This window comes from Triticum urartu, chromosome 1 (genome assembly GCF_003073215.2).
Source record: "Triticum urartu cultivar G1812 chromosome 1, Tu2.1, whole genome shotgun sequence".
Taxonomy (NCBI): Eukaryota; Viridiplantae; Streptophyta; class Magnoliopsida; order Poales; family Poaceae; genus Triticum; species Triticum urartu.
In genome coordinates, this window is record NC_053022.1 from 434042232 (window position 1) to 434186410 (window position 144179).

Below are 144179 nucleotides of genomic sequence, written 5' to 3' on the forward strand. Positions count from 1 at the left end.
AACACACAGGAGCTAGTGTGGTGATTATACACACGCACGCATGCACACGAACACATGCACCCACGCATGCAGGCAACACTCACACGTACATACGCAGCCACGCACGCACGCAACACTCACACGCACACACGCACGCATGCGTGCACACACCAGTACACCACACGGCCAACACACACTCTCATGCTCAAGTGCTCAACCTACACGTGCATGCGCACACATCAGGCCCTGACAGACACATACACAACCAGGTGATTCCCGCGCACGGGGTAGAGTCTTGTCACGCCTGCGTAAATTTGTGTTTATCTGACCTTTTCCCTATGCGAACTGACAGGTGGGACCCACAAGGAACGTGGTCAATCTAACTAGTCAACATGGTGCCACGCAGACTATTTGGCCGGTCAACAGAGTGCAATCCGATGCTGAACCGTGAGCAAGTGATTGTATAATCACCGCAAAACGTATATAGTGACCGTAATCAGCTTATATTCTGAAGTTTAGTGAACGTATTATGCTTTTCTCTCTACAGGCCCTCCAAAACTACATCTCTACACGTGCAAAAAAGGTTTTAGGCCAGTGGCTGGCGTAGGCCGGGCAACAAAGGTTCTGGTGTGAATAGTGGTTCCGGTGATGACCGGTCAATCGGTTTGGACTGTACATCGCTATTGTCGCCTTCGCATTGCAGCCCGGCACGCTTGTGGGACCGCAATTGAGAGAAAATCGACGTCCTTCCCCCTCCCCCGCCCGCGTCATTTTATGCGGAGTAAATAAAAACAGAGGGAGTATACTACGGATGAGGATCCCCTGACATGGCCGAACCCATTGAGTAACTGACATGCGGGGCCTAGCAAGCATGGGGTCCGCCAGTAAGTGACCGAAAGGGAGGGTAAGGCAGGGATACGTATGTGAAAGGAGCTTCCGATGATATAATTTTCACATTATACATCTCATGTACTATTAATCTTGTCAATAGTCAAATGCGGTTTCGGAAAACGCATTAGAGCATGGTTAATAATATAGCCAGTCGATGGCTATAAGGAACTGCCATGTCATCTATAGCCGTCATCTATTATATGCACTCATACAGTAGTGTGGGCATAAGGTTGGCTATTTCCCGCAAATAAATTATATGGTTGGCTATTGTATTAGTACTTTTTTCCATCTCCTCTCCATCTCTTTCTTCATATTTATTGTACGTATTTAACTAGGAATGCGTATATAGCTAGGTTCTTGCATGAGAGCTCACTCCCCTTACTTTTTCACATCACTCTCCTCCACATAGGCCCTATATAAATGGAAGGAGGGAGTACAACTATGAGCACTGCATACTCCAGTAGAGATGTCGTCAGTACTCCACTAGTACTATTGGACAGGGAGCTTAAAAAGTTACTATTGGACTGGCTATACGTGGCGAAACTCTAGTAGGAAGAGCATGCGTGAGAACAAGCACATTCACGTGGTTGAAAACAAACTGGAAACCATCTCGAGTACAAATCTAGGAGTACGTACGAATCTAACAATATTGATTGGGCGTTGTTGAATGTTGATACTTTTTTTATCAAAGTAGAGATACTTTGACTACACATAAAACTTATATGTAGAGATACTTTGTACTTTCAAAAACGAAACGAACATTGAATACCCTTTATATATGATTCGCGGATGCTATGATCACCGGTTCAAAACTTTGAATCCGGCTTAGGTATCACACATTCCCCCACTCGTTCTCTCTCGATTTCAACTCGGGGTCCGGAGATCGATTAAAAGAGGACTAGGGTGGGTACAATACGTTTGTTTCGCTTATGAACGTACAATATACTCCCTCTGATCCACACAGACCCCCCCCCCCCGCGGGTCATTTCTATCATAGAAACAGGCCAAACCTTTATCTCCTTGCATGACAGGCAATTGATCTCTGAACATCAATCGATCTCATCAACATGTGTCGAGGCATGCATGAACCGAATGGGATGCCAAAACTAAGCTGCGAAGCGACACATAGTGGAGGAAAAGTGAAACTTCAAACAAACCATTTGTTTGTATGCATGTCGGACAAATTACAAATAAACATTGGAAATACAAGCATGGTCTAGGCCCACATGCGAATGATACTCGGCAGAATGTTCAAATGAGTCATGCGGGAGGATGGACTCGACCGAAGGCGACATGATCGATGGAGAAGAGGGATGGAGATGAATGAGAAATAAGCAAACGCCACATGATTATACTTTACAGGCTCAAATAGACAATAAGTTGTCTCACTTGGCCTAGATAGTGAAAGACCTAATGCGCAACGCGAAGCACTGACGCTCGAATATGGCCGGGAAAACAGGGAAACTGACATGTGGGGCACACCTGTCAGGATGACGTAGCGCAAACTAGTACAATGGAGGAGATGGCCCATGACCTCCTCGCCACCGGCAACCGTTCATGTGGGTCGTGGGGGCCAACCACGTGGCGCAGCTCTAGCACCGCCTCTGGACACGGCGACCGCGGTGAGCGACACGCTCATCGTCGCTAGACACGGTCGGTTTCAGTGGGCCGAGGGTGGCGTTAGTGCTGAGGCACGACCAACAGCTAATATGTTTGGTTTGTGCCCAAGGTTTCCCCATCAAAGCATTGGGTAGCCAAAATTTTGGTTGAGGTTTTGGTTGCCCATGATTTGGCCGACATCGGCAAAAAAATGAACAAGAGTTGGCTAGAGTTCATCGGCATGCCAAAAAAATGGCAACCATCCATTTTTGGGTCATGACCAAAACCTCAAAAAAAAATGGCAACGATCCAAACAAAGACCAACTTTGGGTCATGACCAAAATTTTGGTAAGGTGCACTTTGGCCACAATCCGAACACACCCCAACACCCGGCTCGTCGAGGATGGACGGGGCGACGGGACGCAGCCGCGGAGTGGTGTAACACGGCCAACTGCATCCTCAGGAACTAAGACCATGCCGGGTGGTCTTGCTTTTTCAATGACATGCATCGATCGCATGTGAGCAAAGGGCATCTCCAACGTTGCCACGACCGCAGCTGACTACCCTGGCACACCAAAAACCCTCGTCCCTCGCGCCATCACGCGGTGAGTTCCCAGCCGGCGCCAGCTGCCCGCATTCATGCCGTCCGTCCGTATGCCGTCGTTAAGAGGCTCGGTGCCCGAGGAACCAACTCCGGCGACTTAATGACACACCAGGACACTTGGCCTCACCGAAATGCGCTACTTAAAGCGGTAACGGACAGCTAACCTCCACACCATAGCGCATCGTCCTCCTACCAGGCACCACATCCGCCATGACCGCAAGCGCGAATGCTCTGCGGGAGAGCTTGTCTTCGGGGATGGAGCTCGAGGTCGTCCCCCTCGCTCAAGTCGCCGCACAAGCGGTGGCCATGCTGGCGGCCGACGACGGGAGGACCGTCAGCCACGCGTCCTACTTGCCGCCATCCAACGTCCGGCACAGCCGAGGTCGGGGACTCCTCTGAGGATGTGTAGGGCATGGGAGGCGGCTGGGCATGGTGTGCCAACTGGCCAGTCCATCTCCCGTGTTCTACTTTTCCTCGCCGGAGACCGCACCTTCACTTCACGGGTCTTGAACACCACCCCCATACATGGAGATCGCAGATGGAGGACGTCGGTCGCTGTCGTAGAATAGGTTTAGGGTCGGGTTTCTTTTATTTTTCTGTCCTATAAAAGTTCAAAATGTAATGAAAATCTACCGTGTTTGCATTAATCTCGGCCGGTGTATATGAACTTTCACAACAATATAGTATATTGTAGGAGTACTAGCAAGATGCTTGTGCGTTGCACAGAGGATCAAGATCTTGTGGGAGAAAAGGATGAACGAGGGAATGCCTTATCTGCAAATGCACATTCACGCATTTCAGATTTTTCTACCTCTACGGGAACCTATGAAAGGGTTAACGTAAAATGCCTCTCTCTCTCCTCCCCTGATTTTCTTGGTGGTTGGCCCCTCCCTCCCCCCCAATCTACAATCAACAGATCACATGTTTCACATTATGTTAATTACGTAACTGGGACTACGTAGGTGTAGCATTACTCGTCCTAAAAAACGCAACTAAGCCAACCTCCCAGCATATCGCACGGGAAAAGACCCGGCCGCGCCGTTTTAGTCGGGATTACCGGATTACTAGTAGTAGTATCGATCGATCACGTGAAGCAACAAGTTTTTTTAGGGGGCGAAGCACCTAGTTTAAAAGGAAAAAAGGTGGTACACTCACAGCACCCCTGTCGCGGTCGCATTACACCCCACACACGTTCGGTCCTGCACACGGCTCACGCAAATGGAATGCGCTTCGGCTTGCCTATTCACTGACACGTGGGACTGCACTTGTAGAAACCGACCATGTGCCAAACTGCCCCCCCCCCAACCGCGTGAAAATCCTCCCCCCACCCAAAAATTCCCCCCAAATCCTAGATTCAACTTCCCTTCGGCCAACTAGCCAATAATATTCCCCAAACCCCCCTCCCCCCGTCCCCCTCCACTCCATTCGCTCCGCCAAAGCCGCCCTCCCCGCCACGCCGATATGTCGGCGCTGCGGTCCGTCGAGGGGACGCACGGCAATACTGTCGCTCCCACAGTACGCTCTCGTGGACTACCATCCTCTAGCCACGCCGCCACTGCTGGCGACATTCTTGTGGAGGCACACGGCGGTTAGCTTCTCCCATGGTACGCGCATTATAGACTGAGGCCCCGTGCATGTCAGTGTAGCGCTGAATGTTAGCTGATAGACACTGTTAATCTCACTATTTGCCGAAGTAGTTTACAGTTAATATGCTTTGCTTAAGAAGCTTCCTTGCCCTGTTCTGCACTAAATCTACTTAGCTGACATGGCATGCCAAGGCCGATTAGTTGCTAAAATATCCTGCCATATATTTATTGTGACGTAGATTGCCATGGTCTAGTAGCCAATCTATTAGGTGAAATAGCTGTACACCATTTTATACTCGATCTTTGTTGCTGCGATGGCCTTCGATAGTTCGATGGATGTGTGCTCGGCCTCATTGACTGCTGAAACAGCCTGCCATAATTTAGCACTCAAATCTGTTTCTGAATTAGCTTTACATATATTTCGCTGCTTAGATCTGCTCGTCCAAATGTCTTGCCATAGCTTTAGACATCGACCTAGGTATTTTCTTTTGGACTTCATAAAAAAGCATATATTTTTTTCCTATAATATCTAGTAGAAGAACTAATTTGTATGTTTAACAGGTGGACAAGACTTGGATAACTTCTGCTCGAAGATTCTCCGCTGCATATGTCGAGGGGGTTGAAAACTTCATGAACTTTATCAGAGCTGAGTACGGTGGTCCGAAATCAGATGTGCTCTGCACGTGTAGCAGTTGTATGAATTTAGTTACAAGACCCCATTCAACTATGCAAAATCATCTACACTTGTATGGGATGTCGGTCACATATACTAGGTGGGTACATCATGGTGAAGCTGTGAACGTTAATGTTATTGACTACATGGAAGCAGCAGATCACCATCTCGATCTGCGTGATGCTCAGGTGGAAGAGGAGGAGGAAGAGGTGGTGGCAGAGCCGGTGAGTTTGACCAACATTGAAACAATACTACGAAATGCTCGTGCATTCCGTGAATTTTCACCTGCAGAAGAAAAATGGTGGGCCCGCATGTTGGAACAATGCAACGTGGCTGTCACCCCGGGAAATAAGCTATCAGTATTCTCAGCTATGGTCACCTTTCTTCAGGTGAAGACATCTGAGCGGACGACCAACAAATCATTCGATGCGATGTTGGCTGCTTTCCACAAAGCTTTCCCAGATGTGTCTGAGCTGCCACAGACCTATAGTAAAATGAAGAATTTCCTTCGTGCAGTTGGAATTGGATATGATATGATCCATGTTTGTAAGAATAATTGTGTTCTGTTCTAGAAGGAGTATGCCAACTTAAGTGAATGCCCGAAATGCAAATCATTAAGATGGAAAGATGGCTATGCTGTGAAGAGGATTCCTCATAATGTTCTGAGACATTTTTCCAGTTACACCAAGATTGCAGAGGTTGTTTCATGATGCTGAAACAAGAGAGGATGTACTGTGGCATTCTAGGAACCAGGATTTCAGAGATCAGAATGTAATGAGCCATCCATCTCATGGCAGTGAGTGGAAAAGCTTCAATCAGAAGCACGAAACGTTTGCTGCTGACCCAAGAAACATTAGACTTGTCTTAGCTTCAGATGGATTTAACCCATTTGGCCACCAGAGCACCACATATAGCATGTGGCCAGTGCTTGTTATCCCTTACAACATGCCTCCAAATGTCTGCACCAAAGAATCAAACTACATGATGTCCTTGCTCATCCCAGGTCCAAAAAGTCCTGGAAAGGATTTTGATTTTTTCATGGAGCCTCTTGTGGAGGAACTTCAATAGCTATGGAGGGGTGTTCTCACTCGAGACCTATATAGCAGCACGCCAGCTGATTTCTTTTTGTGTGCTGTTATAATTTGGTGCATCCATGATTATCCGTCTTTGGGCACTATGTCAGGGCGAACGACATGTGGTTACAATGCATGTGTTTGCTATGACAGGAATCCGCTGTCATACGCAATACTTAGGAAGATTTGTTACATTGGGCACCGCTGTTTCCTTGCCAAGGACAAGCCGCATCCTAGAAAATACCGAAGACATGTGTTCAATGCAAAGCATGAAAACCGCGATGCGCCAAAGAGGCTCATCGCCGATGAGTTGCAAGTGGAATTAGAGAAGGTCGGGCATATTACACCAGGAAACCATCCTGATAATGGTAGCGGGAAAAGGAAGCATGGCAGGGCAGAAGAGAGATTATTATTTACCCGCAAGTCCACTTTGTGGGACTTGGAGTATTGGAAAGATTTGGATCTGCGACATAATCTTGATGTGATGCACATCGAGAAAAATATATGTGACAGCATTATCGGCACACTTCTTAATATTGTAGGCAAGACGAAAGATACCTTAAAATCTAGGATTGATTTGACACACCTGGGTATTAGAAAAAGGATTTGCAGGTGCAAGATGAAGGTAAACCACGGGATATGGCACCAGCTATGTACGTCTTGGACAAGGTAAAAAGAAAAGAATTCTGCAAGGTCTTGTCGTGTGTGAGATTCCCACATGGATTTGCTTCCAACCCTTAAACAAGAGTCAGTGCAGATGGAGACAAGGTACAAGGGTTGAAAACTCATGACTGCCACGTCCTACTTCAAAGTGTTTTACCTGTCATCCTTAGAGGATTGGGCGGCCCTGACTTATACACAGCAGTTGCAGAGTTGGGAAAATTCTTCAGGGAACTCTGCAGTAGAAATATCAGGATAGATGCTTTGGAGCGTCTTAGAGACAAGATACCAACTATCCTATGTGACCTTGAGAAGATATATCCTCCAGCCTTCTTTGATGTGATGGTGCATTTGGTTGTTCATCTACCTGATGAGGCACTACTTAGAGGTCCAGTACAGTATGGCTGGATGTAGCCTATTGAAAGGCGGCTAGGCACTTTCAAGGGCTATGTTAGGAACAGAGATAGACCCGAGGGTTCCATTGCAGAGGCCTACATTGCTACAAAAGCGTTGACATTCTGCTCAAAATACATTGAAACAGCTGATCAGCTTAGAAAATACGTGGATGAAGACAATCCCAGACTCAATGTTTTCGATTATTCTGTTCAAGTTACAGGGAAGAGTCGACAAGAGGACAAACCTAAAGAGTTGGACAAAATGGTTTGGCATGTGTTGAATAACTGTCCTGAGATACTACCTTATATCAACTAAGCGCTAAATACTGCAGCTTATACATCATAATCTACTAACCTTGCAACACATTCTTATATATTTAGATGTTTGACGCGATCACTATGTTGTGCAGCATCTACAAAAAGGAGTTACTGCCGAAAAATCCAAGAAACATTGACAAACTGGTTATGGCAGGATTTGCGAAATGGTTCAATTGCCATGTAAGCTTTTGAATTGCACTATCAGTTTTTTTAATATATTGAGTACATAAGATGATCATCTTGTCTATTTTCTAACCATAGGTGAGGGAGTCCTGGATTAGGGGGTGTCCGGATAGCCGGACTATACCTTCGGCCGGACTCCTGGATTATGAAGACACAAGATTGAAGACTTCGTCCCGTGTCCGGAAGGGACTTTCCTTGGCGTGGAAGGCAAGCTTGGCGATACGGATATGTAGATCTCCTACCATTGTAACCGACTCTTTGTAACCCTAGCCCTCTCCGGTGTCTATATAAACCGGAGGGTTTTAGTCCGTAGGACGAACAACAATCAGACCATAGGCTAGCTTCTAGGGTTTAGCCTCCTTGATCTCGTGGTAGATCTACTCTTGTACTACCCATATCATCAATATTAATCAAGCAGGAGTAGGGTTTTACCTCCATTGAGAGGGCCCGAACCTGGGTAAAAACATCGTGTCCCTTGTCTCCTGTTACCATCCGCCTAGACGCATAGTTCGGGACCCCCTACCCGAGATCCATCGGTTTTGACACCGACATTGGTGCTTTCATTGAGAGTTCCTCTGTGTGGTCACTTTTAGGCCCGATGGCTCCTCCGATCATCAACAACGACGCTGTCCAGAGTGAGACTTTTCTCCCCGGACAGATCTTTGTATTCGGCGGCTTTGCACTGCGGGCCAATTCGCTTGGCCATCTGGAGAAGATTGAAAGCTACGCCCCTGGCGATGAGGTCAGATTTGGAAGTTTAAACTACACGGCGGACGACCCCGGAGACTTGATCTTCGACGGATCTGAGCCACAGCCGAGCGCGCCGCACTATCACGATGGGCATGATCTAGCTCTGCCGCCGAACAGTGCCCTGGAGGCCGCACCTGTGTCCGCTCCGACCCTTAGCTCGGAGCCGACCACACCAATCGAGGATGGATGGTTAGACACAGCCTTGGGGGCTGCAATCTCTATGGCGATCAAGCCGAACACCAGCCTTGTCCTCTGCGAAGCCCATAACTCCAAGCTGCCGGACTCCTCTCCGGACTCCGAGCCCTCCGCGCCCCTACCGATCGAATCCGATTGGGCGCTGATCATGGAATTCACCGCCGCAGACATCTTTCAGCACTCTCCCTTCGGCGACATTCTGAATTCACTCAGGTCTCTCTCTTTGTCAGGAGAGTCCTGGCCGGACTATGACCGGCAGGATTGGGATGTGGACGACGAAGAAATTCGATCCCCACCCACCACCCACTTCGTAGCCACTGTCGATAATTTAAACGACGTGCTCGACTTCGACTCCGAAGACATCGACGGTATGGACGACGATGTAGGAGACGAACATGAACCAACGCCTATAAGGCACTGGACTGCCACCTCGTCTCATGATGTATACATGGTGGACACACCCAAAGGAAGCGACGACGAGGAACACAGGGATGCAACGAGGGATCGTTCACTCGAAAAGCAATCAAAGCGGCGACGTAAGCGCCGCTCCAAACACCGCCTCGATAGAGACAGCAGCCATACAGACCCAGCCATAGAGCAGGACGAGCTGGCGGATGACGAACATGCCTTCGAGCAACCGTCCGAACAGGGCAATTTGGATAAACAAACCGAACAACCCGTCCCCGGGGAAAACAGCATTCCAGACGACCTTACGCCGGATAAGCTCATGGAGCAGAAGAACCTCCACAAAAGGCTCGTCGCGACTGCGCGTAGCCTGAAAAAGCAGAAGCAGAAGCTCAAAACTGCGGAGGATGCACTCAGAATAAGATGGAGCAAAGTACTCAACACCGCTGACAAATATGGCGGCAGTCGCCGCACAAAAAGCTATCCAAAGCGAAAGCTACTGCCTGAATTTGACGAGGAGGCCTTAGAGCCCCCGCAGTCAAAAAATAAGAAAGCCACCCGGTGGGATAGACTTTCCCATGGCTAGCATAGAGCGGCAAGCGGCGCCGCACACAAGCCGGCATGCGATCCACTCAAGGATTCGCATCAAAAAGATGGCCCAGCTAGATCTATCTATGGGCCAAGAAAGCAAGCTCTAGTAAGCAATGCAACACAACAAATATCCGAACATCACGGCACACCCAAATACAGGGGTGCCGCACACCCCCTATGTTTCACCGATGAGGTTCTGGACCATGAATTTCCAGCAGGATTCAAGCCCGTAAACATAGAGGCATATGATGGAACAACAGACCCTGGAGTTTGGATTGAGGATTATATCCTCCACATACACATGGCCAGAGGAGATGACCTCCACGCCATAAAATACTTACCCCTCAAGCTTAAAGGGCCAGCCCAGCATTGGCTCAAAAGCCTTCCCGGAAACACCAGTGGAAGTTGGGAAGAGCTCGAGGATGCTTTCCGGGCAAATTTTCAAGGGACCTATGTCCGTCCTTCGGATGCAGATGATCTAAGTCATATAACTCAACAGCCCGGAGAGTCACCCCGGAAATTCTGGAACAAATTTCTTACTAAAAAGAATCAGATAGTCGACTGTCCAGATGCCGAAGCCCTAGCACCTTTTAAGCATAGCGTTCGAGACGAATGGCTCGCCAGACACCTCGGCCAAGAAAAGCCAAGAACAATGGCCGCATTAACAAGCCTCATGACCCGCTTTTGCGCAGGAGAGGACAGCTGGTTGGCAAGATGTAGCACCAGCGACCCAAGTACATCCGAAGTTAGAGATGGAAACGAAAAACCCCAACGCAGCAAGGACCAGCGCCGGAATAAAGGAAACAGCCCAAAGAGCACGGAAGTCAACGCCGGATTCAAAAGCTCGCGGCAGAATCAGAGAAAGCCGCCCCTCAAGGATAACAGGGACGAGCTATCCAACTTAAACAAAATCTTGGACAAGATATGTCAAATACATAGTACTCCCGGGAAGCCTGCGAACCATACCCACAGAGATTGCTGGCTTTTCAAGCAATCCGGCAAACTCAATGCTGAACACAAGGGGCTCGATACACCAAGTGAGGACGATGACGAACCCCACAAGCAGAGCACCAGGAAACAAAAGAATTTCCCACAAGAAGTCAAAATAGTAAACTTACTTCACGTGACAAAACGAGCGGCGCCCATAGAGATACGCGCCATACGGCCTATCCCAAAGGAGTCTCGCCAATGGTTGTTAAAACCGATCACCTTCGACCATCAGGATTACTCTAGAAGTATCTGGAACGCAGACTAGACTGCCTTGGTATTAGACCCAATAATCGGCGGACTCCACTTTACAAACGCCCCGATGGACGGCGGCAGTGGTCTAAACCTATTATACCAGGACACAATCCGCAACATGGGGATAGACCCAACAAAAATTTGCCATAGAAAAACCTCCTTTCAAGGGGTAACGCCAGGCCCGGATGCCCATTGCATGGGTTCTCTTTGGCTAGAAGTTATGTTCGGCTCCCTCGATAACTTCCGTCACGAAAAGCTAATTTTCCACATCGCCCCATTCTCAAGTAGCTATCAAGCACTGCTGGGACGCGAAGCTTTCGCCCGCTTTAACGCAATACCACATTATGCATCTCTTACGCTTAAGATGCCCGGTCCACGAGGCATCATCTCATTAAAGGGAAACGTTGAGTGTTCCTCCCACGTGGAAGACTGTGCGGCTGCCTTGACAGCCCAACAATAAAGCGGCTTCACCAGCCAATGCACCTAAACGGGTCGTCAAGACAACGGACACGGTTAGACGAGTCCGGCATAAAAGTACAATGGATAAAGGCTTAAGTAGCCGTATACCCCTGTACTAGGGGCTCCGCGCATACAAAATAAGAGATAATAAAGCTCAATTTCACCGATTTTTGAATCATACTTCGTTTATTTAGTATAACATACATTTTCGCATGACCTTTTTTCAACTAAGTTCCTCTCTTTTACAGATGAACACCGTGCTGCGCCCATCCAGGATACGGCACAACGGAGACACAGGCGCAGACGTGCAGCAGGGACCCGTTCCAAGGATTCTTTTCAGATTAAGACCCTACGTAAACCTTTTTTACTGTCTCTTGTTGATACACATCCCCAGGTTTCTTGGTATAACCAAGGAGGAGGCTGGCGTCTTGGCATGTGGCCACGTCAGAATTTTGCGTGTACCCGGACACTAGGGGCTTATTACTAAGGGCGTTGTCCCGCCCGCCCTCATAAAGACCGAATACCTTAAGGAGTGTTCGGCGTCGCGAGTTTGGCCTTATATGCATCAGCTCCGAATCATGTCTTTGGTCAAATGTTGGGTTTGCCCGGCTCCTGTGTTTTGCTGCCTTACGTTCCACTCTATCAGCTAAGGTGGCACCAGGAGAACTACTGCGATTGTGCCCCGGTTCGGCCAGGTGAGCACCTCAGTAGAGAATGCCAAAAACTGACTGTCATGATATAGCGTGAGACTGGTCAACCACTCGATGACTTACCGGAATCTATAGGATTCCTCCGCATTAACGAAGGGCCGTTTCCCGGCCAGGCACATACGCGCCCCGAGTTCGGGCGAGCGTAGGAGCCACTAGGGGCTATATAAGTAGCCTCACTGTCAAACTCCTATGGCTAAGTGAAAGTGATAAAGCATTATAGTCTGATTGCCTAGTTCGCTGCGCTATCACCTCCTTTGTAGGACCAAGACGTTGGATCAAGTGTGAAAATGCGCCTTCTGCGAACACCCCCGCATTATTTGCGTGGGGGCTGAAGCCGACGACTGCCATCTTTCAGATTATATATACATATATCTTAAACGGCCGCACAGGAGGTGTTATAATACTTGAAGGCACAAGTATAAAAAGCTTCTACAATTTATCAAAACATTGTTTTACAATAACATATGCTATTCGAACATAGCATCCTTCAAGCACTGCGTCTCTATTACACGAGCGCCTTGCAGAACTTCTTGAAAATAGTGCTCGGCAAGTACTCGGCTTTCGTCCGAATCTCGGGATGCAACAGCGGTGGTCTCCATCTCCGCCCAATATGTCTTGACATGGGCAAGAGCCATCCGTGCACCCTCTATGCACGCTGACCTCTTCATCGCATTAATATGCGGCACTGCACCAAGGAACTGTTGCACCAAGTTGAAATAACTTTTTGGCTCTGGTCTCTCCGGCCAAAGATGACTCATGACACACTTCATGGCGAGTCCGGACAACCTATTCAACTCGGCCCATTCGGCCAGACGATCGGCTACTGACAGTGGATGCTCTGGATTGTGGAACTGCGACCAGAAGAGGTTTTCCACTTCGTGATCTTCTTGATCTCGAAAGTGTTCGGTCGCATCTGCAGCACTCACTTCCAAATCCAGATAGGTGTCCTCCGTACTCCACATCCGGTCTAACGGAGCATGTTTAGGATCACAGAACTTCCTCCGCAGCATAAAGGACTTTCCAGCCGTGATATCTCCGGCCTAATGTAGCTCCTGCTTCATGGCTCTCATCGCAGAGCGAGCATCCTTGGCATCCGCAACGGCCTTCTCCAGGTCCGTCTATTCCGCCCAGTCTTGTTTTTCAAGAAGCTTGCAACGGTTAGCAGCGCTCTTCAGCTTCACGGCCACCTCGGACATTTCCTTCTTGCTTCGGCAGTGAGCAGCCTGTTTGGCCTTAAGCTCTTCAATTGCCTTTCCGGCAGCCTTAAGAAGATTCTCCATGGCAGCGGCACCATCTGCATCAAGCGCACACATTGTAAGATACTGGCATAAAGCTCCTCTTACAGGTGCCGCTGGAGGAATTACATACCTTGTGCCTCGTCAAGCCGCTTGTTGACAAGCGCGATGTCGGCATCCGCCACGTCAAGTTGCCGCTTTAGCTCGGCAAATTCATCAGTCCGGCTGGCCACCGGACACTTCGCCACCTACGTATGAAGGCGACATATTAGACCTGGGATTATGATCCTCTGCGCGCTGTCACTTTTGACAACGCACAGAGTGTCACGCCCAAGATGCGACCCTATCCTAAAGGAACTCGAAGGTCCCACCAAGGATAGAAGCGCATCTTGAAGACGCTTTTGCAAGGTGGATATCATTGCATCAACATTACATAATAGTGGGGATACAATCAAGACATACAATGTCACATGAATACAACAACACATCATATACAAGATCAACATCCGACTACGGACGAAACATAAACAGAAACTCAAACGACATCCACCCTGCTAACCTAGGCTGCCGACCAGGAACCTATCCCTCAATCGAAGAAGAAACAGAAGAAGAACTCCAACACAGATAAGCATCGCTCTCACGTCATGATCAGCGCATAACCTGTACCTGCAACAGGTGGTGTAGTAATCTGTGAGCCACGAGGACTCAGCAATCCCATTACCATGGGTATCAAGACTAGCAAAGCTTAATGGGTAAGGAAGGGGTAAAGTGGTGAGGTTGCAGCGGTGGCTAAACAAAGTATGGTGGCTAACTTACGGAAATAAGAGCGAGAAGAGAAGCAAAGCAAGAGGTCGTCAACTAGTAATGATCAAGAAGTGATCCTGAACTCCTACTTACGTCAAACATAACCCAGAAATCGTGTTCTCCTCTCGAACAACCCCGAAAAGAGACCATCACGGTTACGCACACGGTTGGTGTATTTTAGAAGATTTTACTTCAAGTTTACTACAACCGGATATTAACAAATTCCCATCTGCCACATAACCGCGGGCACGGCTCTCGAAAGTTTAAACCCTGCAGGGGTGTCCCAACTTAGCCCATGATAAGCTCTCGCGATCAACGAAGGATATTCCTTCTCCCGGGAAGACCCGATCAGTCTCGGAATCCCGTTTACAAGACATTTCGACAATGGTAAAACAAGTCCAGCAAGACCTCCCGGCGTGCCGACACCCTGATAGTAGCCGCGCGTATCTCGTCTCAGGCCACGACCGGATAAGCTAAGCGTACAGGTACCAACATAACCCAAGTTGCCAAGGGACGGTCCCGCACGGTGCTCTAGTTTGGACCAACACTTAGACAAGCATTGGCCCGGGGGGGCTAAATAAAGATGACCCTCGGGTTAATTACTCCCAAGGGAAAAGGTAATAGGTGGTGGCAAATGGTAAAACCAATGTTGGGCCTTGCTGGAGGAGTTTTATTCAGGGCGAACTGTCAAGGGGGTCCCATAAATCACCCAACCGCGTTAGAGACGCAAAATCCGGGAACATAATACCGATATGACGGAAACTAGGGTGGCAAGAGTGGAACAAAACACCAGGCATAAGGCCGAGCCTTCCACCCTTTACCAAATATATAGATGCATTAATAATATTAGAGATATTGTGATATCCCAAACATAAACATAATCCAACATGGAGCAATCTTCATCTTCACCTGCAACTAGCAATGCTATAAGAGGGGCTGAGCAAAAGCGGTACATAGCCAAACAACGGTTTGCTAGGAAGGGTGACAACGGTTAGAGGTTCATGGCAATTTGGGAGGCTTGATAAGCAAGTGGTAGGTAACGCGGCATAGCGATAGAACGAAGCAACTAGCATAGCAATGATAGTAATGAGATCCAAGGTGACGGTCATCTTGCCTGAAATCCCGCAAGGAAGAAGAACGAGTGCATGAAGAAGATGAAGCCATGAAGACGAACCAAGCGTGGACGAACGAATCCTCACGATCACAACGAAACGGGAACTATCGAGAAGAAGCACACGACATGGTGAACACACCACACATGAACAAGGCATGATGCTCAACCAAGTATGATGCATGACAAGGCTACATGAAACTAATCATGGCAAGAGATGATGCATACAAGAACAACACACCAAGGCAAGTTTATATGAGGCCGGAAACAACATATAGCAATTCCGATAAGTCCTCATATGCAAATTTCGAAATTGGTCCAGATCTGAATAAACCTTATGTTCAAGTTGTTAAACAGGAAGTTAAGATGCACCACGATGATCTACACGAAATTCTAGTCAAATTACATATAAAGTTAATAAGATTCGGAGCTACGACCTAGAAGATATGAGCAAAACAAGATAAGCATGGCATTGATGCAAAATGCATTCAAAAATCAAGAAAACATCTCAAAACATGGATGCAACAAGGTATCATGAAGCTACATGCAAGACTAAGCAAGTTTCATATAGAGCACACTCAAAACGGAGCAACGGTTCAACACATACACTCTATACAAGTTTAAAGGACACGCTGTCCAAAACAGCAACTAGGCATCTTAGAAGAACCAAAACAGCATGCTACAGCCACCCAATATAAAAACAAAAGATATGGACTTGTTGTATAGGTAAAGCATGACAAAATATGAACACTGAGCTATCTCCAGAAACTACTAGAACATGCTCAAAAGGACATGGCAAGATTGCAAATAATAACAGGTTCACAGACTTAGCAGAATTCACAGGACATGGCAGAAATGACATCAGGTTGCAATGTTTAGAGCTATCAAACAGCATGCTACAGGAACTGATCATAGCAAACAAAGGCATGACATGAATCTACTAAATGCATAAAACAAAATTCCCTTACTGACCATGAGCCAAAAAGGCATAGAAGATATGATGGCACCCATGTGAACATAGCAAGTTTCGTTACAGATTCAGACTTGGTGAAAATAACAGAGCATGGCATAAACAGCAACATGAAGGCAACTTTACGAGCTCGATTCACACATCACAAGGCATTGCATGACAAGATAAGCATGGCATCAGCAAGAAGACATGTTTATGAAGCTAATCATGGCAAGAACAAGTTCATATCATGCATGGATCACTAGTAACAACCTTGGCAAAATTGAATAACATGTAAACAATCTGCCAGGAACATTTTATAGCAAAAATAGAGCAAGATTAAGACATGCTAGAGCATAACCATATGAACAAAACATCCTTACTGAACATGCTCAAAAGAGGCATGGATCTCTGTGTAGCAACAAGAATACATGGCATAAAATTAACAGTAGAACAAAGACGGTGAAATCCTAAGTCAGTGAAATCAGCAACATCATGGAGGCTACTTTGCATGCTTGTAACAATCAACGCATGGCATATCATGAAGATTGGGTTGCACCACAGCAAAGATGGTGTGTTGTAGCTCATAACACATGTAGACTTCAAGCTCAAAAGAAAATCACACAAAAAGATGCAAAAATGACAAATGAGCAAGTTCTGATAAGCTACAGCAGACAACATTATATAGCACTCTTGCAACAATGATAATGGCATCAAGATGACCTCAAACAAACATGGCACAATGGAACAAAATGTAGAGCATCTCATGATGAACATTTCGATATATCATATCCATGAATCGGAGCAGCACTCATGGAGTTATGGTAGGTCAAACATAGCACCAAAATGTATGATACTCAGGACTTGGCAGAATTCACAGCGAGCGTCAAATAATTAAAAAGTGCCCGCGCGGGTTTTAGAGGGGTAGCTCACCAATGGGCTCGGCCCATGTGAAGAGGAGGTGAGGTAGGCCGATGGGGGAGCTGGGCTGGGCCGGTGAGGCCGAGTAGTGGCCCACGCGGCCACGCGCGGTCAACGCGCTCGGTCATGGGATGAGGCGCAGGGTGCCGGCGGGACAAGGCATGGAGGCGGCGGATCTCCGGCGAGGCTGGGTCTCCGGCGACCGAGGCGAGGCCGGGAACGGGCAAATCCGGTGCTTGGGCACCAGATCCGGCCGGAGGACGGCGAGGACGGGCGCCGGCGCCGGCGGAGGAGCGGGCGGCGAGCGGCGCGAGAAGATGCGGGCATGGGGAGGTGCTCGTCCAGGGACGCGGCGGTGCTTGCCTGCGAGGCCACGGCGGGAGGCGCAGGCGGCGCTGCGGCGAGGTGCGCCGGCGAGGCGGCGGGAAGGCGCAGGCGACCGGGCTCGGGGCGGAGCTCGGGAGCCGGGCGGAGGCGGTATGGGCTCGGCGGGCCGTGCGCGGGCTCGGGCGGGCGCTCGGTGGTGGGAGCAGGGCAGGGGCGCGTGGCGCGAGGGGATTGGGTGCAGGCGCGGTCAGGTGGCGACGTGGCGCCGCTGGGTTGGTCGGGGGAGGTGGCGCTGGTTGTGGCTGGCGGTGGCTGGCCGTAGGGGCGGCGACAAGTGGCGAGGCAGGGGTGGAGCAGCGCGGAAATGGAGGTGGGAGGCGGCTAGAGGTAGGTGGGGGGCTAGGGATGCCCAAAATTGGAAGGAGGGGTCTATATATAGCAAGGGGGCTAGGGTTAGGGGAACTATCATCCGTTTTCGGGCATCGGATCTCGATCCGACCGTCCGGAGCGGAGGGGGTTTAGGTGGGCTGCAGGTGGCTGTGTAGAAGGGGCCTTGTGCTGAGAGAAGAAAAGAGGAAGGCAGCCCGGCAACAGTTTTCGGAGACCGAAAAACGCCTGACGATTAAACCGACAACGGTGTCGCTACGGATGGCGCTTGGGCAGTCAAACGAGCTCCGAATGCGACGAAACTTGACAGGCGCTCTGTCTACACTATAATAAGATCGCATGCCAAGTTCCGGCCCATTTCGAGAACATTTTTCGGCCACTCGCGAAACGAGGTAAAATGGGGCGCCGGAGGACATAGGAGAGTCGGATTGCAAAACGGACAATGGGAAAAATGCTCAGATGCATGAGACTAACACGTATGCAATGCAATGCACATAATGACATGATAAAATGCAACATGCAAGCAAATGCCATGGCAATGAAGGCGAATAACTGGCAGACACCTGGCGCATTGAATCTGGGGCGTTACACAGAGTCTTAGGGGCTACTATCTACACAGGGCGCTTCTTATCTATGTGCAACTGTCAAAAAGGGTACTTTATTTCGCGTACCTCAAAACCTGTCAGTAAACTCCTGGCGGCCTCGTGCAATCCGCTCTCCGCGGATGAAATCCTTTCAATCACCGTGCCCATCAATGCACGGTGCTCCTCTGAGATAGACGCTCGCCCTACCAGATCCTTCAGTTCCCCTGACCGTGCACCGGACGGTGCTGGACTCGTCCTATGGCCTTTTTCGAAGGACGGACGCGGAGGGCTTTGGGGGGCCATATGACTACCTTCCGGCCCTGCCGGATTCGGAGAAACCCTCTGCGACGATACCTCAGGGTCGCCTACCTCGCAAGGCGGTACGACAGGGGGAGGCGTTACGCTCTCCATCATCTCTGGAAGAAGATCCCCCGAAGACGAGCTCTGCTGAGAAGGGCTGAGGTCCGAGCTGCAAGGTAAATTTTCGGTTACTCTTCTCAGATACAAAGCAAGGATTCCTCTCATTTCTTAAAAAGAAAACTCCTCTTTACTTACGGCTCGGTGGAGGGCTGATCCCATTGAGGGCATAATTCGGCCGAAGTATCCCCCGGCGCAGGACCCTCTGACGAAGATTTCTTCCCCCGCTTTGAGGCCATGGTCTCCGGGTCTTCAGAGGTGGTCCTCTTCTTCCCCTGAGGAGAGGAATTTTCGATTCCTCCCTTCCGAACAGCCTCCTTTGAAGAGGCAGTGGCTCCTTTGTCCCCCCCTCGCTTTCCTTCAAAGGCTCGACCTCCAACATCCTGACTAGCACGGGATCCGGTGTGGTCTCTGGGAGGAGGGCCGGACACCTGATTAGCTTTGCCTTCGCTATCCACTCTGGCTTAAAGGATAGCTCTTTTAAGGGTAATTTTATGATAAATATACAGATGGCGAGTCCGGGAACAAGGCTACTTACTTGAGTATCCGGGCGATTGCAGCTCAGACCTACGTCCTCGGTCAAGTCCGGACAGGTTGCTTGTGATCTGAAGAACAATTTGTACATCTCCATGGGCGTCGCGCCCATAAAATGTTGGAGAGCTCGCGGTCCCTCCGGATTGAACTCCCACAGGCGAAGGGGGCGGCGTTTGCTGGGCAAGGTTCGGCGGATCAACATGACCTGCATCGCCACGACCAGGCTGATGTCTCTTTCTAAGTGATCCCTGATGCGGCCCTGCGATAAGGGCACGTCCTTGGACGGCCCCCAGTCCAGTCCTTTATTGACCCATGACGCTAGCTGTGGTGGGGGACCCGAGCGAAAGGCAGGTGGCGCCACCCACTTGGTGCCCCTGGGAGCGGTGATAGAACCACTCTCGTTGCCATAAGCCGAGCTCCTCTTGAAAAGAGCCCTCGGGCCATGGAGCATCAACATTTTTGCTTATATTAGCACCTCCGCACTCCGCGTGCCGTCCCTCGATTATCTTCGGTTCTACTTTGAAGGTCTTGAGCCATAGTCCAAAGTGAGGAGTAATACGGAGGAAGGCTTCACACACGACGATGAATGAGGAAATATGGACGATGGACTCCGGAGCTAAGTCGTGAAATTCCAGCCCATAATAAAACATGAGCCCCCTCACGAAGCGATCCGTCGGGAAGCCTAGCCCCCGAAGGAAGTGAGACATGAACACCACACTCTCACCAGCCTTGGGAGTGGGAATGACCTGCCCTTGAGCAGGCAGCCTATGCGAGATTTCTCCGGTCAAGAGCCTGGCCTCTCTCAACTTTAGCAGGTCCTCCATCGGCCTCAAAGGTCGGAACCGGACATTGTCGAAGGTCCGAAGCGCCTAAATCTGGAGCTTTGGGTGTTGGAACTCGAGGCAAAGGGCGAAATCGTTTGAGATTGAAAGAAAGGAGTAAGGCCCTGGTCTCTTTATAAGAGGTTGAATACCAAGGGCCCTCCCTGTAATCGTTTGGGACTCGCCTTTGACCGAGAAAACATACCAACGAGCACGATTGGGTTACCCACGTCCGTATTGATGAGAATCCCGTAAATAAAGGGGACACGATCTCTGCTTTGACAAGACGTGCCAAGGAAACCGCCTCACTAAACGCGCCGAGGTGGGATAGTAAAACCGATTCGAATAAAGCCTTGGCCGTGGTGTCATGTCACGCCACGGAATACGTCAGCAGATCAAATTTGTGTAAATATTATTCTCTCTATGGCAATATGTGGAAACTTATTTTGCAGAGCTGGACACTATCCATGTGTTCAAAATCTTCTATGAAGTACTTGGAGGAGGAACCTGCCTTGCAATGCCGAAGACAATCTGCGCGCTGGACACGTCGTCATTGAAGCCTGGTTCAGGGGCTACTAAGGGAGTCCTGGATTAGGGGGTGTCCGGATAGTCGGACTATACCTTCGGCCGGACTCCTGGACTATGAAGACACAAGATTCAAGACTTTGTCCCGTGTCCAGAAGGGACTTTCCTTGGCGTGGAAGGCAAGCTTGGTGATGCGGATATGTAGATATCCTACCATTGTAATCGACTCTGTGTAACCCTAGCCCTCTCTGGTGTCTATATAAACCGGAGGGTTTTAGTCCGTAGGCGAACAACAATCAGACCATAGGCTAGCTTCTAGGGTTTAGCCTCCTTGATCTCGTGGTAGATCTACTCTTGTACTACCCATATCATCAATATTAATCAAGCAGGAGTAGGGTTTTACCTCCATCGGGAGGGCCCAAACCTGGGTAAAAACATCGTGTCCCTTGTCTCCTGTTACCATCCACCTAGACGCATAGTTCGGGACCCCCTACCCGAGATCCGCCAGTTTTGACACCAACAATAGGTTAAGAAGATGTGGGAGGATGGGCAGGCAGTTGATGATGCCCTTTACTCACTAGCAATGGGTCCTGATACTCAGGTAAGACATTATGAATCTTGTGTTGTTGGAGATGTGCGCTACAACACCCTTGCATGAGACAATGGCAGGAAGACACAACATAGTGACATCATGAGCACGGATACATATGACAAAGAGACAACTAAAATGTATGCTAACATAACAAACATTGTTCAGTTGCAGTATATCTCCAGTTTCGAGGATCATCGGTGTGTGGTTCTGTTGTGCTCTCGTTGGTATAACCTGTTTTCCAGGATCTCAAAACCTAGAGCTGATGATTATTTCAAATCCATCAATGTCAAGGCGGCATACCAGACCAAGGAGCCTTTTATTTTGGCAAATCAAGCAACACAGATATTTTTCTTGGAAGACACATTTGCACGTAGCGATGACTGGAGAGTAGTGCAAAGGTTTGAGTAGAGGAATTCATTTAATGAAGTTGCACAACAAGATGATGCTTACACTGCTCCTGATGTACAAGATAACACAAATGTTCCTAATATCTTTGATAACCATCACGTCAATGACGCCGGCGAAAAGATTGCCCGTCGTGTTGTGGACATACAAGAGTTGATCAAGAAGAAGCCAACGTTCGAGGACGTTGAGGACGAAGAAGAAGATGACAACATGGGGAATTACGATTCAGACTGGTACACATGGTGAAGATGTTGACGCTGCTGCTGCGGATGATGATTACATTGCTTTTGTCATATTTGCCTGTCAGAAGACGTTTTTTATCTACTATGTGAAATTGTGTTTGCTATGACAACTGAAACCTGATGAACATGTTGTTTAGTATTTTTCTGTGAGAAAATCACTTGTTATGTATGCTGATTTGTGTTTGGTGATTGTATGACGACTAAAACATGATGACATTGTGGTTTAGTTGTACTCATATTTGGCTGTGAAACATGAATTTGATGACATAGTTTGCTGTTGGACTGCAATTTACTCGACATCTTCGAATGAGAACAAAGCTGACCCGATAGGTCCTCTGCTAATTTATTTATTTATTACCAAAAGGGCCTCTGCTATTTATTTATTTATGAGCAAAAGGGGATACCCCCTGATTTCCGTTAATAGAAATCATTAGATGTTCACAACACTACGCCCAGCCTGCTACACAGGTTTCATTCATTACTAGTTTCAGCAAAGTGCTCATGTCATAGCTACTGAATACATCACGAGTGCTACATACACTGGAAATAAAGAGACAATCATCCTATAGAGCACATTGATTTTGCCCATTATCTTCACAAGCTTTTTCATCTCATCATTGCTGTCAAGGCCTTTCAACAGCTGTTGCTTGGCCATGATCAGAGGAACTGCATCTTTAACCTTCTGCTCTGCATCTTCCTCTTCTGTCGTTCCTTCAGTTACTTGTCCAACACCCCAACCTGCTGGTATTGGGATTCCTCAGCTAACCAAATAACCAGCGTAGTTGCACTTCCCCACATCAAAAACTTCCCAGAAATACAAATCACACGAATCGTCCCTTTTCTGCACGAATCAAATTGGAAGATCATCAACCAAACTATTAAAAAAATCAACAACTGATAGCAGCAGAACAACACTTAAACATATTATTACCCCATGATTCGGGCATTTGTAGAAGACTCGGTCAGGGATGGGGATTGTGGTTGAGACGCGACGGATGACTCTGAGTGATTTGCAGCAGTGGCACCACACCAATGGCAGTGGGTTGCGATGAGCAACCGGCTGCCGTGCGCGTGCCGGCGGGGGTGTGATGAGGCCCACAGGCGATGGTACGGGTGGCGACTTGGCGCATATTTGGTTGTTGCCTGCTGAAGAGCAGGTGGACGAGCAGCCAGTGGGCATGGTTGTTGTGGCCAAAGCTTCTGATGCTAGGCAGAGTAAGTAGAGAAGAGGAGAAGCGAAAGTTGGATATGTCAGTTTCATTACTTGCAGAGTAGCATAGCACCATATATAGTCATAGTCTAGGTTTGGATTCGAACCAGCTACAGGAGCATGTCTCTCTTTTTTCTAGAACTCAGCAACGTCTCTTTACTAGTACACTAGCTTGTTCTCTACGCCTTCTCAAGTCTTTGATTCCTCCACCTGACATCTGAGACCCACCGGAAGGGTCTCTGTATTTCACGAAAAAAAACGTGCCCCCCCCCCCGCTGAAAGGTCGGACCCACCAGCTATCTTCGCACGCAAGGAAGTGCCTCCTTATTACGCACAAAAAATGAATACTCACCCTGCCAGCTGGAACCCAGCATCGTGGGAGGCTAACTTGTGGGCCTACCAAGTTGACGGGGACGGAGGGTTTTGTCAACTTAGTCAATATGAATGATTCTAGCTCCAGTTACCGTACGATGTTCATCCAATGGCAGTAGTGCTTCTTCAACCTCTAGTCTTCTTGCTCCAGCCGCCCAAACCAGCGCCGGTCGTGCCGCGTGCTCCTGCCTCCCGTGGCCAGCTGTGATGCCGCGGAGGCCTCACCGCGCCTACTACTCCCACCGCTCGCTAGGCCATCCCTCTACTCACCCACATCCCCTGTTATTCTGCGGCGATGGCAGCTCACACCGCAGCCGAACCAGCGAACCCTCTACTCCTCTCCGCATGGGCATCCACTCCCGCGTCTTCCCCGGCTCCGCGTCGTCCCCTTCCTATGCCTCGCCATCGCCCACCGCCTTGGTGCTCTCGGCGCAGCGTGGTCAATGTGGTCAATGACCGACTTCTATCGGAAGAGTACTGTACGTGGAGAGGCTGACAGCTAGGTCCACGGCGGCAGCTGGGTCCACGGCCACAGCCCAGTCTTTTTGTGATTTGCCAAGTAAGTCACTTTGTCAGGCCTGTTGGGCTGAAAATCTTTCAAGACGAGGAGAGCTTCATTCAGCTGGCCGAGAAAATGGCCTATTAGTAATGAGAAATGGGTTGTACATTTTTAAAACACATCAAACCGGCAATTAGTTTCAAATTTCTTTTTTTCATTTCAAGATTTTAAATTGCATTAATTTTTATGCATGGACAATTTGTTGGATTTTATATTGTTATACATTTATTTTTAAAATCAGTTTGAATGTGACTCGAAATTTTGGGACTAAAAACAGTTCGGACCGAACCGAAATATGCAAAATTTCGTATAATTTTTGAACCGTGGCCACAATATGGGCTGTAATGCTAACAAAAAGAATATGGGCTCCAAAAAAACTTAAGAATTAGCAAATGGGCTGTAAATTATTAGAAATAATGGCAGATGGGTTGTATGCTGTTTTCCACAGATTTGAGGCTTTCCTAAAAAAAGGTTGATGCACAAGCAGTGACTGTTGGATGTCCATCCAACGGCCGTCGTGCTTCATCAATCTCTGCTCTTCCTGCTCCAGCCGCTCAAACAAGCGCCGGCGGGACTGCCTGCTCCCTCCTTCCCGCGGCCGGCTATGCTACCGCGCCGGCCTCACCGCCCCACCGTACTCCCATCGCTGGCATGGCCATCCCTCTAGTCACCCACACCTGCTGTTATTCTCCGGCGACGGCAGACGAACCAGTAAACCCTCGTACAATCGTACTCCCCTCCGCGTTGGAAATAGCTACCGAGTCTTCCCTGCCTCCGTGTCGTTCCCTTCCTAGGCCTCACCGTCGTCCACCGCCCTTGTGCTCTCGGCGCGGCGTGGTCAACGTGGTCAAGGAACGACTTCCATCGGAAGAGTACTGTACGTGGAGAGGCTGACAGCTGGGTCCACGGCAGGCGCAAGGAAGTGCCTCCTTATTACGCGGAAAATTATATTTCTCCACCTGACAGCAGGGACCCACCAGACGGGCCACCGTATTTGTCGAAAAAATATTTCCCCCCGACTGCTGGGACCCACCGGACGTGGCAACATATTTCGTGAAAAAATGTTCCCCCCGCTGTCAGCTCAGACCCACCATGGGTGCCTCCTTATTACACAAAAAAATGAATACTCCCCCTGCTAGTTGGGACCCACCTTGGTGGGGGGGCTGACTTGTGGGCCTACTAGGTTGACAGGGCAGGAGTGTTTTGTCAACTTAGTCAATATGAACGATTCTAGCTCCAGTGACCGTACGATGTCCATCCAACGGCGGTAGTGCTTCTTCAACCTCTGGTCTTCTTGCTCCAGCCGCCCAAAGCAGCGCCGGTCGTGCCGCACGCTCCTGCCTCTCATGGCTGGCTGTGTTGTCGTGGAGGCCTCACCGCCCCCTACTAATCCCACCGCTGGCCAGGCCCTGCGGCGACGGTAGCCTCGCACCGCAGCCGAACCAGTGAACCCTCGTACTCCTCTCCGCGCGGGCTTCCACTGCCGCTTCTTCCCCGGCTCCACGTCGTCCCCTTCCTAGGCCTCGCTGTCGTCCACCGCCCTGGTGCTCTCGGCACGGCGTGGTCAACGTGGTAAAGGAACGGCTTCCATCGGACATGGACTGTACGTGGAGAGGCTGACAGGTGGGTCCACGGCCGCAGCAAGGAAGTGCCTCCTTATTACACGCAAAATAATTATTCGTCCACCTGACAGCAGGGACCCACCGGACGGGCTACCGTATTTCGCGAAAAAAATATTTCCCCCTGACTGTTGGGACCCACCAGCTACATCTTCGCACGCAAGGAAGTGCGTTCGGGCAAAAAAAAACGATTCGCCCCCCTGACTGCTGGGACCCACCAGCTACATCTTCGCACGCAAGGAAGTGTCTGACAGTCGGGACCCACCTGGTCGAAGCGTACGTAGCGTTGTCATTCTGATCACGAACGTGTACGTACATATTGGTCGATGTAGAGGCACGCACATAGCATGTACACGTACGTACAACGGCCAGTGTGCAAGAAAGAAAATACGGCCACATACGTACATACAGGCAGGGTCTCGAACACCTACTCGCGCATACGTACGACCAGGGCTCGTGTACATGGCTGGGATGAAATGGAGAAACTGCATCGTCGTCGTGTTCATGGGGACCCAACCGGCTGGTTCGGAATAGAATGCGTCGTCATGTTCATCGGGAGGGCTTGGATGAAACAGCCGATGGAAACGAGTCCTGGCGTATCGCAAAATGGAGGAAACGGCCTTGTGTTCGACCGGCCACATTCGAAACAGGATCCTGTTCATCGGGAGGGGTTTGGCGTACCGCAAAATGGAGGAAACGGACCTCCTACGGTCGAAATAGGGGTCCTGTTGATCAGGAGGGGTGTGGCGTACCGCAAAACGGAGGAAACGGACTTGTGTTGGAGCGCTACGGCCGAAACGGGGGTCCTGTTCATCAGCAGGGGTGTAGCGTACCGCAAAACGGGACTCCATGGGATATTGTTCATCTCCACCTTCGACCCCCTCCAGCCTCCACGGGCCACTGTTCATCAACCGTCGACCTCCTCCAGCCTCCACCTGCGATTGTTCATCCACGGGCTCCTGTTCATCCAGCCTCCACCGCACGGTACTCCACCAGCTACTGTTCAACCAACCCTCTCCACGGGCTCCTGTTCAACCACCCCTCCACAGGCTACTGTTCATCCAGCCCTCCACCATCTACTGTTCATCCTGCCCTCCACGGGGTGGTCCTGTTCATCCTACCCTCCATGGGGTCCTGTTCATCCAGCCCCAACCGGCTCGAACGATCGGGGTCCTGTTCATCCACCCCCACCGGGAACTGTTCATCCAATCCCCCCAGCAACTCTCACTGTTCATCCAGAGGCAACGCCACGGGTTCCTGTTCATCCACCCCCACCGGGAACTGTTCATCCAAACCCCCCCAGCAACGCTCACTGTTCATCCAGAGGCAGCATCGATCGGCTTCAGTTAGCAGCAGTAGCGAAGGAATCGCTCGATCGGGTTCAGTTAACAGCCATCGATCGATCGCTCGGGTTCAGTAACGCGTAGCCTGTAGTGCAATCACAAGGGTTTAGTTAGAGCCCAACGCCTCACTCGGGTTCAGTTAGATCCCAACGCCTCGCTCGGGTTCAGTTAGAGCCCAACGCCTCGCACCCACGCGCGTGCGTGTACGAGGCAAACGCGCATTGCTCGGCCCCGACCACCCAACGTAACCAGGAACACCCCGATATTTTCCTTGCCCTCGCTTCTACCACGGTTTTTTCCATGATGGATGGCCCAAAGAATGTCATGCAGCTGCGTCTCCGGTCCGCCCAGGACGAAAAGCCCATTTTTTTGTCATGATTGTTTTTCATAGAAGTAGGACCCCACCACATCTATGATGATACCGTGTTTTGTCATAATTATCATCATAGAAGTGTCAAAAGTACGACAGAAAAGATTTTCGTTCGGCCCAAAATGTCACAGATGTGTCTTTTTTTGTAGTGTAACCTTGTTGTATGAGTGACTAAGTGATGACTATGTATGACATGCCAACATCGGATAGCCTAACGCACCGTGTTAAATATCCAAGGGCGCGACCGCGTGAGCGAGGAGACGGTCGTGGTAGGCACCACCATGATACGGTCGCATGCTAAGTTGCTAAAAATTAGCAGAATAACCCTCCAGGATAGGATATTCACCCATAGGTCTAGAATCACGCCATGCAACCGTTCGATCTCAGATCCAAGGGCTCTCAGAAGCCCGTATCATGGGAGAATGGAAAGCTTCATATCACCTGTAATTTTCCCGATGCTTGACATGACATCGAAAGCCATTTAATTGGGCATCGAGTAGATATGACTTATAATTGGGCCCCCATAGTACTCTGCATGAATCCATTTATCCACCAGGCAAGCCACTACCCCACCATTCGCAAGCGCCCCCCAACTCGACATTTTTACAATCGATAAACCGCTCCTAGTCGTCCCGTCCTTTCACATTATGGCGGTTCCACTAATCCTAACCCTCCTCCCAAATCCATGGCGTCCCAAATCTCCATGATCGGCGGCGAGTACAAGGTTAGAACCATCACCGGCGATGAGTTCGAGGTCATCTACACCCGTTCTTCCGCAACGGTGAAAGAATGCCTTGCTCGCCTCAAACGCATGTTTGAAAACTCAAATGATGAGTCGGTCGCTGGGCTAGATGTTGAGTACACCACAGTCCTGGGAAGTGAGAAGAAACTAAAGGAGGCAGAGAATAAGAAGCCCACCATGATCCAAGTTTACGTGCATGACTTATGCTTGTTCTATGACAAATGCCATGCCGACGTTAAGTGCGAGGAATTTAAGAACTTCCTCAAGGGCGGACGACTCAAATTCGTTACTGTAGACTTTAGGAACGACAAGGAAATCCTGGGTCGGATAGGCCTCGTTGTAGGCGACCCCTTCAAACTCCAGAAGGAAGGGCTAGTGCCCTCCTTTGATCAGCCTTCAATGTTGACCTTGGCAGGAGCCATGGTTCATCCTTCGTATGGTAAACTAGAGAAACCTCCGTACACATTTCATCATCATGCATGGCAGTGGAATGTACTAGATATAGACCACATCCACTATGCTGCAATGGATGGCTACCTTCGTTTCAATATCTACAAGGGTTGGATGAAGAGCAAGAGCCAAGTGTGTGGTTCAAGCAAAGAAGTATCACCCAAGAGGAAGAGGGACAAGGACGAAGTCGAGGACGTGGACGAGGACTCCGAGTAAGGTGGCAGTGTTGTTACTCATGGTGGTTCTAATGCAGTGTCTACCAGATTAGTTGCTTAGTTTAATTTCTGGTGTGCTTAGTTTTATCTGAGGGGTGTGTTGTGCTGAGCCCCCAGCAGAACTATGTTATGTTTCTTCTCGTTATATTTTGTACTACCACTCGTTTCCCAGCATTATATACGTATAATATATATGAACCACATCATATAGCGAGCTATTTAGTTGTCAAAGAATTTCAGGGTGCTTAGTTTTGTCAAAGAATTCTAGGGTGCTTAGTTTTTTTGAGGGGTGTGTTGTGCTGGACACCATTAACTTATCATCGTGACAATCGGCTTATTTTTGTCATGTAACATGGTCAACGGTGTTTGACGTGAAAATAACTTAACGATAACATTTTTTAGATATCTAATTGCATTTTTGAGCAGGCATCTCACGGATCGATGGCATTTTTTGAGTAGTTGTAACTTCTAATGGCAAAACTGAGTAGTGTTACACAACTAGAGGCATAAATAATAAGAACCCAAGAATTAAATAGGGCTAATTTATTTCTTTATTTATTTCTTTATACCTTTGTGTGCGAAACAATATACGCTGCCTACCGCTAGATTTTCTTTACAGAGGCAACATAGAACTATATGAGTGCCCTGTTAAATTTTGGAACTATTCTGGGTTTGTTTGGCCTTTTTTATACATTAATTGAGTTTCTGGTCATTTAATGTGCATAATTCAAATTTTAACTACAAGCACATGCTCTCGTGCACCAAAGTTGACTGAAAAATCACATGTGTGTCCTCGGGTGAATTTCAAGGTCTCAAGCAAGAAATGGGAATGAAATTCAAACATCTGGGCATCGTGGTTCGGCCGAGAACATTCAGAAGCTTGGTTTTAAAATTCTTGTAAATCCAAAACATGCTTGAAAATCATGAAACTTGGCATGGTGTCATGTCATGGTACTACCATGCTGTGGTAAAAAAATTTGCAGAATAGGAACAAGTTTTGGTATAAGTTTCTTGCAAACCGGAGCTTCTCTCAAGAAGGGTCGTGGTTCTGAGAGGGAACGTGTCACCTTTGTGTGCATAATTCAAATTTTAAATACAAGCACATGCTCTAGTGCACCAAAGCTAGTTGAAAAATCGCATGTGTGTCCACGGGTAAATTTCTAGGTCCCATGCCAGAAATGGGAATGAAATTCAAACATCTGGGTGTCATGGCTTGGCTGGAAACATTGAGAAACTTGGTTTTTTAATTCCTGTAAATCCGAAACACGCATGAAAATCATGAAACTTGGCTTGGTGCCTTGACATGCCACCAACATGCTATGGTAATTTTGTTGTCCGATTTGCGAAGGCGCACACATTAACAATCAACAAAGTCATTTTGGAACAAGTGCTATCATGTTACAATCGGAAACACAAGTATTATTGAAACCGTGGGCATTCGATTTACCATTTACGTGCCGCCACGCGTCCCCTTTTTTATTAGCTAGGAGGCGCCGTGCAGGGTAGCTATTTGAGTACGGGAGGCGTGCGATCAGACCCCTGCGCGTGCTTATCGGGAGGAGAGCCCTTTGACCTCCATCTGCCATCCACCTCTCTCCCAAGGTCTCCATTAATAGCGCCCGAGCCACTGTTTAATGGCATGGCAATGTCTCACTCAACTGAGATTTAAGAGAGAAAATGGAAAATCTGAAAAGAAAATTTTGCACGGATCTTGATGTATGATCCGACGGACCTATATAGCATCTACTACGACTTATAGCAAGACTGATGAATATATATAAGGATGGCGAGAGTGGAAAATAATTGTCTTACATATTTAGGAAGATAATTAAAAAAGCCACATGCGGCTACGCCCGAAATACACAAAGGCAAAAGAAGAAGGAAGACGCATACAACGATCTGGCTCGCTGATCTCTACTATCTTTATGCGCTGCAGGTCGCGGAGACTAGTTCTCGCCGCGGGCGATGATCTCTTTAATACGCTGCTTGGCAGCATCCATGGATTCCTCCACCAGCCTGTTGCGCTCGATGCGGAGCATGGCATTCTCGTCCATAAGTTCCTTGATGATGACACCTGTCCTCTGCAACACGGCAGCGGTCTCCTCCTCCTGCTTCGCCCTTCCGGCGATCTTCGCCCTCAGCAGGTCGTGGTCGCCCCGGAGCTTCGCATTACCCTCCCCCAGTTGCTGGATGACGCTGTTAGCCTCGTCATGCATCCTCTCCCAACCGGAGATCCGATCCATCTGGCTATGGACTATCGCATGAATGCGCCTGTAAGAGTCCTCGCTTGCCCGCGAGAAATATTCCTAGGATGCCGCGGCGTGGCGGGACCGCTCCCAGCTGCTTCGGCGACGCGGCGGGACATCTCTGCTGCTTCCGTGGCGTGGCCGGACCAGTCTGCTACATCGACGGCGCGGCGGGACCTCCGTGCTACTTCGGCGGCGCGGCGGGACCTCTGTGCTGCTGCTACCTCTTGAGCACTGTGTTCGTTTTTCCCTTGAAGAGGAAAGGGTGATGCAGTAAAGTAGCGCAAGTATTTCCCTCAGTTTTTGAGAACCAAGGTATCAATCCAGTAGGAGGCTACGCTCGACTCCCTCGCACCTACACAAACAAATAAGAACCTCGCAACCAACGCGATAAAGGGGTTGTCAATCCCTTCACGGTCACTTATGAGAGTGAGATCTGATAGATATGATAAGATAATATTTTTGGTATTTTTATGATAAAGACTAAAAGTAAAGAAAGCAAAATAAACGGCACCAGAAATAGCTTGTTGACGGAGATTAATATGATGGAAAATAGACCCAGGGCCATAGGTTTCACTAGTGGCTTCCCTCAAGAGCAATAGTATTACGGTGGGTGAACAAGTTACTATTGAGCAATTGATAGAATTGAGCATAGTTATGAGAATATCTGGGTATGATCATGTATATAGGCATCACGTCCGTTGCAAGTAGACCAACTCCTGCCTGCATCTACTACGATTACTCCACACATCGACTGCTATCCAACATGCATCTAGAGTATTAAGTTCATAAGAACAGAGTAACGCTTTAAGCAAGATGACATGATGTAGATGGATGAACTCATGCAATATGATATAAACCCCATCACTACAAAAAAAGACACATCCGTGACATTTTGGGCCGAGCGAAATTTTTTTCTGTCATACATATGACACTTCTATGACGATAATTGCGACAAAACCCCGTATCATCATAGATGTGGTGGGCTCCTACTTCTATGACAAAAAAACCATGACAGAAAATTGGCTTTTCGTCCTGGGCGGGCCGGAGACGCAGCTGCATGACATTCTTTGGGCCGTCCATGACAGAAAAAACAGTGGTAGAAGCGAGGGGGAGGAAAATTTTGGGGAGTTCCCGGTTACAGTGGGAGGTCGGGGGCCGAGCGATGCGCGTTTCTCTCGTACACGTACACGCGTGTGTGCGAGGTGTTGGCTCTAACTGAACCCGAGCAAGGCGTTGGGCTCTAACTGAACCCGAGTGATTGCACTGCAGGCTACGCGTTACTGAACTCGAGCGATCGATCGATGGTTGTTAAGTGAACCCGATCGAGCGATTCCTTGGCTACTTCTGCTAACTGAAGCCGATCGATGGGATGAACAGTGAGCGTTGGGGGGGGGGGGTTTGATGAACAGTGAGCAGTGGCTTTGCCTCTGGATGAACAGGACCCCGTGGTGTGGTGGAGGGCTGGATGAACAGTTGACGGTGGAGGGGTGCCCGTGGAGGGGTGGATGAACAGGACCCCGTGGTGTGGACGGCAGGATGAACAGTAAACAGTGGAGGGGTGCCCATGGAGGGGTGGTTGAACAGGACCCCGTGGTGTGGAGGGCTAGATGAACAGTAGATGGTGGAGGGGTGATTGAACAGTAGCCGGTGGAGTAGCGCGCGGTGGAGGCTGGATGAACAGGAGACCATGGAGGCTGGAGGAGGTCGATGGTGGATGAACAGTAGCTCGTGGAGGCTGGAGGGGGTCGACGGTGGAGATGAACAGTATCTCGTGGAGTCCCGTTTTGCGGTACGCCACACCCCTCCCGATGAATAGGACCCCCGTTTCGACAGTAGCGCTCCAACACAAGTCCGTTTCCTCCATTTTGTGGTAAGCCACACCACTCCCGATCAACAGGACCCCCGTTTCGACCGTAGGAGGTCCGTTTCCTCCGTTTTGCGATACGCCACACCCCTCCCGATCAACAGGACCCCCGTTTCGAACGTGGCCGGTCGAACACAAGGCCGTTTCCTCCGTTCTGCGGTACGCCAGGCCTCGTTTCCATCGCCTATTCCGTCCAAGCCATCCCGATGAACACGACCACGCATTCCGTTGCCTCCCCATGAACACGACGCATCCCGTTGCCTCCCCATGAACACGAAGCATTCCGTTGCCTCCCCATGAACACGACGCATTCCGTTGCCTCCCCATGAACACGAAGCATTCTGTTGCCTCCCCATGAAGACGACGACGATGTTGTTTCTCCGTTCCGACCCAGCCATGTCAACGAGCCCTCGCCGTATGTATGCACGTGTTGGCGTTCGATACCCCGCCCGTATGTACACATACGTGGCCGTATTTTCTTTCTTGCACCCTGGCCGCCGTACGTACGTGTACATGCTACGTGCGCGCCTCTACTACGACACGTGCACGCCTCTACTATGACACGTGCGCGCCTCTACATCGACCAGTATGTACGTACACGTTCGCGACCAGAATGACAACGCTACGTACGCTTTGACCAGGTGGGTCCCGACTGTCAGGCACTTCCTTGCCTGCGAAGATGTAGCTGGTGGGACCCAGCAGTCAGGGGGCAAATCGTTTTTTTTGCCCGGACGCACTTCCTTGCATGCGAAGATGTAGCTAGTGGGTCCCAGCAGTCGGGGTGCTGGTGGGTCCCAGCAGTCAGGGGGGCGAATTGTTTTGCTTTTTTTTGCCCGGACGCACTTCCTTGTGTGCGAAGATGTAACTAGTGGGTCCCAGCAGTCAGGAGGGCGAATCGTTTTTTTGCTTGGACGCACTTCCTTGCGTGCGAAGGTGTAGCTGGTGGGTCCCAGCAGTCAGGGGGGAAACATTTTTTTTGTGAAATACGGTGGCCCATCCGGTGGGTCCCTGCTGTCAGGTGGAGGAATCATTATTTTCCGCGTAATAATGAGGCACTTCCTTGCTACCGCCGTGGACCCAGCTGTCAGCCTCTCCACGTACAGTCCACATCCGATGGAAGTCGTTCCTTGACCACGTTGACCACGCCGCACCGAGAGCACCAGGGCGGTGGACGACGGCGAGGCCTAGGAAGGGGATGACACGGAGGCAGGGAAGACTCGACAGTTGTTTCCCACACGGAGGGGAGTACGACTGTATGAGGGTTTACTGGTTCGTCTGCCGTCGCAGGAGAATAACAGTAGGTGTGGGTGAGTAGAGGGATGGCTAGGCCAGCGATGGGAGTACGGTCGGGCGGTGAGGCCTGCGCAGCAGCAAAGCCTGCCGCGCGGAGGACGGAGTAGGCAGTCCCGCCGGCGCTTGTTTGAGCGGCTGGAGCAGAAAGAGGAGAGATTGAAGAAGCATGACGGCCGTTGGATGGACATCCAACAGTAAGTGCTTGTGCGTCAACCTTTTTTTAGGAAAGCCTCAAATCTATGGAAAACAGCAAACAGCCCTTCTGCCATTATTTCTAATAATTTACAGCCCATTTGCTAATTCTTAAGGTTTTTTTTGGAGCCCATATTCTTTTTGTTAGCATTACAGCCCATATTGTGGCAACGGTTAAAAAATTATACGAAATTTTGCATATTTCGGTGCGGTCCGAACTATTTTTAATCCCGAAATTTCGACTCACATTCAAACTGATTTTAAAAATAAATGTATATCAATATAAAATCCAACAAATTCTCCACGCATAAAAATTAATGTCATTTAAAATCTTGAAATGAAAAAAAAGATATTTGAAACTAATTGCCGGTTTGATGTGTTTTAAAAATGTACAACCCATTTCTCATTACTGATGGGCCATTTTCTTGGCCAGCCGAATGAAAGCTCTCCTCGTCTTGAAAGATTTGCAGCCCAATAGGCCTGACAAAGCGACTTACTTGGCAAATCACAAAAAAACTGGGCTGTGGCCGTGGACCCAGCTGTCAGCCTCTCCACGTATAGTACTCTTCCGATGGAAGTTGTTCCTTGACCACGTTGACCATGCCGCACGAAGAGCACCACGGTGGTGGACGACGGCGAGGCCTTGGAAGGGGACGACGTGGCAGTGGAAGCCCGCACGGAGAGGACTATGAGGGTTCACTGGTTCGGCTGCGGTGTGAGGCTGCCGTCGCCGCAGGGCCTGGACAGCGGTGGGAATAGTAGGGGGCGGTGAGGCCTCCGCGGCAGCACAGCCGGCCACGGGAGGCAGGAGCTTGCGGCATGACCGGCGCTGCTTTGGGCGGCTGGAGCAAGAAGACCAGAGGTTGAAGAACCACTACGGCCGTTGGATGGACATCGTACGGTCACTGGAGCTAGAATCGTTCATATTGACTAAGTTGACAAACCCTTCGTCCCCGTCAACTTAGTAGGCCCACAAGTTAGCCTCCCAACAAGGTGGGTCCCAGCTAGCCGGGGGTGTATTCATTTTTTGTGCGTATTAAGGAGGAACTTCTGGTGGGTCCGAGCTGACAGCGGGGGGAATGTTTTTTCGCGAAATACAGTGGCCCGTCCGGTGGGTCCCACCAGTCAGGGGGAAACGATTTTTTCGCAAAATACTGGTGGCCCATCCGGTAGGTCCCTGCTGTCAGGTGGAGGAATAATTATTTTCTGCGTAATAAGGATGCACTTCCTTGTGGCTGCCGTGGACCCAGATGTCAGCCTCTCCACGTACAGTACTCTTCCGATGGAAGTCGGTCGTTGACCACGTTGACCACGCCACGCCGAGAGCACCTGTGCGGTGGACGACGGCGAGGACTAGGTAGGGGACGACTCGGAGCCGGGGAAGACGCAGCAGTGGATGCCCGCACGAAGAGGAGTACGAGGGTTCGCTGGTTCGGCTGCGGTGTGAGGCTGCTGTCGCCGCAGAATAACATGGGGTGTGGGTGAGTAGAGGGATGGCCTGGCCAGCGCTGGGAGTAGTAGGGGGCGGTGAGGCCTCCGCGGCATCACAACCGGCCATGGGAGGCAGGACCACGCGACACGACCGGCACTAGTTTGGGCGGCTGGAGCAAGAAGACCAGAGGTTGAAGAAGCACTACGGCCGTTGGATGAACATCGTACGGTAACAGGAGCTAGAATCGTTCATATTGACTAAGTTGACAAAGCCCTCCGTCCCCGTCAACTTGGTAGGCCCACATGTCAGCCACCCACTATGCTGGTTCCAGCTGGCAGGGGGAATATTCATTTTTTTGTGCGTAATAAGGAGGCACTTCCTTGCGTGCGAAGATAGCTTGTGGGTCCGACATGTCAGCGGGGGGCACTTTATTTCGCGAAATACAGAGGCCCTTTCGGTGGGTCCCAGATGTCAGGTGGAGGAATCATTATTTTGCGCGTAATAAGGAGGCATTTCCTTGTGTGCGGTCATGGACCCAGCTGTCAGCCTCTCCACGCACAGTCTACTTCCGATGGTGTCGTTCATTGACCACGCCGCGTCGAGCGCATCCAAGGTGGTGGACGACGGCGAGGCCCCGTACAGCAACGAGCCGGAGATGGGAAGATGCGGGAGTAGAGTCGCAGATGGAGAGGTGTACGAGGGTTAACTGGTTCTAGTGCGGTGTGGTTCGGCAGTCGGTGGAGAAGAACAGGAGGTGTGGAGGGGTGGAGGGATGGCCTGGCCAACGATGGATAAGATGTGGGATATTGTTTTCTTACATATGTAAGTAACTGTTAAATATATGATGACAATAAAAATAATATATAATAACATATGAAATATTTTTTTGGAAAAACAGGGAGCATCTCCTCGGTTCCATTGCTGAGAACGAAACCACAACATTTTCTGATACAGCAGCTCAAAGAGCGGTTCGAAAGCAAAGGTAGAAAAGCTACAAACTAGGGGGGTGGATGAACAAGTTCTCTGAATAACACAAATCACCCGAGCAGTGCCAAAGGCAGAGCGGATAGAGCACTCAAATGACACAAGGAGGGTCTAGCGAAGCCTTCATGGTCTTCAGCCCAGGGGCCGTGTCAGCCTGTGGCGACCAGTAAGCAAGCGGAGACACCGGGCTGGAAGGCGTAGCATGGTGGATGTCCCTCTTTTTCGGCGCCAGGTGCCCATCATCTTCATCAGAGATCTTGAGACGAGCCCACGGGTCCAGCCCCAGAGCAGGTCGAGCCTTGTTCAGCCACAAGTGATCGCCAACGGTTTCTGGAGTTATCTTGTTAGGGTTTCCACGAAGCTCATCAACTTGTCCTTGTCCCATCCGGAGGAGAGAATCGCCCAGTTCCTCACCATGTTCCTGATCAACCTCAAGACCTGTGGAATGGAAATCCAGGAGGTGTTACTGAAAATCATAGCATTTCTATATTTCCAGAGGCACCAAAGGACAGCTGAGCTAACAGTGTTTAAAACTGAGCACTTTTTGGTAGCAATCCAGAATCTGGCGACAGATTCGAAGGATGAGCCAAGCTGACTAGAGAAATATTCCTCAATGTGGGCCCAGAGATGTTTAGCAACTATACATTCAAAAAATAGGTGAGAACAAGACTCTTGTTCCAAGCAGTAAACACAATCAAGGGGTTTGATGATGTGTCTCTTCCTAAGGTTATCCCTAGTCATCAATTTGTTTTTAGAGAGAAGCCAGAGAAAGACATGTATTTTAGGGGGAACTCTCAATTTCCAGACAGCAGGGATAAACACGGGTTGAACCCCTCTAAAGTTGATAACATGATAGAGGGAGCTGGAGGAATACTTCCCCTTATTATCCAGCTGCAAAATCAGGGCATCCGGCTCGGCAGTAAAGGTAATGCTTTTGTTAAAGAGAGTTTTAGGCATTGACCGTCCCAAACTTCAGTGACACTTTTGTTAAGCTCATTGCAGACAGAGTAAATAGGCCAAAATTGGACTGTTAGGGGGGATGTGCTAAACCAACTATCTTCCCAGAACCTGGTTCTGCTCCCATCCCCTATGTTCCATCTGTAGCCAAATTTCACAGCATGCATAATAGATTTTAATCCTTTCCAGTATCTAGAGGTCTTAGGGTTGGAGGAAGGGACAGAAATATTAGGTTTATTTCCTAGGTATTTATGGGCAATAAGAAGCTTCCAGGGTTTCAGGTCTTCCTCATAAAATCTTTTAATCCAAGACCCTAGAAGACAGATGTTAATTTCTTGGAGGTTAGGTATGCCTAGGCCTCCAAAATATTTTTTCATACAGACTAGGGCCCAATTAGCAAGGTGTAGCTTCCTATTTCCCTCAAAATTATTCCACAAGCAATGAGACATCTGAGAATTGATGAGGTTCACTACCTATTTAGGGAACTTGAAGAAGGAGAGGAGATACACTGGAATGCTAGCCAAACAAGCTTGTATGAGGATCAATCTACCTCTGTAAGAGGGAAGTTTGCCCCTCCACCCAGCAATCCTTTTAATGATTCTATCGAGAAGGGGTTGGATATCCTCTCTCCTCAGTTTATCATAGTGGAGAGGGATACCTAGGTACTTAATGGGGAAGTTACCTTTATTACAGACTAGAATAGAGAGGAAGTCAGCTAACTCCTGATCATCCATGTTGATAGGGATGAGTTCACTTTTAGAGTAGTTGATTCTCATGCCTGAGACATGTTCAAACCAGGTTAGAACAGTTTACAGATTGCTAGCATGTGTGGAGTCATTGTCTAAGAAAAGGATGGTATCATCTGCATATTGAAGGCAGATGATGCCACCAGGGCAGACCTCAGGACAGAGCCCTACAATCAGACTATGATCAGCAGCTTTGCTCAGCATTTTAGTAAGAATGTCCACTACTAAATTAAACAAAAGCAGGGAGATGGGGTCACCTTCCCTAAGGCATTTACCAGCAAGGAAAAAATCACTTTCACAGTTATTTAACTTGACCCCAACAGACCCCCCTTGAGTAAGTTGCTGGATCCAACTCTCCTCTATGAAAGGCTTGGAAAAGATCTAAGAGATCATTTTTCACCAAGTCCCAAAAATGTTGGTAAAACCAGAAGGGAATCACAACAGGACCTGGAGCAGCACTTCCAACATATCTAGCAGAACTGTGGGTTTTCCTTCTGACAGGGCAATTCTCAACTTTATGGGTAACCATTTTGCAGATAAAACAACTCTTGGGCTTAACACATTTATCCAAATGATGCCCTGGTTCCCCACAGTTGTAGTAGATCACCTCAGAATATGCCATAAGGCCTGAAGCAGGGGCAGGGGCAGTTTTCTGGATGTCCTATCTCTTCTTTTGCTGATTCTTGCCTTGAGATTTCCCACTGATCTGAGAGTCAGAACCACCAGCAGACTGATCTTGGGCAATTACAGGAGCCTACCCAGATTGTGCCCCCATTTGGGGCAGAGGTGGGATGTACCACTGCCCAACCGGCTCTGCCCCCCATTGTGATAGGGGAAATTCATCGGAGTTCCTAGTTCCTTCTCATCCTCCAGCCAGATGTTGTCTCTCAGGAAGCAGAAATAACCACCAGACAGCTCAATTGAAGCAGATTGCAAGCCTAATTTCAATCTTCTGCAGGTTTGGGGGAGAGGTAAGGTAGGGGATCCACCTGCTCCGGCTCCAGTGGTGTGCCGGTGGGCAGGAGTCCAGTCAAGCATTCCCATCTCGCAGCACGGCGGGATCTCCTAAATTCACTTCTCCTTTCGCCCATCGAACAAACGCAATCGGCAGCTCACTGGGGTGGGGCATCCTGTGCTTCTCTGAGAAATCTCCTTCGAAGTAGATCCGCAGGGCTAGATTCAGCAACTCCCAATCCACATGATCCTTGCACATCCGAGCATACCTGCGTGAGTGAGAGAACTGATTCGGTCCCTCCTCGACTGCCTCCCTCGCAGCTTCCTCCTCTGCTTCCTTCCATTCGCACGTGCACTGGGTCCAGGAGAGAGCGTCGTCGCGGATTCGCATCGCCCGCTCCCTCCATCTCCTCCCTCGAGTTTCCCGCAGGACCGCTGGCGTGACAGAGTCAAGCGGCTGGAGCATCCGCGGGAAGGCTTTATAGACATGTGGGAGATGCATCTTGTACATATGCCTGTCTTCCAGCCATTCCCCCGTGGATATGGCCGGCGACTCCATGGGGCGCGCGAGCGGACTTGTTGAGGGGGGCAGGCGCGCCTGGAGTCAGGAGGTGGGGGTGGCGGCGAGATGATGAATGGTGGAATACTTTTTGTAGTTTGCAAAAGCACCTAACTAATGCACTTGTTTTCCTCAAAAAATTATGTTTATCATTGCATAAATTGCAATGCATGCATGCATAAAGTACATGCATTGGTCAATTTTCTCTTAATACTTGCATGCAATGATTTAATGCACCTTGGAATCTAAACATGTGATGGAAAACAACCAAATTGAGCCTTATAAAATGGAAAAACTAAAATTTTGAGATAAGCCCTATAAACTGAAAAGGAGGGAGTATGTGAACTAAACAGTCAACATATAAAATAATTTAAATATATATAATATAGTTAGAAAGGGAAACATAAGTTGGACCTGGCGTTCCTATTCTTATATAGAAAAATAGAACAGACCTCTGTGTTGACTGTTTAGTTCATAAATTGGGCTGCCAAAAATAAAACCTCGGATGGGAGGTCCATAGGCCGGTCGATACATGAAAGCCCTAAGAAAATACAAACAGGCCTATGGACCTCCCATCTGAGGTCATGGGCTGCGCATGTTAAAAATGAAAGCCTAGACGGGGCAGCCCAAAACCACGTCCAACACTTGCCAAAACTTCGTGCCTCGTTTTCTCTGTGTTTCGCACACTCGACATTGTGTGGGCATTTTGACTGTGCATCATATGAAGATGTGCTATGCATGAATGTTGATCAGCATGATGTTAACTGGCTGGTAGTTCCATTTTCGACCATGAATAAAACTTCCAACATGATGTTAACCCTGTTTGAAAAGGCCGTGTTAATATAAATGCTCTCCCTCTGAAAGTTGCAGTTCCTTATCTGAAACTGAACTTGCAGTTTCTTATCTGAAACTTAAACTTGCTGTTTCTTCTCTGAGAATCACATTGTCTGCACTTTTATACTCGTATGAAACTACATTTTTAAGTGCTAAAATAGATCTCTAGAATTCATAAAATACTTTATATGCTCAATACTGCAAATCTGAAATTCAAAAGACATTCATATCTGAAAGTACTCTCAAAATACACAACACAAAACACAATTCACAACCTGCTAATACTGACAACCCTAAGCTCCTCCTGACAATTCACAACCTGCCCGACTATTGGGTTGGGGGGCAGCCCCCTCCTATTCCTCGGCGGCAGACAGCCGCCCCGTGAGACGATGTGAACGGCGAGGGAGACGATGGCAGGGAAGCGTCATCGGGCCAACTGCTTTTCTCCTCTTGCAGTTGGGTTTGGTCGACGAAGACTCCACTGGCTCGCTCTAGCAGGACACCCTCACAAACGACACCCTGTAGATGCTTGATCCTTCAATCTCTGGTGGATGCTCCATCTGGGATCGATACTCCCACCACCGCTCCCTCACGATTGGATTCGGTGAATTTGTTTGCTCCATGGCCCAGAGGAGCAGCTCTATGTACTCCGGCGACACTCCCTCCGGGAGTATCGCCGCCTTTTCACTCTGTTGCAGATATTTGGCCATGGATGTCACCGTCGTCGCTAGTTGGTCCTTGTTGTCAAACCAAGATTGTATCTCCAACATCCTAGCTAGCTTCACAGGGTCGCCGTCTGCGATCCTCACGTATCGGTTGTACTCCTCCATCGATCTACTTCTCCACAGCACCTTCACTCACCGGCGGTGGTTTTTGAATGGAAGAGCAGAGGAGTAGCGCTGGTTTTGGATTAGAACGGGAGACGAGCGACGCTGGTTTTGGACTGGAACAAGAGAGGAGGGGCGGTGGTTTTGAAATGGAAGAGGAGAGGAGCGGCGCTGCATTTATATTGGAACAGGAGAGGAGCGGCGGCGGTTTAAGAGGAGAAGAGCGGAAGAGCGGCACTGGTCTTGGAAGTATTTTTTTGTTGTTTCACGTATTTTGGGTCAAAGTTTGACCACGTACTGTATTTGACAAGCAAAATGTGAATGCATGTCATCAAAAATTGTATCGTTTGGTTTGTATCTGAATGTACTTTCAAATTATACTCCCTCCATTTTTGTATACAAGGCCACAAACTCATATTACAGGTACCAAGGAAAAAATCAATGCTATGTTTAAGTCAATGTAGCAAGCTAGCTTGTCACCTTGATTGTCGTGTTAACTAATGTGGTTTTTCTCTCCGAAGCACAACAAGCCAACCCTCTTAATCCTCATTGGTTGATTAATGTTGGGAATGCAAGCTAACCGTCTCACTCCCGCATGCACACAAGGGATATTAATGTCCTCGGGTGCTAGTACGAGGCAAACGCCATCAATTTTGCCTCGATTAATATTAGTGTCCTTGTATAGTTGCAAATTGTAATTTTGATAGTGGCCTTGTATACAATGTATAACATATATTTTATGTGCGAAAATCATGGTCAATTATGACCCAGAATAAAAGGGAGACTAGTTAATGTGGGGTCGCTTTCTTAATTGAAGGGTAAATTGATTTGATTTTGATCCAGTCAGAGCGCGCCGGCCCTCTCGTCCAATCCTAAATCGCTGCCTCACGCTCCTCTCCCTCTTCTCCATTGCAAAACCACCTCCTCTCCTCTCCATCATCTCCATTCCAAAACCACGTCTCGCCTCTCCCTCTTCTCTATTGCAAGACCACCGTATCTCCTCCATTTTCTTGACGCATTGCTCCATGGCACGGGCGCAATCCATGGATACGAAATTAGTACATACTGTATACTATTTAAAAGTCGAGGGCGGGGCTTTTCCTGCGCGGTAGGCGGCGGGGCAGCTCCGCCTAGTCGGTTCGACAGAGACGCGAGAAGACGAGGGAGTAGGCTGCTACAAACGTAGGGCTGTGTGATTTGACAGCGAGTTACTGCTGGACAGGTGGGGCCCCGTGATTTGACTTGCCATTATCATTTTAACTGCGGCGCTACGACCGGGGTGAGTCTCCTAGATTCCTGACCACCTCCATACAGGTGCCTCTCCCAATGCTCCACCATGTAGTAGAGGCTGGCTCTTGCATGAGAGACCACTTCTCCACTTTTTCCTTGCCTCTATTTCCTCCACATATGCAAAAATGCCATGTAAAGCACACTATTGTACTTACTTTTACTTGCTCCTACAGGTGCTTAAGCTTGCCACATAGGCATAAAGTCTGATGTGGCAAGTTAATCAAGAAGAGAGAGACTAGTTTAGTGACCCAAGGAAGAAACGGTGGTAAGCGCGTGTACCTAGGTGAAAAGAAAATTTTGAGTCTATAGCTAATTAAATGAAGCAAACTTAGCAACACCATTTCATTGGAAGAGGTCACTCCTTGGCAAATGCAATAAATACTAGTACTCCCTGTGTCCCATAATATAAGAACGTTTTTGGCACTACACTAGTGTCCAAAACGTTCTTATATTATGGGACGGAGGGAGTACGAAGAAAGAGATAGAGAGGAGTAAAAAAAATACACTTATAGCCAACCTTGTTGTAGTATGAGTGACTAAGTGATGATTATGTATAACACGCCAAACATCAGATAGCCTAACGCACAATGTTAAATCTCCAAGGGCGCGACCGCACGAGCGACGCGACGGTTAAGGTAGGCACGACCACGATACGGGCTGCTGGCAGCCCTTGGATCTGAGATCAAACGGTCGCATGCTAAGTTGCTGAAAATTTGTAGAATAACCCTCCAGGATAGGATATTCACCAATAGGTCTAGAATCACGCCGTGCAACCGTTCGATCTCAGATCCAAGGGCTCTTGGAAGCCCGTATCATGGGAGAATGGAAAGCCACTAGCCTGCCGTTCGCACACTGGCAGTTCGCTCCTACTCGTCCCCGCACGTCCTTCAATACTACGGTGGTTCGCTCCTAGTCGTCCCGTCCATTCACATTACGGCAGTTCCACTAATCCTAACCCTCCTCCCAAATCCATGGCGTCCCAAATCTCCAGGATCGGCGGTGAGTACAAGGTTAGAACCATCACCGGCGATGAGTTCGACGTCATCTACACCCGTTCTTCCGCGACGGTGAAAGGATGCCTTTCTCACTTCAGACGCATGTTCGAAAACTCAGATGATGAGTGGGTCGCTGGGCTAGATGTTGAGTACAGCACAGTCCTGGGACAAGAGAAGGATCTAAAGGACGAAGAGAGGAAGAAGCCCGCCATGATCCAGGGTTGCATGCATGACTTATGCTTGGTCTACCACATATTCCATGCCGACGTTGAGTGCCATGATTTTAAGGACTTCCTTGGGAGCAACCTAGTCAAATTCGTTACTGTAGACTTTACGAACAATGAAGAAGTCCTGGGTCGGATAGGCCTCGTTGTAGGCAACCCCTTCGACCTCCATAAGAATCGGCTGGTGCCCTCTCGTTAGCCTTCAATGCTGACCCTGGCAGGAGCCATGGTTCATCCTTCGTATGGTAAACTAGAGAAACCTCCACACACGTTTCATCATCATGCATGGCAGCGGAATGTACTAGATATAGACCACACCCACTACGCTGCAATGGATGGCTACCTTTTCTTCAATATCTACAAGGGTTGGATGAAGAGCAACAGCAAAGTGTGCGGTTCAAGCAAAGAAGTATCGGCCAAGAGGAAGAGTGACAAGGACGAAGTCGAGGACATGGACGAGGACTCCGAGTAAGGTGGCAATGTCGTTGCTCATGGTGGTTCTAATGCAGTGTCTACCGCAATAGTTGCAAAGTTTAATTTCAGGTGTGTTAATTTAGTTTGAGGGGTGTGTTGTGCTAAGCCCCCAGCAGAACTATGTTATGTTTCTTCTCGTTAATTTAAATTTTCAGTACGTACATACTAGTATTTCTTACATTTCATCTTTTAGTTGGTATATTACTACCACTCGTTTCTTCACATTATATACGTACAATATATATGGCCAACATCATATAGCCAGCAGTTTAGTTGTCAAAGAATTTCAGGGTGCTTAGTTTTGTCAAAGAATTCCAGGATGCTTAGAGGGTGCTTGGATCCAAGGGACTTATTTTAGTCTGACTAAAAATAGTCTCTTTAGGAGGCTAAAGTTCCAAGCACCCCTGACTAAAGAGGGGCTAAAACTAGTCTTGAGACTAAATTTTTTTAGTCAGGGATACCCCTACTAAAATGTGGATTAGTCCTGTCTCTACTCATTTAATTCCTCTCCTTTAACACAGGCGAGTTTTGGATTGAAGGGTTTGGAGGATAATAAATGCTCATTAACTAGATTTTAGCCTTTTTAGTATTTTGATCCAAGCATGGCTGAGGCTAGCATGTTTTAGTCCCAGTACTTTTAGTCATGGGACTAAAACGTATCCAAGCACCCTCTTAGTTTTATTTGAGGGGTGGGTTGTGCTGGACACCATTATTGTGACTAGCCTTTTTAATAGTACTATATGCATAATTTGGCGACGAGCGCTCTCTATATGTACCACCTTTTTTTTTAATTTCAAGTTTTGCTCCATGGCGCAATCCATCGATACTATGTGCTGGGCATCGAAGCCGCCAACGGAGACAAAAAGGTCATGGCGAACTGGTTTCCCATGGCGCTCAAGGACGACGCCCGCACCTGACTCCTGAACCTAGCTCCTGGCACGATCTCCTCCTGGAGCGAGATGTGCACCCGCTTCATCGCCAACTTCCAGGGCACTCGCGACCGGCCCCCGGCCGTGGGTGACCTGCGCCGCATCAAGCAACAGCCCGAGGGAAACCCTGCAGAAGTACATCCAGCGCTTCAACTATGCTCGCCTCAAGATCCCCAGGGTGACTGAAGAGGCCATCATCTCAGCCTTCTTAGATGGCGTGCGTGATGTCAAGATGAAGGAGTAGCTAGCCATCCATGAAGACCTGTGCACATCCCTGGAGCTGTTCAACTTGGCGACCAAGTGCGCCAGGGCTGATGAAGGGCGCCTCTCCCTCCTCGAGCTCCCGGCAGCCGACCTAGAAGAGAAGAAGCTCATGGCCAAGTACGTGAAGCGCAAGGGGGCTACCGTGCTAGCAGTAGAGCCGGACACCAAGCGAGGCAGGGATCAGCCTGAGTCATCCAAGGGCAGCCGGTACAGCGTGTACCACGACCTCCACACCCACAACACCAACGAATGTCAAGAGCTCAGGGCTGTGCGAGATGGACGAATCGGCCGATGACCGGAGCGCAATGACAGGGGCTATGGCCGAGGAGGAGGAATAGGTGGCGGACGATGGGAAGACCATGGCCCTCGCCAAGGATGGCGTGACCGCCCTCGCGAGGAACGCTGGCAGGACCAGCCTCGCGAGGGAGGCTGGAGGGATCAGCCTCGCGAGGACCGCCCGCACGGCAACGCAGGCCTTCCTCCTCTGCCGCCACCGCCAAGGAGGAACGAAGACCAACACCAAGACGATGGGGCTGGGGGCTTCCAGGAGCCACGCGCAATCGCTTGCATCTTGGGTGGCGCCCAAGCCCCAGCCTAACAACGCATCTTCATGTAGTTTGCTCGTGAGGTGAATGCAGTCCTCCCCAAGCTTGAGGCCACGCGCCCTCTCAGGTGGTCTACATGCGCCATCACGTTCAGCTCAGCGGATTAGCTCAAGTGTGCGGCAACGGCCGGAGTCCTCCCGATGCTTTGCTCCCCAGTCATCAGCAATGTGCAGGTCACCAGGACCCTCATCGATGGCGGAGCAGGACTCAACGTCCTGTCTATCGAGACGTTCGACAATCTCCAAGTGCCATATGATCAGCTTCTGCCGACCAAGCCTTTCTCAGGAGTCATTGATGGTTCCACTATGCCGATAGGGCAGGTTCGCCTTCCGGTCACCTTCAGGCAGCGCAACAACCACCGCACAGAGCTCATCGACTTCGACGTCGCCCACATTCGCCTGCCTTACAACGCCATCCTCAGGTACCCAGCCCTAGCCAAGTTCATGGCAGTGACTCACCATGGTCACAATGTCCTCAAGATGCCAGGAAGCGGTGGAGTCATCACCATACCCTGTGAAGAAAGGGACGCGGTGTGTTCGCTCGAGCATGCGTTCCAAGCCGCAGCGGTTGAAGACCCGGATCACAGGAGTGGGGGACTTCTTGAAGCGAGCCTCAAGAAGAAGAAGACTTCGCCTGGCCCAAGTCACTAGGAGGCAGGCGCCTCCGGAGGCGTCACGCCAGGATTCACGGCGTTCAGGGGGCGCCACCCTCTCACGCATAGGAAGGCGCGCCCGGCGCCCTCCTCAGGCAGGGCTCGGGGGCTCTTTCTTGGAGAGCCACCGACTTTGCCAAGGTCGTGAGGGAGGCGCTCGGGCACCACTTGGAGGGGTGCTTTCAAGCACTTTTCCCTCAGGAAGGTACAAGACAAGGAAGACCAAACCCTCAGGAGTTCATCGCAAGAAACGCCCAAGAGCTACAGGAGTCAAGAGTCATGCGCGGCAACCGCCGGTTGCCCGCCGTAGCCCCACATCCAGGCAAGGATGGTGGGCTACGCGTCTGCATTGACGTACCAGGGCTCAACCGAGCCGCGTCTCAAGAGCGCCTCTGGCCTTCGCGCGTGGGACGCTGCGAAGGGCCACCTCACAGCTACGTTCACATGTCGGCCTGCCAAATGCGGTTGTCGCTCATCAGCGCCTGCTGAGGAGCATTCTGGAGGCTCAGGAGGTCATGCATCGTGTGGTCCTGGCGGAGGAGGCGATGGCCCTCGAAGACCCACCTGTGCCCCCGGAGCCTCCCGAGGCTCTAGGGCCTGGGGGCTCGTGAGGACCGACATCTCCACCGTGCATCACTCACTTCTTCAGCATCACTTCATCGTCAACGGCATCAGGTGACATCTTTCAGAGTTCTACTTTCAGCTGGGAGCGCCCACAGGGCCGCATCATTCCCAGGCCGCGTGGGTCCGTCCTCGCGGCATGTATCCATTTTGCTTATGCTCTTTACTTACCTTGTTGGGGGTGCCCCTCGGGCTGCATCACCCCAAGCTGCTCGGGCCTGAACCAGCGGCGTTTACTTTTCCTGCGTCTGCATAAAATGAGTTTGGTTTCCATGATTATCACTTGCTGCCTATCGCGGACTCCTCCGCTCTCATGCAAAGCGGTTGCACGTTAAAAGGGGGGTACCTGAGCATCATGACTCATGGGCTCCTACTGGCTCTCCAGCCCTCACCCCTGGCCTTGACCCACGGCATCGCGACCTGTCATACCAACGGCGGCTGAGCTCGCTCGAGGGCTGGGACCTGAGGACGTAGAGCATTTGCATTCTAACCACCCTGCAGGAACACACCATTGATAAAGGCCCAGAGCCAGGCGCAACCCGCCTCGAGGTAGGGCCTCGTGAGTCCTGCGCTGGCTCACGAGTGCCCAGATACACCTCTCCTAGCCCTACCGTGCCAGCCACGTGTCATGGCGGGGCTGTACATGCCCCGGGGGCTCCTCCCGGAGGGGAGCCCCCTCCCACGTACCAGTGGAAGCACCATGCTCCGCGCTGGCTGACGACACTGCCGAGGTGCGGCTATGCCCGTACACATACGGAAGCGCTATGCTCCGCGCTGGTGATAAACAACCGAGGGCGGCCCACGGCCGTACCAACCTCAAGGAGCCCAGAGCTCAGTGTCCGGCACCATCGCAACACCTCCCCTCGGGAGTGCCGCGTGAGGGGGCTGGACACGGGGGCTACGCCCGGGCCTCGTCTGAGCGCACGCCACCCAGCCAGGTCCCTCGGACCTGGTCGTCACGCGCCACTCCTCGAGCGGAGCCAAGGTACAAAACCCGTTTGAGCGTCAAGGGGGACTCCTGAGCATCGCGACTCAGGAGCCTAACTGGTCACGTAGCCCCTCACTCCTTAGTCCCATCCTTTGTTTCCGGTCGGGGCTAATGCTAGGTGAGGTACGCACGGGGCCGGGCCCTGCCGATGTAGAACGATCAATCCACTCCTCGCTCCCCCTTCCCTACTCGTTGCTCACGCGTCAAGGGGGACTCCTGAGCATCGCGACTCAGGAGCCTAACTTTCCACGTAGCCCTCCACTCCTTAGTCCCGTCCTTGGTTTCCGGTCGGGGCTAACGCTGGGTGAGGTACACGCGGGGCCGGGCCCTGCCGGTGTAGAGCGCAAGCAAGTAGGAGAGGAAAATGCAAATTCCAGGAAATTCAAAGAAAATATTACAAGCCATAGATTGTTCCATAACGCCAAACACAATTTTAAACACCTCCAGAAGCGAGGCATGGTGCATGTTGCAGGAATAAAAACAGGAAAGAAGCCGCGAAGGGATCACTCTCCGGTGACGCCGTCGCTAGTGGTGGAGTCACGCTGGGCGACTTCGCCTCCCGATGTCGTGAAGCTGGCAGCACCGCGCTCGGGCAAGACGTTGGGGGAGCGAAACATTCCCAACAAAACCTCAGCTCGGCCTTTCACGGCCTCAGCGGCAGCGGCAGCACGGTCACCACTCACGGGCTCCAGCAGGCTATCAAAGTCGACGTTGGGGTCGCGCAGGTAGATGTGGCTGAGGACATGCGTCAACGCCGCAGAAGACAGAGCACGTGCCTCGGCCTCGACCGTGGGTTCAAGGCCGTCTGCAACATCCTCAAGCGCATCAACCAGGAAGGGGAGCAGCTTGGCGGGGCCGTCCTCCGCACCAGCCAACGGCTCCTCCAGGCCGCTCTCATACAACGTCTTTAGTATGCCACGAGCCTTCTTCTCCAGCTTCGCGAAGGCCACCCGGTCCTCCGCCAGGACCTTCGCCTTGGCGTCCAGCTCGGTCCTCTCCGCCTTCAGCGACCGCTCCAGCAACCGACTGTGGCAGTCATCAAGCTTGGCGCCACGGTCCTTGACGGCGGCCTCCCGAGCCTTCATCTTCTTCTCCTTCTCCTGGCGGCCGAGCACCTCCTTGGCGAGCTCGTCGCGCAGGCCTTGCAGCTCGGCCTCCAGCTCCTTGCAGCGGCCTTGGGCGGTCGCAGCGTCGCCCAGGGAAACATCACGAGCGGCCTTGGCTTGGTTGGCGGCCTGTTTCTCCCCGTCTGAGGCTAACACGGCCTGGCTCAACGCTGCTCAGATGGAGGCGGCAGAATGAGCCCAGCCAGAAGCCAACTCCAGACGCTCGGCCACCAGGCGAGGGCTCGTGCTCAGAAGATCCTCCCGCAGTTGGCTCAGCTCGTTGGCGACCTGGTCCAGGACGGCTGCAGAGGGAGCAGAAGAGACAAGAACATGTGGAGCGGGCGGAGAAGACGGCAGCGTGACCACGGCTTGGCAGGAAGGAACCTCCTGGGCCTTGGCCGCCCCGGCTGCAGCATCGGGCGCAGTCGACTCCAGGTTCAGCGGTGCCATGGGGGCTGACTCCTCGCCGTGGTGCCCCAGTTCACCTCGCAAGGGTGATCGGGCCAGAGAGGCGCGAGCCTCGCGGTCTTCTCCCCCAGCAGATGAAGGCGTCGCCCCGGCAGATGGATTCGCCCCAAGAAGGGCCACAGAAGCCTTTTTCAACCTCTTGGCTGCAGGTGCCGGCCTGGTGAAAGAATGCAGACATCAAGCCTTAGCGGCAGAAACCAAGTAAAACCACAAATCGAGCACTTACTGGACGTCATCCGCAGACTCAAGCAACCTCCGGCCAAACTTGAAGCCCGAGAGCCTGCAGCGGGGGTCATCCTTGGGAGGCCCGGAAGCAGAAGGCACGTCAGGAGGGTTGGAGCTGGCCTTAGACCCCCCCAGGGACCAGAGCAGACCCTGAGGGAACCAGGCTCGACCTGCCCTTCCTCGTGATCGAGGAAGAGCCCTCCCTTCCTCCCCTGGCGCCGGCCTCGTCGTCGTCCGGCATGGAGCGGAGGGCCTGGGATCTGCGCCAAGGGAAGGACTCCCCCCAATCCTCGCCAGTCGCCTCCGAGTCAGACTCTTCCTCCTCCGCCTCTTCCTCCCCCTTTCCCCCGCTAGAGCTGCCGGAGGACAAGTTCACCGTCGCTAGCACCGCTAGATCCTCGGGAGCTTCCGTGGGCACCAGCCCCTCACCATTGAAGGTGGGCATGGTGTTCACCACCTGCTCCCAGTCGTCGTGAAGGAACAGGGGGACGGGGGCGCCCACTGGGCTCGCCACGTATCCTCCAACCAAGGAATGGAGGGCCGCAACCAGACCCTCGTCGGTCAGGGCCTCGGAGGTCAGGCGCAGGGCGACATCTGCCTCTCCATGCCTCCACAGTGGGAGCGAGTGCTCCTGCAGTGGAGCCACCCGGTGCTCCAAGAACTCCCTCAGGAGCGTGGCCCCGGTCAACTTCGCCGCCCCCAAGTTGCTCCCAGGTTGCTGGGCCTCAGGTCCACGTTCATCCTCTTCAGCACCTCCTTCGCACGGGGGTCGACAAGCTCCGTGCGGGACCATGCGTCAACGGACTTGGGCTGCCCCGTGGGCAACAGCAGACGGGGGTGGAGGCGCCCGACATCCATCATAACCCACTTGCTCCGGAAGCCTTCAATCCTCTTCCCGGGCTTCGAGATGGCGTTGGAGTTCGAGTATGCGATAAAGCTCGCGCATGCGGAGACATGGGCACCAGAAACCCGGAGGGAGAAAAAGTGGCGGAACAAGGCCACCGAGGGCTTCACCCCAACATGAGCCTCGCAATAGTAGGCGAAAATCGCCAGGAGAAGAACAGAGTTGGGGTGGAGATACAGAGCCTGCAAGTTGTATTGGCGGAGAACAGCATGGAAGAACTCAGATAAAGGAGGCACCAAACTGGCGACGATGGCGCTCACTAAGAATGGATAGAAGGTGCTCCCTTTGCCCTCAGGCAGGTCGGAGCAAACCTTGAGCATAGTCGCCCCCTCGCTGCCCTGCGCCACCGTCATCAGGCGCGTGAGTGCGAGGTTCTTCTCCGACAAGTTCGGGGAATCCAGGGCCGGCGAGTACCAGGCCTCGGTCGGGGACTTGCGATGCGCCATGGTGTCCCGGATGAGAAGGATTGGGGTAGATCTAGAGGATTTCGGGAGCAAGAAGGAGAAGAGCGAGAAAGGGGATCTGGGGCGAGACGAGCGAGAATAAGGCAAGTAAGTCTGGCCCGGGCACCTCTTTTGTCAGATGGGCAGTTGCCGAGGCGTCGTGGGAAGCGCAGAGCTGAAAGTGCAACTATCCCTAGGTGGTTTTGGTAATTCATAACAACATATAGCTCATTGAGCTAATGCTATTCCAAGATGATTATTTCAGGAAAGCTCAATGATTGGCATGGCATGGATGTGAAAGTGGAACCCTCAAAATGCTAAGGAAAAAGGATTGGCTCAAGCTCAAAAGCTCAAGACTCTTCATTTTATATTTTAGTGATCCAAGATCACATTGAGTCTTTAGGAAAAGCCAATACTATCAAGGAGGGATGAGGTGTTGCTTAATGAGCCTCTTGCTTCATGTGCTTAGTGATATGCTCCAAAAACCCTCAACTACTTTCCCATATCCACATTTGACCTAAACCCTAAGCCAAACTCGGTCCTACCGATTCTTCCTATCCGGCGCCACCGAGTTTCACTTGTCATAAGCCACTGCCAAACCCTAGCAATTCGGTTCTACCGATAGGGATCTCGGTCTCACCGAGATGGGATTGCAAACTCTCTGTTTCCCTTTCGTAACTTTTCGGTCTCACCGAAAGAGCGAATCGGTCCCACCGAGATTGCAATGTAAATTCAGTGTTTCCTTTTTGTAACTTTTCGGTCTCACCGAAAGATCAAATCGGTCCCACCGAGTTTGCCTGACCAACTGTCTGGTTAGCTAATTACCAAATTCGGTCTCACCGAGTTTGTGTAATCGGTCTCACCGAGATTACGTTATGCCCAAACCCTAACCATATCGGTCCTACCGAGTTGCATGTCAGTCCCACCGAAAATCTCTAACGGTCACTAGGTTTACATTTTCGGTCCGACCGAGTTTGTTGATTCAGTCCCACCGAGATTGGAAAACTGTGTGTAACGGTTGGATTTTGTGTGGAGGCTATATATACCCCTACACCTCCTCTTCATTCGTGGAGAGAGCCATCAGAACACATACACAATTCCAACTCATATGTTCTGAGAGAGAACCACCTACTCATGTGTTGAGACCAAGATATTCCATTCCTACCATATGAATCTTGATCTCTAGCCTTCCCCAAGTTGCTTTCCACTCAAATCTTCTTTCCACAAAATCCAAATCCTATGAGAGAGAGTTGAGTGTTGGGGAGACCTATCATTTGAAGCACAAGAGCAAGGAGTTCATTACCTACACACCATTTGTTACTTCTTGGAGAGTGGTGTCTCCTAGATTGGCTAGGTGTCACTTGGGAGCCTCCGACAAGATTGTGGAGTTGAACCAAGGAGTTTGTAAGGGCAAGGAGATCGCCTACTTCGTGAAGATCTACCGCTAGTGAGGCAAGTCCTTCGTGGGCGATGGCCATGGTGGGATAGACAAGGTTGCTTCTTCGTGGACCCTTTGTGGGTGGTTGCTTCTTCGTGGACCCTTTGTGGGTGGAGCCCTCTGTGGACTCGCGCAACCGTTACCCTTTGTGGGTGGAGCCCTCCGTGGACTCGCGCAACCGTTACCCTTCGTGGGTTGAAGTCTCCATCAACGTGGATGTAGGATAGCACCTCCTATCCGAACCACAGGAAAAACATCCGTGTCTCCAATTGCGTTTGAATTCTCCAAACCCTTCCCTTTACATTCTTGCAAGTTGCATGCTTTACTTTCCGCTGCCAATATACTCTTTGCATGCTTGCTTGAATTGTGTGATGATTGCTTGACTTGTCCTACAATAGCTAAAATCTGCCAAGAACTAAAATTGGGAAAAGGTTAAGTTTTTATTTGGTCAAGTAGTCTAATCACCCCCCTCTAGACATACTTTTGATCCTACAAGTGGTATCAGAGCTTTGGTCTCCATTTGCTTTGATCTCCATAGCTCTTGGTGGTCATAGCCTTGGTTTCACAACCTAGGAGAGTATGGCGTCTAGCGAGGGAAATTATCACTGTAGAGGTCCTTACTTTTATGGTACTAATTTTGCTAGTTGGAAGCATAAAATGAAAATGAATATTCTTGGACATAACCCCGCCGTTTGGGCTATTGTGTGTGTTGGTTTGCAAGGTGACTTCTTTGATGGGAAAGAACCAAACCATGATGCTACCGTGGATGAGTTGAAGATGTTGCAATACAAAGCTCAAGCTTGTGATATTCTCTTCAACGGATTGTGCCCCGAAGAATTCAACAAAATCATCCGTCTTGAGAATGCAAAGGAAATTTGGGACACTTTGATTGATATGCATGAAGGTACCGACTCCGTCAAGGAATCCAAGTTGGATGTGCTTCAAAGTCAACTTGACAAGTTCAAAATGAAGGATGGTGAAGGTGTCGCTGAAATGTACTCTAGGCTTGCTCTCATCACAAATGAGATTGCCGGCTTAGGAAGTGAAGAGATGACCGATAGATTCATCATCAAGAAGATTCTAAGAGCCTTGGATGGAAAATATGATACCGTGTGCACATTGATCCAAATGATGCCCAATTACAAAGATCTCAAGCCAACGGAGGTGATTGGAAGAATTGTTGCTCATGAGATGTCACTTATGGATAAAGAGGAACTTCACAACAAATCAAGTGGTGCCTACAAAGCCTCATGTGAAGCCCCTACATCATCAATGAGAAACAAAACTTCAATGAAGAATTGAGCTTAATGGTGAAGAACTTCAACAAGTTCTAGAAGAGTAGAAGCAAAGATAGAAGCTTCAAGTCAAGGTCCTACAATGACAAAAGATCTTCTAGTCGAGAGCAAAACTGCTACAGCTGTGGAAGACCCGGACACTATTCCAATGAGTGTACGGCTCCCTACAAGAGAAGAGAAGATTCTCCAAAAAGAAGAAGCAAAGAATCACCACCAAGAGAGAGAAGGAGTAGAGATGATCGTTATGAACGAAGATACTCACGGAGAAGCAAGGATTCGGAAAGGAAGGAAAAATCATCAAGGAGCTACACAAAACGAAGACATCAAGCTCATGTTGGTGAATGGGTATCCGGCTCCGACTCCGACAGCCACTCCGAGAGAAGTTATCACTCCGACTCTGAAGATACTCAAGATGAAGGTGTTGCCGGTCTAGCACTTGTGTCAACCAACTCCTACGACATATTTGACTCACCAAATGAAGGAATTGGAAGATGGTTCATGGCCAAAGGTCCTAAGGTAACACACCCAGAGTATATTGATTTCAATAGTGATGAAGATGACTTGTTAGGTGATGATTTGCTTGTTGACAACTCTAGTGATGAATACTATGATGAAACGTCAATTAATCATGCTAATCAAGATAAAATGAATGACAATGATAAGGAGAAGATTGAGGCTCTAACTAAATAACTAAACACTCTTAAGTTAGCTCATGAAACTATCTTCGAAGATCATCGAGAACTTTTAAGAGCTCATGAAAAATTACGCTTTGAAAAGCTCAATCTTGAGCAAGAGCATGAGTTTTTAAAAGCAATCAATGATGATCTCTGCAAGAAAAGTTCTTCTTACATTGCCAAGTGTTTACTCTTATCTACTTACATGCCTCAAGTCAAGTCTAGTAACAAGAACAAGAAAGATTCTTCCTCTAGCAGTAACAATGATCATGCTAAATCCAATATTGTTGCTTCTAGTAGTTCTCTTGATTCCACTAATGATTCTCTTAGCCAAGTTACACTTGAGCAAGAAAATAGCTTATTGAAGGGAATTATAGAGAAAGGAGTGTACAAAAGCCTTGCCGGGAGTAAGCAATTCGAGGAAATTGTGCGCAAGCAAGGAATGCACCGGAAGAATCAAGGTGTTGGTTTTGAATGAAAGTTCAATGCCAATGGAGTTGAGTGGGAAGAAGATCAATACCCCAAGACAAAGTTTGTTCCTCAACAAGAGAAGTATGATACTTCTTTCAAGGGGACACAAGCTCAAGATGATCTTCCACCACAAGACTACAAGCAAAAAGGCAAGGACAAGCTTCAAGAGGAAATTGATGCATTTTAAGAAGCTCCTAAGACCTTAGTCAAGTGGATTCCCAAGACTACTTCAAGTTCCACTTCATCAAGTACGACAACAACTCCAAGGATTCCCATCAAGATGGTGTGGATCCAAAAGAAGAAGAACTAGAGAGTTCTTGAGGGTGACTCCGCCAACATACTTCACTCTTATCATTTTGGCAAGAACAAGTGCAATCAACTTCCACATCTTGCACTAGTTCAAGGAGTCACAAACCCTCTTGTTGGTAAGACAAGGGAAAAGGTAAGCTAAAAGTTTTCATGGACATCATCTTGTGTGTGCATCACTCTATGTCTATGGATATCCTTGTTTGTTCCTTGTGGGACTAACCCATGTAGGTATTGAAAGTGCAATTCACTCAAATGGATAGCTCCAAGTGATCTACATCAACATTGAGCATCCACATCTTCAACATCTACATGAAGTTATCATCGACAAAACCCGAGGTTAGTTCATCCCTCTAAGGGGGGATATCACATCTAGGGGGAGCTTTACTCTAAGACTTGAGCTAAAGCAACTCTAAAGATGTGAACACAACAATGCTTTATGTAAAAGTGGTAACCCCACTTGAGCTTAAACGATGAGTATGACCTATGATCAAGTGTTCTCACTTGACTCCTAAGTCAATATACTCATATATAGATGACCTTGTCATCGCAAATTGCTTGATAGATGCTAGAATTGGTTGCGCATGCCTTGTCACATATTTCATTTGCCATCTTATTGTGTGGGCATGTTGGTTGCATATTTTACTCATTCGAGGACATCCACTTGTTGTTTTCATTGTTTGGTCTTATTTCCTTTTGCCAAGTGGATGGACAAGAATGCCTAAGAACCTCCTCTAGCTATCTATGCTTTTCTCGTCTCAAACTCTATTCATGCTACATCACAAAATTTGATCAAGTCAGATTTGAACCACTCTGTGTGAGGAGCGCTTGGAGTCCCTGATTCGTCATAGACTTAAACTTCCAAAACCTCTTTATGATTCTCGGTCTGACCGATACCCTACTTTCGGTCCTACCGAGATCATTAAGTTGATCTAGGTTTTTGATCTCGGTGCAACCGATTTGAACCTTTTGGTCACACCGAGTTTCAGTAACTGCTTGCAGTTATGAATCTCGGTGCCACCGAGTTGTTCCACTCGGTCACACCGACAGGGTCGGGCTATATATAGTCACGGGCAAAAATTTGGAAAATTCTCCGAACCCCTTCGCCCGCGCGATAGCCTGCTCTGCCAACTTGGTCTCCGGATCGTCTCCTCGCTGCCAGCCGCCTCCAGTCGCTGGTCTCCGTTGCCGTCAACGGAATTCTACCCCACCGTTGCCGCCGTAGCGAGTCTCCGCCGAACTAGGGTATGGACTCGAACTTTGTGCTATTCTCCAATCTGATTCTTAGCACATTGTGATCATCATGATTCTTGCCACGATTGAAACACTCCTATCTAGTCAATGCGCTAGTAGATTAGGTTTGATTCGAAAATTTTTGGGTTAGGTTTCCGCCGAAACCATCTCGGACCCACCGAGTTGAAAAACTCGGTCCCACCGATTTGGCTTATGCCATTGCACAAGTGAGACTCGGTCTGACCGAGAATTACTTATTGGTGTGACCGATTTTGGAACTTTGTGAAACCCTAGCAGTCTCGGTGCCACCGAACTATGACTCGGTCTGACCGTGTTCACTAGTTTAGGTTCCAAAACTACTTCGGTATCACCGAGTTTAAAAATCGGTAGATCCGAGATGATTTCAGTGGGAAACTAAAACTAAGTTTTTGGATCATTCTTTTGCAAAAATCTCTACATTTTGTGATGCTCATCTATTCTACCTCATCTATAAACTATTCACAGGTCAGCAGTCAGCTTGTTCATCATGTCAGACCAGAGTGACAGCCAGAATGTGTCAGAACAGCAAGTGCACATGAGTGAGGGCACTAGTCCCTCCAGCTCTTCAGATGATGGCAGCAGAAGTACTCCTAGCAATCTGCCAAAAGCTGCCACCAGACAGAGGAAGAAGAGAACTTCAGATTCTGAGGATGAAGATTATGTGGCAGAGGAAGAGGAAGCCACATCGAAGAGAGTTGAGCCAGCACAGGGCACAAAGCCAGCCCTGAAAGTAAAAAAGGCCAGCAGGCAGGCAGCCTATGTCAAAGGCCAGAGCTTCAACTGAAAAGCCTGCACCCAAAGAGCCAGTTGCTGCTGAAGGAAAGAAAAGGAAGGAAAGGGTCAAGAAGACCGTAGCCAGAGTGCTTGGAAAGGCTTCCATCATGGAAGAAGAGGAAGAAGAAGAGGTAGCTGCACCAGCACCTATGGCACCTTAGCTTATGGGTGATGCTATAAGATCAGGGGCTGCCACATCTAAGCCCAAAGAAGCACCCAAAGCTGCCTCCAAGCCCAAGTCTGCACCAAAGAGAAATACAAGGAGCATACCTGCAACTGAAAAGAACAAGGCTCCAGTGCCTGAAGCTGCTGAAGAAGATGATGAAGAGCAAGTTCTCAGAAAACTCAAGCCCAAGATCCCAGACCACAATGATGCTCATCCTGTGGCTAAGGACATGAAGCTCAGGAGAGACTCAGGGCTGAGGAAGTGGAGAGAAGCAGATCCGTATGCTTCAAGGAGGAGGACTGCTGTTGACAACAGATTTCACACCAAGGAACAGCAGGACTTCTATGAGACAGTGCTGCTTGATAAGAAGCCAATAGTCTGTGATATGAGATGGGTTGACTGGCAATACATCAAGGACAACGAAGAGTACTACCCTGGAGTGTATAACAGCTTTAGTGCTTGTGGAGTTGCAGACTTTGTTGGGCAGAAGCTCACAAAGTGGAACGAGGAGCTCATCATGCAGTTCTACTCCACAGCACACTTTTATCCAGATGGTAGGATAATTTGGATGTCAGAGGGTACGAGGTACCAGTCCACAGTTGCTGAATGGGCTCAGCTGATGAATGCCCCAGAGGAGCAAGCAGATGATTTGGACATTTATGCCAAGAAGAAGATGGACCATAACTCTATGTCCAACATGTACAAGGAGATTCCAAACGAGGCACTTGACACTTTCAAATTTGGCTCAGTGCATTATCTTCTGTCAGGGCTGCCAACTATTAATTGGATTTTGAGGCACACTCTCTTGCCCAAGTCAGGTGATCACAAGATGATCAGAGGCCATGCAATCAATTTGCTTCATATCTTTGATGTGCCACAGAAGTTCAAAGTGATGAGCCTCATGGTAGAGACCATCAAGAGGACTGCAGCAGACCAGAAGAGTAGCTGTGGGTATGCCCCACAAATTCAGGAGCTCATTAACTCCAAGATGGGCACGGGCATATACTTGTTGGACAAGGAACACTTGCCCATCCGTCCAGAATTTGAAGATAATCAAGTGGTCATGACTGAGAATGAGCCATCATCTGCCCAAGCACAAGCCAAGAAGGAGAAGGCAAGGAAGGAGAAAGCTGCCAAGATGCCAACTCAAGAGGAGGCATCTGAGTATTTCTTGAAAACCAAACAAGAGTAGCTTGGTTACCTGATTGCATCCATCCTGCGGATTGAGAAAGGACTAGCCACCCTAACTCAGAACCAGGCAAGCTTAGAGAGGATCATGGAACAAAAGTTCTATGACTTGAATGTCAAGGTGACAAAGATTCAGACTGCCGTGGAGCAGCTCCGGGATGACATGCAGGAGAGGAGAGGCAGGACTACAACTGATGCCTTCGCCAGAGTGCCACAAGGTCCGAAGTCATCTGCAGTGCCAGTTGCTGACACCAGAGCCACCACTTCTGCACCAGCTACAGCTTCAGTTCCACCAGCTTCAGCATCTACTTCAGCCTCGACTCCGACCACGTCTACAGAAGGCTTCGTCCTTGGAGTGCTCCGGACTCCACCACCACCTGAAGATCAAGCCTGAGCGTCGATCTAGCACTATGCATTTTCTAGGAACTTTTTGGTAACTTGTTGCCAAAGGGGGAGAAAAATGTATAGATCATAGGCTTCGAGAGAGAGAGTGTTGCCTTTTTTCTTTCTTGCTTTATTTGGTGGTTTTTCGAACCTTGTTTGCTTTTGAGTGCTTGAGATACTATGTCATTGCTCGTGAGACATTGATGATCATGTGTTTGATCATAAGCTACACTTAATGCCTGCTTAATGCTATTATCTTATCTATCTTATGTGATCATTCACTTTTCTTGGTGATGAGTGCATGTATTTCATTCTTATCATTTTAAGCGCTCCACCAAGATGTATGTGACATGGAAGAGTAACCCATGACTCTAACTCCTTGTGCATTTGCAGTCCAAAGCAAATTTTAAATATGCACAAATTTAGGGGGAGCTCTTACTTGTCACATACTTCTCAAAGCGACGATATATTTCATGCTTATTATCATTTGTCGAAGCTTTGATCTATATGTTGTCATCAATTACCAAAAGGGGGAGATTGAAAGTGCAACTATCCGTAGGTGGTTTTGGTAATTCATAACAACATATAGCTCATTGAGCTAATGCTATTCCGAGATGATTATTTCAGGAAAGCTCAATGATTGGCATGGCATGGATGTGAAAGTGGAACCCTCAAAATTCTAAGGACAAAGGATTGGCTCAAGCTCAAAAGCTCAAGACTCTTCATTTTATATTTTAGTGATCCAAGATCACATTGAGTCTTTAGGAAAAGCCAATACTATCAAGGAGGGATGAGGTGTTGCTTAATGAGCCTCTTGCTTCATGTGCTTAGTGATATGCTCCAAAACCCTCAACTACTTTCCCATATCCACATATGACCTAAACCCTAAGCCAAACTCGGTCCTACCGATTCTTCCTATCCGGCGCCACCGAGTTTCACTTGTCATAAGCCACTGCCAAACCCTAGCAATTCGGTTCTACTGATAGGGATCTCGGTCTCACCGAGATGGGATTGCAAACTCTCTGTTTCCCTTTCGTAACTTTTCGGTCTCACCGAAAGAGCGGATCGGTCCCACCGAGATTGCAATGTAAATTCAGTGTTTCCTTTTTGTAACTTTTCGGTCTCACCGAAAGAGCAAATCGGTCCCACCGAGTTTGCCTGACCAACTCTCTGGTTAGCTAATTACCAAATTCGGTCTCACCGAGTTTGTGTAATCGGTCTCACCGAGATTACGTTATGCCCAAACCCTAACCATATCGGTCCTACCGAGTTGCATGTCAGTCCCACCGAAAATCTCTAACGGTCACTAGGTTTACATTTTCAGTCCGATCGAGTTTGTTGATTCGGTCCCACCGAGATTGGAAAACTGTGTGTAACGGTTGGATTTTGTGTGGAGGCTATATATACCCCTCCACCTCCTCTTCATTCATGGAGAGAGCCATCAGAACACATACACAATTCCAACTCATATGTTCTGAGAGAGAATCACCTACTCATGTGTTGAGACCAAGATATTCCATTCCTACCATATGAATCTTGATCTCTAGCCTTCCCCAAGTTGCTTTCCACTCAAATCTTCTTTCCACAAAATCCAAATCCTATGAGAGAGAGTTGAGTGTTGGGGAGACTATCATTTGAAGCACAAGAGCAAGGAGTTCATTACCTACACACCATTTGTTACTTCTTGGAGAGAGGTGTCTCCTGGATTGGCTAGGTGTCACTTGGGAGCCTCCGACAAGATTGTGGAGTTGAACCAAGGAGTTTGTAAGGGCAAGGAGATCGTCTACTTCGTGAAGATCTACCGCTAGTGAGGCAAGTCCTTCATGGGCGATGGCCATGGTGGGATAGACAAGGTTGCTTCTTCGTGGACCCTTTGTGGGTGGTTGCTTCTTCGTGGACCCTTTGTGGGTGGAGCCCTCCGTGGACTCGCGCAACCGTTACCCTTCGTGGGTTGAAGTCTCCATCAACGTGGATGTAGGATAGCACGACCTATCCGAACCACAGGAAAAACATCCGTGTCTCCAATTGCGTTTGAATTCTCCAAACCCTTCCCTTTACATTCTTGCAAGTTGCATGCTTTACTTTCCGCTGCCAATATACTCTTTGCATGCTTGCTTGAATTGTGTGATGATTGCTTGACTTGTCCTACAATAGCTAAAATCTGCCAAGAACTAAAATTGGGAAAAGGTTTAGTTTTTATTTGGTCAAGTAGTCTAATCACCCCCCTCTAGACATACTTTCGATCCTACAGACGCCCACGTCCAATGAATCGCCACGCGGCGCCCAAGGCCGCAGGCTATTGGGGCCCGTGGCGCTTCGCGCTTGCCCCTTTGCTTCTCTGCTAAGCCAAGCCCGCACGCGCCTTGGGCCCCGGGGCTACTGTCGGCGTTCTGGGAACGGGGGTCCCCAGACTTTCCTGCCTACGGCCTGCGGCATGGCTCAAGTGGGGCCCAGCGCGGCCCACCTTCATCAAGCTCAAGCTGAAGACCCTCGCGAGGGGCCAAGCCTCGCGGGGCGGACGACAGGAAGCTTCCTCAGAGGCATCCTCATCAGGCAGGCTCATGAGAAGGAGGAGAGATCAATGCAAGGGTACCTCGCGAGGAGCCAATGACGCAAGCCATGATGATCGAGGCCAGGCAGGCGCCAGGCGGACGCCGGCCTGCGCAGTGTCCTTGTTTCCCTTTCGATGCAAAGGGGGCAAGCACATGCCAAGGCATCACGCAAAGGTTACCATTCTGGTGCAACGAGACCAAGACTGTCGGCGTTCTGGGAATGGGGGTCCCCAGACTTGCCTGCCTGCGGCCTGCGGCGTGGCTGAAAGGGGGGCCCAGCACGGACCATCTTCATCAACACAGACCCAAGACCCTTGCGAGGGGCCAAGCCTCACGGAGCGGAAGACACGGAGCTTCCTCAGGCACGGCCTCATCAGGCTGGCTCGCGAGGAGGCGGAGAGATCAAGGCGGGGTACCTCACGAGGTGCCCGTGACGCAAGCCATGACGACCAAGGGTGCTAGGCGGGCGCCAGCCCGCGCAGTGTCCTCCTTTCCTCTTTGGTGCAAAGGGAGCAAGCGCAGGTGAGAGCATCAAGCAAAGGCACCCGTTTCGGTGCAACGAGACCAAGACCAGCCCAACGGCAGGGAGGAAGTCATTGTGGAGCCCAAGCCAGCGTCACCACCAGAGCCTTTGGCAGGCAAGGACTAACTTTAGTCAGGATAAGTGTACCAGATGTTCCCCTTCAAAATGGCCAATTGTTGGCGCCCTTCACGCTCAATATTTGGTAAGAGGCCCAGGGCCTTTGCCTATAAATAGGACTAGCCACCCCGAGGGTAGAGACACGACAGATAGAGGATCGAATATAGAGAGAGGAAGAGAGGATCTAGAATCGGCCGATCCAGAAGCAAGCTGGGATCGGATCGTGTAGCATCACACACACATAGAGAGAAGGGTGACTGAACTCCTCCTAGCAGTTCATCGCCCAGCCAAGAACAGACCCTCGAGAGGCTGTTCTTCCTTGTATTGCTCATCATCATCAGCCCAAGAGGCAATCCACCACACCACACTGGAGTAGGGTATTACACCACCTCGGTGGCCCGAACCAGTATAAACCCTGTGTCTCTTGTGTTGTTCTTTCCATAGCTTAGATCTTAGCGAGGCGGTGGGGTGCAAGTAGGAAGAAGGCGAAATCTCCGCGCGCACCCCAGTGTTTGAACCTCAAGGGTCTGCCGGAACCCGAAATCCGACATTTGGCGCGCCAGGTAGGGGTGCACCCGAATTCGTCTTCCACCGCCCCGTTCTCCTCCGACCATCGCGTCCATGTCTGACGCTCGTCGGGCCCGCGCCAAGCGCCGAACCGCTCTCGCTTCCCGCATCACCCAGATGGCTCCTGTCGGCGGGCGTCCTCGCCGTTCCCCGTCACCCGCCATCAATGCCGCGACCGGCCCAGCGGGGAACGAGCAGCAAGCGTCGTCTCAGCATCCGTCCGTGCGGCAGGATGGCCGCACCGCTACTCCCTCGCTCACCCCAGCTGGTTCCTCGTCCCGCGTGCTCCGTGCACCCATGGAGGCTTGAGATGCACTCATCGCGGCAAACGGGCTCCTGCGCTACCGTCCCGTTGACAACGTCTATGAAGAATGGCTCGACCGCGTCGCCGAGCTCGTCCGCGCCGTAGGGGGCTCTCCTGCGCCGTCTGTTCCGCTGCACCGCACCCCGCCCTGTGCAGGCGACAAAGCTCCGGGGGCGCCCCAGCCGCCTCCTCCTCAAGAAGGCGCCCTGGCTCCAAGGTGCATGGCCCTTGGGCGGAACCCGCTCCGTCAGGTGCCAGTGCGGCAAGAGCAGAGCTGCCAAGAAGTCCCTCGCCCGCAAGAAGCTGCCCGGGCACTCCCTGCTCCAGCATGTCGCGACCATGCTCCTGCTCCCGCACGTCAAGACCCTGCGCTGCTCCCAGCCGCAGCGCATGGGGACCTGCAAGACCAAGCTCTCCGTCACCCAAGGCCTCCCGTGGCCACAGCAGGCTACCGTGCCTTCACCACCGAGCTACGCAGTGTCGCGTGGCCCAGCAAGTTCAAGCCAGACCTGCCTCCTCGTTACGACGGCACGGCCGACCCTGCGGAGTTCCTCCAGCTCTATGAGCTGGGCATCGAAGCTGCCAACAGAGATGAGAAGGTCATGGCGAACTGGTTTCCCATGGCGCTCAAAGACGGGGCCCGCACCTAGCTCCTGAACCTGGCTCCAGGCACGATCTCCTCCTGGGACGAGATGCGCACCCGCTTCATCGCCAACTTCCAAGGTACTCGCGACCGTCCACCCGCCGTGAGCGACATATGCCGCATCAAGAAACAACCGGGAGAGACCCTGCAGAAGTACATCCAGCGCTTCAAGAACGCAGCCTCAAGATTCCCAAGGTGACCGAGGAGGCCATCATCTTAGCCTTCTCCGACGGCGTGCACGACGTCAAGATGAAGGAGGAGCAAGCGATGCATGAAGACCTATGCACTTCCTTGGAGCTGTTCAACTTGGCGACCAAGTGCGCCAGGGCTGAGGAAGGGCGTCTCTCCCTCCTCGAGCTGCCTGCCGCAGACCCAGAAGAGAAGAAGCCCAAGGCCAAGGATGTGAAGCGCAAGGGGGCTGCCGTGCTCGCGGCAGAACCAGACACCAAGCGGGGCAAAGATCAGCCCGAATCTTCCAAGGGCAGTCGGTACTGTGTGTACCACGACCTCCACACCCACAACACCAACGAATGTCAAGAGCTCCGAGCCGTGCGAGAAGGAAGGATCGGCCGTCGCCCCGACCGCGGTGACCGGGGCTACGGTCGAGGAGGAGGAAGGAACGTAGGACGCTGGGAAGACTGCTGCCCGCGCCAAGGGTGGCGCGATCAACCTCGCGAGGATCGCTTGCAAGACCCGCCTCGCGAGGGAGACTGGAGGGATCAGCCTCGCGAGGATCGCCCGCAAGGCAACGCAGGCCTCCCTCCGCTGCCGCCGCAGCCAAGGAGAAACGAGGACCGCCATCAGGACGAGGGGGCTGGGGTTTCCAGGAGCCGCGTGCGATTGCTTGCATCCTGGGCGGGGCTCAAGCCCCAGCCTGTCAACGCATCTTCAAGCAGTTCGCCCGCGAAGTGAATGCAGTCCTCCCCAAGCTCGAAGCCACGCGCCCTCTCAGGTGGTCGGCGTGCGCCATCACGTTCAGCTCAGCGGATCAGCTCAAGTGTGCGGCCACAGCCGGAGTCCTCCCGTTGCTTTGTTCCCCAACCATCAGCAACGTGCTGGTCACCAGGACCCTCATCGATGGCGGGGAAGGGCTCAACGTCCTGTTCGTGGAAACATTCAACAATCTCCAAGTGCCCTACGACCAGCTTCAGCCAACCAAGCCTTTCTCCAGAGTCACCGACGGCTCCACGGTCCAGATTGGGCAGGTCCGCCTCCCTGTCACCTTCGGGGCACGCGACAACTACCGCACCGAGCTCATCAACTTTGACGTCGCTCACATTCGCCTGCCGTACGACGCCATCCTTGGGTACCCAGCGCTGGCCAAGTTCATGGCCGTAACTCACCATGGCTACAACATCCTCAAGATGCCAGGAAGTGGCGGAGTCATCACGATGCCCTATGAAGAGAAGGACGCGGTGTGTTCCCTGGAACGAGCCTTTCAGGCCGCATCACTGGAAGACCCGGATCGCGGAAGCAGGAGGCTTCCCGAGACCACCCCCAAGAAGAAGAAGACATCGTCCGGCCCGGCCCCTCAGGAGGCAGGCCCCTCAGGGCCCGTGCCTGCCCAGGGGGAACCTCCTTCCATCACATAGGAAAGCGCGCCCGGCGCCCTCCTCAGGCAGGGCTCGGGGGCTCTCCCCTGGAGGGCCACCGACCTGGCTAAATTCACGAGGGAGGCGCTTGGGCACCACATGGAGGCGTGTTTCGAAGCACGTTTCCCTCAACAAGGAGTAAGGCAAGGAGGGCCAGACTCTCAGGAGTTCGTCAGCAAGGCCATTCAGGAGCTACAGGAGTCAAGAGTCATGAGAGGCGGCCGCCGCCTACCAGCTGTGGCTCCCCATCCAGGTGAGGATGGTGGGCTGCGCGTCTGCATCGACATACCAGGGCTCAATCGAGTCGCCTCCCTGGAGCGCCTCTGGCCCTCGCGAGTGGGGCGCTGCGAAGGTCCACCCCACAGCTACGTTCGCATGCCTTACGGCTTGCCGAACGCGGCTGCCACGTACCAGCGCCTCATGAGGGGCATCATGGAGGCTCAAGAGGCCAGGCGTTCCGCAGCCTTGGCGGAGATGGAGATGGTCCGCGAGGAGCCACCAGCGCCTCCGGAGCCTCCCGAGGCCCCTGGACCTGAGGGCTCGTGAGGATCGGCTTCCGCAGCCCACCGAGTCTGCTACACCAACACTCCCTCGTCCTCAACATCATCAGGTGACATCTTTCAAGTTTCATTTCCAGCTGGGAGCGCCCCCCAGGGCTGCATTACTCCCAGGCCGCGTGGGTCTGTCCCTGCGGCATGTATCCCTTTTATTTCATGTTGTTAGCTTACTTTGTTGGGGGCGCCCCTCAGGCTGCATCATCCCCAAGTCGCTCGGGCCTGACCCAGTGATGTCCGCTTTCCCAGCATTTATTTGAATGAATCCACTCCTTCGCGGCTAATGTGCTTGACCTAGTAGCCCGCTCAACTGACGCCAACTGACGGAGCTGCTCCCAAAACGGCACGATGCTTGCGCATGGGTCCGTCCCTACAACGCCGACAAACCTGAATGGCTGAGCTCTGACCGCGGCAGCCCCGCACGGCGCCACCTCGTCAAGCCTTCAGTGCCACATCGCCCCTCGGAAGCAACCAATGGCTGACTGTCAATTGTCATTGCAACCCCTCGTTTTTTCTATGATGGGTCTACAGGATCTCTTAAAGGAGCTGCGTCAGGCGAGGCCCTTGCGGTTCCTCTTTCACTCTCATCCGCGCGAACCGCTTGCACGTTAAAGGGGGGTCCCTGAGCATCGCGACTCAGGGCTCCTACTGGCTCTCCAGCCCTCACCCTCTGGCCTTGTCAACGGCATCGCGACTTGGAATACTAGCGACGGCTGAGACTCGCTCGAAGGCCGGGACCCGAGGACGTAGAGCAGAAAGGGGAGCAAAGGCGAGAGGGGAGGGACACGCGAGGACCTCGTCGAGCAACCTCACGCCTGCCGATGCACGGACCCGGCGACACACCAGGGAGCGGTCCCTCATTCTCGAGATAAGTCACCACCCGGAAGCACCAGCTACCGTGGCACCATCCCCGCACCTAATGCAATCCCGTGTTAGCGACGCCGCTCTCCTTTCTCGCCGAACGACGGCTGCTTGAGAACCAAAGGGGACCTCCTGAGCATCGCGACTCAGGGGCTCTTACCGGACCCCGGGTTGCTCACCTCCTGGCCTTGACCACGGCATCGCGACCTGGCATACCAGCGATGGCTGAAGCCGCCTTGGGACCGGGACCTGTCGGCCCAAAGCACCAAGCCCTCGTGAGGTTCGAAAGGGAGAACTGAGCTAAGACGGAATGAGCAACTCACACAATTCTACGACAAGGGTTATATTAACAAACAGGATCACAGGCACCTTACAAGCCCCCACCGGGCGCGTTTTTGATTCCTCGCAGGGAACAGATCCTAAAAGGACGCTAACTACACGCGCCCCTGCAAAAGACGCCATCATCAACAGTGGGCCGTCAAGCACCGGCGCCAACCCCATCAAGATCAGAGTCGGTGACGGCCTGACGAGCCCGCCCTGCTCCAGGAGTGGCGCCGGCTCGGGGGCTCGTAGCTGTCGTCGCTCGTCTCCGGAGTCGCGAAGAGCTCGCCGGAGTCGCTGGATCCTCCGACGCCTCCGCCGCTTGAGGAGCCGCCAAGGGAGCGGTCGGCGGGCCTAGTCCTCGCCGTAGTAGGGTCCCGACCACCTATCCCGGGGCAACACTCCAGCCGGCGCCCGTTCGCATCGAAGACCTTGAAGAACATCACCGAAGCACCGTCGTACTCCAAGTGGATCGCGAAGGCGCCTCTTGTCCTGCAAGCCTGGGCTATTTCGCCCCAGCCTCGAGTCATGAAGACCTCGCCCGGGGCAACGACCGCGACCTCTGCCTCGGTCGCGAGGGTGCTGCAGCCAAAGCTCCAGGAGTTCTCCCTGCGGGATGATGGAGGCGAAGAAGGGAGGAAGACGAATCCAAGACTGAGGAGGCAAGGCGGCTTGGAGCACGAACTCTCGGGAGGAGCCCTCGGTGTGGACCCCAGGGGGGGACGACCCACACCTTCTTGACCCGTCGGTGCAGACGGCGGCGCCGCCCGTGGCGATCAGCATCGACTCCTTCAGAGCCCTCGATGTGGGCGTACAAGGGAAGCGGGAACCCCGGCGGTGGCCGCTCGCACCAGGGCCTCGGCACCACCTGATGGGCCCCCTCGTCCCAGCGTGGAGGGCGAGCCGTTTCTTCGACGGGAGCGGGTCTGGTTCCTCTCGGGGAGCCTTTCCCTTCTCTGCCGCCGAGAACCGGCGGATCGGAGCCATCGCAGCAAGACGGAGCAAGGACCGGGAAAAAGGGGAAGCAAGAAGAGATGGACTGGAAGGGCGCATGCCGTTCCGTACTTATGGCCGGCAAAGACCAACCGTCGACCTCCACGATCGCAGGTAATCATGACCCGCTTTGCATGCAGGGACTTGTCCAATCCGTGCAGTTGCCGAGGCGCCGTGGGGAAGTGGAGACTCCCACGTCCAATCAACCGCCACGCGGCGCCCAAGGCCACATGCTGTTAGGTCCCGCGGCGCTTCGCTCTTGCCCTTTCGCCTCCCTGCACGGCCAAGTCCGGGCGCGCCTTGGGCCCGGGGGCTACTGTCGGCGTTTTGGGAACGGGGGTCCCCAGACATGCCTGCCTGCGGCCTGCGGCGTGGCTCAAAGGGGGGCCCAGCATGGACCATCTTCATCAACACAGACCCAAGACCCTCGTGAGGGGCCAAGCCTCGCGGGGCGGACGACACGGAGCTTCCTCAGGCACGTCCTCATTAGGCTGGCTCGCGAGGAGGCGGAGAGATCAAGGCGGGTACCTCACGAGGTGCCCGTGATGCAAGCCATGACGACCAAGGGCGCCAGGCGGGCGCCAGCCCGCGGAGTGTCCTCCTTTCCTCTTTGGTGCAAAGGGAGCAAGCGCAGGCGAGAGCATCAAGCAAAGGCACCCGTTTCGGTGCAACGAGACCAAGACCAGCCCAACGGCAGGGAGGAAGTCATTGTGGAGCCCAAGCCAGGGTCACCACCAGAGCCTTTGGCAGGCGAGGACCAACTTTAGTCAGGATAAGTGTACCAGATGTTCCCCTTCAAAATGGACAATTGTTGGCGCCCTTCCCGCTCAATATTTGGGAAGAGGCCCAGGGCCTTTGCCTATAAATAGGACTAGCCACCCCCAGGGTAGAGACACGACAGATAGAGGATCGAATATAGAGAGAGGAAGAGAGGATCTAGAATCGGCCGATCCAGAAGCAAGCTGGGATCGGATCGAGTAGCATCACAGAGAGAGAGAGAGAGGGAAGGGTGGCTGAACTCCTCCTAGCAGTTCAACGTCCCAGCCAAGAACAGACCCTCGCGAGGCTGTTCTTCCTTGTGTTGCTCATCATCATCAGCCGAAGAGGCAATCCACCACACCACACTGGAGTAGGGTATTACACCACATCGGTGGCCCGAACCAGTGTGTCTATTGTGTTGTTCTTTCCATAACTTAGATCTTAGCGAGGCGGTGGGGTGCAGGTAGGTACAAGGCGAAATCTCCGCGCGCACCCCAGTGTTCGAACCTCAAGGGTCTGCCGGAACCTGAAATCCGACAAAGACCAACCTAGCGGCAGGACGGAGGTCACCGTGCAGCCCAAGACGGCGTCATCACTAGTGCTTTTAGCAGCCGAAGACCACCTTTGGTCAGGATAACTTGTGCTAGATGTTCCCCTTTGAAATGGCCAATTGTTGGCGCCCTTCCCGCTCATTATTTTGGGGGAGAGGCCCAGGGCCTCTATAAATAGGACTAGCCACCAAAGAGTAGAGGCATAAAAAAGAGAGGCAAGGATAGAGAGAGAAAGAGGCGGTCGAACTCACCCAGTAGTTCATCGCACCAGCTCAAGAACACCTCTCGCGAGGCTGTTCTTCCCTTGTACTGTTCATCATCAGCCCCTGAGGCAATCCACCACACCACACACTAGAGTAGGTTATTACACCACAACGGTGGCCCGAACCAGTATAAACCTCGTGTCCCTTGTGTTGTTCATCGTTTCCAGCTTAGTTCACACGAGGAGATCGAACGTAGATCGGTAGGGGAGAGATCTCCGCGCGCACCCCAGTGTTCGAACCTCAAGGGTTTGCCGGAACCTGAAATCCGATAATTTGTGCATTATGCTTAAGTTCAACCATGGATTCTGCTAGATTGTGCATGTGGCAAAATCTGGTGGGGGGCTAGAAGATGGTGCGAGGGGTCGAGTGGAGGGAGACTATAAAGGAGTGCACAACTGCGAGATCGATATTTAGAGAGAGGGGGCGAGAATGTGCGCTGTTGCGCGTAGTGGCGGAGCCATGAAGAATGTCCCATGAGCTAGGGGGCCAAGCATTGCTAATCCTTTACGAGGAGGGCCAATTCATCAACTTAAACCATTTTTACCAGCAATTGTCTAATGATCACATTCATATTAGCCTCGATATATAGTGATTTTACGGGGGGCAGGGCCCTTGCTGCCCCCTGTCTTCGCCATTGTGCGCGCGTCTGAGAGATGAAGCGGAAGGCATGGATGATGAGAGGGGGCGTTGGATATATAATTAATGTCAGTGTTTTAGCTATATATGTAATCCTATATAGAGAGGTATATATTGATCGATGTGGACGTGGGAAAGAGGGTGAGACCTCACTAGATATATAGGTTGATCGGTTTATGTGGAGAACTATGAAAGACCTAGCTACACACACACACACACACACAGGAACATCGATCGTTGCGCATGCACGTGAGAGATAAAGAATGCCCGATATGATGGAGAAGGGGATGTGTGTGTGTGTGTGCCTTCATGGGAGACCAACCTGAAGAAAAAGATTGCATGTGTGCGATGGATAATGCCGACTGGTAGTGTGTGTGCATGCATGCACGAGAAAAGTTAGTGGTACAATTATAAACAGAAGACCAATGTGTGGGTGTAAAACACTAGGTGAGGTCATAATCAATGTAAAGTTGAACTCAAATATTTCAATAAGAGATCATGATGTTTGAAACCCATGCATGCATGAATATAATAGAGATCTGTGCGATGTGGTTTGGAAATGAGCATGTTGCAATGTATACACATTGATCAAGGTCAGATTGGTTTGAATTTGATATACCGATGGCAGACATCATTTGGCCACATTGCATCCGTGCATGGACACACTATTCTAATTGGAGATGATGGGTGGCTTTCGCATCACATATCTATATCTATACCCCTATATATATTATATTTATATTTTTTATATAGTGTGTGGATAACTTTAACTTTGAAAGATGGTCGTTGGATGAGGCCAATCCGATGGTGCAGAGCTGGCAAATTTGAGCACTACTGGCCATTGGATATCATCTAGATTCCACCAGATTTTGCCACATGTACAATCTAGAAGACTCTATGGTTGAACTTAAGCATAATGCACAAACCTCAAAACACAAGCACTTCTTCTTTGTTCTAGAATCTTCCGTATCAGAATTGCCCAAATGTTTTTCTACATGATTTTTTTTTACTTTATGCCTTACAACGCACAATTCCATGAATCTTAAACTAGATTAGCTTTCTTATAAAAACTAGATGGTTTGGAATGAAATGAACTATAAGAATTAAACGAACATCTACATCATGCATATATGACTCAAAGCTTACATGCTATAATGTGGTATTTATTCATAATTTGGTTGCCAAATCTCATGCGTGCAATGCACGTGTACCTTACTAGTCTAGTCTAAATGGTGTCTGTGTGTGTGTTGTGCGTGTTAAACACATTGCACGTAGTATATCATACTAGTCTAAATTGTCTTTTTTGGGTACACGTTAAGCTTGTTCGCCCAAAATTTCAAGCCACGCCTTGTTATGCCCAAATTTCAAGCTAGCGTCTCTGTCTATTGTGCTGCGAAACTCCCGCCTCTTCAATCCGCGCCTTGTTAGCCCAAAATATTTAAGATATATCTTTGTCTCGTTATGCTCCGACAACTCCCTCCATCTCAACCCGTGCCTTGCTATTCCAAAATTACAACGCGCGTGAAAACTCCCACCTCCTGTGAAATCCCAATACGCAAAATGCCCGTGATACCCTGAACCGAAAGAACCGCCTCAAATCAGTGGGGTTACTTTTGTAACTTACCCCACATTTCGGACAAGCGCATCCCTAGGCCATGGTTCCCCACTCCCATCCCATCCGCCCACCCATTCATACACTGAGGCCGGCAAAACCCGCAAAGCCCCACACCCTCCTCCGTCTACCACCCAGCCGGAGCCTCTTCCCCGACGACGTCGTCCACATCAACACCTCAAGGTCCCTCATCCACCGTACCGGATGAGGATTCGTTGTCAATCTGGTCGTCCCGCCGGTTCATCCACCCCGTCCTCCACCTCCAAGGAGCTACCCCAACGTTCCCCTCGTCTTTCGCGCCACCTCTATTCCCACACCACCGTCTTCACCTGCACCACCGGAAGAGCATCATCATCACCGTTTCCTTTGATGAAGCTGCGGCCTAATCGGCGCCACCAAAGAGGTTGTACACTAATCGCCGAATTTTCTTCTTGATTCGATCTCAGGGTGCTGCCGGCGCTCGGTCCCGAGCCGGCACGCCACGACTACATCCATGGCAGCGTCGCTGGCCACTTCCTCCACAGCGTCGCTCCCTTGGCGGCGACGTCCACATCAGTAGGAGCTGCTGCTGCTTTAGCTCTCGCTCGCGCTGCTGCTATGCTCTTACTCTCGGTCCCCTGCCTGGTCTGCTCTTGGTCTTGGTCTTGCTCGTGCTATTGATCTCGCTCTTGCTCTTGCTTGCGATGCTGCTCCGATTTAGCTACACTTCAGTCGACTGAATCGACTTTTAGGTCAGTCGATTTTCAGGGGGTGGGGGGCTCGCCGGAGTTAAGGAAGAACCAGCCGCAGCGGGGAGCGGGGCTCGCCGGAGAGGTACCCCCTATCTATCCTAAGGTTCACGGTGGGGGCAGTGGTGGGGCGGTGGCGTGGGGATCGCCGAAGAAAAAGCTCGGCATGGGGGGGGCTACATGGATGGCCGGGGCGGCGACGGACCGGCGGTGCGGAGTGTTTTGGGGGCGGGGGGGGCGGTGCACCGCCGGCTATGGGCGGCAGGGGGCGGCTGTTTGGCCGATGGTGGCTGGCGGCTCAGGGGGGTGGAGGTTGAAGATGAACTGCAGGCCCTTGATTTCGAATCCAATGGTTGCATAATCGACTGACCAGAGATGAAAAAGTCAGTCGACTGACTTGTAGCCTCACCTCTAGTGCGTTCACTTTCGACAACAAAATTCAGTTTTGACAGTTAAGTTCAGTTTCGACAGTTAAATTCAGTTTCGACAGTTAAGTTCAGAGATGAGTGGTTGATGTATACATCTAGCACTTTGTGGTTATGTATTTTATGTCATCTATTGGAGATGCTGTTAGAATTCCACTCAGGTTAATGTTGGCTTTCTTGTCCTGCTTCAGCCTCAGCGTCGTACAACTCACCGGAGCTGCTCCAATGACGAAACCCACCATCACAGCGGAGCAATACCTCGGGCTCCATCTCCAGACGCCTAAGATCTTCTTCCCCTCCTCCGACTGCCAAGTCAGCCGGAGCATCCTCACCGGCCAACCCAATCACGCTTAGATCGACATGGCTTCGCCAAAGAGGTTGTACACTTCTTGTGGTTTGACTTAATCTCACCATGCTTCTTTGCATCCTGTGATCTTCCAATTCTTGTGAACCAAACACCCAGATTGGCAGAAATCCTGTGTTTCTAAATTCTCTATTTTGCACGTGCATTCCTATCCTATTCCTATCTATTTCCTTTCCCTGCATTGTTAGAATCCTCAAATTCAAACAAGCCCTTACACAATTACTTCTGTTAGAGATACGTGTCAAAGAAAACCTTGTGTGGTTTGTCCTGCTCCTGCGGTGTTGTGTTCCACCCCAACTCAGCTGCTCCAACGACGGAAGGGTTCACCACAGTAGGGATCCGCTCTCCAGACTGTCTTTCGCCGCCTCAGATCTTCTTCCCCGCCACCGGCAGCCACGACAACTTCATTACCATCATCAACTGAGCAGATGACCTTGAAGACTACACGGGTCCGCAAGAGAGGTCGCACTCTTCTGTGTCTGCTTACGTTATGCATCACTTAATATGATGACATGCTACTTTATCATCGTGTTCAGCTATTAGACTCCGCCTCAGGTCCAAACTTATGCTGAAACTTGAGTTTTTAAATGGTTGTGGGGTACATATTGGGGCAGCAATCAGTACTATCTGGTTAATCTCGGGTGTCTACTATGAGTTTCATGTTGGGTGCAAACAAACATTAAAGGAGCCATTATCTGTATTTTTTAACTAAAGCTATTATCTGCCTGCTATCATTTGTTTTGGGTCTATCCATAGTTTTCTAACATCACTCTGGATTTGTGCATGCACTCCTTACATAATCTCACTATGTTTTATTCCTATGCATGTCAGTTATTGTACACAATGGAACTGAACATGTAGAGCAAAAGAGACGAGCCTTGCGTGGCAATAAAATTTCATGCAGACGCCGCTCCATGGTGGGCGCAAAGGCAGCCCCCCTCCGCCCATTTCGGATCGTAATCAAGAGGAAGATAACTATTCCGAGGGTGATTCAGAAGCAGAAGACCACTCCTATTTACCCCATGAGGTCTTCGCTCTAACTTGGCATGTTGATGTTGGTAATATCATGCATATGGTGCCTTGCATTGCTTACTGTATACATCAAAGATGTCATCTGCTTAGTTTACACATGATTTGTATGAATGCCATATGTTTAGTTTCTTTATCGTATATGTGAATCATGCAATGCCGTCTTGTTTAGGCAGGCATCATATATGTGAATTTTGCAATGCCACCCTGGTTAGCCAGTCATCTTATATGTCAATTATATATTGACTTCATTTTTTATTACGTGCTAAATTTGTCAACAATTTTAGTACATTCAATTACTCTTCCTGTGCATCAGCCATTCGGCACGGTCATGGAAAAATCTGGAGTGGAAACAAGGTCTTCAAAGCAGACAATGCTATCTAATGAAGCGCATGTCTTACTGTATATAGATAGCTCCTCAGAGGAGGATTCAGAGACAGATGACCAGTCCTATCCCCCCCCCCCCGAGGTGCATGCTCTAACTTGGCAGGGTTATGATGCTCATATCATGCGTATGGTATCTTGCATTGCTACGTCATTTGCTCAGTTCAGACATGCTTTGTGTGAATGCCACCTGTTTAGTGTCTAATTACCATATATGTGAATTATGCAATGCCATCTTGTTGCAAGACATTATATATGTGAATTATGCAATGCTATCTTGTTGCAAGGCATTATATATGTGAATTATGCAATGCCATGCTGTTTAACCAAGCGTCATATATGTGAATTATATCATGCCGTCCTTTTTTGTATTTCTCATTGCTTTTGTCGACAATGTTTGTATATTCAACTGCTCTTCCCGTGCATCAGCCATTTGAATTGGTGATGGAGAAATATGGAGTGAAAACAAGTTCTTCAGAGCAGACAATGCTACCTGGTGAAGCAGATATCTTGTTGGTTACAGATAGCTCTTCAGAGGAGGATTCAGAGGCAGATGACCAGTCCTATTATCCCCATGAGGTGTATGCTCAAACTTGGCAGGGTTATATTACTCATATCATGCATATGTTGTATTGCAATGCTTAGTTTTTACATCATATACACGATATTGAATGCAATCTCCTTAGTTGACACATCATATATGCGATTGCCCTCTGCTCACTTCCTTAGTATATAAATCACAAATTTGAATTATATCACGCCATGATGTTTACATAGACAGCATGTATCTGAATTATGGCATGCCAACCCATTTTCTAAAGACATAATATAGTTATATCATCTCATCCTGTTCACATAGTCATCATATTTTGAATTATGTCATTCTATCCGTGAATTATATCATGCCATCATGATTCCATCGACAGCATGTCTGTGATTTATGGCATGCCAACCACTTTAATAGACACATCGTATAGTTATATCATGTCATCCTGTTTACATAGTCATCATATTTTGAAGTATGTCATTCTATCATGTTTAGTTAGCCATCATACATGTGCAATTGTGTCATGCTATCCTGTTTAATTAGCCATCATATATGTGAAATTATGTCATGCTATTCTGTTTGGTTAGACAACATAAATGTGAATTATTTCATGCCCTGTTTTCTTCCCTACTATCCATTGCACCTGTCTATCTTACAATGTCTGTACATTCAATTACTTTTCTTGTTTATCAGCCATTTCAATTGGAGGGGTGATGGCTGTATGTGTCGGAGTAAAAACACGGTCTTCAGAAAAGATCATGCTACCTGTCGATGGAGATAGAACCATGGTTGTACTTGCCCAAGAACAATCCCCACCGCACATAACACAGACTCACGCAGATTTTACCCCTACCCAGTTGGACAGAGAACCAGCTACACCCCTTCTAACCCCAGCCCCAGCAGATAGTAACCCAGTTCCCATTGACACAGCACCGTCTCCACCATAGAGCACCCAAACACGAGTAGTTATTAAGGCAACTACAGTGCCCAAAGCACGAGGACCACCACTCCGAACCCCAAGTCAACGCTTAAAGCAGAAGAAGAATTGTTCTCAGGTCAGGTTCCGTAGCTATGGTTCATACTACTTTACTCTTGCATCACTGTATTTACTCATACCATCTAATTTCAAATTTGAAGGATGCAATTGAAACTCCAATGGTGCAACAGGTATGTTTTAAACCTGTTTTTTAACGTGTTTGCTGTTGTAACTTGCTCTATGTTGATTTCAGTTTCAATTGAATAAAAAATTATATTGTCATGCCATGCACCTTACAACTTATATTCTTTCTAAGCTACTTTGTCTTAAATAGATATGATTCCAACTGTATCTATCTTGATTTGGCAACATAAACTAGAATGATATAGACCATACAGTGACCATACTACATAGATATATGTTTGTTTCTGTCGGCATTCTGGGAACGGGGGTCCCCAGACTTGCCTACCTACGGCCCACGGCGTGGCTGTGCTAGCAGGCCTGTATGGCCCATCTTCATCAACAAGGCATTCAAGACCCCCGCGAGGGGCCAAGCCTTGCGAGGCGGACGATGCAAGACCTCCTCGGGAGCGGCCTAACCAGGCAGGCTCGCGAGGGGCGGCGAGATCAAGGCAAGGAAAACCTCACGAGGTTCTCATGACGTGAATCATGACGATCGAGACCAGGCGGGCGCCAGCGCGCGCAGCGTCCTTGTTTCCTCTTTGGTGCTAAAGGAGGCAAGCGCAGGCATGGAGTACCGAGGCATCAAGCAAAGGCTTCCATATTGGTCCAACGAGACCAAGACCAGTAGGACGGCAAGACGGAGGTCACCATGGAGCCCAAGACGGCGTCACCACCAGAGCCTTTTGTAGGCGAAGACCGCTTTTGTCAGGATAAGTTGTACTAGTTGTCCCCTTTCAAATTGGTCGTTGTTGGCTCCCTTCTCGCTCAATATTTGGGGAGAGGACCAGGGCCTATATAAGTAGAACTATCCACCACCGTAGTGGACAACCCACTCAGAGGCATCTCACCTAATCCTTAGCCACACACCGAGCACAAGAACACCCCAACCTCAGGAGGCTGTTCTTCCCCTTGTACTGTTCATCATCAGCCCAAGAGGCAATTCACCACCATCACACTAGAGTAGGGTATTACACCACAACGGTGGCCCAAACCAGTATAAATCTTGTGTCCCTTGTGTTGTGAGTTCCTCGAGTTCGTTCTTGAGATCTTAGCTAGTTTGACTCAGATCGGTAGGGAGGAAATCTTCGTGCGCACCCGAGTGTTCGAACCTTGAGGGTTTTGCCGGAACCCATGATCTGACATTTGGCGCGCTAGGTAGGGGTGCACCATAGCCTTCCCCCTGCTGATCTACGCTCCGCCCTCATGGCAGGCGCCCCGCTACCGACTCCGACGGCCGGCGCTGACGACGGGGCTAGGGGGCTCCAAGCCCTGGCCCCCGCCTTGCGACGGGTGCAGTGGCCACCCAAATTCAAGCCGCAAATGCCGCGGCACTACGACGGCGTGGTGGACCCAATAGCTTTCTTGCTGGCATACGAGGAGGCCGTCCTCGAGGCCAGGGGGCGACAACAAGGTCATGGCCAACTGGTTTCCCATGGCCCTCACCGCGCGCGCCGCGCGCCTGGCTGCTCAACCTCCCCGGATCCACGGTGGCATCTTGGGAGGAGCTATGCGACCTCTTCACTTCATGCTACGCGGCACCGGTGCACCACGCGGTCGCAGCCCTGCTAGGCGGCTCTCAAGCGCCGCCTTCATATCGCCATATCAAGCCATTCCTTCGCCAGATCAGCGCCTCTTCCAAGTGCTCGGGGGCTCCGCCGGGCTGGGCTGCACCTGAGGCCGACCTCACCTTCGACTCAGAAGACCACCCCATCACCACCGCTGGCTCGGGCATGCTTTCGATGCTCTGCACGCCCACCATCTGCAACGTGGCCATCACCAAGGCCCTCATCGATGATGGCGCCGACCTCAACGTGCTCTCCGTGGAGGCCTTCAGCCTTCTTCATGTGCCGCCCGAGCGGCTCGGTCTCAGCAAGCCTTTCTTAGGGGTTGGTTGCGACACCGCCCACTCCATGGGATAGCTCTGCCTCCCTGTCTCCTTCGGCACACGTGACAATTACGCACCGAGCTGGTCGACTTGGATATCGCCAGCATAGGCTTCCCATACAACATCGTCCTCGGGTACCTGGCGTTGCTCGGTTCATCGCAGCAACCCATCCGTCCTACAACCCATCGCAGCAAGGGTGTCCTCACCGTCAAGGGGGACGCCAAGGAGGCCTTGGCGGCGCTCAAGCTCGCCCTCAGGACCGCCGCGGCGGCGCAGCCCGCCGATGCGGGCGCCTCCGAGCCGAAGGCAGCTGCACCAACCAAGAAGAAGCAGTTGTTCACCCAAGACAAGGAGGAAACCAAGCAGGTGCCGGTCAACGAGGACAAGTCCTCAGGAGCCACCTTTACCATAGGTGCCGGCCTCTACCCAAGCCAAGACGAACCGTTGGTGAAGTTCTTGTGCGCCGACAAGGATATATTCGCATGGGAGCCGAAGAAAGGCGGGAAGGAGGTGATCCAGCATCACTTAAGGGTATGCCCCAATGTGCGCCCAGTGAAGCAGCAAGAGAGACGGCAGTCCATGGAGAAGCAGGCCTTCATCGTCTAGGAGACCCGCAAGTTGGAGGCAGCCGGTGCCATTCACGAGGTTCGGTACCCCGAATGGTTGGCGAACCCCGTTGTAGAGCCGAAGAAAGGCGGGAAGGAGCCATTGTGCGTCAACTTCACCAACCTCAACAAGGCCTGCCCCCAAGCTCCGTTCCCGCTCCCACGCATTGACCAGATCGTTGACTCCACCGTCGAGTGCGACCTGTTGTGCTTTCTGGATGCGTTCTCAGGGTATCACCAGATCAATATGGTGGTAGAATATGTAGAGAAGACAGCCTTCCTGACCCCGTGTGGGGTATACTGCTACACCTGCATGCCCTTCGGACTGCCCAACGTGGGCGCAACCTTTCAGCGGCTGATGCACATCGCCTTAGGGCGGCAGCTCGGGAGAAACACGGAGGCCTACAACGACGACATTGTGGTGAAATCTCGGGAGGCAAGAACCTTGATCCAAGATCTGGAGGAGACCTTAATGAGCCTGCGCCAGGTGAATTTGCGACTTAACCCAGAGAAGTGCATGTTCGGTGTCCCTCCCTGCAAGCTGTTGGGATTCCTCGTGTCCCATAGAGGGATCGAGGCGAACCCGGAGAAGATCAAGGCCATTGAGGACATGTGCCCACAATAGACCCTTAGGGAAATGCAGAAGTTGGCTGGTCGGGTAACTGCGTTGGGACACTTCATCTCCAAGCTGGGAGAGCGTGCCCTACCCTTCTTCAAGCTGATGAAGAAGAAGGGCCCATTCGAGTGGACCCTGGAGGCCGACCAAGCTTTCCAAGACCTCAAGAGATACCTGACTAGCCCTCCGGTGATGGTGGCGCCACGACCTCTCGAGCCTTTAGTACTCTATCTTGCCGCCACCCCGTACTCCGCCAGCGCGGCGCTAGTGGCGGTTCGGGAAGAGCACCAAGCCAAGGATGCATCACGCCAAGCTACGTCGCCAGCCAGGGTGACACAAGATCAGGACGGCGCAGCAAGAGCTATGGTGGCATCAATGGAAGATCAAGCTCAGCAGGAAGACATTGCCGAGATCCCCACAAGCGATCAGGCGTCGGGAGTTCTACCACCTCAGGAGACGCCCCAACTTCCGCAAGATACGATCCTCACCAACGCGCCAGCCCTTGTGGAGCACCCGGTGTATTTTGTCAGCGGGGTGTTGTGGGACGCGAGAGCACGATACCCCATGCCTCAGAAGCTCCTGCTCGCGCTCTTGGTGGCCTCGCGCAAATTGCAACACTACTTCCAGGGCCGCCCAATCAAGGTGGTCTCAGCCTACCCATTGGAGAGAGTGCTCAGGAGCCCCAACTCTGCTGGAAGGGTCGCTGAGTAAAGCATCGAGCTGTAGGCATTCCAGTTGGAGTTCAACACTACCAGGATCATCAAGGGAGCTACACTCGCTGATTTCGTGGCGGAATGGACGGATGCCCCGACGCTGGAAGTAGGCGAGGACCGGTCCACCTCGCTGGGGAGTGAGGCACTCGACAGCTGGGTCATGTATTTCGATGGGGCCTTTGCACACCAGGGTGCGGGGGATGGAGCAGTACTCATCTCACCTACCCAAGACAAGCTCTACTACGCTGTACAACTCTACTTCCAGCAGGGCGAGAAGGTCTCCAACAACATCGCAGAATATGAAGGCCTCATAGATGGCCTGAAGGCCGCAGCAGCTCTGGGGGTAAAGCGCCTCACTACTAGGGGTGACTCGCAGCTCCTCGTCAACTTCTCAAACAAGATATCTGAACCGAAGGACGAGCACATGGAGGCATACCTCGCGGAGGTGCACAAGATGGAGAAGTAGTTCCTAGGCCTGGAGTTGCAGCACGTGCCCCGGGGCACCAACAAGGAAGCTAACGACATCGCTAAGAGGGCATCCAAGCGGCAGCCCCAGGAGCCCGGTGTCTTCGAGGAGCGGGTCTTCAAGCCATCAGCAACACCACCACTTTCGAAAATAGCTCAGCCTCGGGAGGAGCTCCCGTAGCCGCCTGCCACAGGAGCCCCAGCCTGTGGCCCGACTTCGGGAGCACGCCTACTCTCGGCGCTCGAGCCCCAGGAGGGATGCTGGACCAAGGAATTCAGGGACTATCTGATGCAAGGGGCACTACCGGAGAAGGAGGAGGACGCAGAGCGCGTGGCCCGCCTGGCCATGGCATACTGCATCCAGGATGGTGAGTTGTACAAGAGGCGGCCCAATGATGTTTCACTACGTTGCATTTCTAGAGACCAGGGGAAGGAGTTGCTATCTGACATACACGATGGGGACTGCGGGCCCCACTCGTCATGACGGACCCTCGTCGGCAAGGCATTCCGCAGCGGATTCTACTGGCCCACAGCGCTCAACGACGCAGCCGAGCTGGTGAAGTCCTGTGAAGCCTGCCAGTTTCACGCCAAGCAAATCGATCAGCTGGCTGAGGGCCTCCAGACCATCCCACTCACATGGTCATTCACGGTCTGGGGGCTGGATATCTTGGGCCCGTTCCCTCGAGTGCCTGGGGGCTATCGCTACCTCTACGTAGCCATTGAAAAGTTCACCAAGTGGGCGGAAGTGGAAGCCGTTCACACCATCCCAGCTGGTTCTGCGGCAAATTCATCAAGGGTCTCGTGTGCCGCTTCGGGGTCCCCAACCGCATCATCACTGACAACGGCTCGCAGTTCACTAGTAACCTCTTCAAAACATATTGTGCTAACCTTGGAACGCAGATCTGCTACGCTTCGGTGGCGCACCCCAGGAGCAATGGTTAGGACGAACGCGCCAACGTAGAGGTCCTGAGGGGCCTCAAGACCAGGACCTTCAAGAAGAAGCTTGAGGCCTACAGCAGGGGCTGGCACAACAAGCTCCAGTCCGTGCTGTGGTCCATCCGCACCACAGCCACCAAGCCGATGGGTGAGAGCCCGTTCTTCCTCGTCTACGGAGCCGAAGCAGTCCTCCCTCACGAAGTCAAGCATCGCTTCGCATGGGTCCTGGCGTTTGATGAAACGCAGCAGGACGCCACGCGGGGGATGGACCTCGTGCTGGGGGAGGAACATCGTGAAGCTGCACTGAGCGCGGCAAGGTACCAGCAGGCGCTGCAGCGATACCACTGCCGCAACATCCGCCCCAGGACGCTCGAAGCAGGCGACCTCGTCTTGAGGTGGGTCCTCTCCAGGGAAGGGCTGCACAAGCTCTCACCTATGTGAGAGGGCCTGTTCAAGGTTGAGGGAGTCCTGAATTAGGGGGTGTTCGAATAGCCGGACTATACCTTCGGCCGGACGACTGGACTATGAAGATGCAAGATTGAAGACTTCGTCCCCGTGTCCGGAAGGGACTTTCCTTGGCGTGGAAGGCAAGCTTGGCGATACGGATATGTAGATCTCCTACCATTGTAACCGACTCTGTGTAACCCTAGCCCTCTCCGGTGTCTATATAAACCGGAGGGTTTTAGTCCGTAGGGCGAACAACAATCATACCATAGGCTAGCTTCTAGGGTTTAGCCTCCTTGATCTCGTGGTAGGTCTACTCTTGTACTACCCATATCATCAATGTTAATCAAGCAGGAGTAGGGTTTTACCTCCATCGAGAGGGCCCGAACTTGGGTAAAAACATCGTGTCCCTTGTCTCCTATTACCATCCGCCTAGACGCACAGTTCGGGACACCCTACCCGAGATCCGCCGGTTTTGACACCGACAATGGTGCTTTCATTGAGATTTCCTCTGTGTCGTCACTTTTAGGCCCGATGGCTCCTCCGATCATCCACAGCGATGCGGTCTAGGGTGAGACCTTTCTCCCCGGACAGATCTTCGTATTCGGCGGCTTTGCACTACGGGCCAATTCGCTTGGCCATCTGGAGCAGATTGAAAGCTACACCCCTGGCCATCAGGTCAGATTTGGAAGTCTGAACTACACGGCTGACATCCGCGGGGACTTGATCTTCGACGGATTCGAGCCACAGCCGAGCGCGCCGAAGGGTATGATTTAGCTCTGCCGCCGAACAGTGCCCTGGAGGCCGCACCCGCATCAGCTCCGACCCTTAGCTCGGAGCCAACCGCGCCGGTCGAGGACGGGTGGTTGGACGCCGCCTCGAAGGCTGCAATCTCTACGGCGATCGAGCCGAACACCAGCTTTGTCCCCTGCGAAGCCCGTGACTCCAAGGTGCCGAACTCCTCTCCGGACTCCGGGCACCCCGCGCCTCTGCCGATCGAATCCGATTGGGCGCCGATTATGGAGTTCACCGCCGCGGACATCTTTCAGCACTCGCCCTTCGGCGATATTCTGAATTCACTAAAGTCTCTCTCTTTATCAGGAGAGCCCTGGCCAGACTACGGTCAGCAAGGTTGGGATGCGGATGATGAAGAAATTCAAAGCCCACCCACCACCCACTTTGTAGCCACTGTCGATGATTTAACCGACATGCTCGACTTCGACTCCGAAGACATCGACGGTATGGACGCCGATGCAGGAGACGACCAAGAACCAGCGCCTATAGGGCACTAGAAAGCCACCTTGTCATATGACATATACATGGTGGACACCCCAAAAGAAGGCGATGGCGATGGAACAGCGGAGGATGACCCCTCCAAGAAACAGCCTAAGCGTCGGCGTCAGCGGCGCCGCTCTAAATCCCGCCAAAGAAAAATTGGTGATTCTGGCACAGGAGATAATAACACTCCAGATAGTGCCGAAGAAAACCCCCTCCAGTAAGATTCAGCACAGAAGGATGGAGAAGCCAGCTCTCATGAGAGAGCGGCAGATAGAGAGGTCGAGGACGATAATTACATGCCTCCCTCTGAAGACGAGGCAAGCCTCGATGACGACGAATTTGTCGTGCCGGAGGATCCCGTCGAACAAGAGCGCTTCAAACGCAGGCTTATGGCCACGGCGAGTAGCCTCAAGAAAAAACAGCAACAGCTTAGAGCTGATCAAGACTTGCTAGCTGACAGATGGACTGAAGTCCTTGCGGCCGAAGAGTATGAACTCGAACGACCCTCCAAGAGCTACGCAAAGCGCAGGTTGCTACCCCAATTGGAGGAGGAAGCACCTACATCACCAGCGCATGACGCGGCTGACCGGCCACCTCGTGGCCTTGACAGAGAGGCCTCTCGGCGGATTTCACCTCACTAGAGTCCTTATGGACGGCGGCAGCAGCCTGAACCTGCTTTACCAGGATACAGTGCGGAAAATGGGCATCGATCCCTCGAGGATTAAACCCACTAAAATGACCTTTAAATGCGCCATACCAGGTGTAGAGGCCAACTGTACAGGCTCAGTCACACTTGAAGTGGTCTTCGGATCTCCGGATAATTTCCAAAGCGAGGAGTTAATCTTTGTCATAGTCCCGTTCCGCAGTGGCTATCACGCACTGCTCGGGCGAACCGCATTTGCAAAGTTCAATGCGGTGCCGCACTACGCATACCTCAAGCTCAAGATGCCAGGCCCTCGAGGAGTCATTACGGTCAATGGAAACACCGAACGCTCTCTCCGAACGGAGGAGCATACGGCGGCTCTCGCTACGGAAGTACAAAGCAGCCTCTCAAGGCAATTCTCCAGTCCGGCCATTAAACGTCCGAACACCGTGAAGCGCGCCCGAAGTAACCTACAACAAGACTGCCTGGCACGTTCCAAGCAGGCGTAGCAATGTGGCCCCAACCCCAGCCCTCGCGAAATTACGAAACCAGTGCTGCGCGTACATAACTACGCTCTGGAAATACCATGGGCACAGGGGGAGGGGCACCATCACGGCACGCCCGAAACACAGCTTAAACAGCACTAGGGGCTGCCGATTTCTTCATTTTCTCTTACTTTCAGGACTCCATTCTTCGGAAGGACTGACCGGAAGTACAATTGCCACACAAACGAGGCAAGAACCAGGGAAGCAGAAAGCTATGCCACATTACGGAACTCCCAGGTGGTCTCTATAACGAGTAGTATACCTGTTTCGCATACCATTCCGCAGCCTGCCCCTGGAAAGGACATGTTAAATAGTCCCACCTTTTGCTTATCGCACTATTTGTATCGTTCTGCTTTGATCGCTGCTTTTTTAAACAGTGCATAGCTTTTGTCTATTATTGAATTAATCTCTTTTATGAATATATGTTCATTAATGACATGTTGCACCCGTACACTTTGGTACGACCAATAAGCCAGGGGCTTAAGTACCCCACAATATGGTGTGAGAAGTCCGAACACTTTCACAAGTGTGGCACCCCGAACTTATAGCATTATATGCTTCGGCTCCGAATCATGTCTTGGGTCAATAGTTGGGTTTGCCCGGCTCCTATGTTTTGGTGCCTTACGTTCCGCTATATCGTTTAAGGTAGCACTAGGAGAACTACTGCGATTGTGCCCCAGTTGAGCTGGGCTTAGCACCTCAGTAGAGAAAGCTAAAACTGACCGTCATGATGAGGCGCGAGCTGGTCGCTGTTCGAGAGGTTTTCGAGTCCCTAAACACTTATGCCGCTTAGAGCGAGGAGTCAGCTTTGTCCGGCCTAGGCGTGGATAGCGCCCCGAACTCGGTCTTCCGAATACTAGGGGCTTCGCCGAAATTCAAAATTATAGAATTCTATGGCTATGTGAGAGTGTTCAAGCATTATAGTCCGATTGTCTTGATCGTTGTGCTGAGCGCCTCCCTCAAAGGACCCAAAAATGGGAAAAAGAGCGCTCAGGTTTATCCCGAACACCCCAGCACTAGTGGCATGGGGGCAGAAGCCGACGACTCGCCATCTCTCAAATTTTATAAACGGCCGCACAGAAGGTAATGTTTTAAATTCAAAAAAGCATTGCTTAGCGCACATGAACAAGTTTTCAGTGCACAGGACAAAACGAGCGAGTTTACTCAAAAATTACATCTTTGGAGCATTCATCCCCTATAAGGTGAGCACCCTTCAGGACGCCCTCATAATAAGCTTCCGGGACACGATGCTCCTTGCCCGGAGGTGGCCCATCCTTCACAAGCTTCTCCGCATCCATCTTACCCTAGTGCACTTTAGCACGGGTAAGCACCCTACGGGCACCTTCGATGCAGACGGAGCGCTTGATTACTTCAAGCCTTGGACAGGCATCCACCAGCCGCCTCACCAACCCGAAGTAGCTCCCAGGCATGGCCTCTCCAGGCCACAGCCGAACTATGAGGCCCTTCATGGCCTGTTCGGCCACCTTGTGGAGCTAGACCAGCTGCTTTAGCTGGTCGCTCAAGGGCACCGGGTGTCCGGCCTCAGCATACTGAGACCAAACACCTTCTCCGTAGAACTCCCCTCCTCGGCTCGGTAGAAGGCGGCAGCATCCGACACACTACGGGGCAAATCTGCGAATGCTCCTGGAGAGCTCCGGACGTGGGTAAGTAACAAGTAACTCACTTTCACGTGTTAGCTTTGCATAAAGAATGCCTTACCCGCTGCTATCTTTTTCATCGCCTCCACCTCCTGGAGGGCCTTCTGGGCTTCGGCCTTGGCAGACTTGGCATTTTCAATGGCCGCCGCGAGCTCGGACGCTCGTGTCTTCGAGTCAAGCTCCAAACTCTCATGGTTTTTCATGAGAGCCTGGAGCTCTTGCCGCACCTCGCCAACATGCGCCTCATACTTCTCCCGCTCGGTGCGCTCCATGGCTGCCCTCTTCTCGGCGTCGGACATCGCTTGCTAAAGGGCCGCCACCTCAGTTGTGCCCCTACAATATCCACGTTAATCCTATCATTTTTTTGCAATTGCACCTTTTATATGTTTCAATAAGGTATCTCTTACCTTCCTTCTCCTCGAGCTGCTGCTTGGCAAGGCCGAGCTCTTGCTCGGACCGCTCGAGGTTCTGCTTCAGCGTGTCCACCTCCGCAGTCAGTGCGGCGGACGCTAGCAGCGATGCCTGCATATGCATATTGACTTACTTTTGTTAGACTTCTGCGAATGTTATTGGATCATCTATTCGGCTTTTCTTTCCGAACACCAAACAGAGCATCAGGGGCTGCTGTCTATGCGGTAATATTTTTACATATTCTTCACTTACCTTAAAGCCTGTTAGAAGGCTGGCACAAGCTTCAGTCAGTCCGCTCTTGGCGGACTGAACCTTCTGGATCACCGTACTCATCACAGTACGGTGCTCCTCGTCGATGGAGGCGCCGTTAAGCACCTCCAGCAGATGTTCCGGCGCCTTTGGGTGGACGGGGGCCACCCGCTCAGTAGGCTTGCTCCTCTTGGAAGGAGGTCGCCTGCCGTAGTCTGGAATCGTTGAAGATTCCGGCACGGTGTCCGGCTCAAGGCCGGACTTGGAGCCTTGGGGGGTTCTATCCCCTTTACTCCTGGAGTCCGGGAGGTCGCCTTGCGGCGCCTCCAGGACCACCTCCTCCTGGCTTGGAACCTGTTGGGACAACACTTCGGTGTTATCCGTAGGGCAGAGGGAGGTAGCCGTTGGATGCGAATTTACATCCGGCGAGTCCAGGGAACCGCTCGACGACACGTCGAGCCGGTCTTTGGGCGGACTGCACAATTATTCGGCGTCAGGGGAAGCTGTGCAATAAAGGAACGCTATGAATTACCCTAGTGTCTGAATACTTACGACTTCGCCAGGGGCTTCGCCCTGTGTGGCCACTCCTCTTCTCCGTCGTCGGCGTTGGTGGAGTAGTCCGAAGGAAGGGTCTTCCCCTTCTTGGACCCTTCGGCCTCCCCAGTTGGGGCGGCCTTCCTTTTCTTTCCTCCCCCCGCTAGAGGGGGAGAGGCTTCTTCTTCCTCTTCCTCATCTTCACGAGAGGAGTGCGTCTCGGAGTCAATGGACGAATCCGATACCACAAAGCGCCGGCAACTCTTTTGAGTCCCCGTGGCCTTTTCTTGGCCTTCTTCTCCGGCACCACATAAGGGGCCGGAGCCAGCAGCTTCGCCAAGCGAGCATCGGCTAGGTCTTTGGGCAGAGGGGCCGGACAATTAATCTGTTCGGCCTTCTTCAACCATTCCTGTCAAAGGCACGGGAGTTTAGATCCCGCATAGAGTCAAACTATGAAAAACAAATATCCAGTACTAGGTAGAAACAGCTTACCGCATTAGCGTGACGCTGCATGCTGAATCCGCGATCTTCAGTAGTGGATGCGGGAGCCTCGGCGCCCTTGAAAAGTACCTTCCAGGCATCTTCGTACGTCGTGTCGAAGAGCCCGCTTAGAGTTCGGTGCTGCGCCGGGTCGAACTCCCACAAGCTGAAGGCCCGTTGTTGGCACGGGAGGATCCGGCGGACGAGCATGACCTGGACTACATTGACAAGTTTGAGCTTCTTGCTCACCAGGTTTTGGATGCATGATTGCAGTCCGGTCACCTCTCCTTTTTCGCCCCATGATAGGCCCGTCTCCTTCCAGGAGGTGAGCCACGTAGGGGTTCCAGATCGTAACTCGGGGGCTGCGACCCATTCAGGGTCACGCGGCTCGGTGATGTAGAACCACCCCGATTGCTACCCCTTTAGGGTCTCCACGAAGGAGCCCTCGAGCCATAGAACGTTGGGCATCTTGCCCACCATGGCGCCTCCGCACTCCGCCTGGTTGCCGCGCACCACCTTTGACTTGACATTAAAAGTCTTGAGCCATAGGCCGAAGTGGGGATGGATGCAGAGGAAAGCCTCGCACACGACGATAAACGCCGAGATGTTGAGGACGAAGTTCGGGGCCAGATCGTGGAAATCCAAGCCGTAGTAGAACATGAGCCCCCAGACAAATGGGTGAAGAGGGAAGCCCAGTCCGTGGAGGAAGTGGGGGAGGAACACCACCCTCTCATGGGGCCTGGGGGTGGGGATGAGCTGCCCCTCGTCGGGGAGCCGGTGCGTGATGTCGTTGGACAAGTATCCGGCCTTCCTCAGCTTTTTGATGTGTCCCTCCGTAACGGAGGAGACCATCCACCTGCCTCCCACTCCGGACATGGCTGGAGAAAGGTTGAGTTGGGGAATGCGAACTTGGGCGCTGGAGCTCGAGTTCACGGAAATGGATGAGCAAGGGAGGAAGAAGGCGTGGATGAAAAAGGTGGATCCTTATCCCCTTATATGGGCGGACGCAACTATGCGTCCCCACCAGCCTAGTAAAACACGCTTATCCCCCAAGCGCCATAACCAATGGCCGGTTGGGTTACCCACGCCCGTATTGATGAGAATCCCGGAATCAGGGGACACGATCTCTGCTTCGACAGGACGTGCCAAGGAAACCGCCTCGCTAAACGCGCCGAGGTGGGACGATAAAACGGTTCGAATAAAGGCTTGGCCGTGGTGTGATGTCACGCTATGGAATACGTCAGCAGATTAGATTTGTGTAAATATTATTATCTCTATGGCAATATGTGGAAACTTATTTTGTAGAGCCGGGCACTATCCTTGTGTTCAAAATCTTCTATGAAGTACTTGGAGGAGGAACCCTCCTTGCAATGCCGAAGACAATCTGCGCGCCGGACTCGTCGTCATTGAAGCCGGGTTCAGGGGCTACTGAGGGAGTCCTGAATTAGGGGGTGTCCGGATAGCCAGACTATACCTTCGGCCGGACTCCTAGACTATGAAGATACAAGATTGAAGAATTCGTCCCGTGTCCGGAAGGGACTTTCCTTGGCGTGGAAGGCAAGCTTGGCGATACGGATATGTAGATCTCCTACCATTGTGACCGACTCTGTGTAACCCTAGCCCTCTCCGGTGTCTATATAAACCGGAGGGTTGTAGTCCGTAGGGTGAACAACAATCATACCATAGGCTAGCTTCTAGGGTTTAGCCTCCTTGATCTCGTGGTAGATCTACTCTTGTACTACCCATATCATCCATATTAATCAAGCAGGAGTAGGGTTTTACCTCCATCGAGAGGGCCCGAACCTAGGTAAAAACTTCGTGTCCCTTGTTTCTTGTTACCATCCGCCTAGACGCACAGTTCGGGACCCCCTACCCGAGATCCGCCGGTTTTGACACCGACAAAGGTCGTCCATGTCTCCAGGCCTGGCGCTGCACGCCTGGAGACACAGGACGGCGCACCCATCTAGAACGCCTGGAACATTCAGCACCTCCAGAAGTTCTACCCATGAAGCAAGGCCCAGTGCCTGTGAAGAAAGGCCCGGTGCGTGTGAAGAAGGCCCGGTGCCTGTGAAGAATCGCTGCCCATGACACCCTCACGTAATAATGAGTGGGGCTGTAAATGCCCCGGAGTTTCAGGAGTGCTGCCGTCGGGCCTCGGGGGCTCCCTCCCACGCCCAGTGGCAGCACTTAGCTCCGCGCTAGTGAGAAGACTTGAAGACTAGACTAGGTGCCGGACGCGGCTTTTCATTTGCTTTCCGTAGTTGGCTCGCCTTCTTTTAATCAAAGTTTGCTTCTGGTGTTCCTTGCTGATTTGGTTCCGCCACCTTTTACGCTATTTCTGACTCTAGTTCACTTGTGTTCTCTCTCGCGCGTACCTCGCGAGGGGGCTAGGCAGGTGCCCTCGCGAGCGTCTTCCCTTCTCTCTGCCTTCCGTATTGCTTTCTCGCGAGGCACCCTCGTTCGATCCCACAAGCTGACGCATCTCCCCTAATCCGTGCCCCTCGGGTACCGCGATATGAAGTGCTGGGTCAAGGCTTGGGTCAATGATAACTCTCCTATCGAGCTTCCTAACAATTTTTTTGCAGTTCCTGAACGACCACTAAGTTAAGACGGGCACGAGGAAACAAGTACCTCGTGAAGAGGAGGCTGCCCCGGACGTGCCAAGCTAAGTTATCTCTGCACAAAATAACGACACATCACAGAAACAACAAGCATAGCATAATGATTGAGGAATCATAGTTCGATACACGCCCCTCCGGGCCCATACTGGTTTCATTTTGATGCAGGAAAGAAAAGACGAACAAAACAAAAGCGGCGCTCGCCCCTGCAGCGGTCCACGGGGGTAGGCCTTTGGCGATGTCACAAGCTTAGCCAAATCCCTCCTCGCACTTCACGGAGGCGCGGCGACGAGACGACCCGCTACCACCTTTGAAGCGAGCGCGGCAGCGCGGCGGCTGGTCGTAGCCACCACTGCTGGAGCTGTCGCCGACAAAAGAGCCACCGTAGCTGGACGAGGCACGGCCGGCGGGCTCGCCCTCGTAACGACGGTTGCCGAGGCTGAGCGCCTCCTTGCCGTCGTTCAACTCGGGGCAGCTCCCAGCACGGTGACAATCTTCCCCAAACACCCTCACGTAGAGAGTCGCATCGCCGTCGTACTTGAAATGGAGGGTGCACTGCCTGCCCAGGCCACGCCTGCGAGTGAATGTCTGCCAACCACGGGCCAGAGCTATGTTTCCCATGATGGAGACCTCGACCACAACCCAAGAAGCCCAGCTACAGCAACCGTCTGCCTGCAGCCAGAGCCCACCTAGACCGAAGGCCGGTAGCTCGTCAGCAAAAAAGTGCAGAAGCTGAAGCTAGTTGCCGGCCGGATCCTCACACCAAACAACGAACTCCGGCAACACCTCTAGCAACATGCAAGCGAGGCCGGGGAGGCCGCGCAACCATGGCGTGTCCCCTTCTTCAATAGGGCTCCCAAGACTGGAACAACCCCTGCCGCGCGCAGCGGCACCACTGCGGGATCGGGGTGCCACGGCGGGGGTCGCAGTGTGCTTGCGGGGACGGCCACGTCCGCGCATGGGCACGGGGGGCCTTCCCCTTCTCCGCGGCAGAGAACCTCTTCGGCAGTGCCATTGTTGCTAGCGGAGGAGCAAGGAGCAAGGAGCAAGCGGACTGAGAAGAGATGGGTGACGGGGGCTTTGCCCACCTCCCCATTTATAGAGGGAGAAGGCCAACCGGTGCCCCCCACGATCATAGGTAATGATGGTTTTCCTTGCATGTCGCAGAGACTTGACAAGTCGGGTAGTTGCCGAGGCAGCGTGGGAAGTGGAGACGCCCAATTCCAATCAACCGCCATGCGTCGACCAAGGCCGCAGGCTATTGGGGCCCGCGGTGCTCCACACTTGACCTTTGGCTTCACATCGGGGCCAAGCCCGAGTGCGCCTTGGGCCCGGGGGCTACTGTCGCGTTTTGGGAACGGGGGTCCCCAGACTTGCCTGCCTGCGGCCCACGGCATGGCTGTGCTAGCAGGCCTGTACGGCCCATCTTCATCAACAAGGCATTCAAGACCCCCGCGAGGGGCCAAGCCTCACGAGGCAGACGACGCAAGACCTCCTCAGGAGCGGCCTAACCAGGCAGGCTCGTGAGGTGTAGAGAGATCAAGGCAAGGCAAACCTCGCGAGGTTCTCTTGACGTGAGCCATGACGATCGAGACCAGGAGGGCGCCAGCGCGCGCAGCGTCCTTGTTTCCTCTATGGTGCTAAAGGAGGCTAGTGCAGGCGCGGAGTACCGAGGCATCAAGCAAAGGTTTCCATGTCGGTGCAACGAAACCAAGACTAGCAGGACGGCAAGACGGAGATCGCCATGGAGCCCAAGACGGCGTCACCACCAGAGCCTTTTGCAGGCGAAGACCGCTTTTGTCAGGATACGCTGTACTAGTTGTCCCCTTTCAAATTGGCCGTTGTTGTCTCCCTTCCCGCTCAATATTTGGGGACAGGACCAGGGCCTATATAAGTAGAACTAGCCACCACCGTAGGGGACGACTCACTCAGAGGCATCTCACCTAATCCTTAGCCACACACCGAGCACAAGAACACCCCAACCTCAGGAGGCTATTCTTCCCCTTGTACTGTTCATCATCAGCCCGAGAGGCAATTCACCACCAACACACTGGAGCAGGGTATTACACCACAATGGTGGCCCAAACCAGTATAAATCTTGTGTGGCTTGTGTTGTGAGTTCGTCGAGTTCATTCTTGAGATCTTAGCTAGTTTGGACGCAGATTGGTAGGGAGGAAATCTTCACGCGCACCCCAGTTTTCGAACCTTGAGGGTTTTGCTAGAACCCGTGATCTGACAGTTTCATGTTGTTATCATGTCCACCTTACTACTGAACTGGTTTACCAAAATGAGTTTCATATTCTACATTGTAAACCCGTGATGTGTTTGTTTGTTTCTCTCTTAGAATGTGGAAAAAATATGGAGAAGAGTACCCCGTTATGCAATGGTACAGCAATGGTACAGGAAGTGAGACATCCCTGTTGGTCTCCAAGAAAGCTGATAAAAACTATATTGAAGATAGTGAGACAACCCCAAAGTCCTGTCTTGATGTAGTGTTCGAGTTACTGGCTACTACCGCTGGCACCAGCTCTTCGAACTCGCTACCTAAATCAGTTCGGCTTCTTGAGTATCAACTTCAAGTTGAAAGACATTGATCAGATGTTATGCGGCCGAAAGCCGGAGGACTGAGGAAGTCCCTGCAGAATTCAGATGCATACTTTTTGGTGCAACAGCAAGTGCTGGAGGATTTAAGCGCCAAACAAGATAAAGTTAATAAGCTTGCTAAGCATCTTGCCAGCATTATGGGTACCCAGGATATTGTTTCTTGAGCTCTTCTGAAGTGGTTTCAGTTCTGGACTTGTTTTGCTGCGGCGTTTATATGCTGCTTTGTTCCCTATATTTGCACTGGTGGCGAACATTGATGCCCAGTGGATGTTATATGTGTAATAGCCGTGATAGCCTAGCGTAAGTTGCTTGCCTATTTATTTCCTTATTGTCTTGTTTATTTGTTTTCTTGTAGTTAGTTCAGTTCTTTTTTCGTGGTTTGCTAGTGGCCGCAATAGCCTATTTTTTAAAACTAGGCCACATTAACCATGGGCTACATGTTTACTATAGTTAACATGGGCCTCCTACGGGCCGTAGAAACAATGGGCCTTCTAAGGGCCATAGAAACAATGGGCCTTCTACAGGGCGTAGAAACAATGGGCCTAATATGGGCCGTAGACACAATGGGCCTTCGACAGGCCATATCATCAATGGGCCTTCTACGGGCCGTATGATCGGTTGGCCAAACATGGGCCAATAATAGACCACATTATGGTCGTAAATGGGCTAGAGTTGAAATCGTCCGTTCATGGGCTGACCATAACGGGTCGTCGTTAATCGGCCGTATTTGATGACGCTATGAAAACAACCCAACAACGGGCCATAAACGGGCCGACTGTAACCACGGGCTGAATTTGGCCCACAAGAAGAAAATGATAGTAACGGGCCGAAAGTAAACGAATGCTGGAAATGAGCCCAAGAATAAATGGGCCCTGAGAAGTCCAAAAGATAACATGGGCTGGAAACGGCCCAACGGTATAATGGGCCGTTAATGGGTATAAAGTGATACACTGTTCATTACGGGCCAGATTTACCACGGGCCGTTAATGGGCCGAGGGTACTAAGGGCCTCATATAGGCCGAAAGACGTCAAGGGCCATACATGGGCCGGAAGTTAAAACGGGCTGGAATTATATTGGACGGCCCAGATGACGCTACTGGGCCTAATTCGGATAGGCCACAAATGGGCCCTGGGTTAGCGGGGTTTAAATGGGCTATATGCGAACATGTCGTTAACAGGCTTGCCGTGGGCCGGCCCGCCACCTTTTGACCAAGTCAAACGGGCTGGCCTTTTCACAGGAATGGGCCTCTGTTGGGCCGTGCCATGTGTCAACGTATCATGGGTGCTTTGGGTCCAATGAGTGGATGACATCTGTCCCAACGGCGAGCCGACACTTGTTCCCTCCAGCCAATGAAGATTTTACACGTGGAAAATCCCCATTGGTCGGGGATGTTAACGGGTTATCGGATCCAAAACCGGACCCGATAGCTTAACGGCGTTCCATTACGGTGGATGCCACGTGTCGGTCACCCTTGACGAAAGCACTTCTGTGACGCGCGATTTATCATCATGGAAGTGGGCACTTCCGTAATGATAATTTTGGTAATGTCATGGAACACTTCTACGACAGCATAGGTATGACTATCTTGATTCTATCATAAATTTGTCATGGACGTACATGCATGACAGAAAACGTGACCTACTGTGACAAACACGTATCATCCTGGAAGTGTATTTTTTTGTAGTGTATATCCTTAAATTATTTCCGTTCTCATTAAAGGGTGATGCTAAAACATGGTTTAATTCTCTTGATCCCAGTTGTGTGCGTAGTCCCGAGGATATGATTTATTACTTCTCTGCTGAATATTTCCCCGCTCATAAGAAATAAGCTGCCCTAAAGGAAATATATAATTTTGTGCAAATTGAAGAAGAGAGTCTCACACAAGCTTGGGGGAGGCTTCCCCAATTACTTAATGCTTTGCCTGATCATCCTCTCAAGAAAAATGAAATACTTGATATCTTTTATAATGGACTAACCGATGCTTCCAGAGACCACCTGGATAGTTGTGCTAGTTGTGTTTTCAGGGAAAGAACTGTTGATCAAGCTTAAGTGCTATTTAATAATATGTTGAGTAATGAAAATGATTGGACACTTCCTGAACCAACTCCTAAACCAACTCCGAAGAGAAGGGGTATTCTATTTCTCAATCCTGAAGATATATGCAAGAGGCAAAGAAATCTATGAAAGAAAAGGGTATTAAAGCTAGAGATGTTAAGAATTTACCACCTATTGAAGAAATACATGGTCTTGATAACCTGACATAGGTCATAAAGGTAAATTCTCTCTATAGATTTGATGAAGGTGACATTCCTCGTTATAAGTCTGCTAGCCAATGCTTAGATGAGTTTGATAATTTTATTGTTAAACAAGAAAACTTCAATGCTTATGTTGGTAGACAATTGAAACGTAATGCTTAAATGATTGAACACTTGAGTGATTATATGTCTAGAGTTAAAGGTGAACTTAAACTTATTAATAAACATGCTTCTATGGTTACCACTCAAGTAGAACAAGTGCTTAAAGCTCAGAATGATTTGCTTAATGAATTAAATAATAAGAAAAATGATAATGTTGTTAGAATTATGATTAGAGGGGGTAAAATGACTCAGGAACCTTTGTATCTTGAAGTCCACCCTAAGAGAATTGAGCAAGATTCTCAGAGAACTAATGTTGATGCACCTAGTCCTTCTAAAAAGAAGAAAAAGAAAAATGATAGGAGTTTGCATCCTTCTAGTGAACCTGTTGTAGACACACCTGAGAATCCCAATGATATTTCTATTTATGATGCTGAAACACAATCTGGTGATGAACATGAACCTAATGATAATGTTAATAATGATGTTCATGTTGATGCTCAACCTAGCAATGACAATGAGGTAGAGATTGAACCTGCTGTTGATCTTGATAACCCACAATCAAAGAATCAACGTTACGATAAGAGAGACTTTGTTGCTAGGAAGCACGGTAAAGAAAGAGAACCATGGGTTCACAAACCCATGCCTTTTCCTCCTTAACTATCCAAGAAAAATGATGATGAGGATTTTGAGCGCTTTGCTGAAATGAGTAGACCTATCTTTTTGCGTACGTGTTTGACTGATATGCTTAAAATAAATCCTTATGCTAAGTATATGAAAGATATTGTTACAAATAAAAGAAAGATACCGGAAGCTGAAATTTCCACCATGCTTGCTAATTTTACTTTAAGGGTGGAATACCTACGAAACTAGGAGATCCAGGAGTACCAACTATACCATGATCCATTAAAAGAAACTATGTTAAAACTGCTTTATGTGATCTTGGAGCCGGTGTTAGTGTTATGGCTCTCTCTTTATATCGTAGACTTGATTTGAATAAGTTGACACCTACTGAAATATCTTTGCAAATGGTCAATAAATCAACTGCTATACCTGTCGGTATTTGTGAGGATGTGCCTATTGTGGTTGCAAACGTTACTATTTTAAAGAACTTTGTTATTCTTGATATTCCCGAGGACGATAGTATGTTGATTATCCTTGGTAGACCCTTTTTGAATACTGCAGGGGCTGTTATTGATTGCAACAATGGCAATGTCACTTTTCATGTTAATGGTAATGAGCATACGGTACACTTTCCGAGGAAACAACCTCGAGTCCACAGTATCAATTCTATTGGAAAAATTCCAATGATTACTATTGGAGGTTTTGAATTTCCTCTTCCTACTGTAAAGAAGAAATATGATATTCTTATTATTGGAGACGTGCATATCCCCGTTGAGGTAACCTAGTGCTATTCGAGGGTGGGGGCGCGTCTACCCCCCAGGGCGCGCCCCCTGTCTCGTGGGCCCCCTAAAGCTCCACCGACCTCAACTCCAACCCTATATATTCACGCTCGGGGAGAAAAAATCAGAGAGAAGGATTCATCGCGTTTTACGATATGGATCCACCGCCAAGACCTAATCTCTCTCAGGAGGGCTGATCTAGAGTCCGTTCGGGGCTCCGGAGAGGGGAATCCGTCGCCATCATCATCATCAACCTTCCTCCATCACCAATATCATGATGCTCACCGCCGTGCGTGAGTAATTCCATCATACTCTTGCTAGACGGTGATGGGTTGGATGAGATTTATCATGTAATCGAGTTAGTTTTGTTAGGGTTTGATCCCTAGTATCCACTATGTTCTGAGATTGATGTTGCTATGACTTCACTATGCTTAATGCTTGTCACTAGGGCCCGAGTGCCATGATTTCAGATCTGAACCTATTTATGTTTTCATTAATATATGTGAGTTCTTGATCCTATCTTACAAGTCAATAGTCACCTACTATGTGTTACGATCCGGTAACCCCGAAGTGACAATAATCGGGACCACTCCTGGTGATGACCGTAGTTTGAGGAGTTCAGGTATTCACTAAGTGTTAATGCTTTGGTCCGGTACTCTATTAAAAGGAGGCCTTAATATTCCTTAGTTTCCAATAGGACCCTGCTGCCATGGGAGGGTAGGACAAAAGATGTCATGCATGTTCTTTTCCATAAGCATGTATGACTATATTCGGAATACATGCCTACATTACATTGATGAACTGGAGCTAGTTCTGTGTCACCCTATGTTATAACTGTTGCATGAGGAATCGCATCCGACATAATTATCCATCACCGATCCAATGCCTACGAGCTTTTCACATACTGATCTTTGCTTAGTTACTTTGCCGTTGCCACTGTTACAATTACTACAAATCTGCTACTGTTACCTTTGCCACCATTACCGTTACTTCCATACTACTTTGCTACTAAATACTTTGCTGCAGATATTAAGTCTTCCAGGTGTGGTTGAATTGACAACTCAACTGCTAATACTTGAGAATATTCTTTGGCTCCCCTTGTGTTGAATCAATAAATTTGTGTTGAATACTCTACCCTCGAAAACTGTAGCGATCCCCTATACTTGTGGGTTATAAATAACATATCTCCTTTTTTCCTCAAAGTCAAAGAAAGTAGGAGCAGGGAGAGCAACATGGATAATGCGACGTTTGTCAAAGATTAGTCGTGAAGGAAATAAGCCCTAGAGGCAATAATAAAGTTGTTATTTATATTTCCTTATATCATGATAAATGTTCATTATTCATGCTAGAATTGTATTAACCGCAAAGTAGTACATGTGTGAATACATAGACAAACAGAGTGTCACTATTATGCATCTACTTAACTAGCTCGTTAATCAAAGATGGTTAAGTTTCCTAGCCATGGACAAAGAGTTGTCATTTGATGAACGGGATCACATCATTAGAGAATGATGTGATTGACTTGACCCATCCGTTAGCTTGGCACGACGATCTTTTAGTTTGTTGCTATTGCTTTCTTCATAACTTATACATGTTCCTATGACTATGAGATTATGCAACTCCCAAATACTGGAGGAACACTTAGTGTGCTATCAAACGTCACAACGTAACTGGGTGATTATAAAGATGTTCTACAGGTGTCTCCAATAGTGTTTGTTGAGTTGGCATAGATCGAGATTAGGATTTGTCACTCCGATTGTCGGAGAGGTATCTCTAGGCCCACTCAGTAATGCTCATCACTATAAGACTTGCAAGCAATGTGACTAATGAGTTAGTTACAAGATGATGCATTATGGAACAAGTAAATAGACTTGCCCGTAACGAGATTGAACTAGGTATTGAGATACCAACGATCGAATCTCGGGCAAGTAACATACCGATGACAAAGGGAACAACGTATGTTGTTATGCGGTTTGACCGATAAAGATCTTCGTAGAATATGTAGGAACCAATATGAGCATCCAGGTTCCGCTATTGGTTATTGACCGGAGATGAGTCTCGGTCATGTCTACATAGTTCTCGAACCCGTAGGGTCCGCACGCTTAACGTTCGATGATGATAGGTATTATGAGTTTATGTGTTTTGATGTAATAAAGGATGTTTGGAGTCCCAGATGTGGTCACGGACATGACGAGGAGTCCCAAAATGGTCGAAACATAAAGATCGATATATTGGAAGGCTATGTTTGGACATCGGAATGGTTCCGGGTGAGTTCAGGCATTTACCGGAGTACCGGGGGGTTACCGGAACCCCCCGAGAAGTTATTGGGCCTTAATGGGTTTAGTGGAGAGAGAGGGGGCGGTAAGGGCAGGCCGCGCGCCCCCTCCCCCTTGGGTACGTATTGTACTAGAGAAGGGGTGTGGCGCCCCCTTTCCTTCTCCCTCTCTCCTCCTTCCCTCTTCTCCTACTCCAACTAGGGAAAGGGGGAATCCTAATCCCACCGGGAGTAGGACTCCACCCTTGGGCGCGCCATGAGAGAGCCGGCCCTCCCCCCTCCTCCACTCCTTTATATACGGGGGAGGGGGCACCCCATATACACACAGGTTGATTGTTTCGCCGTGTTCGTTGCCCCCTCCACCGACCTCAGGTGGATCTAGAGTTCGCGGGACGTCACCGAGCTGAACGTTTGCAGATTGCGGAGGTGTCGTACCTTCGGTGCTAGGATCGGTCGGATCATGAAGACGTACGACTACATCAACCGCGTTGTCATAATGCTTCCACTTACAGTCTACGAGGGTACGTGGACAACACTCTCCCCTCTCGTTGCTATGCATCACCTACATGGATCTTGCGTGTGCGTAGCAATTTTTTTGAAATTACTGCATTCCCCAACAGTGGCATCTGAGCCAGGTCTATGCATAGATGTTATATGCACGAGTAGAACACAAACAGTTGTCGGCCATAATAGTCATATTGCTTACCAGCATGTCATACTTTGATTCACCGGTATTGTTGGATGAAGCAGCTCAGACCGACATTACGCGTACGCTTACGAGAGACTGGTTCTACCGACGTGCTTCACACACAGGTGGCTAGTGGGTGTATGTTTCTCCAACTTTAGTTGAATCGAGTGTGACTACGCCCGGTCATTGTTGAAGGTTAAAACAACACACTTGACGAAAAGTCGTTGTGGTTTTGATGCGTAGGTAAGAACGGTTCTTGCTCAGCCCGTAGCAGCCACGTAAAACTTGCAACAACAAAGTAGAGGACGTCTAACTTGTTTTTGCAGGGCATGTTGTGATCAAGACATGATGCTAAATTCTATTGTATGAGATGATCATGTTTTATAACACAGTTATCGGCAACTGGCAGGAGCCATATGGTTGCCGCTTTATTGTAAGAAATGCAATCGCCATGTAGTTGCTTTACTTTATCACTGAGTGGTAGCAATAGTCATAGAAGCAATAGTTGGCGAGACGACAACGATGCTATGATGGAGATCAAGGTGTCGCGCCGGTGATGATGGTGATCATGACGGTGCTTTGGAGATCGAGATCAAAGGCACAAGATGATGATGGCCATATCATATCACTTATATTGATTGCATGTGATGTTTATCCTTTATGCATCTTATTTTGCTTTGTTTGGTGGTAGCATTATAAGATGATCTCTCACTAAATTTCAAGGTATAAGTGTTCTCCCTGAGTATGCACCGTTGCTACAGTTCATCGTGCCGAGACACCACGTGATGATCGGGTGTGATAAGCTCTACGTTTACATACAACGGGTGCAAGCCAGTTTTGCACATGCAAAATACTCGGGTTAAACTTGACGAGCCTAGCATATGCAGATATGGCCTCGGAACACTAAGACCGAAAGGTCGAGCATGAATCATATAGTAGATATGATCAACATAGTGATGTTCACCATTGAAAACTACTCCATCTCACGTGATGATCAGACATGGTTTAGTTGATATGGATCACATGATCACTTAGATGATTAGACGGATGTAAGTAATATGATTAATTGAACTTTAACTTATCATGAACTTAGTACCTGATACTATTTTGCATGTCTATGTTCTTGTAGATAAATGGCCCGTGTTGTTGTTCCGTTGAAATTTAATGCGTTCCTAGAGAAAGCTAAGTTGAAAGATGATGGTAGCAATTACACGAACTGGGTCCGTAACTTGAGGATTATCCTCATTGCTGCATAGAAGAATTACGTCCTGGAAGCACCGCTAGGTGCCAAACCCGCTGCAGGAGCAATGCCAGATGTTATGAACGTCTGGCAGAGCAAAGCTGTGTTGGGGAACGTAGTAATTTCAAAAAAATTCCTACGCACACACAGGATCATGGTGATGCATAGCAATGAGAGGGGGGAGTGTAGTCCACGTACCCTCGTAGACCGAAAGCGGAAGCGTTAGCTCAACGTGGTTGATGTAGTCGTACGTCTTCACGATCCGACCGATCCAAGTACCGAACGTGCGGCACCTTCGAGTTCAGCACACGTTTAGCTCGATGTAGTCCCTCGAACTCTGATCCAGCTGAGCTTTGAGAGAGAGTTCCGTAAGCACGACGGCGTGGTGACAATGATGATATTCTACCAACGCATGGCTTTGCCTAAGCACCGCTACGATATTATCAAGGTGGATTATGGTGGAGGGGGGCACCGCACACGGCTAAGAGATCAAGAGATCAATTGTTGTGTCTATGGGGTGCCCCCTGGCCACGTATATAAAGGAGTGGAGGAGGGGGGAGAGGGTCGGCCCTTATGGCGCGCCCTGGAGGAGTCCTACTCCCACCGGGAGTAGGATTCCCCCCCTTCCAAGTAGTAGGAGTTGGAATCAAGAAAAGGGAAGAGAGAAGAGAAGGAAGGAGGGGGCGCAACCCGTCCCCTTAGTCCAATTCGGACTAGGCCTTGGGGGGGGGGGCGCAGCCTCTCCTCTCTCTTTCCCCTAAAGCCCAATAACGCCCATATACTCCCCGGCGAATTCCCGTAACTCTCCGGTACTCCGAAAAATACCCGAATCACTCGGAACCTTTCCGATGTCTGAATATAGTCGTCCAATATATCAATCTTTACGTCTCGGCCATTTCGAGACTCCTCGTCATGTCCCCGATCTCATCCGGGACTCCGAACTACCTTCGATACATCAAATCACATAACTCATAATACAAATCGTCACAGAACGCTAAGCGTGCGGACCCTACGGGTTCGAGAACTATGTAGACATGACCGAGACACATCTCTGGTCAATAACCAATAGCAGAACCTGGATGCTCATATTGGCTCGTACATATTCTACAAAGATCTTTATCGGTCAAACTGCATAACAACATACGTTATTCCCTTTGTCATCGGTATGTTACTTGCCCGAGATTCGATCGTTGGTATCTCAATACCTAGTTCAATATCGTTACCGGCAAGTCTCTTTACTCGTTCCGTAATACATCATCCTGCAACTAACTCATTAGTTACAATGCTTGCATGGCTTATAGTGATGTGCATTACTGAGTTGGCCCGGAGATACCTCTCCGACAATCGGAGTGACAAATCCTAATCTCGAAATACGCCAACCCAACAAGTACCTTCGGAGACACCTGTAGAGCACCTTTATAATCACCCAGTTACGTTGTGACGTTTAGTAGCACACAAAGTGTTCCTCCGGTAAATGGGGGTTGCATAATCTCATAGTCATTGGAACATGTATAAGTCATGAAGGAAGCAATAGCAAAATACTAAACGATCAAGTGCTAAGCTAACAAAATGGGTCAAGTCAATCACATCATTCTCCTAATGATGTGATCCCGTTAATCAAATGACAACTCATGTCTATGGCTAGGAAACATAACCATCTTTGATCAACGAGCTAGTCAAGTAGAGGCATACTAGTGACACTCTGTTTGTCTATGTATTCACACATGTATCATGTTTCTGGTTAATACAATTCTAGCATGAATAATAAAAAATTATCATGTAATAAGGAAATAAATAATAACTTTATTATAGCCTCTAGGGAATATTTCGAGATCCGTATGTATTTTGCAAATTTGTATGTCAACAATGCTCTGCACGGAGCTACTCTAGCTAATTGCTCCCACTTTCAATATGCATCCAGATTGAGACTTAGAGTCATCTAGATCAGTGTCAAAATTTGCATCGACGTAACCCTTTACGATGAATATTTTATCACCTCCATAATCGAGAAACATATCCTTATTCCACTAAGGATAATATTGACCGCTGTCCAGTGATCTACTCCTAGATCACTATTATACTCCCTTTGCCAAACTCAGTGTAGGGTATACAATAGGTCTGGTACACAGCATGGCATACTTTATAGAACCTATGGCTGAGGCATAGGGAATCACTTTCATTCTCTCTCTATTTTCTGCCGTGGTCGGGCTTTGTGTCTTACTCAAATTTCACACCTTGTAACACAGGCAAGAACTCTTTCTTTGACTGTTGCATTTTGAACCACTTCAAAATCTTGTCAAGGTATGTACTCATTCAAAAAACTTATCAAGCGTCTTGATCTATCTCTATAGATCTTGATGTTCAATATGTAAGCAGCTTCAACAAAGTCTTTCTTTGAAAAACTCCTTTCAAATACTACTTTATGCTTTCCAGAAAATTCTACATTATTTCCGATCAACAATATGTCATTCACATATATTTATCAGAAATGTTGTAGTGCTCCCACTCACTTTCTTGTAAATACAGGCTTCTCCAAAAGTCTGTATAAAACCATATGCTTTGATCACAGTATCAAAGCGTTTATTCCAACTCCGAGAGGTTTGCACCAGTCCATAAATGGATCACTGGTGCTTGCACACTTTGTTAGCTCCCTTTGGATCGATAAAACCTTCAGGTTGCATCATATACAAGTCTTTTCCAAAAATCCATTCAGGAATGCAGTCTTTACATCCATTTGCCAAATTTCATAATTATAAAATGCGGCAATTGCTAACATGATTCGGACGGACTTAAGCATCGCTACGGGTGAGAAGGTCTCATCATAGTCAATCCCTTGAACTTGTCGAAAACCTTTTGCAACAAGTCGAGCTTTACAGATAGTAACATTATCGTCAGCGTATGTCTTCTTCTTGAAGATCCATATATTCTCAATTGCTTGCTGATCATCAGGCAATTCAACCAAAGTCCACACTTTGTTCTCATACATGGATCTCATCTCAGATTTCATGGCCTCAAGCCATTTTGCGGAATCTGGGCTGACCATCGCTTCTTCATATTTCGTAGGTTCGTCATGGTCTAGTAACATGACCTCCGGAACAGGATTACCGTACCACTCTGGTGCGGATCTCACTCTGGTTGACCTACGAGGTTTGGTAGTAACTTGATCTGAAGCTTCATGATCATCATCATTAGCTTCCTCACTAATTGGTGTAGGTGTCACAGGAACCGGTTTCTGTGATGAACTACTTTCCAATAAGGGAGCAGGTACAGTTACCTCATCAAGTTCTACTTTCCTCCCACTCACTTCTTTCGAGAGAAAATTCCTTCTCTAGAAAGAATCCATCTTTAGCAAGGAATGTCTTGCCTTCGGATCTGTGATAGAAGGTGTACCCAACTGTCTCCTTTGGGTATCCTATGAAGATACATTTCTCCGATTTGGGTTTGGGCTTATCAGGATGAAACTTTTTCACACAAGCGTCGCAACCCCAAATTTTAAGAAATGACAACTTTGGTTTCTTGCCAAACCACAGTTCATATGGTGTCATCTCAACAGATTTAGATGGTGCCCTATTTAACGTGAATGCAGTTGTCTCTAATGCATAACCCCAAAATGATAGTGGTAAATTGGTAAGAAACATCACAGATTGCACTATATCCAGTAAAGTACGGTTATGACGTTCGGACACACCATTATGCTGTGGTGTTCCAGGTGGCACGAATTTGTGAAACTATTCCACATTGTTTTAATTGAAGACCAAACTCGTAACTCAAATATTTGTCTTCACGATCAGATCGTAGAAACTCTATTTTCTTGCCACGATGATTTTCCACTTCATTCTGAAATTCTTTGAACTTTTGAAATGTTTCAGACTTATGTTTCATCAAGTAGATATACCCATATCTGCTCAAACCATCTGTGAAGGTTAGAAAATAACGATACCCGCCGCGAACCTCAACACTCATCGGACCGCATACATCAGTATGTATTATTTCCAATAATTCAGTTGCTCGCTCCATTGTTCCGGAGAACGGAGTCTTGCTCATCTTGCCCATGAGGCATGGTTGGCAAGCATCAAGTGATTCATAATCAAGTGATTCCAAAAGCCCATCAGCATGGAGTTTCTTCGTGCGCTTTACACCAATATGACCTAAATGGCAGTGCCACAAATAATCTGCACTATCATTATTAACTTTGCATCTTTTGGCTTCAATATTATGAATATGTGTATCACTACAATCGAGATCCAACAAACCATTTGCATTGGGTGTATGACCATAGAAGGTTTTATTCATGTAAACAGAACAACAATTATTCTCTAATTTAAATGAATAACCGTATTGCAATAAACATGATCAAATCATATTCATGCTCAACACAAACACCAAATAACATTTACTTAGGTTCAACACTAATCCCGAAAGTATAGGGAGTGTGCGATGATGATCATATCAATCTTGGAACTGCTTCCAACACACATTGTCACTTCACCCTTAACTAGTTTTTGTTCATTCTGCAATTCCTGTTTTGAGTTACTACTCTTAGCAACTAAACTAGTATCAAATACCGCGGGGTTGCTATAAACACTAGTACAGTACACATCAATAACATGTATATCAAATATACCTTTGTTCACTTTGCCATCCTTCTTATCCGCCAAATACTTGGGGTAGTTCCGCTTCCAGTGACCAGTCCCTTTGCAGTAGAAGCACTTACTCTCAGGCTTAGGTCCAGACTTGGGCTTCTTCACTTGAGCAGCAACTTGCTTGCCGTTCTTCTTGAAGTTCCCCTTCTTCCCTTTGCCCTTTTCTTGAAACTAGTGGTCTTGTTAACCATCAACACTTGATGCTTTTCTTGATTTCTACCTTTGTTGATTTCAGCATCACGAAGAGATTGGGAATCGTTTCTATTATCCCTTGCATATTATAGTTCATCACGAAGTTCTAGGAACTTGGTGATAGTGACTAGAGAACTCTATCAATCACTATCTTATCTGGAAGATTAACTCCCACTTGATTCAACTGATTGTAGTACTTAGACATTCTGAGCACATGCTCACTAGCTGAGCTATTCTCCTCCATCTTGTAGGCAAAGTACTTGTCAAAGGTCTCATACCTTTCGACATGGGAATGAGTCTGAAATACTAATTTCAACTCTTGGAACATCTCATATGCTCCATGGCGTTTCAAAAACATCTTTGAAGCCCCGATTCTAAGCCGTAAAGCATGGTGCACTAAACTGTCAAGTAGTCATCATATCGAGCTTGCCAAACGTTCATAATGTCTGCATTTGCTCCTGCAATCGGTCTGTCACCTAGCGGTGCATCAAGGATATAATTCTTCTGTGCAGCAATGAGGATAATCCTCAGATCACGGATCCAATCCGCATCATTGCTACTAACATCTTTCAACTTAGTTTTCTCTAGGAACATATCAAAATAAAACAGGGGAGCTAAACCGAGCTATTGATCTACAACATAAACATGCAAAATACTATCAGGTACTAAGTTCATGATAAATTAAAGTTTAGTTAATCAAATTATTAAAGAACTCCCACTTAGATAGACATCCCTCTAATTCTCTAAGTGATCACGTGATCCATATCAACTAAACCATGTCCGATCATCACGTGAGATGGAGTAGTTTCAATGGTGAACACCACTATGTTGATCATATTTACTATATGATTCACGCTCGACCTTTAGGTCTCCGTGTTCCGAGGCCATATCTGCATATGCTAGGCTTGTCAAGTTTAACCTGAGTATTCCACGTCTGCAACTGTTTTGCACCCGTTGTGTTTGAACGTATGTAACATCCCAAATTTTCAATTTGGAATGTTATACATTAGATCATCATGCATATCATATTTTATTTGCTTTCGGTTTTGATCCTAGAAAATCCTAAGCAACTCAAGGACCCATGGAGAGAGTTGGGGATTTTGTTAATTTCATCTTTGAGTTTTCTCAAATTTTGAAAATAGGATCATTTGATTTTATTTATTTTATCATCAATTATTTCTATTACGAAAATATGAGAGAGGGAATAAAATGACTTTCCCAAAATATAGAAATATTGAGGATTTAATAATAAAATCAAATAAGATTTATTTCAGAGTTTTTCGATATTTTTATTTAAATTTAGGAAAAATATGCATTTTTTTCAAAATTGCATTTAGGGCCCAAATAAATGTTCACTTTGTCGGGCTTGATTTCAGAAGCCCGGGAAAATTTATTTCGGGATTTTTGGAGTCCGTTTAGTATTTCTTTTTATTTTTCTTCTAAGCATAATTATTTAAAAAAAAGAACCGACCTAACCGGGTCGTCTCTGTCCGGGACCCTGGCCCGGCAGGCTTTATAAGCCGGGGCAGCCCACCCGGGCAAACCCTAGCCCCGAGCCTCCCGAGCCGCCCCGCACCCGCGCCGCCGACCCCCCCGCGCCCCGCTCGCGCCGCCGCCGCCCCGCGCCGCCGCCGCCTCGCCGCCGACACCGCCGCCCCGCCGCAAGCTCGCCGAGGTTCGCCGTGCCTCGATCTACGTGCCGCCAGTTTTTTTAGAAAACCGATCGGTTTTTCCATCGGTTTATTTTTTTTAGTTTCGGTTTTTTTATTAGATCGGTTTTATTTTTCGGTTAGGGTTAAATAGTGAGCGTTCGCTTGTTCGTTCGTTTTAACGAACGCGTTCATCGTTTAGATCTGGATAACGAACGTTCGTTCGTTAATCCGTTCGTCGTTTTTCTTTTTGTCGGATTTTCTGCGGTTATTTTCTTATCGCGATTTCTGATCCGATTTTCGTTTTAGTATAACTTTTCGCTCATTTATCGGAATCAGGCGATTCAAGTGCCTGGAGTTTCGTCTCGAAACCCTCTATCCGATTAATCAACTTAAACAAGTTTTTGCTACTGTAAAATTGGACTTAGGTCCAGATTAGTAGAACGAAGTTGTTTTCTTTCGCCGTTTGACTTTCGTTGCTTCGTTCGATTTGATTCTTCTTGCAAACCGGAGTTCTTAAGTTGAACTTTCTAGTTAGATCTCTTATTTGAGTTTTACCTGTGCATTAGATGAGTACTTATTGTATGCTTGTTTGTTTGTCTGCAATAGAATACCCGGAGTGCGCCGCCTGTTACTTCGAATCTCTAGATTTTGCGGATCATCGGCAAGGCAAGTAACACTTTGATCATACCTCTTTTACTACCCAGTTTTATTGCATTAGATCAATCCTCAAACATTGCATGATTAGGATCTAATTAAATTGTGGGATGGGAAGTAGTTGAGGTAGTACCTATTACCTGTTTTATGATCAAACCTTTGGGAGTTACTTCTACGTTTGCTAATTATGCCATGCTATGCTAGTAGACATGGATTGGGTGAGTGATATCCATGACAGATGTGAGATTGTTAATTAATGGTTTATCTAAGGTGGCAACTTAAACACACATCTGGGTGGATTGAGGTACCTGGGTATTCCAGGATTGCCTGTTTCTTTTTGGACCGCCACCCAGGCTCAAAGGGATCATGAGATTATTCAAACTAGAAACTTCCGTGTGCAGCCACAAGCCATCATGGGCTCTGGCATAGTTGACTACGTCGTGCGAACTCTTACAGTGATAGACTAGCAGATCTAGGGGATGTAGGTTGGTACGGTCTATCACGTCGTAAGGTGCTAGCGCTTCTGAAAGACTATGTCTCGGTCATCCGTTTCTCAAACACCATGTAGTGCGAGAAATACAACGGAGGCGATCGAGTCTTGTGGGGAAAAGTGCGCAAACCTCTGCAGAGTGTACAAACTAATCATGGTTAGCCGTGTCCCCGGTTATGGACATTTTGAGTATCTAGTACTTGGGTATCATGTGAATCTCATCATGTTACTTTAGTTTAATGTTGTTGGGTTTTAATGATAATTACTTTAATTGGGATTGAGAATGCTGTCAACCATTCTCAATGTTTAACAACCACCATGATAGTTAAAAAAAATTCCCTTTGCAGTAGGAAAAAATTGGCTTTACGCAAAACTGTAACCATAGAGCTTTCCACCAGCCATATATGCATGTTGTATAGGCTTATCTTTCATTACTCTCTATGTGTTACATTGGCAACATATTCCATGTGCTGACCCGTTTCGGGCTGCAACGTTTCATGTTGCAGACTTTTCAGACGACGCATAAGGTGCCTTTTAGGTCGTGGTTCTATACTCAGTGATGCCGTTGGAGTTGATGGACTCACTTATCTTCCAAGCCTTCCGCTGTTATCGTTATTAGGTGGCCTTAAGCCATATTTATTGTAATAAGTTCTCTTTGAGACATCGATGTAATAAGTGTGTGATTGCTACTCTGTTATAAATCCTTCAAAGTATTGTGTGGTGTCAGCAATACTGATCCAGGGATGACACCGGAGCACAGAGGTCAGACTGTTTGAGGTCTGGTCGCTACAGAGATGGTATCAGAGCAGACGCTGACTGTAGGACACGACCACTAAGCAAAATCCCTAGATCACTACTCTCTCCTCATTTCTGACTCCTCATCTTTTCTACTCTTTTAGGATGACGGAAGCAAGGATCAAGTTCACCCAGCCGGATGAAGATACACCTTTTGGACGACACCTGAAGGAAGTCACTAAGTACCTGAACATCGGAATACCAAGCTTCACTGGAACCCACAACGCCACTTTACCCGAAGAGGAGCGTTGGAAGAATCAAGCTCTAGTTCCAGGAAGGACGTTCGCGCCAATCACGGAGCCCATAGAGTGTGCTTTCAATGCACCAACATGGAGTCTGGGAAAGAGCATGGCAGCTCACATCACCATGGGACGCATTGGAGAAGTTTACCAAGAAGACCTCAAGGATACTATTTACCAGATTTGCGGACGCCGAGATGAACAATGGGAGATAGTTAGCACCAAGAAGGATAGATCCATTGCAGCTTTCATCCAGGAGTTAAATCAGCACGTTCGACGCCAGTTTAACCAGATGTGCGCAGACATGATGGAGTTGAAGACAGCAAAAGCCAAGATTATTGAGCTAGAAGGAGAACTGAAGGCCACTCGCAAGGACTACATGGATGAGATTGTAGATCTAGTGAGACAAAACGGCGATCTTAAGGAGAAGATTGAAGAACTCATGGGGAACTCAGCACCCAGAGGAGAAGATGAAGATTGCACCTGTCCAGATAACTACATCATCATCGACGACACCGATTCCGAACCTAGTGATGATGATTTTGAAGACGAAGCTGGAGCAGATATCATGGAGTCTTCATCGGAGCAGTTTTTCTAGTAGACTACCATAACAGTAGTAGTGTTCCACCATGTACATATTATAGTCCACGCACTTTTGCGATAGTTCTAGACCGATTGTATGCTCTTGATTGATTGAATGAAGTGATTTGTGTGCATTTTGGCTCATGTGCATTTGGGTAGTGTTTTCTCTTTAGACCTCATTCTATTCTTAATTCTCATCTTTTCTAAACCCTCAGATGCCTCCGAGACGTGACAATGGATTCGCTTTCCCACCGGAGCTCACTCAGTTGATCCAGCAGCAGAATGCTTTGATGTAGTTGTTAGTCCAGAACTAGTACAACAACAACAACCCACCACCGCCACCACCTGTTGATCACTTAACCCGTTTCCTTAGGCTGAACCGCCGGTGTTTTCCAGTAGCACCGAGCTGATAGTAGCAGATGATTGGCTCCGCAAGACAGGGAGGGAGTTGACCACTGTAGGATGTACAGATGGGGAAAAAGTGAAGTTTGCTGCACATCAGCTTGAAGGACCCGCAACAGCATGGTGGAAGAATTTTACAGCCACTTACCCTGTAGACACTGTCACATGGGATCAGTTTCAGCAAGCTTTCCGTACTACCCATGTTTCAGCAGGAGCTATGGCCATGAAGAAGTGTGAGTTTCGCAACTTGCGCCAAGGAGGACGGACAGTTGGCCAGTATGTGGATGACTTTAGTAACCTAGCATGTTATGCCCTAGATGACGTTGCTACAGATGCAGCTAAGCAGGAGAAGTTTCTGGAAGGACTGAATGACGAGCTGAGTATGCAGTTGATGGTAGCAAGTTTCAACAACTACCAGGAGCTGGTAGATCGTGCTCTTATGATTGAAGGGAAGCAGCAGCAGATTGAAAACCGCAAGAGGAAGTATGGACAGGGGAAGTATAATTCAGGAGCTCAGCAGAAGCCCTGTCTTACCCCTAAACCGGGAGTACATTTTCAGCATACCCATGGAGGAGGTAGCTCGCACAATCATAATGGCTCCAAGAATGGTAATGGGAATGGAGGAAGCAATGGCCAGAACCGTACCACCCCATCAACCCCAGCCAAGAGAGACCTGAGCCAAGTCACCTGTTTCAAGTGTTCCAAGATCGTACATTATGCCAATGAATGTCGTGAAGGCCATAATGGCAATGGAAGCTCAGGAAAGAAACCGAACCCTTTCAACAGGGGACAGGTGAACCACGTTAATGTGGAGGAGGTTGAAGCTCAGCCTGATGTAGTAATAGGTAAGTTTTTGGTTAAGTCATTTACTGCACTCGTTCTTTTCGATACTGGTGCATCGCATTCATACATATCAAGGGGATTTGTGGATAAGTATAACCTGCCAACCCAAGCCCTTAGGTCACCCATGTTAGTAACCTCGCCTGGAGCAGAGTATATGGCTAGTCGATGGTGTGATCGGTTACCATTAAGGATTGGTAACTATGTGTTTCCCTCAGACCTAATAGTATTGGAATCTCAAGGACTGGATGTGATATTAGGCATGGATTGGTTGTCAAAGTATGAAGGGAACATTGAATGCGCTAGTAAGACAATTTTGCTTACAACGCCAGAAGGAAGAAGGATCAAGTACGTATCACGGCATGTGCCGAACAGGACACAAGCAAATTCCTTGACAGGAGTTGTGCAATAGGAAGTACCAGTGGTAAAGGATTTTCCTGATGTATTTCCAGAAAAGTTGCCAGGCATGCCACCGGATAGAGATATTGAGTTTTTGATTGACCTTTTGCCAGGCACAGGGCCAATATCGAAGAGACCATACAGGATGCCCGCAAAAGATTTGGTGGAGATTAAGAAGCATATTAAGGAGTTACTGGATAAAGGTTTCATTCGCCCAAGTTCTTTGCCTTGGGATCACCAGTACTTCTAGTGGAGAAGAAGGATGGATCGTTAAGGATGGTTGTTGATTACCGTGGATTGAACGAGGTAACCATCAAGAACAAGTACCCACTACCGATGATCAATGATCTGTTTGATCGATTGCAAGGAGCTAAAGTGTTTTCCAAGATCGATTTGTGTTCAGGGTATCATCAGTTGAAGATTCGAGAGCAGGACATACCTAAGACAGCATTCACCACGAGATATGGACTGTATGAGTATACCGTGATGTCATTTGGACTGACTAACGCACCTGCCTATTTTATGAACATGATGAACAAAGTGTTTATGGAGTTTTTGGATAAGTTCGTCGTAGTGTTCATTGATGATATTCTGGTTTATTCGAAGAATGAAGAAGAGCATAAGGAACATTTGTGATTGGTACTTGAGAAGCTCAGAGAACATCAGTTATATGCCAAGTTCAGCAAATGTGAGTTTTGGATGAAGCAAGTAGGATTCCTCGGACATGTTATATCCGGAGAAAGAATAGCAGTCGACCCCACAAAGGTTATCACCGTAACCAATTGGGAAGCACCAACAACAGTTGGAGAGATCCGGAGTTTTCTTGGACTCGCAGGATACTACCGGAGATTTATTGAGAACTTTTCTAAGATTGCAAAGCCTATGACGGAGTTGCTGAAGAAGGATACCAAGTTCATATGGACTGAGGAATGTGAGGCTAGTTTCTAGGAATTGAAGAAACGTTTGGTTACCTCACCAGTGTTGATTCTGCCAGACCAGACCAAGGATTATGAAGTGTATTGCGACGCTTCACGTCGAGGACTTGGAGCAGTGCTTATGCAGGAGGGAAGAGTTGTTTCGTACGCTTCACGACAACTAAAGCCTCATGAACTGAATTATGCCACGCATGATTTGGAGTTAGCAGCCGTAGTGCATGCATTGAAAACATGGAGACATTTCCTCATTGGAAACCATTGTGAAGTGTACACGGATCACAAGAGTTTGAAGTACATTTTCACGCAGAAGGAGTTGAACCTCAGACAAAGGAGATGGTTGGAGCTCATCAAGGATTATGATATGAGATTGCATTACCATCCTGGTAAAGCTAATGTAGTAGCTGACGCATTGAGCCGTAAGAGCCATGTCAATACACTAATGACTGGAGAAATACCAAAGGAGTTAGCCGAGGATCTTCATGAGCTATATTTGGAAATAGTTCCAAGAGGCTATGTAGCAGCATTGGAGATTCAGTCAACGGTGATGGATAGAATCAGAGAAGCTCATAAGACTGACAAGGAGCTTGCCGCTATAAAGGAGAAAATGAACGAAGGAAAAGCTAAAGGATTTTGTGAGGATGAGCACGATACCATATGGATTGAAGACCGTGTTTTTGTGCCAAATGATCTGGAGATCAGGAAGTTGATTCTGCAAGAGGCACATGATTCACCCTATTCGATTCACCCAGGAAATACCAAGATGTATTTGGATTTGAAGGATACTTTCTCGTGGACCGGAATGAAGAAAGATATTGCGGAGTATGTAGCAGTTTGTGATGTATGTCAGAGAGTAAAGGCAGAGCATCAGAAGCCAGCAGGATTGTTGCAGCCATTGCCGATACCCGAATGGAAGTGGGATAAGCTAGGCATGGATTTTATCACGGGATTACCCAGGACTCGTTCAGGCTATGACTCGATTTGGGTTGTAGTTGATCGGTTGACGAAGGTAGCTCATTTCATCCCAGTAAAGACCACCTACACCAGTGCTAAGTTGGCAAAGATATACATGACCAGGATCGTATGTCTGCATGGAGTTCCGAGAAGTATCGTATCAGATAGAGGAACCCAGTTTACCTCAAAGTTCTGGAAGCAGTTGCACGAGACTTTGGGTACCAGGCTAGAGTTCAGTACAACTTTTCATCCGCAGACAGATGGACAGACCGAGAGAGTCAATCAGATTTTGGAGGATATGCTGAGAGCTTGTGCACTAGATTACGAATCTAGTTGGGACGACAATTTGCCATATGCAGAGTTCTCTTACAACAACAGTTACCAAACCAGTTTGAAGATGGCCCCTTTCGAAGCTTTGTACGGAAGGAGGTGCAGGACACCATTGTCATGGGACGAAGTTGGAGACCGCCAGTTGTTGGGACCTGATTTGATTAAGGAGTCTGAACAGAAGGTGAAGTTGATTCGCGATAGGCTCAAGGTATCCCAGTACAGGCAGAAGAGCTACGAAGATTCTAAATGCAAGGAGACAATTTACGAAGTCGGAGACAGAGTTTATCTTCGAGTATCTCCACTTCGAGGGATTAAGCGCTTTGGAGTTAAGGGAAAGTTAGCGCCACGATTTGTAGGACCATATCGAGTTTTGGAGCGTATGGGAGAAGTGGCCTACAAGTTGGAATTGCCCGAAGGATTGTCAGGAGTGCATGATGTGTTCCACGTTTCTCAGCTGAAGAAGTGCCACGCGGAGATGGCTGACATACCTTTGAGAGAAATAGTGCCATTGGAAGAAATTCAGTTGGATAACAATTTGACCTATGAAGAGAAGCCAGTTAAGATTCTCGAGTTTGCCAGCCGAGTCACTCGCAGCAAGGTTATCAAGTTTTGCAAAGTTCAGTGGAGCCACCACACGGAGGACGAAGCCACCTGGGAGCGAGAGGAAGATTTGCTCAAGGACCACCCTCACCTATTTTCTAGCCAACCCGAATCTCGAGGGCGAGATTCATCTTAAGGGGGGGTAGGTTTGTAACATCCCAAATTTTCAATTTGGAATGTTATACATTATATCATCATGCATATCATATTTTATTTGCTTTCGGTTTTGATCCTAGAAAATCCTAAGCAACTCAAGGACCCACGGAGAGAGTTGGGGATTTTGTTATTTTCATCTTTGAGTTTTCTCAAATTTTGAAAATAGGATCATTTGATTTTATTTATTTTATCATCAATTATTTCTATTACGAAAATATGAGAGAGGGAATAAAATGACTTTCCCAAAATATAGAAATATTGAGAATTTAATAATAAAATCAAATAAGATTTATTTCGGAGTTTTTCGATATTTTTATTTGAATTTAGAAAAATATGCTTTTTTCAAAATTGCATTTAGGGCCCAAATAAATGTTCACTTTGTCGGGCTTGATTTTAGAAGCCCGGGAAAATTTATTTCGGGATTTTTGGAGTCCGTTTAGTATTTCTTTTTATTTTTCTTCCGAGCGTAATTATTTAAAAAAACGAACCGACCTAACCGGGCCGTGTCCGTCCGGGACTCTGAGCCGCCCGGGAAAACCCTAGCCCCGAGCCGCCTAAGCCGCCCCGCACCCGCGCCGCTGCCGGCCCGCGCCCCGCTCGCGCCACCGCCGCTCGCTCGCGCCGCCGCCACCCCGCGCCGCCTCGCCGCCGATGCCGACGCCCCGCCACACACTCGCCGAGGTTCGCCGCACCTCGATCTACATGCTGCCGGTTTTTTTAGAAAACCGATTGGATTTTCCGTCGGTTTATTTTTTTTAGTTTCGGTTTTATTTTTCGGTTAGGGTTAAATAGCGAGCGTTCGCTCGTTCGTTCGTTTGAACGAACGCGTTCATCGTTTAGATCTGGATAACGAACGTTCGTTCGTTAATCCGTTCGTCGTTTTTCTTTTTCGTCGGATTTTCCGCGGTTATTTTCTGATCGCGATTTCTGATCCGATTTTCGTTTTAGTGTAACTTTTCGCTCGTTTATCGGAGTCAGGCGATTCAAGCGCCTGGAGTTTCGTCTTGAAGCCCTCTATCCGATTAATCAACTTAAACAAGTTTTTGCTACTATAAAATTTGACTTAGGTCCAGAGTAGTAGAACGAAGTTGTTCTCTTTCGCCGTTTGACTTTCGTTGCTTCGTTTGATTTGATTCTTCTTGCAAACCGGAGTTCTTAAGTTGAACTTTCTGGTTAGATCTCTTATTTGAGTTTTACCTGTGCATTAGATGAGTACTTATTGTATGCTTGTTTGTTTGTCTGCGATAGAATACCCGGAGTGCGCCGCCTGTTACTTCGAATCTCTAGGTTTTGCGGATCATCAGCAAGGCAAGTAACACTTTGATCATACCTCTTTTACTACCCAGTTTTATTGCATTAGATCAATCCTCAAACATTGCATGATTAGGATCTAATTAAATTTTGGGATGGGAAGTAGTTGAGGTAGTACCTATTACCTGTTTTATGATCAAACCTTTGGGAGTTACTTGTACGTTTGCTAATTATGCCATGCTATGCTAGTAGACGTGGATTGGGTGAGTGATATCCATGATAGATGTGAGATTGTTAATTAATGGTTTATCTAAGGTGGCAACTGAAACACACATCTGGGTGGATTGAGGTACCTGGGTATTCCAGGATTGCCTGTTTCTTTTTGGACCGCCACCCAGGCTCAAAGGGATCATGAGATTATTTAAAATAGAAACTTCCGTGTGCAGCCACAAGCCATTATGGGCTCTGGCATAGTTGACTACGTCGTGCGAACTCTTACAGTGGTAGACTAGCAGATGTAGGGGATGTAGGTTCGTACGGTCTATCACGTCGTAAGGTGCTAGCGCTTCTGAAAGACTATGTCTCGGTCATCCGTTTCTCAAACACCATGTAGTGGGAGAAATCCAACGGAGGCCGTCGAGTCTTGTGGGGAAAAGTGCGCAAACCTCTGGAGAGTGTACAAACTAATCATGGTTAGCCGTGTCCCTGGTTATTGACGTTTTGAGTATCTAGTACTTGGATATCATGTGAATCTCATCATGTTACTTTAGTTTAATGTTGTTGGGTTTTAATGATGATTACTTTAATTGGTATTGAGAATGCTGTAAACCATTCTCAATGTTTAACAACCACCATGATAGTTAAATAAATTTATTCCTTTGCAGTAGGGAAAAATTGGCTTTATGCAAAACTGTGACCATAGAGCTTTCCACCAGCCATATATGCATGTAGTATAGGCTTATCTTTCATTACTCTCTATGTGTTACATTGCCAGCATATTCCATGTGCTGACCCGTTTCGGGCTGCAACATTTCATGTTGCAGACTTTTTAGACGACGAGTAAAGTGCCTTTTAGGTCATGGTTCTATACTCTGTGATGCCGTTGGAGTTGATGGACTCACTTATCTTCCAAGCCTTCCGCTGTTATCATTATTAGATGGCCTTAAGCCATATTTATTGTAATAAGTTCTATTTGAGACATCGATGTAATAAGTGTTATTGCTACTGTGTTATAAATCCTTCAAAGTATTGTGTGGTGTCAGCATTACTGATCCAGGGATGACACCGGAGCACAGAGGTAAGACTGTTTGAGGTCTGGTCGCTACAACGTAGAGCCTATCACACCCGATCATCACGTGGTGTCTCAGCACGAAGAACTTTCGCAACGGTGCATACTCAAGGAGAACACTTACACCTTGAAATTTAGTGAGAGATCATCTTATAATGCTACCGTCGATCTAAGCAAAATAAGATGCATAAAAGATAAACATCACATGCAATCAATATAAGTGATATGATATGGCCATCATCATCTTGTGCTTGTGATCTCGATCTCCGAAGCACCGTCATGATCACCATCGTCACCGGCGTGACACCTTGATCTCCATCATAGCACCGTTGTCGTCTCGCCAACTATTGCTTCTATGACTATCGTTACTGCTTAGTGATAAAGTAAAGCATTACAGGGCGATTGCACTGCATACAATAAAGCGACAACCATATGGCTTCTGCCAGTTGCCGATAACTCGGTTACAAAACATGATCATCTCATACAATAAATATAGCATCATGTCTTGACCATATCACATCACAACATGCCCTGCAATAACAAGTTAGACGACCTCTACTTTGTTGTTGCAAGTTTTACGTGGCTGCTACGGGCTGAGCAAGAACCGTTCTTACCTATGCATCTAAACCACAATGATAGTTTGTCAAGTTAGTGTTGTTTTAACCTTCTCAAGGACCGGGCGTAGCCACACTCGGTTCAACTAAAGTTGGAGAAACTGACACCCGCCAGCCACCTGTGTGCAAAGCAAATCGGTAGAACCAGTCGCGCGTAAGCGTATGCGTAATGTCGGTCCAGGCCGCTTCATCCAACAATACCGCCGAACCAAAGTATGACATGCTGGTAAGCAGTATGACTTGTATCGCCCACAACTCACTTGTGTTCTACTCGTGCATATAAAATCTACGCATAAACCTGGCTCGGATGCCACTGTTGGGGAACGTAGTAATTTTAAAAAAATTCCTACGCACACATAGGATCATTGTGATACATAGCAACGAGAGGGGAGAGTGTAGTCCACGTACCCTCGTAGACTGAAATCGGAAGCGTTAGCACAACGTGGTTGATGTAGTCATATGTCTTCACGATCCGACCGATCCAAGTACCGAACGTACGGCACCTCCAAGTTCAGCACACATTCAGCTCGATGATGTCCCTCGAACTCCGATCCAGCCGAGCTTTGAGGGAGAGTTCATCAGCACGACGGCGTGGTGACGATGATGATGTTCTACCGACGCAGGGCTTCGCCTAAGCATCGCTACGATATTATCGAGGTGGATTATGGTGGAGGGGCCGCACACGGCTAAGAGATCAAGAGATCAATTGTTGTGTCTATGGGGTGCCCCCTGGCCACGTATATAAAGGAGTGGAGGAGGGGGGAGAGGGTCGGCCCCTATGGCGCGCCCTGGAGGAGTCCTACTCCCACCGGGAGTAGGATTCCCCCCTTCCAAGTAGTAGGAGTAGGAGCCAAGGAAAGGGAAGAGAGAAGAGAAGGGAGGAGGGGGCGCAGCCCCTCCCCCTAGTCCAATTCGTACTAGGCCTTTGGGGGGCGCGCAGCCTCTCCTCTCTCTTTCCCCTAAAGCCCAATAAGGCCCATATATTCCCCGGCAAATTCCCGTAACTCTCCGGTACTCCGAAAAATACCTGAATCACTCAGAACCTTTCCGATGTCCGAATATAGTCCTTCCAATATATCGATCTTTACGTCTCGACCATTTCGAGACTCCTCGTCATGTCCCCGATCTCATCCGGGACTCCGAACTAACCTTCGGTACATCAAATCACATAACTCATAATACAAATCATCACAGAACGTTAAGCGTGCGGACCCTACGGGTTCGAGAACTATGTAGACATGACCGAGACATCTCCGATCAATAACCAATAGCGGAACATGGATGCTCATATTGGCTCCTACATATTCTACGAAGATCTTTATCGGTCAAACCGCATAACAACATAAGTTGTTCCCTTTGTCATCGGTATGTTACTTGCCCAAGATTCGATCGTCGGTATCTCAATTCCTAGTTCAATCTCGTTATCAGAAAGTCTCTTTACTCGTTCCGTAATACATCATCCTACAACTAACTCATTAGTTACAATGCTTGCAAGGCTTATAATGATGTGCATTACCGAGTGGGCCCAGAGATACCTCTCCGACAATCGGAGTGACAAATCCTAATCTCGAAATTCGCCAACCCAACAAGTACCTTCGGAGACACCTGTAGAGCATCTTTATAATCACCCAGTTACGTTGTGACGTTTGGTAGCACACAAAGTGTTCCTCCGGTAAACGGGAGTTGTATAATCTCACAGTCATAGGAACATGTATAAGTCATGAAGAAAGCAATAGCAGAATACTAAACTATCAAGTGCTAAGCTAACGGAATGGGTCAAGTCAATCGCATCATTCTCCTAATGATGTGATCCCGTTAATCAAATGACAACTCATGTCTATGGCTAGGAAATATAACCATCTTTGATCAACGAGCTAGTCAAGTAGAGGCATACTAGTGACACTCTGTTTGTCTATGTATTCACACATGTATCATGTTTCCGGTTAATACAATTCTAGCATGAATAATAAACATTTATCATGTAATAAGGAAATAAATAATAACTTTATTATTGCCTCTAGGGCATATTTCCTTCAAGCTGATGACTACTCGATAGTTCAGTGCGTCATGCTTTACGGCTTAGAACCGGGACATCAACGACGTTTTGAACGTCATGGAACATATGACATGTTCCACAAGTTGAAGGTAATATTTCAAGAAAATGCCTGGATTGAGAGATATGAAGTCTCCAAAGTTCTACAACTGCAAAATGGAGGAGAATAGTTCTATCAGTGAACATATACTCAGAATGTCGGGTACCACAACCACTTGACTCAACTGGGAGTTAATCTTCTTGATGATAGTGTCATTGACAGAGTTCTTAAATCACTGCTACCAAGCTACAAAAGCTCCGTGATGAACTATAATATGCAAGGGATGGATAAGACAATTCCTGAGTTCTTCACAATGCTAAAGGCTGTGGAGGTAGAAATCAAGAAGCAGCATCAAGTGTTGATGGTCAACAAGACCACCAGTTTCAAGAAAAAGGGTAAGGGGAAGAAGGGGAACTTCAAGAAGAACAGCAAGCAAGTTGCTGCTCAAGTGAAGAAACCCAAGTCTAGACCGAAGCCTGATACTGAGTGCTTCTACTGCAAAGGGACTAGTCATTGGAAGCGGAACTGCCCAAGTATTTGGCGGAGAAGGATGGCAAAGTGAAAGGTATATTTGATATACATGTTATTGATGTGTACCTTACTAATGCTCGCAGTAGCGCCTAGGTATTTGATACTGGTTCTATTTCTAATATTTGCAACTCGAAACATGGGCTACAGATTAAGAGAAGATTGGTTAAGGGCGAGGTGACCATGCGTGTGGGAAATGGTTCCAAAGTCGATGTGATCGCCATCGGCACTCTACCTCTACATCTACCTTTGGGATTAGTTTTAGACGTGAATAATTGTTATTTGGTGCCAGCATTAAGCATGAACATTATATCTAGATCTTGTTTGATGTAAGACGGTTATTCATTTAAATCAGAGAATAATGGTTGTTCTATTTATATGAGTAATATCTTTTATGGTCATGCACCCTTGATGAGTGGTCTATTTATACTAAATCTTGATAGTAGTAATACACATGTTCATAGTATTGAAGCCAAAAGATATAAGTTTAATAATGATATTGCAACTTATCTGTGGCACTGCCGTTTTGGTCATATTGGTGTAAAGCACATGAAGAAACTCCATGCTGATGGGCTTTTGGAATCACTTGATTATGAATCACTTGATGCTTGCGAACCATGCCTCATGGGCAAGATGACTAAAACTCCGTTCTCCGAAACAATGGAGCGAGCAACAGACTTGTTGGAAATAATACATACTGATGTGTGCGGTCCGTTGACTGTTGACGCTCGTGGTGGGTCTCGTTATTTTCTTACCTTCACAGATGATTTAAGCAGATATGGGTATATTTACTTGATGAAACATAAGTCTGAAACATTTGAAAAGTTCAAAGAATTTCACAATGAAGTGGAAAATCATCATAACAAGAAAAAAAATCTACGCCACCTGGAACACCACAGCGTAATGGTGTGTCCGAACGTCGTAATCGTACTTTACTAGATATGGTGCGATATATGATGTCTCTCACTGATTTACCGCTATCATTTTGGGGTTATGCTTTAGAGACGGATGCATTCACGTTAAATAGGGCACCATCTAAATCCATTGAGATGACCTTATGAACTGTGGTTTGGGAAGAAACCCAAGTTGTCGTTTCTTAAAGTTTGGTGCTGCGATTGGCACATCCTAGCTAGTTCATGCATTAGAGTGTTGCATCATGTTTACTTTTTCAGAAATCTGAAATGGGGATGACAGAACCCCCAGAACCCCCCCTGAAAACAACTAGGGTTTACTAAAATCATTTTCAACGAACCTGAAATGCCCTTCTAAAAAGTCCACCCTTTTTGTCTTGGGTTAGAACCTGTGACAAAATGGGTTCACAATTTTCTAGGACACATAAGGTCATTGGATTAAATCATTACCTATTTACATTTGGGCATTTAAATGCTATAAAATATTTTAAATGCCCAAATATATCTGGAAATAAGTGTGGGCTGTTGGAAATAATCTAAACAGAGCCCCTGATTATTTTTAGGATTTTTGAAGATTGCTAAGTATTTTTTGAAATGCCACAAACTTGTAGAAATAAACAAAAACAGAATAAAGAGAGGGAGAGAATCTCACCTGGCAGCCCACTGGCCGGCCCAGCAATGTGCTGGCCCATGCCAGCCAGCTGCTTCCTCCCGCCAGAGCAGGCAGAGAGGTGACGCCGGCGAGCACGAGCTCGCCACGACGCCAGCTGCTTCCCGCCCGCGCCCCTCAACACCTGGACAGGCTCCACGTCGCCCGCTCCCTTGCCTCTCTCCCTCGCTCTCCCACACTATGGCCGACGCTGCCGCGCCCGCGCCACCATGAAGCTCGCGTTCTCCGTCGTTCTCGCGCCGCGCTGACTTGTCCACGAGCTCCGTCGTCGTCCGCAACGTCGAGCTACCGAGCCCCGAGCGCTCGCACGCTCTCCCTCGTCTCCATCGAGCTCGTCTTCACCGAACGCCGCCGCAGATCCCCCTCGTCGTCTGCGCCGCACCAGCTCGTCCCCGACCACGTCGTCTGCACCGTCGTGTTTGCCGTGAGCTGTTGCACCTCTCCATCCCTCCTGTTCTTGCTCTCGCGCCTCGTAGGAACCGCACCGAGCTCGGTCGCACCCGCCGCCGCCACCGCACGTCGTCGTCGTGGCCACAGCCACTTGGGCTTGATTCCGAGCACGTCACCATCTTCACCGCACTCACAGGACCCCAACGCACCACCCCACGTGCCTCGCCGTGCCCCGTAGCCTCGGGTTCGACCTCGCCCGAACTCCGGCGACCGCCAAGGTCGTCGCCGGCGACGTTCCCGGCCACCCCGAGCTCCTCCAATGCCACCAACCGACGCGGCTCGTTCCCAGCTTCACGTAGACGTGCTCCGCCGTCGTTTTGGTCGCCGGAGCACGAAACCCGCACCCCAATGCCGCGTCTGGCCTCGCCGGCAGCTAAACGCCGGCGCGTTACCCCGCTGACCGTTGACTGGGTGGGCCCAGTTTGACCCCCTGGGTCTATGACAAGTGGGGCCCACCCTGCTAATTAACTTAGGTTAACACTAACTAAATTTAGTTAGTTTAACTAACTACTGACAGACGGGACCCACAGGTCAGGTTGACCTGGACCGCTTCGTTGACCACTGACGTCACCCTGACGCAATGCTGACGCATTAATTCAATTACTAGAATTATTCTTATACAAGAAATTCAAGAAAATAGTACAAACTTCAAAAATTCATAGAAATTTATCTGTAACTGCAAATGCAAAGATTTATATATGAAATTTGATCAGAAAAATTCAATCTTTCCATCTGTACTGGTTTCATGCATGTCACAACACTTTAACCTTGCTGTTTAGGTGAAACAAAAAAATGCACTAATATGACCTCTTACTTTGGGTTAGCATTTGAATCCTTGATTCAAATGAACTCAAACTAATCTTTTCGAAGTTGCATTATCCCAAACACACTCATTTTGCCATGTCATTGCATGCATCATATTGTTGCATATTGCCATGTGGTGATTGTGTTTCGATGTGTTCTTCGTGGTAGGTTCTGCCTCCGAGGATATTCACGAGTATCCAACTGAAGGGCAGTATTCCACTACCACTCTGTCAGGTAAGCAACCCCATTGATCATTTCGATACAAACCCATCTTCTTGCTTCTGCTCTCATTTACTGCATTAAGACAACGTGTTTCAAACTGCTGTGTGTTGCGGTAGTTGAACCCACTTCCTCTGCATGACTTGTCAATGCCACAGTAACTAGACGAAACCCACTAGCATGTGTAGGAGATGATTGAGCCATGTTTGTGTTTCCTACCATGCTATGCTTGCTATGCTTAGAGTCGTGTCAGCTTTGGCTCATCGGGGTGATGAACTAGAGTGAAAGATTGTGTCGGTAATGAGAGTGAAGTGTTCAACATGATTTGGTAAGGGTACCGATGAGAGGCCATGTAGGAGTACATGGTGGGTTGTTTCATTGAGACCGTCCTTAAGAGCTGAGATCTATATGCGTGATTTAAGATTCAGCTACTACCACACATTGGGCACTGAAATATGACCCCGCTCGACTTACTGACCCCTCTCGTCCTCTTTCCAGGAGTTGCAAGTAGTTTCTGGTGTTTGTAGTTGCTGGAGGCCGTGCGCAGCGCTGACCTTAGGGGTGGGCTGTGATGCGGTAAGCTCGTGGCCCGGTGTACCGAGTCGCCCATTTGGTGTCTCGGGAACCCTGCACACATCGTTTGGGGCCGTAGAGGACACCCTGGCTGGATTTCCTTGCGGATGGAACCCGAATAGGCGATAAACCTGGACTAGAGAATTGTGTGGTTAGTTAGGTCGTGGTCTACACCCACGTCGGCTTTCGCTTGAAGTCTGCCGAGCACATGTCGTGTGCAGACGCTAAGTGGTGGAAACATGTGTGACGAAGTACGCCCCTGCAGGTTATAAAACTATTCGAATAGCCGCGTCCGCGGTAAAGGACTACTTTGTCACTTATGCATTTCATAGACAAGTTAATGGTTACTACTAAAAGACTCAAGATAAGTGTGAGTACCGCGGATGGCCCCTTCGTAGGATGACGAAGGAGGATCCACGGTGGAGTATTGTGATGGTGATTAGTGGACTCGTGTGCGAAAACTATTTTACAAGTGGTGTCTCATAGGATAGCTTAGCCAAGAGTCAAAGCTGGCTTGCTGCAATAACTCCACTTCCTTCTTGAGAATGTGCATGTATAGTAGGTTCTGTTGTAAGACTTGCTGAGTACCTTTGTACTCATGTTGCTTTAACTATTGTTTTCAGATTACAACACCACCCCTTCCGATGGGTTCTATGTAGAACTCGACGTTGATGAGTAACTTGCCACCCAGGTGGTGATCTGAGCTTGTGAAGGGCCCTATGTAGATAGATAGGCTTCGTCAAGCCTTCTTTCTTTCTAGTGTCTGTACTCAGACTAGTTTGCTTCGGCATGTGCTTGTATGTTTGTATGACTTGAGTGTCGAGTCATGTGACCCCTATCTGTATGAACATGTTATGTATGGCTCTTCGGAGCCTTTAAATAAAGTACTTTGAGTTGTAGAGTTTTGTTGTGATGCCATGTTGTATTTACACATATCGAGCATATTGTGTGTATGATTGAAATGCTTAGTATGTGTGGGATCCGACAATCTAGTTGTTTATCCTTGGCAACCTCTCTTATGGGGAAATGTAGTCTAGTGCTTCCATGAGCCATAGTAGTCCGCTACAGCCCGGTTCACCGGAGTCCTGCTAGCCCAGCACTACTGCTCAGGACACTTGACTGGCCGGCATGTGTTTCACTTCGTTCATGTGTCTGTCCCTTCGAGGAAATGTCACGCGGTGACATCCGGAGTCCTGCCTAGCCTACTACAGCCCGGCTTCCCGGAGTCTTGTTAGCCTAGTTCTACAGCCCAGATTCACACGCTGCTGACCGACATGTTCGATGTTGATTCATGTAAGCCTGTCCCCATAGGTTAGTGCCGCTTTGGGTTCACGACTAGCCATGTCGGTCCGGGTTCTCTGTCATATGGATGCTAGCGACACTATCATATACGTGAACCAAAAGGCACAAACGGTCCCGGGCCATGGTAAGGCGACAACCATGGGAATACCATGCGTGAGGCCGCAAAGTGATATGAGGTGTTACCGGCTAGACCGATGTGACTTGGAATTGGGGTCCTGACAGCGTTGGCATCAGAGCTGGACTGCCTGTAGGTTCGTCAAGCCAAACTGGTCGATGTCGAGTCTAGAAATGCTTTAGTTATATGTAGGGGAATTGATTGTGGGAGGGAACATAAGGCTCCTTTTACTCCTATACCTTATGCCCTCTGATCTGAGTCATTCTCTTCTCATTCTACGTGGGTTAAGGACTAGGCTCTCTTCTCTCTATCAGGTTCACGTGTTACTAATCCGTAGTAACTTATAGGATTGTTGGTTACCAGCCTCAATTCAGTTTCTACTACTGTTAGTATGTTACCAGTTGAACCAGAACCTTGATATGATGATGTTGAGTGTCTATGCAAACTGTTGCGAATGTCTCAAATCTTTTTCTGAGCATTTACAGCTGTTATGATGTCCGATTTCCCCTAGGAAATTCTAATGCCTTTGCATTATTCCATGATTTCAGATGGCCACCCGTTCCCAGAATCAAGTGGTTCGTCTGACTCGGTGCCTTGATGTACCTGGTCACACGGCCATGCTGGTCCGAGTGATGGTCGAGACGGGCTACCAATGTTATCCTGAGTATACCGTCGAGGAGCAGTTTCGAGACTTTAATCAGAGCCAATACCTTTGTACGGTCAGGATATACCCTTCTTATCCTGGAGCTACTGAACCACTCCATTGCTCTTATGGACTTGGTGTTACCATTGAGATGTCCATGCAGGACGCAGCTTACTTGATGATGACTATCATACGAGCCAGAACTGCCTTGCTTCGGAACACTGATTTCCGCTATATTCCAGCATCACTCCCTGGGGCACAAGGGTACTATCAGGCTATTTACTGTGACTCTAACCAAGAGGATTCACTACTCCGCACCACCACCGAGATGCTTGAGGACAAGGACCGTGAGCATCATGCCTTGTGAATGGAGCTCTTCAACGCTCGTTCTGATCACTGGGCCACTCTGACACGGTTTGCACCTGCCGTGCAAGCTGGGTATATGGACATGAGGGACTTGTACCCCGTGTGGTCTGGTCTGCCAGATTGTATGGAATGGCGTGAAGTAGGAGGCATCACCCCTCCTCGGATCCCCGTCTGCCACCGTTTGTTGGACCAAGGCCACATCCGAGTCCTCATGGACTGCAAGCTCCACAGGACCGACTTTTTCCAGATGATCATGTTCAGCTCCCAGGAAATGGTGGTAATTTCTATGAAAATTACTATGGAGACATCTGAGGTGGTAGTAGCTTCACTAGTATTGCAACAGTTGTATTCTCCACAGTCCTGCGTGACTTGTGGGATACGACTTGGTGTGTATCACGTTCCGGAGGTGTAGAAAAATAATGTATCGGAGCTTGGAATGCCTTCGATGAGATGTATCGTCTTTCACTATAGTTGTACTTTAGCCTGGGCTTGTACTAAGCTATGTATGGTGTGTATGACCGTTGGTATATATATGGCAGTTTCTATATTACCATGTCATACGGATGAACATCTCTGTATTCCGTGTTATCCATTACATTCCGCACTTCCTTGCCAAGATTTTGCCATCCTTGTCTAAACCGTTGTCTTGTTTTCCTAGGATGGTCAACACCCGCAACAACCCTACTGTCCAGGCGCAGGGTCAAGCTAGTGCAGCTAGGGATGAGAATCTGCCTCAACCGCCTTCTCTGGCCGAAGTTATGCTGAAGGCGTAAAGAAACAAGCGTGAAACTAACCGCTTGCTGGAGCGGATTGAGCAGAATACCGCATGCCAGCAGAGGAACGACTTGGTGTCGATCAATGACTTTGTCAAGTTGTACCCACTGAAGTTTAAACATTCCGTCGAGCCCCTTAATGCGGATGATTGGCTTCACAGCATCACCCGTAAGCTACGTTCTTCCAACGTAGCCGAAGCTGATTAGGTTACCTTTGCTGCCTATCACCTCGAAGGCCCTGCTAGCCTTTGGTGGGAAAACTTTGAGGCTATGCGCCCAGTCGGCCAAATCACTACTTGGGCTGAATTCAGTGAGGCTTTCCGTGAGAATCACATCCCAGAAGGTCTCATGGATCGTAAGAGGGAAGAGTTCTACAATTTCACCCAAGGCAGACTGACTATGGATGCATACAGCCGTTAGTTTGGAAATCTGGCACGTTATGCTCCTGAAGGGGTATCCACCGACGCCAAGAAGCAGGCAAGGTTCCGCAAGGGACTTAGCCCCAAGCTTCGCCGTGATCTCCGTCTGCACGAGTGCACCTCCTTCCAGAAGTTAGTCAATAAGGCCATCAGTGCTGAGACAGGTCAGACTGACTATGACGCTTCACGCAAGCACTCCCGTGACTTTGGTTCTTCATCCGGCTCTGGATCCCAGAAGCGCCGGGTCTGGATTCCAAACATAGCTCTGCCACCCAGGTTCACTCCAAGGCCATCCTTTGAGGCACCTCGCCCCAACCAGCAGTATGTACCGCTCAAGATCTATGATGGCCCCACTGCTAATGCTGCTCCACGCCCCAATGTTGTGACATGCTTCAAGTGTGGAGAGACGGGTCACTATCTGCGCGAGTGTCCCTAGAACAACCCCAATCAGCCTGGAAAGTCCGTTGGTCATGGCAAGCCAGCGGGAAAGACTTGCTACGCCCAGCCATCCACCACTGCACGTGGCCATGTCAACTATGTCTCAACTGAAGAAACTCATGATGATCCCAACGTCGTCCTTGGTACGCTTCTTGTTAACTGCCATCCGTCAACTGTTCTTTTCGATACTGGGGCATCTCATTCATTTATTTCTGAGAGCTATGCTCGATTGCACACCACATTTAGTGACATGCCCATCTCCATGGAAATTCAAACTCCTAGTTCTAGATGGCAAACCTCTAGAATAAGCCATGGAAATTAAATTCTTATCGATAGATTGGTCTTCCTTGCATCACTGATAGCTCTCAAGTCCTTGGACATAAACATCATTTTTGGTATGGACTGGATGTCAGCCCATTATGCTAAGATCGATTGCTCTACTAGAACTGTTCAACTCACCCATCAATCGGGCAAGACAGTCAATTTTGGTCCCGAGTGTCTAAGCGTTAGCTCTACTCCCTAAATGCCAACCCTCTTCCAGACCTTGAAGATATCCCGGTAGTCCGTGACTTCTCAGATGTCTTTCTAGAGGAACTGCCAGGTGTTCCACCTGACAGGGATGTCGAGTTTGTGATAGACCTTGTCCCAGGAACCGTCCCAATCTCTAGAAGACCTTATAAGATGGCACCCCTAGAACTAGCCGAGCTTAAGAAATAACTCGATGAGTCCTTGAAAAAGGGTTTCATCCATCCTAGTTCTTCTCCATGGGCTTGCCCCGTCCTCTTCGTCAAGAAGAAGGATGGAATGGATCGGATGGTTGTAGATTATCGGCCTGTCAACTTGGTCGCTATCAAGTACAAGTGTCCGCTGCCCAGGATCAACAACCTGTATGATCAGCTCGCTGGATCCTCAGTCTTTTCCAAAATGGATTTGAGGTTGGGCTACCATCAAATCAAAATCAAGAACGGGGACATTCCTAAAACGGCCTTTGTTAATCGTTATGGCCAATACGAGTACTCCGTTATGTCCTTCGGGTTAACCAATGCCCCAGCCACTTTCTCTCGGCTAATGAACTCGATCTTCATGGAGTATTTGGATAAATTCGTCATGGTATACCTCGATGACATACTCATCTACTCCAAGAATGAGGAAGAACATGCCGAACATCTAAGGCTAGTATTGATGAAACTTCGAGAGCATCGCCTTTATGCCAAATTCTCCAAGTGTGAATTTTGGTTACCAGAAGTGACCTATCTAGGCCATGTAATCTCTGGTAAGGGTATTGCTGTCAATCCCGAGTGAGTTCAAGCCGTCCTTGATTGGACTCCACATGAAACGGTCAAGCAAGTTCAGAGTTTCCTTGGCTTAGCGAGCCACTGTCGCCGCTTTGTCGAGAATTTCTCCAAGGTTGCTAAACCTCTAACTGAACTTCTGAAGAAAGATAAAAAGTTCGAGTGGACCCCACAGTGCGAGTTCAGCTTTCAGGAACTGAAAAGACGCCTAACATCTGCTCCCGTACTCGTACCACCAGATTTTTTTAAGGACTTTGTTATCTATTGCGACGCCTCGCGACAAGGACTAGGTTGCATACTCATGCAAGATCGTCATGTGATTGCCTACGCTTCCCGACAGTTGCATCCACATGAGGATAACTATCCCACACATGATCTAGAGCTTGCAGCTGTAGTCCATGCACTCAAAACCTGGCGACATTACCTTCTCGGTAATCGTTGCGAAAGTCACCAAAGTCTGAAATACATCTTCACCCAACCGGATTTGAATCTCAGGCAAAGACATTGGGTCAAGTTGATCACAGATTACGACTCAGGAATAACTTACACCCCGGGCAAAGCCAATGTCATGGCTGATGTGCTAAGTCGTAAATCTTATTGTAACAACCTGATGTTGCAACAAAGTCAACCATTTCTCCACGAGGAATTTCGTAAGCTTAACCTTCACATAGTTCCTCGACGATTCCTATCCACCCTGGTGGCGAAGCCTAACCTTACGGATCAAATCATAGCTGCCTAGAAGCGTGATAAGGGCATATCCCGGATTAAGGAAAACATCGCTAGCGGAGTTGCTAAATGTTTTTCCATGGATGAGCGAGGTGTTGTCTTCTTCGAGAATCGCCTAGTGGTTCCCAAGAAATAGCAGCTACGGTAATTGATCCTTAAGGAAGCTCATGAATCCCCTCTCACCATCCATCCCCGTAGTACTAAAATGTATCAAGACCTACGCCAGAGGTTTTGGTGGACTAGGATGAAGAGATAAATTGCTCAATACATTGCTAGTTGCGACGTCTATCGTCGTGTTAAAGTAGAGCATCAACGGCTTGCTAGCACCCTTCAACCTTTGGCTATTCCTGAATGGAAATGGGATACAATTGGTATGGATTTCATTACCGGGTTTCCCAGGACCAAGAGAGGGAATAATGCTATCTTCGTCATTGTCGATCGTCTTTCCAAAGTAGCCCACTTCCTACCTATTCGTGAGAGAATAACCGCTAGCCAGCTAGCTGACTTGTATATCTCTCGAATAGTGTCTCTTCATGGTGTTCCATTGGAGATTAACTCAGACCATGGAAGTCTTTTCACCTCTCGATTTTGGGAAAGTTTCCAAAATGCTATGGGAACTCGTCTCTCCTTTAGCACCGCCTTCCACCGTCAATCAAGTGGTCAAGTAGAATGAGTCAATCAAATTCTGGAGGATATGCTCCGAGCTTCTGTCATCTCTTTGGGTATGGATTGGGATAAATGCCTTCCATTCGCCGAGTTCTCTTATAACAATAGTTATCAAGCTAGCTTGGACAAAGCTCCTTTCGAAGTTCTCTATGGACGAAAGTGCCGAACGCCTCTTAACTGGTCAGAAACCGGGGAAAGACAACTAGAGAAGGCTTACCTTCGGGTTACTCCTTTGAAGGGAACCCATCGTTTTGGTATCAAAGGCAAATTGGCTCCTCGTTACATTGGACTTTTCGCATTCTAGCCAAACGAGGATAAGTTGCCTACCAATTGGAACTACCTCAGCATCTTTCCAGAGTTCATGTTGTCTTCCATGTTTCTCAACTCAGGTGTTGCTTCTCGGATCCTATCCATGGAGTGTACCACGAAACGCTTGATCTCCAAGATAATATCACATATCGAGAATATCCTATTCGCATCATTGATCAAGCCAAGTGTACCACTCGATGCCAAAATATCAAGTTTCTCAAGGTTCAATGGTCACACCATTCCGAGAAAGAAGTTACTTGGGAAAGGGAGGATCGTCTTCGACTTGAGTACCCCACCTTCTTCCCGACGGATCCTAAATCTCGGGACGAGATTCCTTTGAGTGGGGGTGAGTTGTCACATCCTAGCTAGTTCATGCATTAGAGTGTTGCATCATGTTTACTTTTTCAGAAATTTGAAATGGGGATGACAGAACCCCCAGCACCCCCCCGAAAACAACTAGGGTTTACTAAAATCATTTTCAATGAACCTGAAATGCCCTTCTAAAAAGTCCACCCTTTTTGTCTTGGGTTAGAACCTCTGACAAAATGGGTTCACAATTTTCTAGGACACATAAGGTCATTGGATTAAATCATTACCTATTTGCATTTGGGCATCTAAATGCTATAAAATATTTTAAATGCCCAAATAATTTTGGAAATAAGTGTGGGTTGCTGGAAATAATCTAACAGAGCCCCTGATTATTTTCAGGATTTTTGAAGATGCCTAAGTATTTTTAGAAATGCCAAAACTTGCAGAAAAAACAAAAACAGAATAAAGAGAGGGAGAGAATCTCACCTGGCAGCCCACTGGCCGGCTCAGCACTGTGCTGGCCCGTGCCAGCTAGCTGCTTCCTCCCGCCAGAGCAGGCAGAGAGGTGACGCCGGTGAGCACGAGCTCACCACGGCGCCAGGTGCTTGCCGCCCGCGCCCCTGAACACCTGGGCAGGCTCCACATCGCTGCCCCGACCCCGCAGACACGTCGCCCGCTCCCCTGCCTCTCTCCCTCGCTCTCCCGCACCATGGCCGACGCTGCCACGCCCGTGCCACCGTGAAGCTCGCGTTCTCCGTCATCCCTGTGCCGCGGTGACTTGTCCACGAGCTCCACCGTCGTCCGCAACGTAGAGCCAGCCGAGCCCCGAGTGCTCGCACGCTCTCCCTCGTCTCCATCGATCTCGTCTTCAACGAACACCGCCGCAGATCCCCCTCGCCGTCTCCGCCGCACCAGCTCGTCCACGACCGCGTCGTCTGCACCGTCGTGTTCACCGTGAGCTGCTGCACCTCTCCATCCCTCCCGTTCTTGCTCTCGCGCGTCGTAGCAACCGCACCGACCTCAGCCGCACCCGCCGCTGCCACCGCACGTCGCCGTCGTGGCCACAGCCACTTGGGCTTGATTCCGAGCACGTCACCATCTTCACCACACTCGCAGGAGCCCAACACACCACTCCACGTGCCTCGCCGTGCCCCGTAGCCTCAGGTTCGACCTTGCCCGAACTGTGGCGACTGCCAGGGTCGTCGCCGGCGACGTTCCCGGCCACCCCCGAGCTCCTCCACTGCCACCAACCAACGCGGCTCGTTCCCAGCTTCACGTAGACGTGCTCCGCCGTTGTTTTGGTTGTCAGAGCACGAAACCCGCACCCCACCACCGCGTCTGGCCTTGCCGGCGGCTAAACGCCGGCAAGTTTGACCCCGCTGACCGTTGACTGGGTGGGCATAGTTTGACCCCCTGCGTCTATGACAAGTGGGGCCCGCCCTGCTAATTAACTTAGGTTAGCACTAACTAAATTTAGTTAGTTTAACTAACTACTGACAGACGGGACCCATAGGTCAGGTTGACCTGGACCGCTTCGTTGACCGCTGACCTCACCCTGACGCAATGCTGACGCATTAATTAAATTACTGGAATTATTCTTATACAAGAAATTGCAGAAAATAGTACAAACTTCAAAAATTCATAGAAATTTATCTATAACTCCAAATGCAAAGATTTATATACGAAATTTGATCAGAAAAATCCAATCTTTCCATCTGTACTGGTTTCATGCATGTCAGAACACTTTAACCTTGCTGTTTAGGTGAAACAAGCAAATGCACTAATATGACCTCTTACTTTGGGTTAGCATTTGAATCCTTGATTCAAATGAACTCAAATAATCTGTTCCAAGTTGCATTAGCCCAAACACATTCATTTTGCCATGGCATTGCATGCATCATATTGTTGCATATTGCCATGTGGTGATTGTGTTTCTATGTGTTCTTCGTGGTAGGTTCTGCCTCCGAGGATATTCACGAGTATCCAACTGAAGGGCAGTATTCCACTACCACTCTGTCAAGCAAGCAACCCCATTGATCATTTCGATACAAACCCATCTTCTTGCTTCTGCTCTCGTTTACTGCATTAAGACAACGCGTTTCAAACTGCTGTGTGTTGCGGTAGTTGAACCCACTTCCTCTGCATGACCTGTCATTGCCACAGTAACTAGACGAAGCCCACTAGCATGTGTAGGAGTTGATTGAGCCATGTTTGTGTTTCCTACCATTCTATGCCTGCTATGCTTAGAGTCATGTCAGGTCTGGCTCATCGGGGTGATGAACTAGAGTGAAAGGTTGTGTCGGTAGTGAGAGTGAAGTGTTGAACATGATTTGGTAAAGGTGTCGTTGAGAGGCCATGTTGGAGTACATGGTGGGTTGTTTCATTGAGACCGTCCTTAGGAACTGAGATCTGTTTGCGTGATTTAAGATTCAACTACTACCACACATTGGGCCCTGAAATATGACCCCGCTCGACTTACTGACCCCTCTCGTCCTCTGTCCAGGAGTTGCAAGTAGTTTCTGGTGTTTGTAGTTGTTGGAGGCCATGCGCAGCGCTGACCTTAGGGGTGGGCTGTGATGCGGTAGGCTCGTGGCCCGGTGTACCGAGTCGCCCGTTTGGTGTCTCGGGAACCCTGCACACATCGTTTGGGGCCGTTGAGGACACCCCGGCCGGATTTCCTTGCTGATGGAACCCGAATAGGCGATAAACCTGGACTAGAGACTTGTGTGGTTAGTTAGGTCGTGGTCTACACCCACGTCGGCTTTCGCTTGAAGTATGCCGAGCACATGTCGTGTGCAGACGCTAAGTGGTGAAACATGTGTGACGAAGTACACCCCAGCAGGGTATAAAACTATTCGAATAGCCGCGTCCGTGGTAAAGGACTACTTGGTCGCTTATGCAGTTCATAGACAAGTTAATGGTAACTCCTAAAAGACTCAAGATAAGTGTGAGTACCGTGGATGGCCCCTTCGTAGGATGACGAGGGAGGATTCACGGTGGAGTATTGTGATGGTGATTAGTGGACTCGTGTGCGAAAACTATTTTACAAGTGGTGTCTCGTAGGATAGCTTAGCTAAGAGTCAAAGCTGGCTTGCTGCAATAACTCCACTACCTTCTTGAGAATGTGCATGTATAGTAGGATCTGTTGTAAGACTTGCTGATTACCTTTGTACTCATGTTCCTTTAGTTACTATTTTCAGACGACAACACCGCCCCTTCCGATGGGTTCCATGTAGAACTCGATGTTGATGAGTAACTTGCCACCCAGGTGGTGATCTGAGCTTGTGAAGGGCCCTATGTAGATAGACAGGCTTCGTCAAGCCTTCTGTCTTTCTAGTGTCTGTACTCAGACTAGTTTGCTTCCGCATGTGCTTGTATGTTTGTATGACTTGAGTGTCGGGTCACCCCTATCTGTATGAACATGTTATGTATGGCTCTTCGGAGCCTTTAAATAAAGTACTTTGAGTTGTAGAGTTCTGTTGTGATGCCCTGTTGTATTTACACATATCGAGCATATTGTGTGTACGATTGAAATGCTTGGTATGTGTGGGATCCGACAATCTAGTTGTTTATCCTTGGCAGCCTCTCTTATGAGGAAATGTAGTCTAGTGCTTCCATGAGCCATAGTAGTCCGCTACAGCCCGGTTCACCGGAGTCCTGCTAGCCCAGCACTATTGCTCAGGACACTTGACTGGACGGCTTGTGTTTCACTTTGTTCCTGTGTCTGTCCCTTCGGGGAAATGTCATGCGGTGACATCCGGAGTCCTGCCTAGCCTGCTACAGCCTGGGTTCCTGGAGTCCTGTTAGCCCAGTGCTACAGCCCGGATTCACACGCTGGTGACCGACATGTTTGATGTTGATTCATGTATGCCTGTCCCCATAGGTTAGTGCCGCTTTGGGTTCACGACTAGCCATGTCGGCCCGGGTTCTCTGTCATATGGATGCTAGCAACACTATCATATACATGAGCCAAAAGGCACAAACGGTCCCGGGCCATGGTAAGGCGACACCCGTGGGAATACCGTGCGTGAGGCCGCAAAGTGATATGTGGTGTTACCGGCTAGATCGATGTGACTTGGAATCGGGGTCCTGACAGCGATGCTTATGTGAAAATGCTTCAACCTGATTAGCTCGAACCCAAATCGAAGAAATTTGTCTTCATAGGATACCCAAAGGAGACTGTCGGGTACACCTTATATCACAGATCCGAAGGTAGGATATTCATTGCTAAGAATGGATCCTTTCTAGAGAAGGAGTTTCTCTCGAAAGAAGGGAGTGGGAGGAAAGTAGAACTTGATGAGGTAATTGTACCGTCTCCCGAGTTGGAAAGTAGTACATCACAGAAATCAGTTCCAGTGATTCCTACACCTACTAGTGAGGAACCTAAAGATGATGATCATCACTACAAAAAAAATACACTTCCATGATGATACGTGTTTGTCACAGTAGGTCGTGTTTTCTGTCATGCATGTACATCCATGACAAATTTATGACAGAATCAAGATAGTCATACCTGTGCTGTCGTAGAAGTGTTCCATGACATTGCCAAAATTATCATCACGGAAGTGTCCACTTCCATGACGATAAATCGCGCGTCACAGAAATGCTTTCATCAAGGGTGATCGACACGTGGCATCCACCGTAACGGAACGCCGTTAAGCTATCGGGTCAGATTTTGGATCTGATAACCCGTTAACAGCCACGACCAATGCCGATTTTCCACGTGTAAAATTCTTATTGGCTGACGGATCCAACGGGCGAGATGGGCCTATGATATGTTGACACGTGGACCGGCCCAAAAGTGGCCCACAAAGATTAAATGGGCCGGCCCAACCGAAGGCCCATAGGATTTAGCGGACCATAATGGTCCGGCCCAGCTAAATGCCCACAAAATTTAGCGGGCCATAATGGGCCGGCCCAGCTAAAGGCCCACACGATTTTAGAGACCATAATGGGCCGGCCTAGCTAAAGGCCCACAAGATTTTGCGGACCATAATGGGTCGGGCCAGCTAAAGGCCCACAAGATTTTGCCGACCATAATGGGCCGGCCCAGCTAAAGGCCCAACATTCTCTATCAAATCGGCCCGTCAACTGCCTGTCCTAAACTTGTCATCAATGCGGCCCATGGTCACTTCTGGCCTGTTAACAGTCAGCTAAGTAATTGGGCCGAATTATGACCCGGTGTATTTCCGGCCTGTTAAAGGTCCGGCTTCATTTGGGCCCATTTATGGGCCATCAAAACTTTCGGCCCATAAACGACCGTGAAGGATTTGGGTCATATTCGGCCATGTATGACATTCGGCCTGTTAGAGGCCCACTATAGCTTTGGGCCACTTTCGGCATGTTGTCATTTTCGGCCTCTTAACACCGGACGTAAACCATGGGCCATATGTGGCCCAACGTCATATCGGGCCCATTAACGGCTCATATAATAATGACGATAATCTAGCCCGACCAAAGTTCCGGCCTGTTAAAGGCCCGTGTATTAGGTCGGCGCATTTACAGCTCGTCCGAATTTCGGCCTGTTAAAGTCCAGTGGGTTATTTGGCACAATCAGGGCCCAATCTCACTTTCGGTCTATTAAAGGCCCATATGTTTTATGGGCTCGAGATATTTACACCTGTAAATGGCCTATTTTAACTGAGGGCCCAAATTATGTTTAGGCCTGTTAAAGGCCCACTATGGGCACAGGCCTACCAGAAAAATATGAAAGCTTATGCTGATTTAGGCCCAGATATTTTTAGTGGGCTACATGCCAAGTTCGGCCCGTAATCGTTTTTAGCCCAATTGGAATGGGCCCGACGAATGTTGGCTTGTTGGGCTCCTACGAAGCTTTCGGCCGATTACATTACTAAGATAAACCTACACTATAGAAAAATAGCGTCGTAATTACTGCAGCCTGAGGCAGCATCATAAATGTTGTATCTCTCCCTAATAATAAAGCACGGCTTGAGTCTCCGGGTTCACCGTCATGTCGATTTTGCAAGAAAGTCCTTATTTCTTTTGAAATTCGACCCGCGGTACTTAAAATAAGTCAGCCAAACCGGTACGGTCGAGATAAAAAAATAAGCTAACCTCACGACCCTGCCTCCCAAGTCCCAATCCTATCTGGGCCTCCAGCACGCCGCTGCCTCCTGCCACGCCCCACCCCCGCCGCCGCGCGTCGCCGGCCCATCCCCCCTGTGGCCGCTCCCTCTTATTCCAGTCGCTCACTTTCGGGCCTCCGCCGCCGGCAGTCCACTCCGACCTCCCCCAGTCCTAGCCCTGCCGTCTGTTTGGCAGGCGGTGCCCTTGTCGGCAGTGAAGACGGCCATGGCCTCGGGGGAGAATGGGAAGGCGGCCATCGTGCTCGCACCGGAGGATGGAGGCTGCCTCGCCTGGACGCGTGCTCGGCTGAACTTGGTGTATCATTCTTCGATGTTGTATTAGGATACTAGCGAGCACTTACATGCAGATATGCTTGTGATTCCAAAAATTGTACACTAAGAGATTGTTGTGTGGGTCGCTCAAGTCCTGTGGGGTGCTGGGCTGAAGGTGTTCCATATACATGAACCATAAACTAGAAATTATTCTCTGCACGCACAAGTAAAACCTATGCAAAGTCAACGATCCATAGTTGAAGTTTATATTCAATACTTCTTCATTGCAACTGTCGGTTTCGATGCATTTTCTTTCTCTAATTCTACAACTCTATAAACTGTAACTCATGTTTGCTAACGAATGCTTTGCTCCTCATAAAACTAATTTTCTACTAACTGAGTTCTTTATTTCCATTATAGTATATTCGTTACCATGGTCAAGGAATTATTAGCGGGTTTTTTCTGACTTAGTCAACTTACCCTTACAGTAATGTGCCATAAAAGATAGATCGTAAACAAAGGTCTACTTTAGCAGTTGAGATCAAGATGGTACTCCAATCTATAAATGAAACGAAACCAGGTGGGCTTGGTGATCAGCCAACATGGCTGCACACTACCTAGCTAAGGAAGGTACTGCAATAACTCTTGCTGCTTAGTTACCTCTACTACTAGCTAGCCAAACTATAACGGATACATGTATAGGTAATTAGCATCTGCTGCTTCCCGTTAAATATCTCAAGAGATTAGAACTTGCTTTTTCATGCACATTATGTTTTCATGTACATGGAAAAGGAATCATCAATGTTGGATTTCGGGTTCCGGCAGACCCTTGAGGTTCGAACACTGGGGTCCGCGCGGAGATTACGCCTTCTGCCTACCTGCACCCCTCCGCCTCGCAAAGATCTAAGCTACGGAAAGAACAGCACAAGAAACACAGGGTTTATACTGGTTCGGGCCACCGATGTGGTGTAATACCCTACTCCAGTGTGGTGTGGTGGATTGCCTCTTGGGCTGGTGATGATAGGCAATACAAGGAAGAATAGCCTCGCGATGGTCTGTTCTTAGCTAGGGCGATGAACTGCTAGGAGTTCAGTCACCCCTCTCTCTCTCTCTATTCTAGCTCCTCTTGATTGGATTCGGTCTCCCTTGTCCCCTGGGGGTAGCTAGTCCTATTTATAGGCAAGGGCCCTAGGCCTCTTCCCAAATATTGAGCGAGAAGGGCGCCAACAATTGGCCATTTTGAAGGGGAACATCTGGTACACTTATCCTGACTAAAGTTGGTCCTCGCCTGCCAAAGGCTCTGGTGGTGACGCTGGCTTGGGCTCCACAATGACTTCCTCCCTTCTGACTCTGGTCGTGCTGAATTCGAGCTGAAACGCTTGCAATTCTATGTTCCACTCAGCGAACCTTCCGGCTGAGTTAGGGCTCCTGAGCACTCTCTCCAAGGGGTATGATGAGACGACCTTGATGGGGTGACCCTGAAAATAGTGCAGCAGCTTGCGCGAGGCCACCAGTAGCGTGAGGAGGAGCTTCTGAGGCATGGGGTACCGTGCCCTCACGTCCCGCAACACCGTGCTGACGAAGTACACTAGGTGCTCAACGAGGTTGGGTGCATCAGTGCTGGGGGCGCCTTCTGGAGACCATGGCGCCTCCTGGGGCGATGAGGCCTCCGGAGGCTGGCCATCTGGGGGAGGGGCCTCTTCCGCCTCCGGTGCACTCCTCTGCGGCGGCTGATCCTCCTCAGCCGCGGTGGCGGTTTCTGTGGGCCTTCCTTGTTCCTGTTTTGCCTTGCCCCGGGCTGCTGCTGTGGTTTTGATTCGACGCTCCTCCCTAACCGCCACCAGGGCTGCGCTGGCGGAGTAGGGAGTGGCGGCGAGGTAAAGCACCAGGGGCTCTTGAGGGCGCGGAGCCACCATGACCGGAGGGCTGGTCAGGTATCTCTTGAGATCTTGGAACTCCTTGTCGGCCTCTTCAATCCATTCAAAGGGCCCCTTTTTCTTTATTATCTGGAAGAAAGGCAGCGCTCGCTCCCCCAACTTGGAGATGAAGCACCCTAGCGCGGTCACGCGCCTAGTGAGCTTCTGCATTTCTCTGAGGGTCTTTGGCGGGCTCATGTCCTCGACTGCCTTGACCTTTTCTGGGTTAGCCTCGATGCCTCGATGGGACACGAGGAAACCCAAGAGCTTGCCTGAGGGACTCCGAACACACACTTCTCTGGGTTGAGCCGCAGGTTCACTGCTTCGAGGCTCGCGAAGGTTTCCTCCAGGTCCTGTATCAGGGTATTGGCCTCCCGAGACTTCACCACATTGTCATCGACGTAAGCCTCAACATTCTTCCCGAGCTGCGTGCCCAAGGTGATGTGCATCAGCCGCTGAAAGCTCGCCCCTATGTTACGCAGCCCAAATGGCATGCATGTGTGGTAGTACACCCCACACGGGGTTAGGAAGGCTGTCTTCTCGACGTCTTCTACCGCCATCTTGATCTGGTGATACCCAGAGAAGGCATCCAGGAAGCATAGCAGGTCGTATTCTGCGGTGGAATCGATGATCTGGTCGACGCGGGGGAGCGGGAACGGATCTTGCGGGCATGCCTTGTTGAGGTTGGTGAAGCCGACGCACATGCGTTCCTTCCCTCCCTTCTTTGGCACAACGACGGGGTTGGCCAACCAATCCGGGTATCGGACCTCGCGAATGACCCCAGCGGCTTCTAGTTTGCGGGTCTCTTGGACAATGAAGGCCTACTTTTCTGTGGACTGCCGCCTTGCCTTCTGCTTCACAGGGCGCACGTTGGGGCACACATTGAGGTGATGCTCGATTACGCTCCTAGGGATCCCCGCCAACTGGTCAGGCTCCCAAGCAAATACCTTCTTGTTCGCACGCAGGAACTTGACCAGGGCCTCCTCCTGCTCGGGCTCGAGGTTGGCACCTATGGTGAAAGTGGCGTTGGTGGACCCGTCCTCATCGACGGGTATCTGCTTGGTTTCTGCCTTGTCTTGGGTGAACAACTGCTTCTCCTTGGCGGGTGCAGCCCCCTTGGGCTCGGGGGTCTCTGAGCCGGCGGGCTGTACCGACGCCACGGTCTTGAAGGCGAGCTTGAGCACTCACGGCGCGTCTCCGGTATCCCCGTGCACGGTGAGGACACCGCTGCTTCCGGGCATCTTCATGAGGTTGTACGCCGGGTATGTCACGGCCATGAACTGGGCCAGCGCTGGGTAGCCGAGGATGGCGTTGTAGGGGAGGCCGATGGGGGCGATGTCAAAGTTGATCAGCTCCGTGCGGAAGTTGTCGTAGGTGCCGAAGGTTACTGGGAGCCGGATCTGTCCCAAGGAGCTGGATGACCCGCCCCCAACGCCTGAGAAGGGCCGGCTGGGTTGCAGCCGTTCTAGGGGTATGCAGAGGAGGTTGAAGGCCTCAACCGAGAGCACGCTGAGGCCCGTGCCGCCGTCGATGAGAGTTCTGGTGACAGCCACCTAGCAGATGGTGGGGTGCACAGCATGGGGAGCGTACCCGAGCAAGCCGAGTTGGAGGGGCGGTCCTCCGAGCTGAAGGTCAGGCCAGCCTTGGGCGCCGCCTGGTACGGGAGGGCCCCTTGCCACGTGGAAACGGCGCCGACCCGGCGGATCAACGGCTTGATGTGGTGACTTGTAGGCGGCGCCTGCGAGCCGCCTAGGAGGGCCGCGACGACCGAGGGTGTTGGTGCAGCATGGTAGGCGAGGAAGAGGCGGCGGAGCTCTTCCCAAGAGGCCACGGAGGCTGCCGGCAGGTGGAGCAGCCATGCGCGCGAGGCGCCGGTGAGGGCCATGGGAAGCCGCCAGTTGGCCATGACCCTATCATCACCTCCAGCTTCGAGGATGGCCTCCTCGTACGCCAGCAAGAAGGCCAGCGGATCAGTCGCGCCACTGTAGCGCGGCGGCGGCGTTGGCTTGAACTTGTCCGGCCACCGTACGCATTGCAGGGCTAGGGCCAGGGCTCGGAGCCCCCTGGCCCTCGTGCTGGCGCCGGCGGCCGGAGCGGGCGACGCGCTACTCATCGCGAGGCAGGTCGTGGTGGTGGCGGAAGGGAAAACGCCGGTGCACCCCTACCTGGCGCGCCAAATGTCGGATTTCGGGTTCCGGCAGACCCTTGAGGCCCGAACACTGGGGTGCGCGCGGAGAGTACGCCTTCTGCCTACCTACACCCCTCCGCCTCGCAAAGATCTAAACTATGGAAAGAACAGCACAAGAGACACATGGTTTATACTGGTTCGAGCCACCGATGTGGTGTAATACCCTACTCCAGTGTGGTGTGGTGGATTGACTCTTGGGCTGGTGATGATAAGCAATACAAGGAAGAACAGCCTCGCGAGGGTCTGTTCTTAGCTGGGGCGATGAACTGCTAGGAGGAGTTCAGTCACCCCTTTCTCTCTCCCTCTCACTCTCTCTTTCTCTCTCTCTCTCTCTCTCTCTCTCTCTCTATTCTAGCTCCTCTTGATTGGATTCGGTCTCCCTTGTCCCCTGGGGGTAGCTAGTCCTATTTATAGGCAAGGGCCCTAGGCCTCTTCCCAAATATTGAGCGAGAAGGGCGCCAACAATTGGCCATTTTGAAGGGGAACATCTGGTACACTTATCCTGACTAAAGTTGGTCCTCGCCTGCCAAAGGCTCTGGTGGTGACGCTGGCTTGCGCTCCACAATGACTTCCTCCCTTCTGTTGGACTGGTCTTGGTCTCGTTGCACCGAAAGGGGTGCCTTTGCTTGATGCTCTCGCCTGCGCTTGCTCCCTTTGCACCAAAGAGGAAAGGAGGACACTGAGCGGGCTGGCGCCCGCCTGGCGCCCTTGGTCGTCATGGCTTGCGTCACGGGCACCTCGTGAGGTACCCCGCCTTGATCTCTCCGCCTCCTCGCGAGCCAGCCTGATGAGGCCGTGCCTGAGGAAGCTCCGCGTCATCCGCCCCGCGAGGCTTGGCCCCTCGCGAGGGTCTTGGGTCTGTGTTGAGGAAGAT